General features: G+C 32.6%; 6 protein-coding genes and 1 long non-coding RNA gene across 12 annotated transcripts; 3 read left to right on the top strand and 4 right to left on the bottom strand.

Annotated features, from left to right (window-relative positions):
* Nucleotides 1–3394: 3394 nt before the first annotated feature.
* LOC139516044 (DNA replication licensing factor mcm5-like) lies at nt 3395–19651 on the bottom strand. The gene is made up of 14 exons (XM_071305851.1): nt 19424–19651; nt 14867–14993; nt 14296–14424; nt 13533–13705; nt 12656–12811; nt 12170–12254; nt 11397–11653; nt 10679–11000; nt 10262–10438; nt 9905–10020; nt 9025–9153; nt 7222–7364; nt 4332–4459; nt 3395–3823 (listed from the first exon to the last, which is right to left on the bottom strand). The coding sequence occupies exons 1-14, from the start codon at nt 19576–19578 to the stop codon at nt 3722–3724; spliced, it is 2199 nt and encodes a 732-aa protein (XP_071161952.1). The 5' UTR covers nt 19579–19651; the 3' UTR covers nt 3395–3721.
* A 26-nt stretch (nt 19652–19677) lies between these two features.
* Nucleotides 19678–32464, top strand: LOC139516045 (uncharacterized). Of its 2 annotated transcripts, none has more exons than XM_071305853.1 (5): nt 19678–19781; nt 26995–27444; nt 27782–27969; nt 28822–29444; nt 29507–32464. In XM_071305853.1, the coding sequence occupies exons 2-4, from the start codon at nt 27000–27002 to the stop codon at nt 29377–29379; spliced, it is 1191 nt and encodes a 396-aa protein (XP_071161954.1). In that variant the 5' UTR covers nt 19678–19781; nt 26995–26999; the 3' UTR covers nt 29380–29444; nt 29507–32464. The 2 variants fall into 2 exon arrangements, with proteins under 2 accessions (XP_071161954.1, XP_071161953.1); XM_071305852.1 differs by having other exon boundaries at nt 27779–27969.
* On the bottom strand, nt 24048–25113 carry LOC139514810 (uncharacterized). The gene is made up of 2 exons (XM_071304427.1): nt 24698–25113; nt 24048–24239 (listed from the first exon to the last, which is right to left on the bottom strand). Exons 1-2 carry the CDS (start codon nt 24974–24976, stop codon nt 24054–24056), a joined length of 465 nt encoding a protein of 154 aa, XP_071160528.1. The 5' UTR covers nt 24977–25113; the 3' UTR covers nt 24048–24053.
* A 1545-nt stretch (nt 32465–34009) lies between the features above and the next one.
* Nucleotides 34010–45985, bottom strand: LOC139516046 (actin maturation protease-like). Of its 2 annotated transcripts, none has more exons than XM_071305855.1 (7): nt 45963–45985; nt 38309–38541; nt 37970–38044; nt 37262–37380; nt 36465–36588; nt 35900–35970; nt 34010–34638 (listed from the first exon to the last, which is right to left on the bottom strand). In XM_071305855.1, exons 2-7 carry the CDS (start codon nt 38464–38466, stop codon nt 34307–34309), a joined length of 879 nt encoding a protein of 292 aa, XP_071161956.1. In that variant the 5' UTR covers nt 38467–38541; nt 45963–45985; the 3' UTR covers nt 34010–34306. The 2 variants fall into 2 exon arrangements, with proteins under 2 accessions (XP_071161956.1, XP_071161955.1); XM_071305854.1 differs by lacking the exon at nt 45963–45985 and adding an exon at nt 41281–41423.
* A 13733-nt stretch (nt 45986–59718) lies between these two features.
* Nucleotides 59719–75666, bottom strand: LOC139514254 (pinin-like). The gene is made up of 9 exons (XM_071303198.1): nt 75454–75666; nt 74197–74271; nt 73362–73421; nt 70681–70795; nt 69695–69792; nt 67679–67754; nt 66670–66825; nt 64539–64677; nt 59719–61966 (listed from the first exon to the last, which is right to left on the bottom strand). Exons 1-9 carry the CDS (start codon nt 75573–75575, stop codon nt 61023–61025), a joined length of 1785 nt encoding a protein of 594 aa, XP_071159299.1. The 5' UTR covers nt 75576–75666; the 3' UTR covers nt 59719–61022.
* Nucleotides 75667–75706: 40 nt separating this feature from the next.
* Nucleotides 75707–91682, top strand: LOC139514257 (trafficking protein particle complex subunit 6b-like). Its single transcript, XM_071303201.1, has 6 exons — nt 75707–75983; nt 81618–81679; nt 82587–82704; nt 83387–83470; nt 90635–90728; nt 91444–91682. The coding sequence occupies exons 1-6, from the start codon at nt 75903–75905 to the stop codon at nt 91473–91475; spliced, it is 471 nt and encodes a 156-aa protein (XP_071159302.1). The 5' UTR covers nt 75707–75902; the 3' UTR covers nt 91476–91682.
* A 9355-nt stretch (nt 91683–101037) lies between these two features.
* LOC139516043 (uncharacterized) lies at nt 101038–116677 on the top strand. Of its 4 annotated transcripts, none has more exons than XR_011662908.1 (9): nt 101038–101133; nt 105707–105785; nt 106458–106590; nt 107490–107583; nt 108599–108756; nt 109551–109753; nt 110861–110955; nt 112349–112471; nt 114959–116677. It is a non-coding gene; the product is annotated as an uncharacterized lncRNA (long non-coding RNA). The 4 variants fall into 4 exon arrangements; XR_011662907.1 differs by having other exon boundaries at nt 101047–101133; nt 107490–107587; nt 109618–109753; XR_011662905.1 differs by having other exon boundaries at nt 101048–101133; nt 109618–109753.
* The last annotated feature ends 640 nt before the right edge of the window (nt 116678–117317 follow it).

Genomic DNA, 117317 nt, shown 5'->3' with positions numbered 1-117317 from the left:
TTTAAATGTCAATACTGAGTGGTCGCTCTTCCCCAGGGGGCTTAGATCTAATATATGAGGATCTTGATTTATTCTTCCTTGTGTTGGTTTCAATACATGTTGGTATAAAAAGCAATCTCTGAGGCATTCTATGAATTTATATTCTCTTGATTGGTCATTTGTTGGTGTGCTCCATGTCTCCCAATGTATCTTATCATAATTAAAGTCTCCCATCAATAAAATATGGCTATAGTCTCTGGATACCACATCTTTAAATAACTTTCTCAGTGACTCATCGTTGTTATCTTGTCCATTAGGGCTTCTATAAATACAACCTATGAGTAATTTGTCTCCACTTACTAATCTGATATGAACCCATACTGATTCCTCATAATCTGTTTCAAACGTCTACTTGAGTCGCCTCAATAGATTCATGTATATAAAGGTTTACTCCTCTTTCAATGTCATTATTAACATTTGCACTGTACATTTCATAGTGTTCAATTGCTAATTCGCAGTTCTGAATGTTGTATCTGAAGTTTTTGGGTTTTACCTCTGTTATACCTATTATTTTAGGGATGTTGTTTTTAGCATGAAGTCTTAGCTCCTCCATTTTGTTGGTTATACAATCCGCATTTGTGTAAAAACAAATCAACAGTGTCAAGAAAACGAACTGGTGCTCTTGAACTAACATGGTGCTTTGAACGGTTAAAACTATTTACATTTTGTTTGTTATTTACTATGGACTCCGTTTCTTTATGTACATTGCCCACGGTGGGCCTCGTACTCTGAACCTGAATTTTTCTTCCTTTTCTTTTGCCTTCTCTTAAGTTGAGTTAGCTCTTCCTTTTCCTTTGGTGTCATGTCATGGCTGATGCCAATATTATTGTTATCATCACTTCCAAAATCTGATTCATCTCTAAGTTTACTAAAGTTTTTAAAAACATTAATTGTGTCACTGTCAAATGTAACTAATAATGGTCTATGTTTATTCTCTTCTTCATGTTTCTTTCCCAATCTGAGTGTGTTAATAATGTTACCTTTTTCCATTTCAACATCAATCCTTTTCCCCGATATCTGTTATACTTTCTGTATCTTGTGCTGACTTTTCTGACTTAACATTACGTTTAGGCTCATGTACATTGAAGAAGATTGCATTATTTTTCCTTCTTTCCCTATCTTTCATTTCTTTCACTGTTTCTGTGATTACATCATCTGGTGTGGTGGCTGAAGCATGCCCAGAATGAGGTGTTATCTCACTCTTGAATTCTTCATTTATAATTGTTTTAACAGTTTCAACTGTTACCATTTGTTTTACTTTTGTTTCTAGTGTAACTACTCGTTGCTCAAATTTCTCCGTAAAAAGTCTGCATTTTTCTTCTATTTCTCGATCATGGCGGAGATTTTTCTCTACTGTTTCATTACAGAGGGAACAGAACCATTTTATGTCAGCTCTGTTGGATAAGTGATTGTACAATGTAGCAGGCATACTAAGACAGGATATGCAGTTATGTTTTCTACAATAATCACATTCTAGGACTTTATCTGTTTTCTTTTTGTATAGAACATTGCATAGTTGGCAATTCCAGCCTTCATTTTCTGTACGAGATACTGATTTGGGTCTACCTTTGTTTACCCCGGGCTGAGATGCCTGGAGGTCATTTTCAATTTGATCTTTGTTTTGTGTATTACTCATGCCTCTGCTGGTGGACTATCAGTCCCCGAGGGTATCACCAGCCCAGTAGCCAGTACTTCGGTACTGGCATGAAAATACGGATTATTTTGTGTTATTAAAATTTGCAGTTACAAAATATTAGAAATTAATATAAATTAAGGAATGTATCTCCCTCATGCAAAGCTCTGATTCCTTTCACGGATTTGGCTCTACTTTTTGGACCTTTTGGATTATAGCTCTTCATCTTTTATATAAGTTTTGGATTTCAAATATTTTGGCCACGAGCATCACTGAAGAGACATGTATTGTCGAAATGCGCATCTGGTGCAAGAAAATTGGTACCGTTAATTGTATTACACTGATTTCAGATATTTCTAAATCTGTCTATTGATGATTGTAACTATAATTTTCGTGGGAGCAAAATTCCCACCATTTTATAACAGGAACCGGAAGTCACAATTTATAAAAGTAAACCATTATACGTCTAGGTACAGCCTTAAACAGCAAGCTATAAAGGGCCCCCAAAAATCACTAGTGTAAAACCATTCAAACGGGAAAACCAATGATCTAATCTATATAAAAAGGACACATTCAACACATCAATCTTTCAATTTCTGTACTGTTTATGATATTGCTACTTAAAATTCTATTAGAGTACTTAGTCAGTAGTCAATTGTTTTTGTTTTGTTATTAGTTGTAGATTTAGCAACCTTTCCAATACCGATTTTTATGTGCATCTATTCTGTACATTTTGTTTGGTCCATATAGAGGGACTGAAAAGAAGGGGGTGTTCAGATCTTGAAAAGGTGGTTCTTAATAAATTTTTATTTATTTTTATATGTTTAATTTATTCACATTTTTTTTTTACTCATTGTGATTTAGATCATGATATGTTGAAGGGTTGACCACACAATTTCTCAAGAATGAGTTGTCCGTTTGCACTCTCATCGATGTACATTACATTTATTTGTTCTTTCTACACAACTTTTTTTTACTTAAAATTAACTGATCTCCTCATGGAAACATTGCATTGATCAATGATGACGAGAAAGAAGCCAAGTTAACCAGACATACTCCTTATAAATATTTTGTAGAAACAATAGTGAACTGAAGCAGATGCAATAATCAATCATAGACTGAACATGAGGTTAAAGTATTTCCTGTCTAATAACATTAAACATCAAAACTCACAGAAGCAAAAATATGATCTTTATCCTTAAACTTTTTGGTCATTTAACTATGAAGAGGTGAAGGACAATGCACAAATGCTAGATAGACTGCTGATGATAAAACAGTTCCATTTACAGTGTACTTTGAATGGCTTTTTTATTCAAGAGTTGGATAATTCACATCAATTTTTCTCTCTCAGAGTTTGTCCTACAGGCTGATACACATAGTCACATTGGAAAGCTTAACTGGTAACATAAACCCTTTTGCTAATATATGCAATTTATAACCTACATACTGTGGATTTATTTATTTTCGTGGATTGCTGAAAACTTGCATATTCGTGGATATTTGATTTAATGGTTTTGCCAATCTCTGTATACAAAGTCTATTGAAAATATGATATTAGTTGAGCATTTGAATTCATCGTTCACCTGTACTTACGAAACCTACTAAGAAAATTAGTATCCAACAAATAATAATGAATCCTCAGTATACCAAAACTTGGTGCCATATATGCAGATATACAGGTTCAAAAACATATCAAAAGTGGCTAAAGAAATAACAAAATTCTTGAGGCTTGGTATCTTTTTATTTTAATGAATTGAATTCTGAAAATTTTTGTACATGATAATTGCAATATAAATATCTCTTCAATTCGTCTTAAAAATTTGAACATCATTCTCCAATAGCACTGGTAAATCATTTACTGAAGTAACTGAAATAGATTAAGGTTCACTGCAGCATGTCAATTTCATAAATTCCATACACAAACAGTCAAATTCCAGAGCAGCTTATTCAACAATATTGTGTTTTTATTTACATTTAGATAAATTTAATTCCCTGTACAAAAAAGTGCACATTGCATATTTTTTGTCAAATTTGGTTCAAGATGTTCCTTTATTTGAGACGATATAACATTTTCCTCTGCATCCTATGTTGAATTTCACCTCGTCTCAACATGAAATGTAGCACTTTTTGAATCGATCTTTCAGGGTATTTCTGGAAAAAAAAACCCAAGAAATAACAACATACATCAAACTGGTTATAAAAAAAATATAAAATAATATTATGTTTGACTTTGACAATATGACTACTATCTACCAGGAAACTAGTATTTTATGTCACAAAGGTATAAAATTTTAATAAAATAATAAATACATATAAATGGTTGGTCACTCTGTGAATTAATTGTACATCAGGTATTTGTATCATGCATTACATCTTTTTTTTTAAATTCTGTCAAGTTTTATCATATATTATCAAATGATATTCATGAAAATGTTTCAGATTCATTTCCTCTTATGGTAAATGTGTTTACAGAATGTGTTTTCATATAAATGTCCTACACATACTTTTTTTTTATAATCTTTTGACATTTACATAAAAAATTCCCAACAATTCTGGATTACATGTATTATAATTGTGAACATGAAAAGGAGGCTTCATCATAAAAATTCAGAAGGATATCATGAACACCAAAACATCTTTGTTAACTGGCTGTACTAACCTGTCTGGCAAAGTCTTGAATAATTGCATGTTCTGAAACTTGGGAACCAATCACAAATCTTCTTTTTATTTGTTTTTCAATACGGCTCAATAATTCTTGATCTTCTTCAGTTGTAAATCCTTCAACACCTATTCAATGAATATATGATACTTAACAATATTACATATGCATATGTATGAGTCATTCAGACTATTCTTAAAACTTCAGAGAATCATGTAATAATTTTATTTTGGATGCAACAAGTCTTCTGATTGGCAGAGTCTTTTGTCTATCAGCTAATAGATCATACGTGTGAACCTCCCAACGGGGGTACAATAATCCCGTTTTCAGGGGTCTCCTCCCGTCCTCCCGTTTAGGAGAAAAAACTCCTGTGTATGAAATATTTCAGCCGCCATATTTGTTAAATTCTTATATGGGTGTAAATTTTACCTGTAAATCAAAGAAGATGTATAATTATATGGCTTCACTTGACAGCTTGGGTGTCAAACATACTGGTAATCAACGATGTTTACCTCTGGCTAACTGTTTATTGGAAATACATTTTTGTTACTTCCGTTTGAATTATCCTGTTTTAAGTTATTTTGCTTTTAAAAACATAAATTGTAAAAAGACTATAAATGAATAATATTTTAATCAAATAATCATAAAAGGATAGTAATTAAATGAATTTAAATGTTTTGGGACAAATAAAAAAATATAAATTTATAAATTATTTTAGCAAGCTAGACTTCTTTTAAAGGATTAAATTGAAGTTTATATACTAAGTCTGTCTATTCTTTTGATGTCTGCTGCCATTGGATATAGAAAAAAGACTGAATACTAGATAGCATATTTCTTTCTTATTTGCCTATAACAGTTACCAATGATAAGGAGATGGAGACATGAATAAAAATCTGTTCAGATAAGATTAATAAATGTAATGATTTATTTGCAAGCAGTGAACAATCAATTATCAAAAACAAAACATTTTATTTTCATTCAAAGAGTACTATAAAAATATTACAATTTGATGGAAATTTGAAGAAAAAAACACAATTTCGACATCTACGACAAAATTTAAACAAGAGTGCACACGCTGAAATGTCTCGCCTTCTATACTAATCATTGATATTATGTTGATAGTCCTAAGTATAAAGCTAAGCTTTATAACAACTGTCACATAAACTTAACATTAACCAAGATAACTAAACATAGACCAATGAACCTTGAAAATGAGGTCAAGGTCAGATGAACCATGCCAGGCAGACATGTACAGCTAACAATGCTTCTATACAACATATATAGTTGACCTAATTCTTATAGTTTAAGATAAAGAGACCAAAACACAAAAACTTAACACTGTGCAATGAACCGTGAAAATGAGGTCACAGTCAAATAAAACCTGTGCGACTGACATAAAGATCATAAAATATTTCCATACACCAAATATAGTTGACCTATGGCATATAGTATTAGATAAAAAGACCAAAACTCAAAAACTTAACTTTGACCACTGAACCATGAAAATGAGGTCAAGGTCACATGACATCTGCCCGTTAGACATGTACACCTTACAATCGTTCCATACAACAAATATAGTAGACCTATTGCATATAGTATGAGAAAAACAGACCAAAACACAAAAATTTAACTTTGACCACTGAACCATGAAAATGAGGTCAAGGTCACATGACATCTGCCCGCTAGACATGTAACGTTACAATCGTTCCATACAACAAATATAGTAGACCTATTGCATATAGTATGAGAAAAACAGACCAAAACACAAAAATTTAACTATAACCACCGAACCATGAAAATGAGGTCAAGGTCAGATGACACCTGCCAGTTGGACATGTACACCTTACAGTCCTTCCATACACTGAATATACTAGCCCTATTGCTTATAGTATCTGAGATATGGACTTGACCACCAAAACTTAACCTTGTTCACTGATCCATGAAATGAGGTCGAGGTCAAGTGAAAACTATCTGACAGACATGAGGACCTTGCAAGGTACGCACATATCAAATATAGTTATCCTATTACTTATAATAAGAGAGAATTCAACATTACAAAAAATTTTAACTTTTTTTTCAAGTGGTCACTGAACCATGAAAATGAGGTCAAGGACATTGGACATGTGACTGACGGAAACTTCGTAACATGAGGCATCTATATACAAAGTATGAAGCATCCAGGTCTTCCACCTTCTAAAATATAAAGCTTTTAAGAAGTTAGCTAACACCGCCGCCGCCGGATCACTATCCCTATGTCGAGCTTTCTGCAACAAAAGTTGCAGGCTCGACAAAAACCTCCTGATCTGAGTCCTAATCTCCAGACCAAAATTTCCAAATATCCTGATCTGAGTTTCACAGTCCTTCACATGTATGATAGATATATATTTTTTTGTCATGTGACTGTGACACCATCGAAGATTTTTTCATAATTTACTCCTTAGAAATGGAATGACTTAAATCTTTAACTGTAGAATTTACTTTAAGAAATGTTAATTGTGAAATATGTAACAACCTAGGCTACTTTAACAAGGTTAGTAATAACATGAGCAACACCACAGGTGCCTACCCTTACAGAGTACTTAAGATCAACCTGTTTTTGGTGGGGTTCATGTTGCTTAGTCTTTAGTTTTCTATGTTGTGTTTTGTGTACTATTATATGTCTGTTTGTCTTTTTATTTTTTAGTCATGGCTTTGTCAGTTTCTTTTCAATATTTTAGTTTGACTGTCCCTCTGGTATCTTTCCCCCCTCTTTTTGAACGCTTGATGTACAAATTATTTTCAAATACAATTATGTAACAATAGGCTACATTTAAATGATACAACTATCCATTCTCCACCTTAATAAATTGACAAATTAATTCACAAAATGCAGAGTATAAATTTTTCTAACCTGAGAGATTTCCTGACATGGCAGCATCTAATGTTGAGACCTGGAACAATCTTAATGCTTCATCAACATCAGCATTGGTAGCAAAAGGTGAAAGTCTCATCTTAGCAAGGGATTCCGAGATTCTAATGATGGCCTCCAACTGTCTGAAAGTATACATATTTTTATTGAAACAATGAGTCAAACTTTTTAAGCTAGAAAGCAGATGTAAATATAATTGGTCAATTATATATAAAGGACCCATAATAAAAGAAATTTTTTTCAAACTTAAATAGTTCTAAAGATAAGTGTATTTTATGTTGCTATTTATATAAAAACTAATTAAATGCAATTGCATATGTATGTTAATATAGACCATGTAGTTTTGGAAAAAATGGCCAAGAAGATCTTCAATTAATCTTCATAAAATCAGTGTTCCCCCAGGGCTTTAAAACGCCATGGTACCCTATTGCTATCTTGGGTGATTTTATCAGTCTTCCTATTAAACTTTTAAAGGGATAATTCGCAATTTTTCTCTTTTCATCTTATTATGTTCATAATACCATAAAAAACATATTCACCAAGTTTTATTTTGATATGAAAACTAATAAAGAAGAAAATTGGGAATTATTAATTTTATTTCTTCAAATTTCCTGACTTATGTAACGTAGTTTAAGTCTTTTTGCATGCCGGGAGTGAAATTAATCTCATTTAAGTCTTGTTCATTAACCATTTAATAACGCGATTTAAAGCGCATCGACGACTTTTGGTGTAGCTATTTACCAACAAAAAATAAGTGATAGCCATGCAACTTTTAAAATTAGATTGTAGGATTTTATGTGTGGATTTTTTTATACGAATTTTAGTAATAAAAGTAAATCATACAAAAGAACATTTTATGATTTGTTTTCTACAAATACTTTAAACAAACATATGAAACTGACATGATCGATAGTGTATTAAAAATACATGTTTGTATTCTGACATTTTTGCTTCATTCCAGCAAACATTTTCACTTGCTTGTACTGTTGAAATAAAATGAGAATTGTTTTGTGACACTTAGTGAATGTTGAATGCGTAGTAAACTCAAGGTAATTAAAAGATTAGCATTATGTAATTCTAATCTTTTGATCTTCATTCAGTGAAATCTAGGCGTCAGGGTCCACCATTTCAGGTGTGAACAACATTTTGTATGAATGATAAACGTGAGTCAGTGATAGTTTTAGACACATAAATGTCAAAAAAAGAATTAAAAATAATTTACGGGAGTAATAAGGTGGCACAATAACTGGATAGCTGTTGTATATATATGATAGGTGAGAAAACGCAGAGAATTGATACTCTAAATTTAAAATCGATGGTGATTTAATATTTATGAATTTGAGCATTTTTATACAGAATGGACATAATATTAATTTTTGATTTTTTTGCTTAGTTTCCCTTTAAGTCTACAGGCCAGTAGCTCTATTTTTGGAAAATTTTAGTTCAGATTCTGATCCCCTGTAGGGATGATTTTTACAGGCCCAAAATGAAGTATACAAGCCTGGACTGTTTGGCCTGTGGTTCAGCATAAAGACTGCCATCATAGTGCCATGGTGCTATATTTATTGGAAAACCAATGCTATGTTAATTTCCATGGTGCTATTTGAAAATTCTGTGGAGAACACTTAAATTCTATCTAATAGTCCTGGTAATAAGCTTCTGAAAATTAAATCATGCCTATTTTGAGGAAAGTGCACTGATCAGCATTTAATCTTTTTTATAATACTGGAACTGACATGATTTTCATCTTAGTTGGCATATATTATTTATTCATATTATCACTACCTGACAGTTATAGGAATGCTGATTCTTTTTCCTGTTTCCCTTTCATATTCACTGGCACCATTCCTCATCAAAATATAACGATTCTTTAATTTTTCAGCTGCATCTGCATTCATACGTGGTCCACATTTCCTGAAAATGTAAAAATCCCCAGTTTGTTACATTTTTACCTAATTTCCTCACCTGGTAATGGTCATTTTTCAAAAATGTCTAAAACTTTTATATTTTTATTTTAAAAGTTCACTGCATGGGTTTTAAATGGATCAAGTGTTAAATTTGCGATTTGTACTTTTTGTACCATAATCATGGCATCTAAGAGTGAGAGCAGACCAGTAGACACAGAATTACTATAAATGTGTATTAGTAGGACACCATGTCCTCCAGTAAACATTGTGAGTTATAATGAAGCAAGAAATATGATTTATTTGAGTGTATCAATATGGTACACAGCCAGCCTTTTACTGTGGATTCATTTATTTTCATGGGTACCAAGTTTCGTGGATATGTTATTACGAGGTACTGCTAAAGTCTGGATACAACTTTATAGAAATTTTAAACTTGTGCTACACCTGTACCCACGAATATTGGTATTCAATGAATAATAATGAATCCACAGTATTCATTATCAATGTGGATTCATTATCCAAGTGATGTTAGGTGCTTACAATCAGAGGGGTTGGAACTATCAATTTCAGTTTTGACAGAGTGCTCATCACTGAAGATTAACTACGTTGTACCTCCTAGACTATAAGTATTTACACTACATCAGTAAGTTGTGTACCAATTGGTAATTTAGTCCACAGAAACCAGATTAATTTGTAAGATGCAATTAACTTTTAACTAGCTTAAAGAATGACTTCAAAATGTTTCTTTCCACCCTTACCTTCTACAGTAGCCAATATACTTCTTCAGTGTCTCCAGACTTATCTCCCCTTCAGCCTGCTCTTCTGTCATTTGTAAGGCATTTAAATGAACATTCATCACATGCTTAGCTAATGTCTGAAGAGAAATAAAAATATTTACCCAGTATTAACCCAGATTTATACCCATTTAGTTTTTATCCTTAATTAGCTGCTGTTATTTGATACACAAATTCTGCTTTTTTTACACAAATTCTTCTTCTTTTTTTTTTTTTAAACAAAAGTTTTCCATAACAAATTGGTTCAAATAAAAAAAAAATCAATAGTTTTTTAACATTTTTCTTGACCCTTAGATCAAACAATTCTACTCCTATGCTTACTATGTCCCGAGCTTCATTATGTGTATCTTTGACAATGAAAATCATATCAAATCTGGACAAGATGGTTGGCATGAAGTCAATGTTCTCTTCTCCCTTTGTATCATCCCATCGTCCATACACACTGTTAGCTGCAGCTAACACAGAACACCTTGAATTCAGTGTGGTAGTAATACCAGCCTACAATAGTAATACACATGTCAATATCTTAGTTAAACTGCCCATTAGAAAGTATGGAAACATCAAAACTTCATTTAAAATGATTCATATCCAGAACTTTTCGCAGCATGCAAAATTTTAAATACTTTCATGCCAAAAATAATTAATTGAGACAGAAGCAACCAACTTCTCAACTATTTGGTATAAATACGAGTACATCTAACCATTCATTTGAAATTATATATAAAGTTTTCACAATACCTTTGCAATAGATATGGTTTGTTGTTCCATAGCTTCATGTATGGCTACTCTGTCATCTTCTCTCATCTTGTCAAACTCGTCAATACATACAACCCCTCCGTCTGCTAGAACCATAGCTCCTCCTTCCATTACAAAGTTTCTTGTAGCAGGATCTTTAGTAACTGAGGCTGTGAGACCAGCAGCACTACTGCCTTTACCAGAGGTATATACAGCTATAGGAGAGCATCGCTCTACAAACTTTAACAGTTGGGACTTGGCTGTACCAGGATCACCTAACATTAGCAAATTAACATCTCCTCTTCTAGTTAATCCATCAGGCATTCTATGAAAAGAAAGAGAAGATTTAGTTTTCATAAATATTAAAATTATAACCTACATCATAAGCTGTAAATTGATTTTAAAGTACAGAAATATTGTTTTAACTTTTTTAAAGTATGTATAATTGCAAATACCTGTGTAGTTCTATCTTATTACAGCATGCGTCCATGAGACACTGATGCTCCTGTCTATATAATGTGGCAGGAGTAGCATCAGTTCTTTTTCTAAATGAATGAGCTTGGACACTTAAGCCTTGTTTCAGGCAGTTAATGGATAATTTGTGCATGAATTGTACATTGTAAATGTTTTGATGATATTGCAACTCAATGTTTGTAACCCTCAACAGTTTTTGATTAATAAGGGGAGATAATTTATAAGCTAAGATTTTGAGGAAAACTACCTTTTTCTAGAGCCTCCAAATAACAAACATGATATAGCTTTCTTCATATCAATGCTGCCATAAATGGATGGTGCTATGCTTTTGGCAATTGTTTCATAGATGTTTGGTTGTGCGGCAAGACGTCTAAATGCTTCTTCTTCCTCAGGTCTAATTGGAGCACCTGTACTGCGACCAGTTCCTTGTGTATCTACCTGAATACCTACCACTCGGAAATATGGTGTTCTTATTCCCACATTCGTCTTCTCACGAGAATTTTTCTGAAATATAATTTTCATTGTGATAAGATTAGGTATAACACTATGTATATATAGGAATATAATCAAAATGTTTGTGAGTTCTGAAGTTTACGGATTGTTTTCTTTTTGCAATGAATACTTAACATCAAACACAACTGTAATTAGTAATTGAACATATTTTTAATTGAACTTTAATAATCTTTGCTCATAATTGTAAACTTTAACCTTTTTTTTTCAGAAAAGAAGATTCATACACAAAGCAAATCTTGTGTTATCATCTTGACAAGCAAGATTTTACACATTTAGATAAACTTTTTTGTATATATTAGTTATAAATAGCTTGGCATTAGATAGTCCTCATTTCACTGTTTCTTGAAATCAGAAAGGTAGAATTAAGTCCCAAAAAGTGTATCTATCGAGCCAATGACAAAGGTTTTGAATCTCTTGAATTCTGTTTAAATTGATTGTCCATTCAGAAAATTATTTCTACTGTCTAAGTGGAGATCAAGAGCATTCCAAAAGTATTGTTATACTAACCTTGTTAGGTACTGAGGTCTTTTTGATGGAATATATACCAACAACGGTTACACGGTTACCAGGTACAATTTTATCACATAAATATCTAGAAAAAAAAAATCAATTGTTCAAGAACAAACTGAATTCAGATTGGTTGACTTATTCATGTTATTGATGAGCCATTACAAACAGAGAATGAAAGTTGTAATTTCTTTTCTGTACATGTTTATGTATAATCAATTAATTCAGCTTTGCATTAAACTGACTTGGTCAGTGCCATTCACAAAATATTTTAAAATCCACAAAAAGACATGTCACACTAAAAAGACAATATTCACTCCAAGTGGACTTTAGTTACTTCTAAATTTTGTATGCTTAGTAGAGAAGTGGTATATGTCAAACAATTAATCCCAAACTTCCTAGTTTTAATTTCTTGCTTTTCTGGTAGGAAAGGGTTAAAAGTTTAATTTTTTTGTTCTGCATACATAATATCTTCACTCGTCTTACCTGTCAGAAAATAACTGAAGGTGACGTGGCATCTCACCATTGGGAACACTCTCTGGAGCTTCCTGTAATTTCAACACCTGGAAGTCCACACATTTACATTTGTCTGGAACTATGAAGAAAGGATCAACGGGACACTTTGGTCTCCCTGCTTGATCTCTGTAAAATACATGTAGTCGGTTTTTAATATGTTCATTTCAATATAATTCTACTATTTCATAAACTCTAACAGTTTTGGTATGATCTTAAATCCTGAGGGTGTTCTTTTAAATGTGAATATAAAACATATTACTTTTTTTACCAGGTCTTTTACCTAAATCTTAATTATGAAATTTTCTTAAACTCAAATAGGCATGCAACTAAAATGGTATGTCCATTCATTAAAATAACCAATGAAATAAGATTAACAGTCGATATTGATCAATTACATTTAGTTCAATCACTTTGGAGATAAATACTGAAAGCTGCAACACATAAACCTCATGAACAATATATGAGAAAACAATGATTGCTTCCAAACTGCTTTTAAAATATATATGTATATAATTTTTAGACTATTCTAAAAATGCCAATAACTGCAACTGTTCTCTAATCTTTCATTACTGTTAATACTGTAATTTGCATTTCGAAAGTGCATAATCATAAATCAGAAATGTAATAATTTCTTTTAGCTTTAAGGAGACTCTAGCATGAGTTTGTTTGTTGAATGGAACTTTTTGAGTTAACATCTTGTATTTGTGATCATTAATGCCGAACTGAGTTTCTGTTACCATATTCTGAGGAAAAAAAAGGAGAGTAAATTTTCCCAATAAAGAGCAATAACTCCTGAACGGGTTAATGGTACACAAATCTAGAAACTTGTTAACATTAACATGCTTACGTGTTACATTTTCTTGGCAAGGCATATCCTTCAAGACCAGGGTTTACAGCTATGTTGTTGACTGTATTCCTACAACTTCTACACTGTATTGTCAGTCGAGTAGCTTTGGCTTTAATTGAAGATGCAGCTATCACAATTCCTGGTATTCTAACTAGCTTTGACATCTGTTCAGACTGCAATGTAAACATTTACTCAGCAAAGGTATCATTAAATTGGTTAAATACTTTTTTTTCTTTCCTCTGTCAATGTCCCAGTGTGTAACAATCAAGTGGGCTTTATGTATGTATTTTTCCTTTGGTTTCAGGGGCAAGCATGAAAAAATATATCTGGATTTTTCATGGAGACCATCGAAAGATTGTCAAGTACTTGAAGTGACTTGCTAAATTCATTTCTATAACATAATTATTAAAACCAATTCCATTCCAATCTTTCCCCCATTTTGTCTCATTTTGAAAGCACAAGGTGCCTTACACAAACTATGAAGAAAGCAGACACAAAATTCAATCTTAGTAGGTCCGAGTAGGCAATCCTATTGAAATTTTGGTTGGGCCCCTTAAACTTTTATGAAAATGCCCATAGTGGTTATTTTAATTTTCATATTGTGGCAGGATATGCCTCCAAGCCGGAAAATGTTAGTCTTAATCCCTGATTTATTAAACTTTATAGAAGTGTTGTTTTAGTACTTTCAGCAAGAATACTCAAATAATACTGCATCAGTGGTCCATAAGTAGGATTTTCATCTAAATCCAAAAAGATAACATACCTTCAAAGCTCTAATATTACAAGGATTTGAAGCAGAGTTCAGCATAACTTGTATATCTTGTACTTCCTCTTCCCCTTCTGGTCGGGGATTGGTCACTTCATCTGCAACTTCTTTAGCAGCATCTTCAAACTAAAATATCAATAAATCATTTGCACTTTACTCTGAATTTTCTTAAAAAGAAATAGATCGATTTTTTTTTTTTTACACCACTTTCAACATAATCTTCATATCTGAATTGACCTATATGTATAATCTAAGTGTTGGATTAAAGTGTTCAGCTTGAGGAAGCAAGTTTGTTTTCACAACAGATTACACCTCGAAGACCTACTGTCTTCATAAAAAATTGGTGTTGACTGCATCACTTAGATAAGTGGCTGTGCTGTACATAACTTTTTAGTTTCATTTTCATCTTCATAAATTCTTGCTATCAATAAAACAGATAATCCATTATATGCGTTTAATAAATCATCAAATATATGATATACTTAATAGTCTAAATGTTTTCTTTTAATTATAAGTGTTAAATCCTAGTATAGATTATAGATATGCAATAAGTAGAGAATTTTCATACCAAAGGTAAATGTTCAGATGGTTGATTGTATAATCTGTCAGCAAGAGATTCGTCAAAGCTGGACACATCTTCAATGTCTACTTCCAACCAGTACTGTCCCAGATTGTAATTGCGCTTCAGCTGATCTCTGAAGAAAAAGTTTAAAAATTTAATAATAGAAAATTTAATTGCAGCCTTGGACTCATTTTCAGATCTTTGATAATAACCTCTAATATATATGTATAGACTTATATAGCATTTTCTTTTTAAAATGACAATTTTCTACTGAAAAATTAACTTCAGGACTAAGACTTCTATGTTTTGTAAGCAGATTCAATATATATATATAGAAGACATATTTAATGAAATGAATTATTAAAGTTGAATTTTAAACTATGGTCAACTTGTCTGAGATACATGTATTGCCGATGAGTTTCATAAAAATCTGGCAAGTATTGTACACACTCTAAAAATAATTAATCCACACTAAGACTATGCAATTCTTCTTAAAATCTGGCAAAAATTTAACATGCCAGACCTATATAAACAAGATCAAACAGACAGACGCCCAGTAATTCTGTGTCCCATTCAACATGGAGGACATTAATCAAACTACATGACTAAGAATAGAACATTTTATTTTGATTTGTTTCACAAATAACAATGGGGCCATTTAAAAAAAAATGAGGATTTTTACTTTTTGTGGTATTTTTTTTATTAGTTAAGTTTAGAATCAAGTTTCATGCAGATATCTCAAACCACTGCAAAGAAATGCTAAAAAAAACAGGCCATTTTTGTCAGGAGTGTGACGATTTAGCGTGACATATTAGGTGGTACCCAACACTTTAGGCCTTTTTAATTAATAAGTTGGTTTACGGACATCAGCCCAAAAAACTTCGGGTAGGAGGAGGGGAAAAAAATAAATTTAAACTAGATCTTTCCAGTTTTTGTTTTTTTACTTGGTTTACGGATATCAGCCACAAAAAAATAGGGTAGGAGGAAAAAAAAAAATAATTTAAACTTGATTGAAAAGACTTATTTATAGTTCTGTAAAACTTGAAAAGCCTTTTGATAATACCTTTTATTCAGCATCTTTTGTAGGTTTTATGGAATTAATAAATGCGACAACAAAAACACATCACATAGAACAAGTCAATATTAAAAGACAAAGGCAAATCTAAGAGCATATTGCATGTCAACACCTATAAGGACAGAGCATATCAGACAGTATTTAAAAGTATAAACAGAAATTTACTGTCAGGAGCCTGTAATTCAGTGGTTTAATATTGTTTGTTGGTGTGTTACATATTTGTTAATTTTTTAGGATTAAGGACTTTTTCTTTATCCGGTGTTTCTTGAATTTCCCGGCATTTTATCATAAGGTACTTGGTATTAAAGTTGATAAGAACGTCCACCGGTGTAGTTTTAGGTGTTACGGTTCCATTGTCATTTATTTTGCCATGGTCACTACTGCCGGCCCTTATTTCTTCAATCACAACATTAAAGTTTTCTAATTGTTCATTAATGACTTGACCTATGGTTTCATGACGAAGGCATTTCACAAATTTTTTTGTCTGATAATATTGAATTGTTTAGGACGTCCACATCCAGATGGATGTACACTGGTTCATTCATAGTAAACAAACCATGCCCTGATATCGTCTGGTTCCTAAACGGAAGTCAGGGTTTAAGGATGCGCAAACACGTGAACAGCTAACCAGTCACGTTTCCGGTGCACTGGTTCACGATTTTTTAATGCAGTAATAGGAACCAGAATTACGAAACGTAAACACAAAAATACCGTTTAAAATTTTCTTAGTAAATCGATAAATATGAGGTCGCCGGAAATAATTTTTAAGGGTAAATGTGCGTTTATTTTTATTTGAATTAGCGAAAATTCGGGTCGGCGGATCCGTAAACCAACTCATTTAATAAAAACGGCCTTAACTAAAATTAATTTGGCTCGTTTAATTTTCTTAAATTTTGACAAAGTATTTACTTTGACCCTTTGACAAAAATATAAAAATTTGAACCAACCGTTTTATCAGAAAAATTACACAGGTTATATAGCAGTTTGACAAACACTTATTTTGATCATTGAGAAGGTTAATATTCCCTTAACAACACAACGTAATTAAAACGTTTAGCTGATTTTACAGGGTTATCTGTAAAAAAAGTTTATATACACTAGATTCATAGAGGTGCTTATAACCTGTAACACATTTTAGTTTTCTTACGAGTCAATAACATTTGAGAATTTTTGTTTTAAGCCATTCATTTGATTATTAGTAATCATTGCCTGTGTTTGGAATACAAAGCAATTGAATTCTATTTATATAGGGCATGTTATGCCTTAAAACTTTTCCAGATGCACAGGTTTGTCTGTAATCTATCTAAATTTTGAGGTGAAAATGTAGCAATTTTAGCCAAAGGGTACACATCATGAACCAGCAGCACCTGATAGAGGGTTGCTGCTCACAAGGAAGCTATTAAACCAAGAGTTCCAAATGGTGAAGTTGAAATCATCCCTTCGTAAATTTTACGGACGCCATCACGAGTTGGTTGACCGTTTCACAAATGATATCTGATATGTTCCTTACGTCGTAACTACAATCCCCTTCCCTTTCATGAATGTGACCTACCGAATTAGACTATTTACCGGATTTGTAATCACATAAGCAACACGACGGGTGCCACATGTGGAGCAGGATCTGCTTACCCTTCCGGAGCACCCGAGATCACCCCCAGAGATGCAAACAGTTTTTTTTTCCTGTCAGACAATGGGGCCTACAGGGTACCAAGTTTTGCCAGACCCATCAAATTTCTGCCAGACCCATATTTTCACATCACATTTGTTGTTATAAAGTAACCATGATCTCCCCTCTTGCCATTTTGGGTTGAATGACCTTTCAGGTCGTTTCTCCTTTTCGTACAAAGACCGCTTTACAGCTTTATCAACTTGAATAGGTGACTGGTTTGGTCTTTTACCGGGTTTCGACCCACTTACAAATTTTATCGGCCATGACATATTTCCTGAACTTATCAACTATGCTTAATAGACCTCCTTCCTAGAGAGCGAATTTCTAAAACAAAAAACATGACGGAAATACGGAGAATTGTTCTGGGCGAGATGGACAAGGTACGAAAGACTATTACTGGGCGGAAATACTGGTTCCCGGAGTTAGAAAATGCGGGGGAACAGGACATTTACTTTTATTAAAGATGATCGCAATTTTATAAACAAAATACTCTGCCGGGGCAGACGGGGATTTCAGTTTTGGCGGACCCAAGCGGACTTTAATATTGTCGGCCATCAGGTCCTGCACAGCTACGAGTTTTGCCGGACCTGCATAAATTCTGCCCCTTAGGTCCGACGATTAGTTGCATCTCTGCACCCCTAGTTTTTGGTGGGGTTCGTGTTGTTTATTCTTTAGTTTTCTATGTTGTGTCATGTGTACTATTGTTTTTCTGTTTGTCTTTTTCATTTTTAGCCATGGCGTTGTCAGTTTGTTTTAGATTTATGAGTTTGACTGTCCCTTTGGTATCTTTCGTCCCTTTCTTAATCATTTCTACAGCACTTGTCTTGATACCCTGAGCTATAATAATCTAAGAAGTAGATGCTGACTCGGTTGCTTTTAATTTGAATGCTATATGATACGAATTTGCGATAATAAACCCAGAGGTGGTATGATGTAAATTATTGGAAGAAGACTGTAGAAGAGTAAATGTTTTTCTGCTGTCAGTTTGATTTAGTTGAGCATGCTGAACGAGCGAAGGTCCTTATATCCACATTGGAATGTGAAACAATTAGTATTTAAATAACGGAATTAAAAGTTTTCAAATGATTTTGGCATTCTGATCGATGTTAAGACAAAAACAATGCATCAAAGCCGGTATTTACCTTTACTCGTCCTTGGCGTGAGACATAAGATATAATTATCGAGTATTTTATATTCTATCACCTGTGTTTTGTTTTAATCAAACCATTATCACTTGTCAATTTTCCGACAGCTTGGTCAAAATGTCAACTTGTTCTCGCATTTTAATCAGTCATTCCAGATTCTTTCAATACACTCTGGCTTTTACCATGTTTATGTACGTATATATACTATAGTAAAAGTAGAGCGGGAAAATGTTCATTCATGAAATATTCATGAATGAAAACGCAGTATCACAAACACTTCTTCGCGGATCTGCCATGCGCATGCGGGTATGCGCAGACACTGCCTTTTGAAAATCTATGGATGGTACCAGCAGGATTCGAACCCTCAATCTCAGGATCTAAAGGCAGGGCTCTAACCAATTCAGCCAAAGAAGATCTATCCTAACTCAACTATTTAGACTAACTTTATAACTACCGGTCTAAAACAGATATATACTAATAAGCAGCAATAATAATGTGAAATACAAAGAAACAACAGACATATTGAATTCACGTGCAAAGCATTATTTAGCTACACACTAAAACTGAAGCATAGCCTTAAATGTAAGCACACTTATAAATTACAGCACAAATTAAAATATAGCAAGAAGTTCTACCCCAACCTGTTTCAAAACAGAACCTCTCATACTTTTTACCTGTATGTGTAGGTAAAGTTTCCTTCGTGAAACTGTCTGATGAAGTCCTTTAATCTTTTTTTCACTTGTTGACGATTGATCTGATTGTCATCGTTTTGATCTTCCGAACCAAAATTGTCGCTGAAGAATACGCCGGCATCATCGAACCCTGCCATTGTTGATGTTTTGTCTCACGTGTTGCATTTGGCGGGAACCTGTTAACTCCGCCTTTCTAGTTCCGTTTTGTTCGGAATTCATTAGACTTTCCTATCAAAATTCGGTAAAAAGAAAATTTCCGAATAGATAGCGACGGAATTTGTTTATGGAGAATGTTGCAGTATCATCAACATTATTGAGACAGCTTTCGACTGATCAAAATGTAATTGTTTTTAAGATTTAACTTTAAATCATAAATACCTCCAAATTTCATCATATTTACAGATCAGACATATGCCGGTAGTAAGCTTATCAGCTCTTCCACAGCACAGATAACCATTCAGTGCTCCTAGAAATTGTCTATTTTAAAAGGGGCAGGTTGCCAGTTGAGAGCAGGACACTTTTTAAGGTCAGGAAAAGGCAATGCTCAAATATTTTTTTGATTCATGATGTCTCACAGGCACTTGTTTCTTAACTTTCTAGCCATGGGAAGGTCAACTATTCATATAAATAGTAGAAGGTGGCTAACGATTTTTTTGGGTCCTACTAAAATGCGCGTGAAGAAAAAGCGCCCGGGGAAGAAAAAATAGCACCCGGGGAAAATAAATAGTTATTGTATTGGCATGAAACAACTTTGTGACGATAAAAATAAGTTATGCAAATTGATTTTTTTTTTATTTTAGACAAGTATTTTGCAAATAAAGATAATAGACATTTGTAATAAAGCACAAACACAACTAAGAATGTTTCAATTTAAACAATAATATATGATTACTATTTCGAAAGACAGATAATAATGGATCACAGTTAATGCTGAAGATTTATAAATTGCAAGACATCAAAAGACATGTTTTTCAAAAACGATATCAAAATGAAAACTTAAAAAAAAACCTTAAAATTCACAGTTAGATATTGCTTTATACAAAATTAAAATAGTTACACAAAAAAAAATCAGCAAATAAAGCAGTACTATACATGTACCGTATAGCAAAAACAATGGTATAAAAAGCAGGAGTTGGGTTAAATTTTAAAACTAAGCACTGATAAGCATAGCCATTAAAAGAGATTCAGTTTTAAAACAAAGAAATAATTAATCTATATCAACATCTGCATATAAAACATTTACTATTGTTTAAAAGCATTAAAAGTAAAAAGGAAATATTAAAACACTGATAAGCATAGCCATTAAAACAGTTTCAGTTTAAAAAAAATATATAATAATTCGTTATCCATGTTATCAGCATATGCATATAAAACATTTACTTAATTGTTAAAAAGCACTAAAGTAAAAAGTAAATATTAAAACACTGATAAGCAAAGCCATTAAAACAGTTTCAGGTTAAAAAAAGATATAATAAATCTATATCAGCATCTGCATATAAAACATTTACTATTGTTAAAAAGCACTAAAAGTAAAGCACTATGCGTCTTACCACCTATTCATACTAACTGTCAACTACATTACTGTTCATAACAAATATAATACAATGTACATTAAAAGTTATGTTGAAAATTTCAAGGTAGTGGTCTTGTTGCTACGAATACGCTTCTTTTGGTTTGGCTTCCTTGCGGTGGTTGGAGTTTTAGGAATCTTTAATTTTCCGTCAGATGATTCCACAAAATTGTCTCTAGGTTTGCTTAGATTCATTAACTTTCTGAGAATGGCGTCCTTTTCTTTTGCACATTTCGACGACCATACCACTTCTGTTACTTGAAGTTTTCTAGCCCAAGGAGCCAACGCATAGTTCCCCTGGCCATGTAATGCTCGGCGTATATCTCGATATTGTAATTGAACAATTTTGTGTAGTTTGCCTATAAGGTCCGGGAGCTTAACGGCTTTCCAATTTGTTGATAGTTTTAAAATATTGTTCATGGATTCGCATGAATTGTTCTTCCAGTTAATTGGGGCAATGTCTTTTTGTGCCGGTTCCCAGACATAGTTCTTCAGAGATGATGTACTACTGCTAAAGTAACGTTGAAACGCGGGAACACTGTACTCGTACTTCGCTTCCAACTCCATTACCTTTAGGTCAGACTCTACATCATCAGGAGACGAGAGGAGACCATCTACGCCAAAAACATCGTTGAGCACAGTGTTGTAATTTGGGTCTTTTTCGCCAATGACTTCCCGCAAATGTCTCTTAAAATTTTCCTCAATGTGACGTGTGCAAAGAATTTGCTGGGAATCTGGAAAGCACTTCTGTATTGCTTTCGTCAAAGCTTTTTCTTCATCCGAGCCAAAAACAAGGCTTTTGCCACTAATCTGTGCTCCAGGAATATCGTCCAAAAAGCACTGGAGGTGACTAAAAAATCGGTGGTAAGTGTGGAAGCAACCGTCCCAGTGGAGGTAGCATGGCCCAAGCATGATTGGCGCTGGAGTGTTAGAAACCTTTCTTATTAAGTTCTGGTTGTGAAAAACTGTAACAGTAACATATGCAGCCCCCAAATTAAAAGTGCGGTCAACCCCAATGATATGCTTAGATTCGGATGAGCAGAATTTCTTGAGATCGAGAAGTTGTTCATCAGTATACACTACTACTGAAGGGGGTTTGCCGGAGAGTTGAACAATTTCTTTAATGAATGGATGACCATGTTGCATACTCATTAATGTTTGTATGTTGTCGGCATTATTAGATGCCTTCTGTTGATGCGGTCGTTCCCTTTTCTTCTCGTTGTACTTAAAATTTTGTATCTGTTTTAAGTCTCTTGGGGCTTCCATTGAATCATCTAACGCTAGATCGGTATAAATTTCCCTGCAATTCTGTGTTTTTACCATTCCCTTGATGTCATCAACAATTTGTGCATTTGTTCGGATGTAATCGCCATGTCCATTTTTATTATTTCCATGCAAACTTGTTGTTGTTGGGAAAATACCAATATATTCCACGAACGCTACCCCATTACCGCTTGCTGGGCTTTCGGGACTGGTAACAACCCATGATATTCTCCTTTGATATTCAGGCAAGCGCTGTAGTTTTGTGTATGCTCGCTTCAACACTAACACTTCTGTTGGATTTGGTTGTGGTTCTAGCGGAACTCTTGCACCCTTTACTGTTTTTACGAAAACGCCTTTTTGGAGATCAATATACTGCAAACGCCCGTTTTGGTACACAAATCTGTGGGTCTTCAAAGAGACACGACCCCATGCGCCACAATCATCTACATATTGTCTACTTTTCCCTTGCTTTTCCTTCTGTTCGTTAATTGTATTGTCAACCATATATCCAATGTTGTTTTTAATTCCACTGGGAATATGCAGCTCCTTGTTTTTAGCATCATTTGATAAGACAAGCATGAGTTCGTCAGTGCTTAAAAATTTGCCATTATTTTCCCTTCCATTCGGAACTGTAATGCTTGATTGTTCAGTATTGTCTAAATCGGATATTTCAGAAAACTCATCGCTCGTGTTTTCTGCCATATAATCATCATGCATATATGTACGTGCTCTTATTGGCGACGATGTCTTCATAGTGACTGATTGTTCCATGATCTCAGTGTTATCAAGATCTATAGTAGTTTGGTAAGTTTGGTACATAGAAGGTTTTCTTATCAAAGGCACAAAGTGATTTGCCGACCATGTGATAGTGTGATCAGGGGGTGAACAACTTGTCCACATAACAGTAAATGTTTTATCTGTTTCATTTGATGGTAAGCATGTGGTATTCAGAGTAATGAACGCAAGATCACCAGTGCCGTTAACTGGAGGATATACAACCCTAATATTGTTTCCAGTGACATTGCTCAATGCGTGAAGTGTCCATTGTGAAGAATAACCGCCGGGTTTTGAACAGTCAATACATGACTTATTATAACTTGGGGAGACTAGGAGAATGTTTCTATAATTATCAATCTTAGAATACTTGTCGCTGTTTAATGACATTTCAATGCAAGTACGGACACGGAGTTCGGTCACAAGACTGTTGTCACCCACGAGGGCCATGGAAGCAGAACTGAACAGACAACTCCCATCTGTTAAAGACGTCAATGGGACACCTGAAACCAAAATAATAGAGTTTAATAGATCGTTCAATGTTGTACTGTCCCAGGTCAGGGGAGGGTTGGGATCATTAATTTTTACATCAATTAGCCCGTATTTTTCTTGTTTGAATTGTTTTACATTTTTATTTCTGGGCCTTTTATACGGCTGACTATGCAGTATGGGCTTTGTTCATTATTGAAGGCCGTACGGTGACCTATAGTTGTGACATTTGGTGAAAAGGGGGTTCATTGGCATTCACACAACATCTTCTTTATATTTTAGACATATAGTGTAAAGAAATTTCACTTATTTACGTATACCCAGTATAATTCGAAGCCTCGAGATAGTTTAGAAAGCATGTGACTTCATTATTGTCCAGTTATTTTGCTGTCTTTTATTATATGACAAACGAGACAGTGAATTCAAATGCTTCATATGAACCAGATATAATTTTTTTTTTATATTATATATTTTAAAGCTTAATGTTATTATAAATTTATATTTCCGGTATTTTCTTTAAAGCACCAAGAATCTCTCACCATTCTCATTCATCTTGTATTGTTTCAACAGCAGTTTGGATGTAGAATGTTCCGAGTATACCGCCAACTTCTCTTCGCTGTACTCAGCTTCAGTCATTGTGGGTAGCATTCCCTTTTCTCGTTTACAGCAAAATCGTAGGTAATTAAATTCCTGTTCACCAGCCTAAAAGTAAACAATTTCTTTATAAATACCTAGTCCTATAATATAAGACTCTGCAGGTTCATAGAGTCTTATATTATAGGACTATATAAATACCCTATATGAAATACACACAAATGGTTTTGAATATTGACGATTGTGGTTAATTGGATTACCGTAATCAGTGTGTCGTGTGTACAGTTAACGATTGTTAATTAGTCTTATCTTATTTTATTACAATTGGATTACCGTAATCAGCGTGTCGTGTGTACAGTTAACGATTGTTAATTAGTCTTAGCTTATTATATTTATAAATATACATATCATTTCAATACTTTATTACTTTAAGAATACATATAATTGTTAAAAATTAAAACGGGGGAGAATAATTGAAATTAAAATTCCATAAGCATACATTTTGGCTGAACAAGAAGTTTTATTATTTTCTCTCTATAATTTATAAAATATATTACAAATCTCACCTCTGTCAATCGTAATAATGCTGATGTGTATGTGTATTCATCTGACTGATCATGGGAAAAACACCCCTTGCACGAATAATTCAATTTTTTTTCTGTCAGGAACATCTCATAGTCTGCTAGTTCCAGCTCTTCACATCGTAGATGGTACCACGTATCACAATTGTCACAGCAGATGCTTGCAATTTTACAGTTTTTACGGCATATCCCACAGTTCCGGAATATCATATTAGCTTTAGCTTTTGCAGTAGGTTTAACTTTTCTTTTCTTAGTGGCAGGCATATTGAAACCCTTCAACAATCTTCAACCGTCAATTCAAGTGTGTTTTATAAAATACAAAACTTTGAAAAGTGTTCACCATGCAGTTGCGAATATTAGACCTCAGGCAATGCTTATTTTTAAATAACGAAATATACGTTTTGATCGAAGACAATATCGTTCATGATTTTTCTATAAACTCTTGTTTATATTTACTTACTTACTATAAAAAAAATTGAAATCTAAAATGTAAAAATGCAAAAACACCATCTACATGTACACTTTAGATGTAGCATCGTGTATATCCCCATTTATATTTAGGACAAAACAAGCAAAATTTTTATTTTTTATTCAAGAAAACATTAATGTTGTAAAATTTTATTTATTTTATTCTCCCGGGCGCTATTTTATCTTCCCCGGGCGCTTTTTCTTTTCTCCGGGCGCTTTTTCTTTTCCCGGGCGCTCCCGGGCGCTTTTTAGTAGGACCGATTTTTTTAGGTCACGACTGTCTCTGCTTTTTGTACCCTTTAAGTTTATGCAAATAATCTCTACCTTATATGAACTACTTCATAGCGTATTTTTCTTAAACACTAAACAAATTGTATATACCCCACACAGTCCAAATAAATATGCATCTTGTAAGGCTATTTTATTTTTTCTTTGACTCCTTTATGAAGACGTCATAATTATTTGGTCTTATCCCCCACAGTGTTCCTCTTCACAGTAATGTAAATATTATTCACAAAATCAAGAGTTCATCAATCTGATCAAGGATTTGTATATATTTAGACTAACTATACAAATCCTTGATCTGAGTCATAGTTTATTCATATTCCCTGATGGTACTGTAGGTTGTTGCTGACCATGTTGTTAAGATATATAGGAAGATGTGGTATGAGTGCCAATGAGACAACTCTCCATCCGAGTAACAATTTATAAAAGTAAACCATTATATGTCAAGGTACAGCCTTAAGCACAGATTTAGCACAGATTCCTGTTTGCACCTCTGAATCAGTGTTTGCCTAGCTGATTTATGCAATTGTATAGGGGTATAATAAGCCTTCAAAAATTAATAAAACCCATACTATATAGTCAGCTATAGACAGCCTAGGGATGACAAAATGAGAAACAATTTAAAAAAAGATAAACAATATGACAGAGTGAGAGAGAAACCTTTGACAACTACTAAATAACATGAATAACAGGCAGTCAGGCACTAAGAAAGTGCAGAGACTGAACATGCTTGTTATGTCAGTTTATCTGGTTCTTGTCTAGGCATGTACATTATACATGTCTTTTGGAAACACAGGAACTGACTGAATGATGGAAAACAACTATTATATTGTCCTTACTTGTACAGAATACTTGTTTGTGTTACTACATTTGTAAATTTATGCTACAAATGTATATGTATGTGATAAAATTGGAAAAATCGTAATTTATTTCCCTTTCAAGTGTTGTACCAACAATTAAGTTGTTGAATGAATGAATGATGGCAATCAAAAGAAAATCGAAGATTGCAAACATGTGCATTTAAATTGATGTTATGTTAAGCACTGGTTTGGTTGATTGATGATGCTTTAACCCTTTCGTACCGAAATTATCCTTTTGGCACTGTATTATTTAAATTTGGAGTAATTATTTAATATGGAATTTAACTAAATCATGGACTTCATGGATATTTACATGTCAGAGCTTGTTGAAAGTATGTGTCATGGTTTAGGTAAATTTCACAAATCTTTAGACACAATGGTTTTGTCTTTTGTTTAAGATATGTACACAAATAAAGTGACTGGGAAAAATAAAGATAATTAACTTACTTTTTCTCACCTGAAAGACACACAGGATTTATATATCTTCACTTGGTCTGTGCGACACACATGATTTATAGTTTTCACCTGGTCTGTGCACCACACAGGATTTACAGTTTTCACCTGGTCTGTGTGCCGCACAGGATTTATAGTCTTCAATTGGTCTGTGCCATGTGAGCAGAAAATGTTCTTGTTACAGTGTAAACAACTGGTTTTTTTTTATCATTTTAGTGGTTATGGAGGCACCTATAGAAACATTCATCAAAGATTTTGTATGGACTAGGACTGGTGAAACAGTGTATACAGATTTGTCTACACCATCTGTAGTGTTACTTAGAGATGTTAAAACCTGTGGATCAACAGCTTTGGCTGCTTTGTGGCTTAACATCCTGCAACATCCCAACAACTACCCTGTACAACGATACCCCTATAGAAAACTTTACCAGACAAATGGAACTTATAAAGTTGTACTAACAGTGGATGATGTGACCTTGACTGTTTCAATGTCCTTAGGGTCTCTAAAAATGAAAGGAGAATTTATACTCCATTGGTTTCAAAGTAATTTCTTGAAAGTTTTGGATGCATATGGAAGACCATGGGCAAACCCTCAACCATTAGATGACAAATATTCCAAGTTGAGAAAAACTTGGGAGAATTTACCTTCAGTGAAACACTCTGCTGGTAAGATTACAGCTGAATAATATTTTGTGATGTTGAAAGTATGTGTCATGGTTTAGGTAAATTTCACAAATCTTTAGACACAATGGTTTTGTCTTTTGTTTAAGATATGTACACAAATAAAGTGACTGGGAAAAATAAAGATAATTAACTTTCTTTTTCTCACCTGAAAGACAAGTTGTCCTTTCTTAGTGGCCATGCTGATAATATTTTATTTAGCCTAATTTTGTTCTTCAAATACTTATAGATAGAGTTAATTGTGTGAACCAAAACTGATTAATTTCTTCCCTTTCAAAAAAATTACCTTAATGGATGCAGAATATGTTTTTTTCTTCAGTAGTTGTAATTGAGAATAAAACAGAGGTGAGAGAAAGCAGAGAAGAAGCTGTTACTGAATACAAAGAAGAAACTAATTCAGAAAACAAAGAAGCAGATACAACAGAAGAGAAAGTGGTAGAGAATCCACCAGAGGAAAATGATGATCTGATAGATTTGAAAGAGGCTCTGCAGAATGTAAATAAAGAAAGGGTAAGATAATATTTTTTCTTAAATTGATATATAAATGTAAATAATTTGCTTGAAATTATTCAGTTTTTTATTGTGAGCTGATGTCAATTATGTGTAAACCGTTTTTAATTTTTAACAGTAATTATGATGTTACTAAGTGGGTCTCATTGGGGTCTAAGCGTGACGCGGGATTGCCGATATTTTGTAAGCGTGACACGTGAAAGTCAAATTATTGTGGCGTGAAAACGGGAAATGAGGTCTTGCGGGACCCGGGAAATGACAAAAAAATGAGAATTGCTTACGTACATAGTGTAAGTGGGATACGGGAATCTGACAAAACAGTAAGCGGGATCCGGGATCGGAACCCCCCAATGAGACCCCCTACTAAGAGCAACCAGCAATAAATTGATAAACAATGAAGTTGCAATTAAAAATGAAATACAGTGCTTTTATTAACCAAATACAATCTGGGGAATGCTTGTTGTATGAATGGCTTACAGTTTTTCTAGTTATTCTATGAAGCATGTTTTTTTCTTTGTGTCAAATATCATCATTACAAAGTACATTTATTACATTATAGAAAATGAATATGGATTGATAAAAACTTTTCTAAGATATAAGTTACTTAAATTTTACTTGAAAAAAGGGGGAAGTGAGGGGAACCAAGGAAGATATAAATAAACACATGACTAAAGAGAAGCTTAAGGAACATGAACACAAATCAAAAACTTGTTATCAGATGATTTAGAAGTGTACTTTAATTTGAGACATTCTCTTTAGAAATATGTTTGACCCATGGGTATTCTTAAAATCATCAAAATAAAAAACAATATAATGCGAAAGAAGGAAATAATTTCAAATCTGTTATTTCAGGGTTCAGATGAAGACATAATGAAACAGATAGCAAGTTTGTCTGCTGGCTGTGTCCAGCATGGTCCAGAATATATTTACATCTTGTGGAAATCTCTGCTAGAACAGTGGTTCAAAGATGCTGACAACAGGGTTTATATTGTTACTCCTCAACTAGATGTGGATCGTTTGAAGGACGTTGTCCAGCTCGTACTGGATCAAAGATTAACAGCCAATTTAGAAGCTTTATACGTTCACCAAAAATGTGATCTCATTCAGAACATCGGCGATGTGAAAGCCACTGTCCAGAAACAATATCCCAGCAAAGACCAAGTTTTCATTGAGTACAAAATCTATAGCAACATCATTTATCCATTAGCTGAGTTTCAGTGTAAATTCATAGCATGCATCAAAAAGGGTAAAGTTACCGTATTACAAACCAGTGCCAATTTCCATGCAGATCATTTTGTTAAGGAGAGTGTTGATACAGTCAGTTTTCATAGGATGTCAAAAGATGAATTTCATCAGAGATTCCTCAAACCTATTCTAGCTTCACAATTTTTGCAAGTCAGTGAAAAATAGTCAACTTTTTTGTTATTATGCATTGTCATTTGTGTACCGGTATTAGTTTTGCTTTTAGGACACTCATATTGATAATAATTATGCATTGTGTACCGGTATTAATTTTGCTTTTAGGACACTCAATGACATATTGATAATAAGCTATCACCAAATATTTAAATAATAATTGTACATGTATAAACAAGTAATTTCACCCCAAGTACTGTAAAACAACATTTTATGCATGTGTTTATGTCTATTTGTTACGAGGGGTCAATTTAATAAGAAATTTAAAAAAAAAAAACAATAGCTTTAAAACTCATTTGTGCAAGGTGTTGTATATGTGATAGTCTTATGATAAAAGAAAAGAAATGGCAAATAACCTGCTTTGGTTGGGCACAGTGGTCAATCTAAATGTTTTTTCTGGCCTGGACTATGTGCCTCTCCCACTATCGATGATTGGGAATTACAAAATTCACTTGAGTAGTAATTAAAATACAACTCAGTGTAATGATGATTGATATAAGATTTAGGTATTGGTTTGCTTCTGTAGAAATAGTTTTAGATTTTTTTATTCCCCACCTACAGTAGTAGGAGGCATTATGTTTTTCAAGTTGTTTGTCCATCATGTCTAAGGTTTAAAGTTTTGCTTCAAGGGAGTTTGCCATGAATAAGTTGTGATTACATCAACTTGAAACTCAGTACATGTTCAAATAGGATGTGAACTTTAAAAAAAATCTGCTAAATTACTGTTTTTACAGTTTCCTAGTTCTCTAAACAAGAAAATAAATATGGTTTAAGTTATGGTAGTCTTCTATGAAGTTTCGGTCACTCCAGTTTTAGACTTAGTACACCAATTCATTATGATTTGAAAAATTCATCCCAAATTAGAGTTATCAACTTAATATCCTGTTTTTATGGTGATCTGTTTAAGTTTTCCTTCAAGGTAGTTTACATTTAACTATTAGAGTTGTAATCACATCAACTTGAAACTTATAATATAGGTTTATTTTGATGTGAACTTTTTAAAAAGATGTCTGTTCGAACCAGATTTCATCGTTCATAAAATATTGATATGTGATAGTATGAAAGGGCCATTGTTGCCTATTTACACATATTTTTTTTTATTATTGGATTTTGTCTTTTACTTTTATAAATTTGTTATTTGAATGATTTCATTTTGTATGTTATTTTCATAGATTATTTTACACATTTTTATATTGATATAAGATGTCCTATAGAGATTACTATTATATGTACAAATCAAAAATTTATTTATTTAAAAAAAAAATCAACTAAAATTGAAACTGATCAATAAAATTGTTGGCCAGCTGAATATTTTAAAATTCCTTTCTTGAATTTTACTTTAGCAATTTTGATTTCATTCAACAGCTGTCATTTAAAAAGTTACAGAATTTATATAAATTTTGAATAACATAACATATATTGTATGCTATTATCTGTGATATACATTGTGATCTTTGCCATTTTCTTGCCACAAAATGTTCAATCAATGTATGTTTAAAGATCATGTCAATCTGATACTATTTGGACTGAATTTGAAAAAAGTGCTGGTATTTAGGTCACAGTGATTTATGTATACTACATGTATCTAGTACTTATGATCTACAATTTTTGTTTGTTTGATAATACATTTATATGCATTTTGGACAGTTTTACCAAATCAAAGTTCAGTATCGCTTTTATTTTTGTTCCTCCACCACTTATTGGCAGGGGCATATATATATATAGTGCTATTCTCATTGGTCGTTTATATTTCCAAGTCCAAATGTTGTCTTGACCTGATGCCTGTAGTTATTGAAAACATTTGTATGCCCCATTTTTATGCATTATGTTTTCTGGTCTGTGCGTCTGTTTGTTTGTCCGTCCCGGTCGATCTGTCCAGCTTCAGGTTTAAGTTTTTGGTTGAGGTAGTTTTTGGTGAAGTCGAAGTCCAATCAACTTGAAACTTAGTACACATGTTCCCTATGGTACGATCTTTCTACTTTTAATACCAAATAAGAATTTTTACCCCATTTTTACCATCCACTGAACATAGAAAATGATAGTGTGGATGGGGCATCTGTGTACTTACTGTACTAGGGACACATTCTTGTTTATTCATAATACATGTGTAACCCGTTGTAAATATTAATTTACAGATCAAGGTTCACATTTTGTTTTGGACTACCTTATTTTCATGGAGTTTTGGAATTTAGTAACAAGTAAGGCATATCTAGTTTATGATTTGTTCATTTATAATTTTGAAATAATAACATATTAAAATATGTTACGAATGAAGTTACATGGATTTGCATATACTTAATGGTTTCACTATAAATTATATATAAAGTTATTTATTCAGATTTATGGAAAAATTTATTCAGAATTAGCTTTTTATGTCAACAGTAGAATTCTTTTTGAGATATATTATAATGTAGAAACCAGAAAAGCTGGAGAAAAATTATTTAAAGTCATATTATACTATATATAGACAACCAGGTCGCTAGAAGGACCTAGATATAGTAAAAAGTTTACTTTTGAAATTCCTGGGTAGATAACAGAACCAGTATTTATTTTGTGTATTTTGATCAAATGTCCTTTGTGTATTTTTATCAAATGTCCATGTGCATTGGATTTCTCATATTATATTGATGTCCAACTTTCTAGTTATTTTGTTATTTCCATAATTTTCAATATACCAAAGATACCTTTATTTTGGAGTCGAAAAATAACAAGACAAGATACTAATGGGTAAGGTGGTAATTAAAAGACTCAAGTAATGAAACTTGTTCACATTGCTACTTTTGAACGACAAAGACAGACAGTTTTTACCATTGTACAATATTTGAAACCCATTTAGGCACAAATAAGAAAAGTTACTGGTATATTTGAATATACTTCCTGTGATATTTTTATATAAATGTATACACTCATAGATATTTTTATCACTTACTATCAAATTACTTACATATACAAATGACATATTTTAGAATTCAGTATTAGAATGTTTTAGATGATCTTTATTGTTACAGTATATTTTACATTCAATTTTTTTATTAACATGTATCTTCACAATGTTTATAAATAAATTATACACCCTTTTCCTTCGTCTTTTAATTATATTGAACACTAGATTTTTAGAAAGAGTGTTTAAACATCAAACAAACCAATGTACAATAAGTATTTCAGGCAAAACCCCCTAAAACATTACTGATTTGGAATAGTGGTCATCATAAGTGTTGTTTATTGTTTGGACTCAGGCCATACTTGGTGGTACTGGTACAGTTATTTTTTTTGCATCAATGCATCTCAAGTTCTCAACTTTATGAAGTACATGAGGCATCTCCTCTCATTATTGACTGGAACTTAGAATTTTTCAAATGGTATATTTTCTCATTGTAAAATGTATGATGCTAAACTACGACTGATTTGTACCTTAATTCACACATACTATGAGGTTCCACTCCTTCAATTTTGGCTCAGTAATTTTTGAGTTTTTATGAGTTCTAAAGTTAATTTTCTGATCAGAACAGACCATTGTCAGAACTTGGATGAATCATGGTATTTTAAAAGAAGTCTGTATATTAATTGTGTTGGTGTATTTTTTAATTATCTATTATGATAGATCATTGGGATTTGAATGCTGTTAAATTTTCTATAGCTTTTCCAAGACTTCAATGTCAATTTATTCAGATTTCTTTTTTAAAAGAGAATATAAAAATAAGAAGATGTGGTATGATTGCCAATGAAATAACTCTCTGCAAGTGACCGCAAGACACAGAAATTAACAACTATAAGTCACTGCACATCTTTCAACAATTGGTAAAACCCATACTAAATAGTCCGCTGTAAAGGGTCCTAATATAACAAATGATAAAGTTCCTAAACATTCATTCTAATACCAAATTTTACTTGAACTTAAGATTATAGAACCTGTATATGGAGTATACTGTATATTCCCTAACATGATTTCCTTGATAACGAGGGAAGCTATTGACCAAAGAGTTTCAAATGGTGAAGTTGAAATCATCCTTTAGAAAATTTTATGGACACCTTCAGAGGTTTGTTGATCATTATGGAATAACAGTTTCACAGATGACAACAGCTTTGTTCCAATTTATTTAACTACAATCCTGTGACCAAACAAATAAGACTTACCACCAGATTTGTACTTACATGAGCAACAAGACAAGTGGCACATCTGGAGCAGGAGCTGCTTACTCTTATGGCACCTAATATCATCCCTAGTGTAATAGAATGTGTTGCTCTTGGTTTAGTTATAAGGGTGTTTTTTTTTCCTTTTAATTTTTTATGTCTGTTTATTCATACTGGCAATTGTCTTGTCTATCCTTTGTCATGAAAAATGTTTCAATTTCAAAATATCACTGTCAAGTTTCGGATAAAAAATTTACATGACATATGGTTTATCAATTTGATGATGTCTTAGGGTTATTTAAGAGTCTATTACCAATCTGCTATTTTGTGATCCTGAACTTGGAAAAAGGGGGAGGGCCTTAATGGCAGCTGCATGCCTGTACCCTAAATACTCTGTTGAGGACCACTAGATTGTCTTATACCATAAAGAAAACAATAAATGAACATGTATTTCAAAACTGAATTTCTATAGTATGGCCTTTTTAAAGAAAAGTTTATGTAACAAGAAAACTTTATTAAAGTTGTAACATTCCATAACAATTCAATCCACAATTAAAATATGTTAATAACATTAGCTATCAATGGCAGGCAATTTGCATAAAACAATTGGTTATAACACATAAAATAGAAGTTTTCAATAATTGGGCACTTGACCCATTATAAATAAATTGATTGCCATGTTTCAAAATTTATCAAAAATAATAAACTACTGAACACTTTCTTCTGCATCTGGCAGTGTCACAATTCAATACCTTGGAACTTCTAATGAATTATTTAAAGCATATGTCGATTATTGTGGGTTCAAATTCCCTCTGGATAGAACTAGAGCTTTACTACATAATGCCTTATCTATACCCTCTTCAGGTAAAATATATCCTATATCGTCATCCTGTTTGTTTGGATCTACTTCTACAAGGTTCCTATTACTGGCTATAATACTTGATAAAGACCATACTCCAGGGTATTGACTTTTCCCTTGTAGTCCATATACCAAAATGTCTTCAGCATCATCCAGAAGATTATTAGATAGAATAGTATCTGATGCAACATTAAAAACACAGCCATCATCCATTGTTAGACCTTTCTTGTCACTTACACTACTATCAAGGACTAAACCAAAACCTGTAACATACAATAAATAAGCGGTAATAATGGGAGATAATTCTGCTATAAAGTCTTTGTGATGATGTTTGTCTACAATGAATTTGAAAGATACTTTTGCTAAATCTAATGAAATGAAGTAATAGAGGGAGATGATGAAAACCAACCTTATATGAACCAAACCTTATTATAAAAATATTTTTAATTAAACTAGAGGCTCTCAAGAGCCTGTATCGCTCACCTGACTCTACAAGGGTTGTGAAATCATATAAAAACAGGTAAAATTTGACTACAAAGTAACAACACTTGGCCAGCACCTCATAAGGAAAACACTTTTCATGCTATGCTTGATTTCATTCAATTCCTTGGTTCTCTAAAAGAAGACTTTTGTATGCCTTTCCCATAGGGTCCTATGTTAAACTAAGCCCCCGGTGGCAGCCATCTTGGATTATTGATCGGAGACAAAGTAACAACACTTGGTCAGCATCTCATAAGGAACATTCATGCTATGTTTGGTTTCATTCCATTCAGTGGTTCTCTAAAAGAAGTCATTTGTATGAATTTCCCATAGGGTCCTATGTTAAACTAAGTCCCCAGCTGGCGGCCATCTTGGATGATGGATCGGCTTCAAAGTAACAACACTTGGTCAGCATCTCATAAGGAACATTCATGCCATGTTTGGTTTCATTCCATTCAGTGGTTCTCTAGAAGAAGTCATTTGTATGCATTTCCCATAGGGTCCTATGTTAAACTACGTCCCCCGCTGGCGGCCATCTTGGATGATGGATCGGCTACAAAGTAACAACACTTGGTCAGCACCTCATAAGGAACATTCATGTCATGTTTGGTTTCATTCCATTCAGTGGTTCTCTAGAAGAAGTCATTTGTATGCATTTCCCATAGGGTCCTATGTTAAACTAAGTCCCCCGCTGGCGGCCATCTTGGATGATGGATCGGCTACAAAGTAACAACACTTGGTCAGCACCTCATAAGGAACATTCATGCCATATTTGGTTTCATTCAATTCAGTGGTTCTCTAGAAGAAGTTCAAAATGTAAAAAGTTAACGACGACGACGGACAACAGACGACGGACGCCAAGTGATGAGAAAAGTTCACTTGGCCCTTCAGTTCATCTAGTTTTGAATTGAACCACAGTATAGAAGATTTGTTACACTTCACCACTAAGTAAGAGAGAGAACACTTTCCATTTAATATTAAAAAAAATCCGTAGTTTTAAAGTTAAGATGGTTTTATGCTATCAGATACATGCTATTTACATACCAGTGAGTAAAGCCCAGTGTGCTTTATGTCCCTTTTTATTACAGGGTTCAAAATTGAAGTCTGAATCATATCTGAATAAGATTAAGGACAACAATATTTTTTATAGACCAATTTTATAACAACATATCTGTGTTGGGTTTTGCAATTGCAGCTCTTTATATTTATATAATCACCTTACATGTATGTTTCATTAGAATCTGTAATTTTGATTGGATGAAGACAAGTGCAAAGCACTCCAATACCATATTTCTGTTGTTGAGAAATATGACGGCTATGTTTACATGTGGTGTTCATGAAAATGCTAAAAAAAATGCAATAAAAAACTATACAAAAACTTGATATCTTAATTTCATGGTTGTAGTATAAAAATGTAATTATAAGTATTGAATGTTTCTTTTAATAATTTTAAAGATTGGAAAAGCCTTGATAGTGCACATATTTTTAGTATGAAGTGCTTCTATTCCTATATTTCTATGAAGCAAAGAGCAATTTGTATGACAATATTTTTTAAAATATGCATTCCCCATTTCCATTCTCAATTTTATGTTTACAACTTGAAGGATACGGTATAAGACATACGTCTCCTTTTACCAAATGATTGATCAGTAACTCTGGACCAGTATCCATATCAAGGGAAGTAACTCTAGTGTCAGAAATCATGTCCTCCACCAACTGTTTCATGTTACTAGCTAAAAAGACAATCATGATTTATTGCATGATTAATTGTACTTTGATCTTTTCATTTAATGGTCATCTTTTATTTTGTCAGTCAATCGAATGTATACTGTTATCATTAAGACTACTGATACCAGGTATCGTTGATTTCATGGAAACTGTAGAACAAGGAATCTAAATGTTTAACAAATTTTAAATTTTCTAAAGGAATGTATGCAGACTGCTAAAAATACTAAATTAAATATCCATAAATATGAGTTTTCTTCAAACCACAGAAATTACTACCAATGAAAATAAAATGATTCCACAGTAAGTAAAATCTTACATTAACAAAACTGTTTACAGGTAGTATCAATCTATTCAAACGATGTTTTCTGACCTTATTGAATACTTAAATATATAACAACTTAAGGGGGTAGACTTTGGTTCAGGTAGATAACTCTTTAAATCAGTTATGCGTTTGCAAAAGTCAAGTTTCTTCAATGAATTTTAAGCATTTACCTGAAACAGATTGGAAATAATCTATGTATCCAAGAAGCTTAGAACATATTTATGAAAATGGCTGACACAAACGTACTGATGATTTTAAGAGTTGTTTCCCTTAACCTAGGTCTACCTCCTTAAATTATAATCACATGCAATACACAGCGTCATGCAAGGATTGTGTTTTTTATTCTATAATTTTACCTGAGAACATCTCTCCCTGTCGTGTGAATCCCTTTTGCTTAGCTGCATTAAATATACAATCAAATGTCAAATTTGTATCAAATAATTGTGCTGCCATCACCACAGCTACTAAACCACAACTGAAATTATAGAAATGTAAGACATATAATTAATAAAACACAGAAATAAATGAATATTTTAATCAGATTTCACTCATGCATAAGACGTAGGTCACACAAATTAAGAAAACCATCATCCTTTTATAGAAAATATCTTAATATCATCATTGTGCAATGATCAATACAATCAATTTGTAATAATATTAAACAAAAAAAATCATAAAAGATTTCTTAAACTATGGAATAGAGGATTACGATTCAAAAAAAAAATGCTCGATTCAATCACTTCTTATGTATGGGGTACCACAATTTTTCTTGGTTCACTAGAAAAATTTAAAAAAATAAAAATAAAAATTTAAAATTTAAAAAATTATTTGAATTACAATTATTAATGAAAATTATTACAAAAGCCTAATATATATGTAAGAATTTATGAATACTATCCTTTTTTCATGAAAGTTTTAAAATGTTCTTGCTTGCTGTATTAATAAATTGCCAGTCTTCAATCATTTATTTGCAAAATTAGTAGAACATGTATTTCAAACAAGATCAGTTGGGATTGAAATAACTTTAAAGTAACTTGATTATTGTTTCTCCATTTATGACTAACCTTGGACCATCTTGTAGGACTGGGGTCACTTCTTTGTTCATGGAGACAACAATTTTCTTTCCATTTCTTTTTAACCTACAAAAAGCAAAGAGATGGTTTTTTTCTTAAATTATATTAATAAACACAGGAAATAAGTCCATGTACACAATTGTAATAAGTCCATTATCAGTTAAATAAAGAAAATAATTTAAAAGAAACCAGTTTAGATCCAGATGCAATCTCTGAGTCATAATTAAATAAGATTCTGTCCAAATAGTAAATAAATATTGAACTATATACTGTTAAGGCATAAATGAAGATCAAGAAACAGTACTCATGACCCGATAATAAACAATGTACACATTTTTTTCCAGTCTTTCATGAAATGATTTTCTAACATCTTCTTGATCACAAATCTGTGTGACATATGTTGATTGTCTTGTTAATTTTGGTGGAGTCGAAGATGACGATGGAAGTACAGGGGGTGGGGGAGGTGGTACAGGTGAATTCCATGACATCTCAATATTAACAACTCCTGGACTTCCTCACTCATGATCTTTCCATCATGGACAAACTTTCTTTATTGATGAAGTCTGAAAAAAGAGAGAAAAAGGATTACTGATATTCAAATGATTGTCATTTTAAAAAAAACAGGTGCTCCGCAAGGCACAGCTTTATACAACTGCAGAGGTTGAACCCTGAACAAGTTGGGGCAAGTAAGGACACAACATTCAAGCTTGATACAGCTCTGAATTTGGATTGTGATCAAATTCTTGACATCATATGAGTTTCTTACACAAAACTAATACAAATCTATTATGCAATATTCACTGTGCAATTAAAGATTTCTTCTTCAAACTTTTAAAAAATTTGGAATTTGAGAAATTTGGAAAAATAAATTGAAAACTACTACCACCCCATTTTTTGCAATAAGTCCAAAACCTGACATTTCTTTATACATAATTTACAAGTAGTGTAAGAGAGGTAAATCTGAACATACCAAACATTGTATGTTAACTGTTTTTGATTTACCTCCCTTACACTGCTATTAAATTGTCTTAATTGTCCATTGACCAGAAAAACCTAGTCTTCCCCCCTTTTTTTGCCCCTAATTCCAAAACATTTTAAGAATCTCCCAAAGTCATAACTAACCATCCCTAAATGGTATGGAATCGTGTGGTATGATTTCAGAGAGATTCATACACTTAAACAGAAAACTACAAAAATGCTTATTTTGGGCCCCCTTTTTTTGCCCCTAATTCCTAAACTATTGGGACCATAACCCCCAAAATCAACCTCAACTTTCCTTTAGTGGTATTGAACTTACTGGTAAAAATTTATAGAGATCCATTCACCAAATCTAAAGTAATTGTATGGAAAACCTAGTTTTTCCCCTTTTTTTTGCCCCTAATTTTGCCTTTTTTAAACCCTAATTCCAAAACATTTCGAGCCATAACCCCCCAAAGTCATAACTTGCCATCCCTTCATGGTATGGAAACGTGTGGTATAATTTCAGAGAGATTCATACACTTAAACACAAGTTATTGTTTGAAAACTACAAACATGATTATTTTGGGCCCCCTTTTTGGCCCCTAATTCCTAAACTATTGGGACCATAACCCCCACAATCAATCCCAACCTTCCGTTAACGGTATTAAACTTTCTGGTAAAAATTTATAGAGATCCATTTACTAAATCTCAAGTTATTGTCCGGAAACTAAATGCGTCTTCGGAAGACACAGATGATGACGACGAAAAGTGCCATTATATGACGCAAAAATTTTTTTGCAGTCGTATAATAAGGAGATGTGGTATGATTGCCAATAGTGTAAGCAATTATAGGCAACCTTACATTGGTCTTTTGGATTGGATCCCAGATCAAGGGTCCAACAAGAAGTTACATACAATGCTTAGCATACACCTTTCTTATAATTCAAGGTATACAAGAGAATCTGGAATAATTTTGAATTCTGGAAAATTGATAACAAATGTATAATGAAAAGTAGCCCAACCAAATAAAGTTAAGGGAGATTCAAAAGCACTCTCATATTACAAGTCATCAATATCCATCTGTGGATCAGATATAAAAGTTATTCCATTCAGTAGTACTTTCAGAAATGTGTGACAAAAATGTTTCAGTCATTCAAAATATTTTAAACGTTTTTCAGTACCGGTATCAGAAAACAGGACAGAGGTGTCTGACAGAACCAAAAAAAGGGGTTTACACATAACATCTCTTCAGCGACAAATGCTGACCAAATGGTGGTTTCAGAGTCAGAAATTTTTTAACTGCAGTTTTTGGTTCTTCATTGTACCCGTTGTACCCCATGTTGTTCAACAAATAGCAGTAAATTGGGGAAATTGACAATACAAATAAAAAATTTGTGTTATTGAAATTTTGTTTTTTTTATGATAGATTTGTTGAAGATTACTAAAATTACATTCAAAAACCAACTACTATAAGTCAGCAAGTAAAATCATGAGGCTCCTTTATTAAACATCTATGGAACTGAGGAAAGGGGGCACTTGGGGTCATTTGTTGTGTTTAATATTTTGTTTTATTTTTATGTAAATGTCATTATAAAATTAGCGGTTTATACATGTAATTGTAATACCTTTAGCACTAAATTTGGTTGATTATATAGGAAATCACTGAAGTATAACTGGAACAGCCCCCCTTTAGGTCAGGCAGCCGGCCCCCTTATGAAAAGTTCTGGATCCGCCACTGCTCTGTAAATAAAGGCAATTTTAACAGTAGTGCACAGCTGTTTAGTCCCAGATTACATGTTTTTCTGGAAATTTTGTTGTTGGGAATCTGAATAAGTTTGGACTGTAACAAATCTGGGTTACAAACTTAAACTGAGGGGAACACTTTTAATTTAAACTATTGAATGGTGCTGAAAGAACAATCTCTGCGAAGTTCAATAGTTGCAATGAGAGACATTTAAAAAGAAATTATAGCTAAATCAGTAATTGTGTTACACTTATAGAATATTAAAACGCCAGCAAGCTAGCTCCTTTCAAAATTACTAAAGAAATATGTTCAGGACCATGTAATTCTAATATTGATCAATACTGGGATTCTTCTTCGTTATATTTATAACTGTTAAAGGCTTTATTTTTTTATTTTTTTGTTAGAAGACTGTTTATACATTGATAAAACAAGTGCCTGTGATCAAAACAGAAACAAATAAGTCTCTGATCAACATCTACAGGGGGATATAAGTAAACTGGTAAATATCTATAATCAAAACAAGGAAACAAACGCAAATGATTTGACCAGTCCACCACAGTTGCTTATTTACATAGATTTTATAGGCTGCGACAAATACCTGCAATTAAGCCTGCATAATATATACATATGCACTGGACATATATGAGACATGAATCTTTTTACAGTAACGTTTTTTTCACTGACTGGATTTTCTACTTTCACTTTTCTACCTACAACCTCGAGACTTTCCGAAAAAGACCCAAAAAGTTATTTCCCGCCAAATGAATGGTTTACGATCTATATTGCATTGAGTCACACCAGGAACATATATAATAGATAATGTTATATACTGTTCCCAGGTCACACAGACAATAAAAATTACAATAAAAAAAAAAAAAAAAAAAAAAATGTCCCTCTTCTCTTAAATCTACAGAAAAATGATAAAAAAAAATCCTTGAGGTGGAGATTCTACAAGCGCCAGCTGAGACATATATTATATGTCTCTGCAAGCGCCAAGTGTATTTAAAAGCCTCTGAAAAATAAAGTCTTGTAGTAAAATAATATTATATAATATATAATATATAGATATAATTATATAACGAAAGTCCATAAAATCCGTCAAAATTATACAAACGCTCGACTTTTTCAACCAACTGAACGAATGGAAAACACTTTTACTGATGATACACAGTCGTCATATTCGTGAGGGCCCTCATGGGGTTTTTTGCTTATGTGATTACTTGGCCGTTTTTTTAATGATTATTTGATTATTAAGCCAAATATTTCATGATTATTTGATTACTAAAGATAAGCAAATATTTAATGATTATGTGATTATATTGGCAAAAAAAAAAATGGTGATTATGTGATTACTAGGACCCCCCCGTGAGGGGCCTCATTCGTGACAAGGTTCGGGTATATTAATAAAAAGACAGATTACAGTGGCGGATCATTCATTCATTCAATCCATTCACCACAGTCACGTCTCAGTCATTACAGCTGAACGGACGTGCTGGGCCAGCTCTCCTTTACCCGCTATCTTCGATGAGGGTTTACAGTTAGATATCAACGACTTACTACTTAAGATGACAGAAACCGATCCATGCCGTACAGATAGACGTAGTAGTTGGCGTACCCGCGTTAACATGCACTCCAAAACCATTGTATTATGGGGAGTGTTATGCCGATTAACGTCCGAGGGCTGTATCCTAGGCTGTTGGGTGATACGACCTTCAATTCACTGCCTCACGGCTTTGGTCCTGATAATGCTTCCTGTCATCTTTCGAACTACGTCCGAGATCATCTACCAGTACTCCATCATCGAGGCTAGCGGGCTGCCAAGCTGACCAAACTGGCCCTGAAAGCAGCCGTTAGTGAAGAATAAACAACAAAATAGTCAAAAACCAAAAACAACTCACCAAAACCAAGATGGCGGCCTCCATATTGCGACCTCCACTACTTGTTCCTGACCCATGGCTCCAGAATATTTAAAGCTCACCAAACGCCTTCGGGCACCGAGCCGACCGTGCGAGGGCTGAAAGGCCAGTCAAGGTCGTTAAACACCACACCATATACAGTGGCGGATCCAGAAATTTTCATAAGTGGGGGCCCACTGACTGACCTAAGAAGGGGCCCGCTCGAGTCACGCTTCATTGATTCCCTATATAAGCAACCATTTTTTTCGAAAAAGGGGGGCCCGGGCCCCCTCCTTAATCCGCCTCTGGATTAACAATCGTTGAGCTTGCTTCCGTGAACTATAACATTCTTTGTTATTCTTTCGTTGATTTAGTATTGATTTACTTCTAGCTACTATATGTGTAGGGGCCAGCTGAAGGACACCTACGGGTGCGGGAATTCTCGCTACATTGAAGACCCATTGGTTGCCTTCGGCTGTTGTTTGCTCTATGGTCGGGTGGTTGTCGCTTTGACATATTCACCATTTCCTTTCTCAATTTTATATAAAATGGTCGGCATAAATGAATGTCTGCTTACTAAGTAGCAGTAAGACTACATGTATCCATAATTCTCTCTGCGAGTACACTGAATAACACAGTATCAGCTTCTATAAAAATCGTTGCTTATACCAGATATTTATAATGAATGGTTTTAGAAGGTGACTTTATATATGGTACATATACGTGGGAGTTGTAGTGAGGGATGCTAATGTTAAAATGTTTCATTTGATCTCATTTGTGTGGGGTTTTTTTTTAAACAATAATAGGTATCTTTTAAATTCCACTTATCCATATTAAAAGGGGAAATAGGAATATTGTGTGTGTTGTCTGTCTCAAACATCGACAGAAAAAATCTAGTTTTCCTGGTGTTTAGCATAATAGAAGGCCCCAAATTTTTTTTCGTTTTTATATAGATTACACCGTTGGTTTTCGTTTGAATGGCTTTTCAATAGTAATTTTTGGGGCCCTTTTATAGCTTGCTTATCGAACGGTGAGCCAAAGCTCTGTGTAGAAGGATGTACCTTGACCTATAATGGTTTACTTTAGAAATTGTTACTTGGATGAAGAGTTGTCTCATTGGCACTCATACCACATCTTCCTATATCTATATAGTAAGTTTGTAGACTTTCGTCCAGTTGATTAAGGGTCTCACATCAGATGGAAACGTTTGAATATTTAGAAGACCGTGTCGTGTGTTAATGTATTTTGAGTGGTCTCGTTATGAATATATATATATCATGTACTGCAGTACGCCGCTAGATTAAAACTGACGTGGAAAGGTAACACATGGCCAGCGAAAGCTCTTATTTTGAGAGCTCAGGTGGTCGTGTGGTCTAGCGGGACGGCTGCAGTGCAGGCGATTTGGTGTCACGATATCACATTAGCATGGGTTCGAATCCCGGCGAGGGAAGAACCAAAAATTTGCGAAAGCAAATTTACAGATCTAACATTGTTGGGTTGATGTTTAGACGAGTTGTATATACATTATGTACACAGCCATGTATCACCATCATTGATGGCGATCCGGTGGATACATCTGTTGTAGGGTTGTCACTGACTCAGACGTACTTATAAATATAATTATTTTCTGTGACTGTATCTTACATTCATTTGTAGGATCCTTTACTATAGATAATTTAGCTGATCTGTAACAATAACATCTTCATGCCTTATATATCATGTACTGCAGTACGCCGCTAGATTAAAACTGACGTGGAAAGGTAACACATGGCCAGCGAAAGCTCTTATTTTGAGAGCTCAGGTGGTCGTGTGGTCTAGCGGGACGGCTGCAGTGCAGGCGATTTGGTGTCACGATATCACAGTAGCATGGGTTCGAATCCCGGCGAGGGAAGAACCAAAAATTTGCGAAAGCAAATTTACAGATCTAACATTGTTGGGTTGATGTTTAGACGAGTTATATATATATATATATATATATATAACTCGTCTAAACATGCTGATGTCTGTAAATTAAATTCAATAGTTTTTAATCAAAAGAAAAAGACAAATATCAACAACTATATCACTGAATGAATTAATACAAAGTAAATTAAATTCAATAGTTTTTAATCAGCACTAATATTCAATAATTACAAGTGTAAAATATGCTTAGAATATAACTAACAAAGGTATAACATTGAACAATTATATATATATTCCATATTGCCTCCAAAAGGAGGGTGTTTAAATTCGACAAACTGACAACCACGTAAACTCAGAGTCATCGTCAGTTTCGCTGTGTGATAGGTTTATTGTACAGCGTTTCTTTAATTGGCATAGGTTCGTCGTTGTCACCACTACAACTAAATAGCCTTTTCTTGACCCTTTGACCTCTTCTGGTACTATTATAGAATGATAGTTCTGCAGAAATAATGTCCAGTTCTTGTAAAACGAATTCATCAAGACGACAAAGCTCTAATTTTGGAGTCGAGGGTTGTTGTTTCTTTGGATTCGGGGAATAAAACAAATCGTCGTACAATGAGTTTGTTCCAGTATTACAATTTTCAAGACTAAGCTGACATGGTGTAAAAACTTCTTGTAGATCTTGTAGTATTTGGTCCAAGTTGTCTGAAATAAATGAAAAAATATATAGTCAAATATGCAATTGAAACTGTTAGAGCGTACCTAGTTTGTCTAACATTCATATTATTGGTAAGTGTAAAAAAAAATCATTTATGAATGTACACAAAATGTACACAAGTTTATATTGTGAAAACATAAATTATAGGCGTTTATAATTTGATCACTGTTTGAAATTAGCATTCTGGTTTATAATAGTTATATTTCTGTATAAAAATTAAAAGATGCCGTCTCCTTTGGTTTCAATTATCATGATATAAATCAGGCTTCTTAAAAATATGTGTGCATGGAAAACATAATCGATTTCCTATTGTCTATTTAAGTTTTGTCTGGACTTTACCTTATCATTTTGTCCAACTTTTAAATGTTTCTCTAAATTCAAGACTTTGATTGTATAAAACAAAAATTGTGTACTACTTTATTAAATAGATTTAGAAACTTAAAACATAACACTAACATAAATGTTATACATACCATATTCAAAGAAGTTGACCTGACTGTATTTGTTACAAGGGGTTTGGAAGATTTGCATCTCAAGCGTAAAACAGTCCATTTTAACAATAATTAGGCAGTGTATTTTTTCAAGGTACGAAGAAGAGTGAATAAATTCCTGAAAGGGTGAATGAAATATATACCTTAACATTCCCCGCCCCCTTACACGCTGTCAGGACGCTGTCAAACTCTGTATATTAAAGTATCCAGATCTTAATTATACCTTGTTTATTGTCAAGATGCTACTCTCCTCAGACATCAAAGAATAAATTACCTGTAGATTAATCTATGGCTTCCTTCGCACTAATTATCACACCTAATCATATACCTATAAACCTGCAATTAAACCATAAATGGGTCATTGTGATTTCATGTGTATATAAGATTATAGACTGTATAAACATATATTAATTAATTAATCAATTATCGAAAATACTTTTGAATAATATTATTTAAACAAACTAATATGATTTAATGTTTTTTTTTTTTTTTTTTATTTTTTTTTTTAATTTGTATGATTTATTGTATTTTATGTAAACAACATTTATATGACTAGTCATTGGAATGATCAACCAAAAAAAAATCTATCTCGGATAAATATTGAAGATAACGTTCTTTAATGATTTCCATTTTTTTTTTTTTATTTTATATATATATATTCATTTTTTTCGAGAAAGAAAAAAGACAATTTCTGTTAACTTTTGCATTAGATTTGGGAACAATAAAAAAAAATCATGTACAAGTCATATGTCTCTGGTCAAGTCAAGATTGGGCGTACTATTTTGTTCACTATTTTAAGAAGCTTCATCCATGTTCTCTAGAAATCAGATGAAATGCATGTTGATTCTCTTCAAGAAATGTTTGGGTGACACATGTTTCTAACTTTACCTAAAATGTGAAAAAGATCTTTGACTTAAATGCAAAACTGTGATGATGTAACTAAGCATGAAATGTAGGTAATATTTGTTAAAATTTTCATGAACGATGTTTCTGATGTAGCTATGTATTGCTGGTAAACCACACATATGGCTTTAATGCAGAGCGAAAAATATTTTTTCAACGATTTTACACAAACAATTATATATATCTTGAAAAAAATGTGATTTTATTTTTGTTTTGGCGATCAACCACTCTGCCTCCCTAAATTGAATTCGTAACTGGATTTGTTGGGGATTTGTAGAGAAAGTCATAAGCATAGAATGGATAAGTTACAATTATGTTGCTCAAAATGGTGTTTAAATGTAAACCTTAATAAAACTAAAGTTTTAATTTTTAACAAACCCTGAAAACATGTTGACTGTCCAGTGTATTTGAATGGGCAACAGCTTGAAAGTGTAAAATGTATATAGGAATTACTTAATTTGTATCCAGTGGTAAATTTACACAGTGTAAAGATGAGCTATAAAAAAAACTCTACGAAAGCTTGTTTTGGATTACAACAATGCCTAGCATCACAGTGGCGGATCCAGCCATTTTAAAAAGAGGGGTTCCCAACCCAGAGTAAAAGGGGGGGGTTCCAACTATATGCTTCCATTCAAATGCATTGATCGGCCAAAAAAGGCACCCCCCCCCCCTTGGATCCGCCACTGCATCATCAAATCCTAGTGTCACAACTTTAATGCACCTTTATGACCATACAATTATAAACCTTTATTAATGTATGGCAGTGAACTATGGGGAATGTTTTCAACCACTTCAGTGGGGGTCTCTAAAAACACCGCAAAGGACCTCCTTTGTGCACAAAGGAGCACAAAGGAGCACTAAGGACCCTAAAAAAGTTTGATAAAAGCACAAAGGACCTGAAATTCCCTTTAAAGCATAAAAATATTCTGATTCCTGAAGAAAAATGTAAAAAAAATAAAATAATTTCAATAAAAATTGCGATTTTTATAATGTACGATTGGATGTTATCAGCGATATCGGATTGGAACCGACTTTATATCCGGGAAAGTGAAAGCTCATGTATGTAAAATTTTATATAGTTGTAATATGGTATAAATGATAAAAACGTCATTTATTATTCTTAATATTTTGTTGTTGTAATATATTTTAAGATAACAGACTTTACCAAAACTACGAAAATTATGTAAGGATACCGATGTTTTGCTTTCATATTTCATCATCAGCTAGCTTTCTTATGTATGGTAATATGTCAGTATTGCTATGACGAAAACGTTTCTAAAGGCACAAAGGGAATACTATGGCAATAATTATAAAGGTAGGTAATTAGTTTAAATTTGTCAATCCGTATTTCATAAACTTCAAAATACACTATGTTTTTATAGTGTTTTTAATTGGCTGTTTATGTATTGGCACTGGTATAGATTCAAGGTTTGCTGTATTGGCCTCGAGACCCGTAGGTATATTATTTGTATTATTATTGTGCATATGTCTATTTATAATTTAAAAATACATATTTTATTATTTTCTGAATGTAATTGTTTTTAAAGACAGTCTTTTAACGCTAATAATTAACTGTAAAGAATTTATAACGTTTTTTCATCCCAAGTGCTATCAAGTCTTCATGAAACAATCCTTATTAATGCTCGAGTCGAAATCTTGACCAACAATGTTTGCTTTATTTTTGTTCGGTTTATTACCCAGTCTGTATTTATATCATATGTTTGTGTTTTCTCAATATTTTCTAATTCATGAATGTATTACTAAGTAAAATCTTATAGAAAAGGGTCGTAATATTATGCATATCCGTACCCATTACAGAACACATGACTTTCTTAAAAAATATTACAACAAAATATTAAAAATAATAAATGACGTTTTTATCATTAATATCATATTAAAACTATTTAAAAATTCACATACATGAGCTATCATATAGCCCGGATATAAAGTCGGTCCCAAACCGATACCGGTGATTATACCAAATCGTACATCATAAAAATCGCAATTTTTATTGAAAATATTTTATTTTTTTTACATTTTTCTTCAGAAATTATAATATTTTAATGCTTTAAAGGGAAATTAAGGTCCTTTGTGCTCTTAATAAACTTCTTTGGGGTCCTTAGTGCTCCTTTGTGCTCCTTTGTGCACAAAGGAGGTCCTTTGCGGTGTTTTTAGAGACCGCTTCAGTGGCCTGTAAGAAGAATAACGATTATATTTAGAAAAGGTTTATTCAAAAGACATATCTGAAAAGTCGCACACAAAATTCATGAAATATATTCTTGGGGTTAACAGAAAAGCAAGTAATTTTGCTGTTGTGTCTGAATTAGGAAGATTTCCTGTATATTTTTTCAATTTCATTGGCAATGTTAAATATGCTCATAGGTTAGGGACGACATCAAAAGTTCAATGTAGGATATAAAACTTAATTCACATAGTTTTTTCGCTGACCCCCCTACCCCCCCCCCCCCCCTCTTAACTTTATTTGAGAAAAATTGATTTACCTATATGGATATATGTAAAATCGATTTCAGATTAACAAAACTTGCAACAATGTTGACCCCCCATCCCCAAACTATTCGATTTAAGTTTTTTAATCCTACATCGATCTTTTGATGTCGTCCCTTAGGCAGCAACCATTTGATTTTCTGGGGGGGGGGGCTATTGTTTTTTTTCTGGACAATTTTTTTTTAATCCTACATCGATCTTTTGATGTCGTCCCTTAGGCAGCAACCATTTGATTTTCTAGGGGGGGGGGCTATGGTTTTTTTTTCTGGACAAATTTTTTGACCCCATCCCCAAACTATTCGATTTTAGTTTTTTAATCCTACATCGATCTTTTGATGTCGTCCCTTTAATAGAGAACACAGAGGATGGTTTATTATATGACGCATATATTTGTAATAAAAAATTACATGCAAACAATATCACTACATGGTTTTCTAGTATTGACTATTTAATGACAGAAAGAACTAGACTTACCAAACTTAAATGTAAGTGTTGGCCGTTTATGTACTATAGTTAAGAATAAATTATGTACAGGTTTTCATAATCATTGGAAAGAATGTAGAGAAAATACTGTTAAATCAGGTAGAGTTAAACTCTTGGTAAACGGACAGAAAGTCACAGGACAAAAAGTCACAGGACATAAAGTCACAAATTTGGTAGGACAAAAAGTCACAGGACAAAAAGTCACAAATAATATGTTGACAATTCTTTTGATATATAAGAGAAATATCTTGAAATAATTCCTTTTTAATACATATACAGCTGTATTCATATTAAAAAGTTTAGGCAATGTGTTATTATATTTGAAAAATGAAGATTTATTTAATTTTATTACATTGGTTGCAATGAATTACACTGATTTCCCAGTTAGATAAAAACCGATAATTTCACATGTGAAATAAACGTGGTTATTTCACTCTCTGACGTCATACAACAATAGGTGTTGTCAAGACGTCGATAACGTCGGATCAAAACAAATTGTCAATGCGTAGGAAAAAGATATAGTTCCTTATATTTTCTACATTAATTTCATAAAAAAAAAAGCCATTTGCCAATGTAATAAAAAGAATAACTAATCGCCGTATTTGAATATCAAAAATAAGACAACTTGTGACCGAACGCCGCTATGGATTAAACTCGTGCTGCGCACTCGTTTAATCCATGCGTCGTTCGGTCACGCGTTGTCTTATTTTTGATATTCAAATACGGCGATTAGTTATACTATAATTATTAATCATGCAAAAGGAAGATTTCTGGGCACCATGAAGCCATTTAAGTGCCAAGTCACTCTGACATTTTGTTTTTTAAACAATTATTTTTGTTCATCTTTGACATTTTTTTGATAAATTTTGTTAACCAAGTTGGTTTATATACAATAGTTCAAGAAAAATACAAAAATATTTTTGTAGAAATAAGCTTTTTTTTTATTCAAAGAAAATAATCAGAAAAAATGAATTGTGACTTTTTGTCCTGTGACTTTTTGTCCGTGACTTTTTGTCTGTGACTTTTTGTCCTGTGACTTTCTGTCCTACATTCAAACTCTTGACCTATTTTTCAATTAAACATTTTTTTGGTACAGAAAAATATCTGCAATTAAAAGAAATTTAAAGATAGACAAGCATTGAGCAAGATCAGAATAAGTGCACATCCCCTTAAAGTAGAGACAGATAGATATGCTAAAAACTATATAGATAAATCACAAAGAATATGGTAAAAAATGCACCTTAGATAAAGTTGAAGGACGAAGAACATTTTATGTCAGTGTCCCCTTTATAACGTTTTAAGAAAAGAATTTTATGATAATATTTTAATATGTTAAGTTTAGCACAATGGCCAAATTTAATTGGCTTTTTATTCAAGAAAACCTAGAGGTTTTGAAAAAATATTGCTATTTATATTAATGAATGTTTGGAACTGAGAAAACTATCACCTGTCCTAAGTCAGGATTTATGTAATTTATATGTGTTTCTCGTTTCTCGTTTCTTGTTTCTCGTTTTTTTTATTTTATATAGATTAGACCCCGTTGGTTTTCCCGTTTGAACGGTTTTACACTGGTAATTTGGGGACCTTTATAGCTTGTTGTTCGGTGTGAGCCAAGGCTCCGTGTTGAAGGCCGTACATTGACCTATAATGGTTTACTTTTTTTAAAATTGTTATTTGGATGGAGAGTTGTCTCATTGGCACACACACCACATCTTCTTATATCTATTATGATAAAGGTAAATATAAGAATCAAAATCACAAATGCATTCATCTTGTTGTCACCGGTCACATGATATATATCATGGTCCAGTGGCAGACATTATATGCATATTTGCAATATAACAATGTTTTCTTGGTCAAAAGAAGTGACATGTTCAGTAACGACCATTATTCTTTTGTTCTTAACTCATAGAAGGTACACATAGTTTGTGGTATGCATTTCTCCAACATTACATACACGTTTGTAAAGTGCAAAAATGCACACAGATTGACGATTTGTATCAAAAAAGTTTAGTCTTTTATGTCAGTGAATGTTGTGACGTGTGTAAATTCCAGTTTTCCTTCAATTTCTCTTTCATAGGATTATACACAGGTTGTCCTAATTCAAAATATAATATTTAAATTGTTTAACTTTTCTCAATTTCCCTATGTGGTGAACTAAGTCATGTGTCATTAAATGATTTTTAGGACATCTAGTTTGTGACATGTGCAACTCAATTTTTTTTCTTTAACATTATTTAGATTGCAAACAGATAGATGTAAAATTTTAGTGATTGCACAATGCAAGGACAATGGGATTCTTTTTTCTCACGTTTTAGGGGTGATTTCATAACCTTGATCCCTGTGAATTGCTGACAACCTGAATGTCTTTATTTCACTCCAAAACCTACACCTTACAACCTTTATAATCTGTATAATTAATATCATATGTGTCTGGCGTCAGTGCTATAAACATACAAAAATATTTTTTTCACGGTCTGAGAATTTTCTTGAAATTCATATTCATACTTTTAAAATGGTCACACTTAAGACAATTGATGAAAACCTTTTCCTTGGAAAACTTCACAAATATTTTAGGCACAGGATGTCCTTCAAAACAGAATTGTCAGTGCATAAACCAGAATTTGCACAAAACCAGGACATGGAAGGCATTTCTAACACAAAAGCTCGTAAGGTAGGTCTAACGTGTAACCATTCCCTGCTTGAATTGTTCTGACTCAAAGTTAATATGTTTTGTACTTTCTCCTAAATGCTGTGCGATTCATGGTGAAGGAGCAGATGCCAACTTTAATGATCTTGTTTTGAACAAGCCAGGGATAGAATCCACAATTTTCTATACTCAGAGCAAGAGCCTCAGTGGTCATTGGTCATTTTAATCAGGGAAACATTTAAGATTGAAGCTTATTCTGATCAAGACCAAAATGGCATATATCAGTCTTTTTAATGTTATTATAATCTTTTTAAATATTAGTTTATGTTTGTGTTGTAAAATGTTTACATTTTTCAGAATTCTGTGAATAGGCTTGAGTGTCCTTTAAGCACCTGCCCATGGTGAATCCTGCATATGAACAATATAATATTTGCTCATATGCATCAGCCATGAGGAAGGACTTAACTGGAAGTTTTTTTCTATAATGGATGTGATGCTGCTTCTGGTGTATGGTCAATAATCACTAAACATACAGGTTTTGATATGTGACTACATGACGATGTATTATTAACTCAATTTATATTTCATGTTTTTTGTCAAACGTATTTCTATTTTTATTTTTGTTTATTGTCCATTGCAATTGTGTGATAAAAAAAAACCAATGTACTAATTATGCCTGTAATGGGTCCACTATTGAAAATAAATATATCTTATCTTATCTATCTTAGCTTATAATTGTTATGGTTTACTGCAATGCTTGCATGTTTTGTTTCTCAGAAGTTTGTGTTAAAAAATTGTGAATTTTTGGCCATTTCTTGTTTTTCATTTTGTTTTGTTTTACTGCAATCAGTGTTTTCGGGTACTGCTACAAAGGCTATGTTCAAATAAAGCATATTTTCTGTCAGTAGGTTTAAAACATGAATTCATAAAAAACTAACAGCCTTTGTCAAATTTTACAGGATGCTACAACATGTCAACTTCCAAAGTGTTCAGAAATGCCTTTGGAAAAATGTTGAGAATCCTAAGTGGTTGAAAAAAGTATCAATCCTGGATAATCCTTCATTTAAAGGGGACTTTATGATGCTTTTTTGGTCCCTTTCAATTTGAAAATCACAAAGTGAACAACACATTGCAGACACCTCCAGGAATAGCATGCCCAAGTCTCACCCTTTTTACTCTCACAAGAGCGGCAAAAAATTTACATACTTTCAAATTAATTGAGCAGCTTTTCTTGCTTTTTCATTTTGGATCAATATCATTCCTATAAAATCATTACTTCCATTGTACATGGATTGGATATTTTTCTTTAGACAGTAAGAAGAAATCAAAGTGCTGGATAGCACCTCTGGAAAGTTTGCAACTGTATATGTGTATTATTTCAAATAGGTTATTGACGTGTATTATTTTAAATATGTATTTAAATCACTGTTTTGATTTTTTAAACTAAACCATTGCCAGCAATTTCCAAAAATCACTTTTTATGCCTTATTAATGGGCATTATGTTTTTTGGTATGTGCGTCCCTTCGTCCGTTCGTCTGTCCCATTCAGGTTAAAGTTTTTGGTCAAGGTAGCTTTTGATGAAGTTGAAGTCCAATCAATTTGAAACTTAGTACACACTAGAACACACCCGTGATATCGCGGGCCTGTGACTGAATTAAAGTATATAACTATGCCTACTCCTTATTTTAGTATTGGGATTGCCATCTGATAAAGTCATGCCGATTATAAGATGCACTGTAAATAAGTGTTCTCTGCTTTCAAAATCTGTCTGTTTGAACCCATCGACCAGGAACTTATCAATTATTGGTAATATTAATTGAAAACAAAAGGTCCTGGAATGGAGTATTTTTTAATCAACAGCATTGTCCTATATTTATTAATTTAGTTATAAATAAAGTTGAATTCTTTGATTCGCTGTTTTATGTCATGCCCGCTAACAAATTGAAAACTGTACCTATACGCCTTATTTTAAGTCCAGATTTTTAGTACTTGTATTGTCATCTTAGAAAGTCTTACTGCTTAAAATACTAGAATAGGGAACAATTTGACAATGATTGAATTTAGTAGTGTCAACCCTGTGACTATGACCCGTGTACATGGCAAAATCCGAAATACACTGTTTGGTGGTGCGCCTGTGAGATGAGAAACGTACCGATAAGCTAATAGGTAACAGGTGAATATTAATTATGTGGAAGAGTGCTGTAATTTTTAATCAACACCATTGTCCTATATTGGATATATATTAAATTGAATTCTTTGATTTGTCGTTTTTACCCCATGACGGCTGATAAATTGGACCTCGTCATTTTAGTATTATAGTTGTTCCCTATGATATAATCTTTCTAATTTTAATGCCAAATTAGAGTTTTTACTCCATTTTCACGGTCCACTGAACATAGAAAACGATAGTGCAGATGGGGCATGCGTGTACTGGGGACACATTCTTATATTTCTATACTTCTAAATCTTAAGACCGTTTTAATGTTTATGTTTTATATATAACAAGTAATAACCTGTTAGTTTAAACAATATTTATTCAGATAAATCAACATTAAACATATTATACAATGATAATAACCTGTTAGATAGCTTCATACAAGTAATTACTTATATCAAATGTTTGTACAGGTATTAACCTGCACAAAATAATAACATGTTCACACGACATAAACATGTAATTCGTCTAAACATCAGCGCAACAATGTTAGATATGTAAATTTGCTTTCGTAAACTTTTTGCTCTTCCCTCGCCGGGATTCGAACTCATGCTACTGAGATATCGTGGCACCAAACCGCCTCCACTGTGCCCGACGTGCTAGACCACTCGACCACCTAGGCTCTATAAAAGAGCTTTTAGTGGTCGGGTGTTACCTTTCCTCATCAGTTTTAATCTAGCGTCGTAATTTCAGTGTTTCTGTTGTTCCGTTGTTTTCCTCATATTTTTTATGTGTTTCCCTCGGTTTTAGTTTGTAACAATTATCGATACATGACTATTAATAGTGTTCACTACAAGTTGTTTCTGGATTAAAAAGAAACACATTTCCAATAGCGAAAAAATATTAAGTATCTACTTTTGAATAAAAAAAATCTTTTAAATTCTTTTTTCCTTAAAGAATTTTGATCCCAGACATATGTCTTTATTCCTTGCATTGATCTTTAAAATAGAGGGGGATTCTAACTCCCGGACCTTTCCCCCCTCAGGATCGACCAAAAGAGGGGAGTTCTTAAACATTCAATCTGTATTTTTGTATGTTTAGCTTGTCCGGTCGTCGGGTTTTCTAATCAAGACGCACCTTTCCCTCAGTATTTCCAAAAAATAATGTCGGTTTATTCTTGAGAAGAGTTTTTTTTAATTTTTTTTATGAAACCGTAACATATATAAAATACATTTATGATTCACTTAATTAAACAGGTATACGTACTTCTGATTGTAATATAACCTTCATCTTTTGTCTCTTCTACTAATTCTAACGCTTGATTCAAAATGTCGTAGTTCTTATACCCGACGATATTGACAACTGCATGCAAGGAGCATGGTGATTTTTTTTTTATTAGAATGAGAATTATAATACTATTTTTACAAATATACGAAACAATACAGTATACATTGTTACAAACACAAATAGGAAACAACAGTTTTCATATATTCGTATATATATATAGAGTACTAGAACACACCCGTGATATCGCGGGTCCGTGACTGAATTAAAGTATATAACTTTGCGCAAGCCTTATTTTAGTATTAGAATGGTCATCTGATAAAGTCATGCCGATTATAAGATACAAAGTTTTCTCTGCTATCAAAGTCTTTCTGTTTGAACCCGTCGAACTGGAACTTATCAATTATTGGTAATATTAATTATTTAGAAAGCAAAAGTTCCTGGAATGGAATATTTTTTAATTAACAGCATTGTCCTTTTAATATTAGTTATAAATAAAGTTGAATTCTTTGATTCGCTATTTTACGCCATGCCCGCTAACAAATTGAAAACTGTACCTATACGCCTTATTTTTAGTCACAGAATTTTAGTAATCGTATTGTTATCTTAGAAAGTCTTACTGATTAAAATACTACAATAGGTAACAATTTGACAATTTAGTAGTGTCAACCCTGTGATTATGATCCGTGTATATAGCATATTAATCCTGAATACACCGTTTGGTGGTGCGCCTGATATGCGGAACGTACAGATAAGGTAATAGGTAACAGGTGAATATACTATTGGTATCGGTATCGGACTCGACCCGGAACTTCTTAATTATTGGCAATATTAATTACGTGGAAAACAAAAGGGCCTGGAGTGGTATAATTTTTAATCTACACCTTTGTACTATATTAGTTATATATAAATTTGAATTCTTTGATTCGTCGTTTTTACGTGATGACGGCTGACAAATTGGACCTCGTAATTTTAGTATTATAGAAGGTATATATACTTGATAGGGTATACTGAAAATTTCACCCCTTTACATCTAGAATGGTAAAAGTGACGCCAACAAAATTCAAACTTGACTTGTGTTTTGTGGTTGCGTATAAGTTTCATAAAAAGAGGTAGGGCCAATTTGCCGAGGATTTTTTTCACAGAAGGGCCAATTTCAAAAAGTGCCGACAGAATAAAATTTACTATAAAAACAAAAAATATAAATGCTTTTTGATCAATATATCGATTTACATATATTATGATATGTGTGATCAATAGTTAATTTAACCCTCAAAAGGGATGAAAGTCCAATATGCGGATTTTCGGGTGTTTTTAGGTGGAAAAAACAGGGAATCCCCCTAGAAGGACATTCCAAACCAACAAAAAGTTATGCTTTTTATGACTGTTGTTATTCATACTACTTTTTGTCTCAAAAATGAAATTGGTTTAGTGTGTCCTTATTACATAAAAAACAACTTTTTGAAGAAAAAATGGTTACACCGATAAATTGTACCTATATACCTTCTTAATAAGAGTTATATTGATAAGTATCACCGTAGCTCCATCAGTAGAGCATAGAACTTCTAATAAATGATGATTTTGAAGAAAGAGTTCGAATCTCGCTTAGAATATTTTCAATTTTTTTTGTGTTGTTATATTAAATTTTAATGTTTCTATATTTTTTCGGATGTTTGCTTAATTCATAGAGTCATTCTGGTTCATATTGACTATATAGTTTACTAGTATATCATTTTACATGTATCAAAGAAAAAAATGTATCGCTTATTGTGTGCAATCATTCCATACTATTGACTTACTTTCATTCATGTGTTTACATTTATCACATATATTCAAGGGACAACTGCCGTCAAACTGATGTAGGTGCCTGTACATAACCAATAACACGAGAATTAATTCTATAGAAATGAAGCCTACATGTTGGGGGTGTAATATACACATAACTTAAAATAAGGCCATTGTATACAAGTTTCAAAACAACAACAACAAAAAAATCGAAACATTTTTTGAACATGGTATTTTATGTAACAAATGCAGCCAACAACAATGTTGTCGCCATTTCACAAACTGTATAGATACTAATACTGAAATTTTTAACACCGTCCCTACACAGGTACCTAAGTCATCAGAAAATAAAACAACACAACAGAACAAATCAGTAACACTAGACATCGTGATTGTAAGTAACACATCAAGAAGCTGTTGCATCTGTATCAAAACGAAGGACCGATTTGTTAAAATGACAGAAAAGGCAATATAACATGACTGTGCTAGTAACACAGGGTGATCTATGACCAACTGATATAAGATGTTCTCCGGTTAAAATATATACACGTATTATCTTATTTTGTCTTATAGACGACAAATTCAGATATACATATATCCAGAATGAGAAAATCACGATTTGAATTTGTTCAATATTATTTGGCTCCTTGACAAGTTACGTGGTATGGCACCTTGCATAAAGGATGTTAATAATTAGATAAAATCAATATTAAAAAATCAATAGTCTTGGCCTTGTTTTTGTAGGAATACCTGTTTAAGGTATGAAAATAGATGATGTGACGTATTTTCATGTACTATAATTAGCATCTATCGGGCTATTTAAAACATGATTTTACCTATCTTATCGAATGAAACAAATTGCCGGCAAATTGGCTCTACCTCTTTGGTTCAGGAAAACTAAAGTAAGAGAACAGAAATCAATTTTGGGATGTATGGACGTACGTACAAGTAAGGGACGTACATACTTACAGAAAAAAACAAGGATAAAACTCAATATGGTGGGGGCATAACAATAGTAGTATGACCTCACTCTCAGGAATAAAAAAGTTTATATACACTAGATTCATTCAATGTTGATCTGAGGTGCTTATAACCCTTAAACACATTTTAGTTGCTGCTGCGTAATTGCCATTGAGGCAATGACATTTGAGATTTTTGTTTTAAGCCATTTATTTAATCATTGCCTCTGTGGGGACACATTATTAATTATAGGTCAATCTTAAAAAATCATACTGCCCCAGGAATAAAGTGAGGATAAAAAGTTCTGGATCCCCCACTGCATTGTTAAGCACTAAGAAAGTCATTTTGCTAGTACATAGACAAATGTTATTAAATCATTTTAATAATTTCTACAGCACTTGTCTTTAGCTTGATCTCGGTCTTGATACACTGAACTATAATATTCTTAGAAGTAGTTGATGACTCAGTTGCTTTTAAATTATACGGATGCTATGATACTAATTGTCATTAAGACAATGTTTTTTCTGTTGTCAGTTTGATCCACTTGAACATGCTGAACGAGTGAAGGTCCTTATATCCACATTGGAATGTGAAACAGTTAGTACTTTACGAATTAAAAGTTTTCAAATGATTTTTGGCATCAAAACTTTCAGATCGATGTCAGTTTGACAAAAACAATGCACTTTTCTATTTATTTCTATAAGCCGGTATTTACCTTTAATCGTCCTTGGCGTGAGACATAAGCCATATAATTATCGATTATTTTATATTCTATCACCTGTGTAATGTTAAAATAAAAATAAATCAAACCATTATCACTTGTCAATTATCCGACAATTTTGTTAAATATCAACTTGTTCTCGCATACCGGACTCTTTCGATGCACTCGGGCTTTTACTTATTCAATAATAAACAGTTGTAAATATCGTACATAGTAAAAAATAGTGCGGGAAAATGTTCATTCATGAAATATTCATGAATGAAACGCTGTCTCGCGTAGATTTCTTTGATTTTCTCTTCAGCCAATGGCCGATCCGCAAAGTAGTGTTTGTGATACTTATTTTCAATATGAAGCTAAATTCATCTGAATTGTCGTTGAACATTCATTCCATTTTTATTCAAGCTGTAATCTTTTCAAAAGAGTAGCAACTCAAAGTATCCAAGAATCAGAAGTCGAACACTAGTACTACATTATCTTGGAGCAGAACATTGGGATAGTCTGTCTCACCGGAAGTTGAGGCCGACGCCTAAGGAAAGTAGCAATAGCAAGCTATAGCAAACTTTCCAAAAAACAAGACACAAAGTAAGGTTTAAAAATGTCATTTATAAAATTATGAATATTAACATTTTATAAGACAAACAAACAACTTACAGTATTTGATATTTCAATTCATAATTAATTACAAATAATTTGAACATTTAAACATAGAAGTATACATTTAGATCTGTTTAATATGTAAAGTTGCTAAATATAATTATGAAGTTTTGTATATACTGTTAAGAAAACACAACGATTTGACATAGAAAATAAGTGAAGTACTGAAATAAAGTAAGGTGTTATTAAACTACTTGTCATCTTTAAATTGAATATATTAAATATGAAATATATACCAATTTCATTAAAAACAAATAAATCATGGATATATCTTGTCTTCTCATGCCAAACACATTATTCAATAAAATTACCAAATACTAAAATAGTAAATGCATGATTCAAAGACACTTTACATTTCAAAAATTGCATTTTTATGTATAAAAAAATTTTGTGAAAGAAAACAACTGATAAAAGTCTATTATGATACTTACCCTTTATAACCTGTTAAATGACCTTTATCACTTGTTTCCCAAACACACAACTTTTCAATATTAAATACAGAAATTAAATCCATTATTATCAAGTGTTGTGAATTTTTTTTAATTAATAAAATATATTTTTTTTTATTAAACTCTTAGACATTAACTGTCTTTTTATCTCTTTATATTCAAATTTTAAAATTGGTCAATATTTAAAAGTTAGATTATAATCAATGTTTTTAAAATAATAGGTCAAATCTTAAAGGGAAAATGATTCCACTAGATTCAATTGATCAATTCAACTGACACTATCAACAACTACAAGCTGAAGTATTTCCTGAAAATATGAAAATGCAGGTCACTGGAAAGTGTGAATCGAGAAAATGCTCTTATTCTTACAACCATTTAATGTTTAGAATTAAACATATTTTGGGAACATTTTAAGACAAAGAAAGAAAAATTAAACTTTAATACAACTATTAATTGCTATAAAATGCTAACAAGGGCTATATGTGGCCAAATTGCAAATGAGAACCCCGACTATCCTTTTTTGCACTCTGATTTATGATGACACTTTATGTCTTAGTTCAGTTTTGGGGAAATCCTGGAATTCTTAAATCAGATGATTAAGACCAGGTCAGGTCCAACTTCAAGTCATTGCAGATATTTTAGGAAAAGTTAAAAACTTGTTTTTGATTGGTTTTAAGTTTGAGAAAGACCCAGGTAAGCCCCAAAATGTGTAATTGTGCATCTCTAAAAAAAATATAAATTCACACTTTCCAAAGACTTAAGTTTTTTTAAACTGTTGAATTCATCATGTTGTTTTTGGTAGTTGCACATCATCTGGCATTGGAATGTCTGCCATATTACTGAAGTCCATAATTTCTGGTTTTATTTCTGGTACCTGCACGGGTAAATTTGATTCTTCATTCACTTCTCCCTCCCCCTCTTGCTCATCATAGTCTATCGACACTTTTACGCCATCCTCCTTCTTTTCTGTCCGTTTTGCTGGTTCTCGGGTTCTGTGATCTTTCTTCTTTCCTTCTTTATCATGTTCATGACCCCCTTCCCCGTGGCTTCTTCTATCTTCTCTGTGTCCATCATCACCATGACTTCTGCGTCTGTCACTATCACCATGGTGACTTTCTCTCCTATCTTTTTCACCATCTCTTTTATCTTTTTCACTGTCTCTTTTATCTTTTTCACCATCTCTCTTATCTCTTTCACCCTCTCTCTTCTCTCTTTCACTATGACTTTTTCTTCTCTCGCCTTCCCCACGGCTTCTTTCTCTATCTCCTTCGCGATTCCCCTTCCTATCCCCCTCCCCATGACTCAATCTCTGATGCCTACCTTCTGCTCGATCCCCACTGTGCTCAGATTTTCTACGTTTATTGTCACTTGTTTTATCTGATTCACTTTTATGAACATCTTTATGATGTTCATCGGATTTCCTATGTTTGCGGTCCTTGTCTTCGCCTGATTTATGCCTTTCCCCCCTATCACCACTAGATTTTCTACGTTTTCTACTTGGAATTTCTTCCTGTTCTGCAATTTCATCTGCTTTAGACCTATAATGTCTGGAAACACGGTTTTCCTTATCTGGTTGTCCCTCTTTGATTTTATCCCCATCACCTTCCCCTTCCCCTGCTCCCTCCCCAGTTGGTCCCTCTTCTTCTTCTGGATGATCATGGTCATGACCTCCTGCCATTAAGTCTTCTATCTCTTCGTCAAGCTGCTTCTGTTTCTGGGTTATCATTTCTGAAATTAAAGAAAGTGCAATTAATAAAAAAAAACTGTAGGTCAATATCATGGCATATACTGTAAATTCAAAAATTATTGTGATTGTTTTTTTAATACACAAAATTGGACCATTTAAGGTGGTACCTTACACTACAGGGAGGTAACTCTGTAAAATCAGCTAAACGTTTTAATAACGTTGTGTTGTAAAAGAAATAATCAGCCTCTCAATGATCAAAATTGGTGTTTGTCAAATTGCTATATAACCAGTGTATTTTTTTCTGACAAAATGGTTGGTTCAAATTTTTTTAAATTTTTATATTTTTATTAAAGTCTCAAAGTAAATACTTTGACAAAATTTTATGAAAATTAAACGAGCCAAATTAATTTTAGTGAAAGTGTTGGGTACCACCTTAAGGTTCCCAATAATAAAAAAAAATTGCATTCATATCATCAGTAGTAGTTTTAATACAAAACTGGTGCAATTGAATTAATTAGATCTCAAATTTTTACCGGCAAACATTGTCAGCTATAATAAATGCATGTACTAATGTTTAATTAAACAGTACTGTAAATTCTGAAATTATTACAATGTTTTTATTATTGCTAAATGTGACAGGGTTATAATCGCAGTAATTTAAACTCGAATTTTAAATGTTTTATATGAATTAAACAGGAATTTTCTCTCAATATCGCAAAAATTAAAATTGCATTTTAGTCAGAAAAAACAAAATCGCAATATTTCTGAATTTACAGTACTTATTTTGACAATTTCGTGGTTATTTATTTTCCCCCAATTTTCAAACTCTGTTGGTGTTTTATTATTGAAATAGATCTGAGTTTTCAATATTGTTTGGTTTACAGTATTACTTTACTAACATAATTCTATTGTAATAAAAAAATATATAAACATGCTAACATATGAAAGAATAATCTTTGTCAATATGTCTTTTTATGTCACCATTGTTCTACTCTATAAAACCAGGTTTAATCCACCATTTTCTACATTTGAAAATGCCTGTACCAAGTCAGGAATATGAGTTCTTGTCCATTCGATTTTGATGCGTTTTTTTATTTGATTTTGCCATGTGATTATGGACTTTCCGAATTGATTTTCCTCTAAGTTCAGTATTTTTGTGATTTTACTTTTTGCACTATATATCAATGTTATTAAAGGGAAATGTGAAATCAGAGGCTAAACACTACTTTTTTGCATAAACATAATTACTAAGTTTCAAGTTGATGTGCCAATAACATGATTACCTACAGTAACTGAACCAAACACTTTTAAATATAAGCGGTTGGCCAAAAAAATATATTTAGACACAATTTGTTTTTTTATCAATATTCAAAAATGACTTAGAAAACTTTAAGAGATACTAGTTGATTTCAAATATTTATCATTTGAGTCTGTTTCACCTTACTTCACTTGAATCATGTTTATCTTAAAATATAACAGCAATACTGGTAGATCATGAATTTGATGGAATATAAAGTACAGGACTCATTCCAAAGAATCATTATGACCTCTGTAAATAAAATATGCTGAAGAAAAAAAGATTTGGAATATGCATCTATAATACTAAAATTACGAGGTCCAATTTGTCAGCCGTCATCACATAAAAACGATGAATCAAAGAATTCAACTTTATATATAACTAATATAGTACTATGCTGTTGATTAAAAATTACACCACTCCAGGCCCATTTGTTTTCCACGTAATTAATATTGCCAATAATTAAGAAGTTCCGGGTCGAGTCAGACACCGATACCAATAGTATATGTAACATATAGCTTCCGGTCATATCGCAAGTGTAAGTTGAACATTCTGAAAACTGTTTGTAGTTGTGCACCACGGTTTCATTTTTTTTCACTTGGGTGGCTACGGCAGTGGTGATTTATGACATCTGCAACTCTGCACTATCTTATACAACAGACTTTTTTTTTTTTACATCTAAACTGTTTGTGCACTATCACATTTGATCTGTAGGGTAGGTTGCAGGGTTATTAGATAACTTTTTTTTTGTCATACACAGTATGGAACAATTTGATCAAATAAAAATAGTAATAGTTCAGAGCAAGTTCCTGATTTAGAGATTTGATATTCCGGGATTGACAAGACATTTCAAATTGCACATTGTATAATCAATTATTAAAACACCCTGGAAAATACACACTTAATTCTTTCAGAACGATCCATTTCACTACATCCAAAATATTCATTCAAATTAACACAATCAATCGGCAATAACACTGCACAATCACGGGTTATTACTAGTTATTATAATGCATATTTCATATCTTTTTTTCAATTTATTTTATCACTTAACATCAGAAAGTTTGGTGATGGTTTTATACTGTAAAACCAAAGAAATAAGGGAAGCAAAAACAAAAACTTGAATTGTATATTATGAAAGCATAATTTCTAAGAGAATTTCCTGAAAACGGCTACTAAAATTCACGTTTGTGTTGATTGTGCAATAATCTCAATAATAATTGCACACCAAAATTTCTGAATTTACAGTATTAAACAACATTATAAAATTTTAAATATGTTTCTGAAACCACATTTTACATTCAACAAATACAAACCATTTATGGCTGTAGCTGTTTCTTTCTTTTTATTTTCTAGACTTTCATTCATCATTTTAGGCAGATAGAAAATGGGTGGTTTTGCTTTGGTTCGTATAAAATTAGCTAGCTTCAATCTCTCAGCTTGACATTCTTGACTCTGAAATAAAACAAGAATGTGTCCATAGTACACGGATGCCCCACTCGCACTATCATTTTCTATGTTTAGTGAACCATGAAATTGGGGTAAAAAGTCTAGTTTGGCATTACATTAGAAAGATCATATCATAGGGAACATGTATACTTAGTTTCAAGTTGATTGGACTTCAACTTCATCAAAAACTACCTTGACCAAAAACTTTAACTTGAAGCGGGACAGACAGACAAATGAACAGACGGACGCACAGACCAGAAAACATAATGCCCATCTACTATCGTAGGTGGGGCATAAAAATCAAATAATTGCAACAAAATTTCAAGGCAAATACAAATATTATACGAAATACTGTAAGTTTTTGAAAAAGGCCAAATTTATGATTATAATTTGCAGTGTAAATTATTGAAATGAAATGTTTTAAATTTCTGTGCTGAAAAGACATCAACTGTTTTTTTAAAATTAATTCCCTGAATGTTTTAAGTTAAAATACAGTATTAAACAAGAATGTGTCAATAGTACATGGATGCCCCACTCGCACTATCATTTTACATGTTCACTGGACCGTGAAATTGGGGTCAATACTTTAATTTGGCATTAAAATTAGAAAGATCATATCATAGTTAACATGTGTACTAAGTTTCAAGTTGATTGGACTTCAACTTCATCAAAAACTACCTTGACCAAAAACTTTAACCTGAGCTTCACACTATCTTCTTCTTTGTTCAGTGGACCATGAAATTGGGGTCAATACTTTAATTTGGCATTAAAATTAGAAAGATCATATCATAGTTAACATGTGTACTAAGTTTCAAGTTGATTGGACTTCAACTTCATCAAAAACTACCTTGACCAAAAACTTTAACCTGAGCTTCACACTATCTTCTTCTTTGTTCAGTGGACCATGAAATTGGGGTCAATACTTTAATTTGACATTAAAATTAGAAAGATCATATCATAGGGAACATGTGTACTAAGTTTCAAATTGATTGGACTTCAACTTCATCAAAAACTACCTCGACCAAAAACTTTAACCTGAAGCGGGACGAACGAACGGAGGCACAGACCAGAAAACATAATGCCCCTCTACTATCGTAGGTGGGGCATGAAAAGTTTAAACATGGAACTTTAACTTTTATACTGTATCACTGTCTTGAATGACCTAGTGAAAATTGTAAAATGCGTGGGTTCTATTAGATATTAAGGCAGATGTATTTATCATGTCAAATTTCTGCTTTTCAGTTAAACAGTTGAAAACAAGAATGTGTCCAGGGGTGTCACACTCGTACTTTCATTTTCTTTGTTCCTTGTACCCTGAAAATGGGATCAAAACTTTTATGTTGCATTAAAAGTAGAAAGATCATATCATAGGGAACATGTGTATTAAGTTTCAAGTTGATTAAACTTCAACTTCATCAAAAACTACTGTGACCAAACACTTTTACCTGAAGCAGGACAGACGGACTGACAGACAGATGGACGAAAAAACACACAGTTCACAAAACATAATGCCCCTAGGTGGGCATAAAAAGAAGAAATAGATTAGGCTATGTGCACTGAAACCTCTACAGAGGATCTGCATGTACAAACCTCTGAACCTGAAAGCCAGCTCTGCTACGAAGAGTCTGTACACAAAATTCAGCCACTCTCACAATAAATATATATTGGTTTTTTTCGAAATTCAGTCAGAATTTCTGGTCCTCAATTCGAGAATAACTCACTTTGCAAGAGATACTTATTTGATCAAATCTTCAATTAATTTTTGTAAATATGAAATTCATTACAATAAATTGATAAAATCCAATAACACAATTTTGCTTATTTTTTTCTCATGTAATATTTGAGCCTCCTCTGGAATTGAAACATTGATTTTCCGTTTTATAAATATGTTTCAAGAATTTTGTACTAGTATTTTACATTAAAGATATAATTTCAAATTATTAGGTATTTCTATAGCAATGGAATTATTATTGTTAATGTCAAACTCATTATACTCACTGTTTCTACAATTTCAATTTTCTGCTCAATTTTACGTAATTTGACTTGGGTTTGTCTCCTCTCTTCGAAAAGCTGGCGTTTTTCTTTAACAATTTCTTCCTTTTCTTCATTAGCTTTTTCTTCTAATTTGTTTTCTATCTGCTTTCTCTGATCTTCCTGTTAATTACAAGTGATATATAATTAATTTCTTTTAAACAATATAATGCATTTTAATAACAAAACTCACAGCAAAGAAATAGAGATTCTCAACAAAACACCAAAATATAATTATAAAGTTTCTGGCAAAATTCATTACTATCAAGTACACCTCACCACTTCAGCAAAAGTCAGAATTTATACCCATACATTAAGTGCTGTGGTGATTAGCAGAATTTATCTGCCTACATTGTGACGGCAATGGTCACCCATTAGTTAACCTGGTCCTCAAGTCTTTTGCATTAAGTAATTTCTATTTTTACAACTTCCATTTAAAGAATTAGATCATGTGCAATAAAGATATAACAAACTGGCCAAAACAGTTGGAATTGTGAGCGATACTCCAGCTTTAATTATTGGTTAAGCAGGAAGTCAATAAGGAATCGATTTGATAAATTATCACACAGTATTGAATGCTCACACAATGTTTTATACTAAATTTCAGTTATCGAAACGTGAGAATAAGTGTGACAAAATTTCATACATGACCTTGTGTAAAAATACATGTATATACATTTGTATAAAGTATCAGGTGAATTGGATGTTGATGCGCGAACAACATGAATAAACATCATACAATAATTAATATTTAACCCATATTCACACCAAGCTTGCTCCCAAATTTTAGGAAGCTTTGATTTGTAGTTCCTTAGAAAAATGGTACAAAATTTTTTCAAGTGACAGACAGACAGGGATAAACCAGTCTACTCCAAAGCAGGCGTATCATAAAAGTTCCATACAAACTGCCTTGGTTTTAGCTCTGTCTCCAAAACACAGAGATGACAATTAATTAAAAAGGGTCATCACACAGTACCTTATCCTTTGATTCTTTTGCCTCATCTTTAAACTTCTGCAGAGTTCCTAGCAGTAATCCAAACATTCTTCTATTTCTGAAATCATTAAAACTAAATGTTAGATACATATGATCATAAATCCTATTCAGGCTCTTCAAACAACAGTAATCTGATCAGTGTTTAAGACAGTGGGGAATCAGATCAAAGAAGTCAGCTTTTCACCTTTCACTTTTTTTTATAGTCAAGAGAGATGCATATAAAATAATAGCCTTTTAAATTTTGATACTCACATAATCAACAAGAATACCTGCTAGGGCAAGCTAATAAAGTCAGTATCAAAAATCTGAAAAGGCTATTATTCTTTCAATCGGCAATTTGTCTTTACTGTATGTTTTATTTCCCATTGGAAATATAAAATCAAATGAAATAGTTAGTAAAACTATTGTTACGCCTACAAAACTTTTTGATAGTTGTTGGGTTGTATGACAGATAAATTGACGAGGGTGGACATTTACATGTGACATTGCTACACTGATGCATAACCTCATTGCCTTATATTTCTGAGTATCAAGTCCTTTCCATGATCTTGAAAAAATAAGGCAGTAAGATCAAAGGGAAAATGTACAATTTGCCAATAACATTTCTTCCTAGATTTCCAACAGTTGCTCTATTTCACTGTGGTTTTCATTTTGGTACGTTTTGATATACAGTAAAACCTGTATAAACCGGTCGGCTACGGGACTATGAAAAAGGGCCGGTTTGGACAGTGAGCCGGTTTATTCAGGTTTCCGTTTTGACCGGAAGTTAATGACATGTGACGTCCGTCATTAGTTCTCTCTGATTGTAAATTGTATCTGATAATATTAAAATAATTTCACTTCGTTTTTTATTGTTTGCATTTGCATAATAATGCTCGAGTTGTTGTGATTGTAAGACGAGAGTTTCGATTTACTTCCATGATCAATAATTTGAAATGTTGGAATGGCCGATTTAAAAGCTAGAATATTATCAAACGTAATTTCATCACTTTCGACACGTTGTCGTACAGTGTACAATATCCATTGATTGTTGTCATCCGGGTGTTTTTCATTATCAAGGTCATTTGTTAAGGGGTTCACAACAGAAAACCCAGGATTTCGAAATCACGATGTGAATTTCTTACTCCGCGATTTTTATTTGTTTATCCAAGTTAAAACGTAAGTTCAATCCGAGATATATTCGGTGTGTCTTTTCGTTTAATTGACACGTTTATAATGTTTTAATAAATAATACAGCTCACTACTGTACGATTGTAGGTTCACAGTTTGACATCTGAATAATTGATTATCACGAAAAGCCATATTGTATAAACAAATATGTTTTGATTGCATATCGATCATTGAAATTAATTAGACAAACCGGTTTTGACAGGTAATAATTAATGTAATTAAGAGTATTGGGACTCCATAATTAGACCGGAATTCGGAATACACAGGGTCCGGTTTACAAAGGGTATTTTAACAAAGACTTTGAATGGAAAAATATGGGACTTTCATTTTCGGCCGGATTGGACAGGAAACCGGTTTATTCAGGGTCCGGTTTAATCAGGTTTGACTGTACCTAGAAAAGAAATTACAAGACCGACACGTTACCAGTAAACTTGTCAAGAGGTGATGTAAATCATTACTTCACAGAGGTGATGTAAATCATTACTTCACTGCAATCTACAAATCAGACATCGCTAAGACCACACTTAATGGAGTTAGCCAAGAAATTTAAAAAATGTACCTGTACAATGATTGTTTTAAATTTTCAAACTATTTGCAAACAAGAAATGCTAAATGACAGATGTAAACATTGCTTACTCACTACAATTCAACATTAAAAAGCTTCACACCATTTATTGAATCATTTCCTTTCATAAAAGACAAGTAAATTTTGAAGAAAATTTGTTTTCGGATGGACACAAATGAAGGGAGATGACCATTTACTGCTTCCATTTTTGTTGTGGCAGGTAAAAAATAAATATCTTCCTTTTTCAAAATAAACCTTCTTACCTTGCTGTGCTTTTTTTGTCTGGTTTCTGCTCATCTAAACTAGCCTGTCTTGATTTGGGTTCTTTAGGGGTCAGTACAACAGAAGACTGGATAGTGGGCTATAAATAAAACCATTTAAATAACAATCTGATTTAAATACAGTTCTTGTATTCAAACTTTGCTTTCAAGGATCTGACACTCTCTAGTCTACTTTCTGTTTTAAAGTTATGTACATGTACAAGATCCTCTGTATTTGTTGGGTGAATTGACACCTTCAAAAATATGAAAGCTACAATTTCATTGGCTGATGAAATAATTTCCAGAACAGGAAGTAAAACAGAGTGTTGTCAAATCCTTGAAAGCTTACAGTTTGTTTATTAAATTGTAATTCAAAATAGAAAACAAGAATGTATCCAAAGTACACAGGTGCCCCACTCACACTATTATTTTTCATGTTCAATGGACCATGAAATTGGATAAAAAAAAATAATTACGCATTAAAATTAGAAAGATCATATCATAAGGAACATATGTACTAAGTTTCAAGTTGATTGGACTTCAACTTCATCAAGAACTACCTTGACCAAAAACTTTAACATGAAGCTGGACAGACGGACGAACAGACAGACAGACGGACGAACGGACGCACAGATCAGAAAACATAATGCCCCTCTACTATCATAGGTGGGGCATTAAAAGTGTAGCAAACACTTTATAAAAGGACCAATTTTATTTCCAATCAAAATAAATACAAATTTATGTATTGCCTTTCTGGTAATCTTTAGTAATCCCTAAGCATTATTCGAATTTCAGTTGAAATTTCACTTATTTCATTATTTCACATTTTCTGGCAGTGAATCACCTATCCTATTAAAAACTATTTGCATTAGTTTCTCAATATTATACAGCTTAGCCTTACTATAATGCATTTGAAGGGAATATTAATTAATAATTCAGTAATCGAGAACTGTATATTTGTTTTCCATTTGGTGTATGTAATATCTTACTCTATTGGGAAGTTCCTCTTCTTCATCACTATCAGCAGTCCTCCTTCCTCTTCCAATTCCTCTTCCGATTCCTCTTCCTCGTCCTCTTCCAGCAGCCCTGGGACTGATACCAAGCCTAGAAAATACACATGTTGTAAAAGATTTTTTTTCTGTTGCACTTGCAGGATTTTCTTAGGTTCATGTTGCTCAATCTTTATTATAATTTCTGTGTAATGTTATATAAACGTTTCTTTGTCTCTTGTTTAACCATAAATGTCAGATGCTATCTGCCATTCTTTGACTTAATCTTTTTTTTTATCAACTCTCCCATAAGCTCCATCTTTCTTCTAGTCATTTCTTTTCTTTGAATATATATATCAGTGCTCTAGCTAGAAATCAAAAGGGGCAGGGTGCCAGTGGAGGGCAGGGCACTTTTTATGATAAGAAAAGGCACTACTCATTTTTTTGTCTACGTTTCTGTGTGTATCACGAGTTAACGAATCTCTTTTTTTTTTTACTGTATATGTTGTTTTTCTTAAATAAAGATGCTTTTCAACTATAGTCTTTATTTCATTGTTTGTGTAGTTATGATTGATATAGTACATCTTCATCAACATATTATGTTTTTACAGCTCAACTTCACTACCAATTATCAAAGAATATGTGTTTTTTTTTGTTTTTTATCTATATAGGAATTATAGATTTGAATACATCATATGATCTGAAACAGAGAGCATTACTAATTTAACAATGTTTAGAACATGGATTGCTAAAAGTATAATTATCAAGTAGAAATTGCAATATATATTTTTTAATATGTTCAAAGACAGTTAATATCTTTAAGGTAACATTATTATGTTATTATATATTCAATTGGTAATTTATTCCTTTTTTTGGTACTAGATAATATTTTTAGAGCACAAATTTGTAATAAGCTAAAACAGGGGAAATAACTCCAAAATCAATTTCCACCACGTTTGGGTTAATTAAAATCTGTGCTTGTCGCTAACAAGTTGAGATGGAAGGCATTTCTGTAAAGGCATAGTTTTATTTTGATGACTTAAATTCAATTCTAAAGTCATGAAAGTCTTCATTTATATACGCTCTTCCATTGTGACTTGGAGATCGAAAATGCCGACCCAAGCTAAACACACTCGCTGACACATTCATCAAAAGTATGACAAAAAGATACATTGTCCTAATTAAATTACCTAGTTATTAACACCTTTGAAGTCATTATCATTGTAATTGATTGTGCTGACATGATTAACCTGGGGGCAATCACACAGGTGTCATATATGTAATTAACTTGGAGATCAGAAATCGATGAAACAAAATTTTACCAAAACGGCACAAGATAATTTTGGAAAAAGACGTCAGGGCAGAAGGGCGCGGATGAAGGCACCCAGGGCGCAGCTGAGGGCACCCAGGGCGCGGCGCCCTTCTATTTTGGGCTAGCGAGACCACTGCATATATATATATATATATGCCATTGATGTAGTCTCAGTTTAAAATATAAGTTTCTTATATATATATATAATTACCAAGGTACAAACAAATTAGTTTAACCCTTTCACCGATTGCTGCCCAGAGAGAAGCTACTCTGAGACGATGGCTTCCCTGGCTACTATTACTCAAGTGGGAGATCTTCACAATAAATGTCAATAAAAACTTGTTTGTAGTTATTTGTGTATTTATTTCATTCACTAACACCATGTTCACAGTTTTTTTCATGTTTTGATAATTTTTTATTCATAAAATATTCAAATTTTCAAATTTTCGGCATTATCTAGGTGAAATTCTCAAAATTCTGCTCTTTGACCCCAAATCGTAATTTTTAAACCCAAAACGGCAAAATTTTGAAAATTTTTATGAGGTTGTACAAATTCCTCACACTGAAGGATGTCCATTCCAAGTGTTTTGTACATAAAACGACATTTTACGTAAAAAAAGTATACTAGTTTGGCTTCAATTCTTCCATATTCTTTCAAAAAAAATGTTCCCTCATTTCAAATTCTCGTAAATTCCGTAAATTTCGTCTGATTTTGACACGGTTTTCAACAAACGGAAGCGTCATGTTTACACTTTCATCCGGGTATTCATCAAAGAAAGATAACTCATGTTTGCACTGTTTTGAGCGGGAAACATAAAAGATGTATTCCGATCCCGGTAAAACGGGACTCATTGTCAGCTGTCTGAAGCGTGAATCCCGGTAAACCGGGACTCATCGGCGAAAGGGTTAATCAAACCTCTAATCTGTATAATATAAAGAAATGTTTCCACAACACAATAATATGGGGAAAAAAGGAAGCTTTTAAAAAATGGTTGGAGGTGATTAACAACTTTAAGAAAGGAAATGGTCAGATGAAATTTATACATACGTTTTTTATTGGGGATCCTTGACCACTAGCAAAAATGTGAGGAGAAAATAATGATTTTGCAAAAATTTTATGGAAGAAAATCACGATTGAAAATATGAATGCAAGTCTTCATTATTGTGACTTCGACTATGTGCAGTGGAATGATCTTTACGGATTTCAATATTAGTTAACTGATGAAAAAAACAAAACATGATAAACTGTTTATCGTATGCTAGACATGCCGTAAATCAGGCTTTCCAAGTGTAAAGATATTCTGGCGTTAATTTACCAAAATCAATAATATATTTGCAGATATGTTGATAATCTAATACTAATTCATACCTTGAGAAGGCTCCTCCAACAAGTCTACGAGCTGCCTGTCCTTCATTGTCTGGAAATCTCCTATTAACATTAAAAAAAATATATAATAGTTTAAATATGACCAGCATGTAATTATGGGCATGTATTTACAATTATGTTGAACTTTAAAAGTAAGACACATGAGGTATATTTTGGTATTGATAGTTGTCAAGTAAGACACATGAGGTATATTTTGGTATTGATAGTCGTCATACTCTTGTACTGTCATACATTTTTGGTCTTTTCTGTTATATTTAATATGTATTACTACAATATTTAATGTTGGTATGTAGCTTCCTGCACTTTAAAATTTACATGAACTTGATGTTAAAACATAGCTATTAAATTGGAATTGATTATCATTTGCCTTCTGTTCTCAAAATTTGATAAATAAATTGCTGAATAATTTGATGTTTAACATTGGGGTGAAATGTATATAGCCTGTATGCTTTTGCATCATTAGTATCATTGTATCTGATGCTCTGAGTTATTTATGTAATCTGTTTTGCCAAACATTTTGTGTTTCATAGTTCATTGAAGTTGTCTTTGGTGTTTAATTGTAAACATTTTGGCAAAATAAATTGTCCACATTTTAAACTGCACTTTGAGCTATGAATTTTTAATATATTAAAGTGAAAGGAAATGCATTCTATCATTGAGACAGCAACCCAAAACCACAATAACAAAATAAAGACATCTGATGTTCATTTTGCATCATCACTCTTCCAATTGACTGATATTATTCATTAAAGTCTATAAATTAATCATGCTGAGAAAACAACCCAACATTCAACCTTTTCTACATAACAATACTAACCTGCCACCAGGTGTGAATGGACGTCCTCGACCCCTCAAATCCCCTGACTGAGACAATCGTCTATTTCCTCCTTGTCTGCAATATCAAAACAATACAAGATTAGAACATTAATAATGACTAAAAGAGTCACCTTATGACAATTTGTGCATATAAAAGAATTGAAGAGGGGTAATTTTTAAAAGAGAATCAATATTTCCAAGGAGCATAAATTAACATTGTTTAAAATATTGGCACTTTTTTTCTAACTTGTCAAAGGCATTGCTAATATAATATAAAAAAGATGTGGTATGATTGCCAATGAGACAACTATCCACAAAAGACCAAAATGACACAGACATTAACAACTATAGGTCACCGTACAGCCTTCAACAATGAGCAAAGCCCATACCGCATAGTCAGCTATAAAAGGCCCCGATAAGACAATATAAAACAATTCAAACGAGAAAACTAACGGCCTTATTTATGTAAACAAAAATGAACGAAAATCAAATATGTAACACATAAACAAACGACAACCACTGAATTACTGGCTCCTGAAACCTATGATACATTACAAGTTTCAAAAAAATCTGGTAAGAATTGTACACATGAAAGCGCTAACAATGCAATTTTGCTTATAACTATTGTTTCCCAAGACATTGCTGAAATAAATATATGATTTAAGTGTCATAAAGTTCTGTCAAGAACAATACACCTGGTCAGGTGCTCCTTAAGAGGGTGGGAATGTCCTTTACTTCAGGCGTCAAATGGTAATTTTTTCGGCTACCATTATCCTAAAAATGGTTAAAATTTTACCATGTTTTGTCAAAATATCCTTATTGTGATAAATCAATAGACTCAAATAATTTAGCGTGAATCGTCAAAATCAGCTGATTTTTTTATTGTCTAAAAGAACGTGTACATTCTACCATCTTGCACCAAAGGTCGCTATCAAATTTTTTGACATGAATTTTTACTGTTATTTGTCTTGAAGGTACCCCACCCCCTGTTACTACCCTCCTTTATGGGTATGCAGATCCTGTGTCACATGTGGCACCTATCGTGTTGCTCTGCTATGAATGACACTGACACGGCAGTCCATTCATATTATATTATTGGGTTTGAGCTGTATTTTCTTAACACTAGTCCCACCAATAAATAAACTATGTCTGTATAAGTACAGGGGCAGGGAACACAAGGATTTACTAGTCTATACAATTTACAAATCAATGGTAGTTATGATGAGGCAATAAAGAGTTATATATTTCATATTTAAACCTTTGTTCATATGGATCACGTCCTGTTAATTTTTTTATATTTTCGTCCACATCTTTAAGGTTTTCCTTTGCCTTTTCAAGTTCATTTTGCAAAGCTAGCACGCCACTTTCCATTGACGCCATCGCTTTTTTGGTCTGGTACCTGTCAAATTTCTTGTTTCCTGATCAAAGAAAACAAAACTAATCACAACAAGAAACCAGTTCTAAAAAATAAAAGATAAATGACAGGTACTTTTCGGCTAGGATACGTATGAATATACGGATAATTTAAAGGCTAGTCACAATAAATTACAGTTATATTAACGTAAAATTCAAGCAATATCTTATTTTGTATTTGTTCAATAAATCAAACAAGTTCTAAACGATAAAACAACTATATGAATTTTGATTGTAGTAACCTCAACATTATAATTTTGTTTCCAGATGAACACTTTACTGTAAAAAACAGAGATGGCAGACGAAGTGATATTAGAATATCTTCATATGGAAATAGTTAATTATATTTACCGATCAAGCGAGAAACCAGATCAAGTAAATATGTTTTGTTGTTGTTATTATTATTATACTAAAGGGAATCCTTAAATTTTATTTATGTATTTTATAATGCCTGTTGTTTTCATAGTTGTAGAACACTGGACATGTTCCAGACCGTATGAGTATTTAGACCGTATGCGTACTTTTTCAATATACGCATACGGTCGGACCGTACGCGTACGGTCTGACTAATATTAGGAATTTGGTCAAGTTTATTAGATACAAATGTATATAACAGATCAACATAACTTATATCTCAAATTAACATAAAAAGTTGAATAGTTATTGAAATAAAAACTTAATATTTTAACTACATGTATTTGTAAAAAATCAGGTTTATTTGATCTGTTAATCTCCTGTACTTAGCATGTTAGTAATTCATTATGCTCATTGAAATTGAAGTTATCGGAAGTAAACATAATGTGAGAGGACAATTGTTTAAGAATATAAAACCTTTTTCTGTTTCTAATTTGTTCTTTTAATAAATAAAAGAAGATATGCAGTTTAAACACACAAAAACAAACATTGCGTACGTCGATAAAAAGGTTGATAAAAAATCTCCAGTTATGAGACCCAAACTCCAGCTGAAAATTTCCAAATCTCCACTCTCACTGTGCTTAAACGGCTGTGGGTAACTTAAGTTACCCACAGCCCAAGATGGAGCCGCCTTGCGTCGGTTAGATACTTTTCTTCTATAGAATAACAATACCACGAATGCATCAATTAAACAACTGAATTTAAAAGTTGTATTAATCGTTTAGGGAAACCCCTAAACTGGAAAGGTGATTAAATTCTACAAAATAAACGATCACAGCACGATTTTAAAAAACACTTAGGCTGTCCGTAACTTCAAAACAACTTGTCCGTAACTTTTTTCATCATACCAATAGAGATGTCCGTAACTTTCAAAGAATCGACATACGCGGATGTAATGTTTAAACTGATGATAGAGATTGCATCGAATACATATTCACAAAACGAAGTAGATGTCTAGTATGATATAATTCATTGTATCGATGGAAGACAAAATTGGGAAAAATATGAAAAAAATCACGATAAATCCGCAAAACTCGGGTCTCATTTTGTATAACGTCAGGGTACCCGAATCGCCTAGTTCGGAGGGTTGTTTCCGATCATAGCAGATAAACTGTTGAAACATCATTGTTCGTTTTTATTTTTGAACAAGTAGACTACACAAGTATTTTTTACACATACATGTAGCATGTATACACTTACTGATTTTCTGCCAGCAACGACAAGGGTAGCGTGAATCCGGGATTTTGGAGGGGAACCCAAATTGCCCAGGCATGCAGTGGATAGACTATACGAGACTTAAGTGCACAAACTTTTTCCGTCTTTTTGAAAAAGCCAAAAACACTTTTCTCTCATCCCCACAAAAACAAATCCCATCAGCATTGACAGTAAAATAAAAGGGGTGTCAATCTGGACACACTGGGACGTTGCGCACGGTGATATTGCGGCACCCTGGCCAAGATTTACAGTAAATGGGAAAACTTTAAAAAAGGACATTTTGTATAAATGAATAAACCTAGTTTTACAGCTAGCTGCATATTTCATTTGTATGCAAGTTGCATTAAATCTCATTAAACTGAATAAAACTAAAAGACACTATAGGTAAAAGTCAGTGACAATAAAAGGAAAAGAGCAGTCAACATAGTGTAACAATTCGACATAGTATATAAAAATATAAATAACTACGTAGGACAAAAGGGTAATTTAATAGTCTAACAACCCCTGATAACATACAAAGAGAGAAAAAAAACATACTAGGAAACATGTTAAAACCAGGTGCTCCGCAGGGCGCAGCTTTATACGACCGCAGAGGTCGAACCCTGAACATTTGGGGCAAGTATGGACAAAAGATTCAAGCATGATACAGCTCTGAATTTGGATTGTGATCAAATTTTTGACATAACATGGTTTTTTTTACACAAAACAAATGCCAAGATTTTACAAATCAATTAAAGATTTCTTCTTCAAACTTTTTAAATCTAAAATTAAATAGTTGACACAGCATAGGTTTCTGACACAGAATGAATGTGGTCTAATGAACTTAAAAGGGTTTTTTTGCCTTTGAGCAAATCACTATGCTGTTGAATATTAATCCTCTCAAAAAAATGTTTGAAGAAATTTTCTTTTTATTTATGAAATCTGAAATGAGATAAATTTAACCCGCCCCCCCTTTTTTTTCACATCCCCGTTTCCCTTTTTCAAAACTGATATCAATTCAAATTTCTAATGGAGTTTGCAACAATAACTACTCATTTAAATACATCATAAAATATTAAGATGTAAAAAAACTGCTTGTTATCACTGAATGGTAAAGATTATTTAAATTTATCAGTTGGTAGTAAAAAGTGTATATACATTGTATATTGTATATAACAAAGATTTAAGTTGATTCTGGACAAAGAAAGATAACTCCAATTAAAAAAAATTCTTGCTATTGCACAATATTGTGCAATAGGATATTTCTTGCTTACTATTCTGGACAAAGAAAGATAACTCTAATTAAAAAAAAATTTGCTATTTCACAATATTGTGCAATTAGATATTTCTTGCCATTGCACAATACTGTGCAATTGAAAAGACTTGCTATTGCACAATACTTAATATAATAATTTTAGATCCTGATTTGGACCAACTTGAAAACTGGGCCCATAATCAAAAATCTAAGTACATGTTTAGATTCAGCATATCAAAGAGGCCCAAGAATTCAATTTTTGTTAAAATCAAACTTAGTTTAATTTTGGACCCTTTGGACTTTAATGTAGAATTTGAAATTTGAAAACAGGACCAAAAATGAAGAATCTACATACACAGTTAGATTTGGCATATCAAAGAACCCCAAGGATTCAATTTTTGATGAAATCAAACAAAGTTTAATTTTGGACCCTTTGGACCTTAATGTAGACCAATTTGAAAACTGGACCAAAAAACTTCAATAATCAAGAATCTAAGTACATTTTTAGATTCAACATATCAAAGAACCCAACCGATTCATTTTTTGTCAAAATCAAACTAAGTTTAATTTTGGACCCTTTGGACCTTAATGTAGACCAATTTGAAAACGGGACCAAAAGTTGAGAATCTACATATACAGTTAGATTCGGCATATCAAAGAACCCCAATTATTCAATTTTGATGAAATCAAACAAAGTTTAATTTTGGACCCTTTGGGCCCCTTTTTCCTAAACTGTTGGGACCAAAACTCCCAAAATCAATACCAACCTTCCTTTTATGGTCATAAGCCTTGTGTTTAAATTTCATAGATTTGTATTTACTTATACTAACATTATAGTGCGAAAACCAAGAAAAATGCTTATTTTGGTCCCTTTTTGGCCCCTAATTCCTAAACTGTTGGGTCCTAAACTCCCAAAATCAATACCAACCTTCCTTTTGTGGTCATAAACATTGTGTTTAAATTTCATAGATTTCTATTTACTTAACCTAAGGTTATTGTGCAAAAACCAAGAAAAATGCTTATTTGGGCCCTTTATTGGCCCCTTATTCCTAAACTATTGAAACCAAAACTCCCAAAATCAATCCCAATCTTTCTTTTGTGGTCATAAACCTTGTGTCAAAATTTCATAGATTTCTATTAACTTAAACTAAAGTTATGGTGCGAAAACCAAGAAAATGCTTATTTGGGCCCTTTTTGGCCCCTTATTCCTAAAATGTTGGGACCAAAACTCCCAAAATCAATACCAACCTTCCTTTTATGGTCATAAACCTTGTGTTAAAATTTCATAGATTTCTATTCACTTTTACTAAAGTTAGAGTGCGAAAACTAAAAGTATTCGGACGCCGGACGACGACGACGACGCCGACGCCAACGTGATAGCAATATACGACGAAAATTTTTTCAAAATTTGCGGTCGTATAAAAATCATAACACTATAACTAACTGGTGGGATGTATAAATACCGAGCCGCGTCAAAGAGTATTCATCAAAATACACATAGAAAGAAACAGAGGTGAAGGTAAACCGCACACATATAATTAAACTCAAAACATTAAAGAGTATGGAAAAGCCTTGGTCTGACAAGCGAAAAACGTCGATAAGACGTACATCAGTAAATAAAAGTTCAAACCATAACCAGGATGGAGTACCACAAACCCCACATAAAACATCTGTGGTGTAAGTATGATGCGTTAATAAAATCACATTTGGTGGTGAATGAGTAGTATAAACGGCCGCGAAGGTTACAAATATGATGTTAATTGTCTTCTAATTGTTGAAATTATAATTCTTACAATTTTAAATCAAAAGTTACCCACATCTAAAAATAAAGTTACGGACAGTCTGCTTAGTTTCGATCAAAAAGTTACGGACATCTTATGCATTTTTTAAAGTTGACCTTGCGCTTTAATGAACTCTATATTAACAAATTTATGGTAATTGTTAGTCATTTCTGTATTCAATAATCCTATAAATATTTACATTCTGCATGAAAAACGTCGCAAAAGGTACATTTTGTATGAATTAAATATCAACGAGTTTAGAGTCCGCCATCTTGGGCTGTGGGTAACTTAAGTTACCCACAGCCGTTTAAGCACAGTGACTCTAGCTGTCACATGTCTGACTGACAAATATAAAATCATTTTCTGTTTCTAATTTTTCAACCAAAATCGAAGACTATTTTTTATGTGGACACTAGTACATGTTTAACTTCCACCAATGCCAGTAAGATTATTTAATAAAATATTCTGTTTGGTCTTTTTCTAATAAACCTGTGTTTTTGCATATTATATTTTGTACAAGAAGCACAAATTTACAGAATCTGCAATAAGCAAATGAAAATTTTGTCTGAAAGTAACTTGCATAAGTTATGATTAGATTATCAATGGATGACATTTAAGTGTAATACCACCAAATCATCATAATCACAGTATGTCAAGTGATATTGTTGGCTTTTTTCAAAATTACCTCTACCCTTTTTTATTGGGAAAATAAGTGTTATTTTTATCAAATTGGGAAATTTATAATAAACCAGGAATTTGACTTAAACTTCAATTTGCAGACCCCCTTTCAAGAGGTAAACAGGTAAACCGTCATTTGAAATAAGACCCCTTATTATCAGTGATGACACATAAATAGACCCTCAAATCTGCACATATAGTCATATAGTCATTTTAGGCATGCAAAATGTTTAAATTAGTGTTTTTCAGTTTGTATACATGCACTTTTACTACTGTGACTGCACTGTTTGCGAAAAAAGTTGTCTTTTTGGGAATAATTTTAAGCCATTTTTTTTCAAATTGGGATTTTTCTCCAGGGCAAACAATATCACTGATGTCACATCCAGTTGCATATGATAAGTTAAAAAAAAATCTTTGAATTTGACAGTTGTAGGAAATGTAGGAAATCCTACATTTCATTACAATAAATAATGTCTAGGTCATAGACATATATCTTTGGTGTTTCAAAGCACAATTCTTTTTTTTATTTGGTGTTTTTATGAAATATTTTGGAAACTTGAGGTTATATGGTTACTAGAGTTTATACACAGGTTAAAAAAAGAGGTGAACATTTGATTATTTTAATGTTGGTATACTATACACCTTTAAGTCTAATAACATACATGTAGTTTTATATTTTATTTTCAGGATAACTGTTTATCAAAGTTGGAATCTATTGGATACAGAATAGGACAAAGCCTTGTTGAAAGGTATTTAATGGTACCACAATATATTTGACCATTTAAGTTTAGGAAGAATTAGTTCCCTTTATGCAGAAATTTTAGTTTGTAATTTTTTTTATTAATACATGTACATGTAGATTTCCAAACTTTACCCTATTGCCTCTTACTGTTTGTTTATTAAACCTGTCTTATTTCATCTTTGATGTGAAATTATTACTTGATTGACTTGTAAAATACAAATGTAGATAATCAAACTCCCCATCATGTGTCAAAGAGACAACGCCACAACAACTTGACCAAAGAGTAGAAAACAGCAGAAGTCCACCAATGGGACGTCAACACAGCAAGAAAATCCAGCACCTAGAGGTGGGTTTCAGCTCTGCTGGTCCTACTAGTTCATGTAGTTCAATGAAATTAACGTCACACTAAACTCCAAAACATATAGATGAACTTCATTCAAAAACATATAAAATAACAAAAGCCAGCGCTTCTGACTTGGGACAGACACAAAAATGTGGCGGGGTTAAACATGTTTTTTAAAAATTACATACATTGCCATGATTTCACACACTCTGCAAGTGTAAGGTTGTGGATCTAGTGGAATACTGCTAAATGTGTAAGTACATGAGATATTACAATCACCTGAAACAATTAATGAAAAGAATATTTCAGCATACATCTCCTTAATTTTATAGCATATGTTGCACTTCTTGGTTTATTGTTCCAAATTGATATGTTTCTCTAAAGTGGAAAGTTACTTGATTTAATTTTTTTTTCAAAATATATGTTTTATATTGGCTATATTCATATGTGTTTTGGTCCTTTTGGAAAAGTCAGTACAATGTATTAATTTGTTGATGTATACATATATACAGGGTAACTAAAAACATATGAAAAAGTGCCAATAACTTTAATTTTTGAATCTCTTTTTTAGATTTACAAAAGATGGTACCAGATTTAAAGATGAATTAGATACAATGAAGTTTATATGTAAAGATCTATGGAACTTTGTGTATAAAAAACAAATCGATAACCTTAGAACAAATCATCAGGTAAGAAGGAACTAAACCATGTAAACTTTGTTTAAGAAAGTTCTAGTCAAGACTAATTGTACTTTCAAGCCACTTTTCAGTGTAAGTTCTTTGTTGGAAAGGACTTTTTATGATAGCAACTCACCAATAACTCATATGTTGTAAAAACTATTTTATTTCTATTCTATTGAATTCAAACTTTTTGCATTGTTATGTTTTGCTTGTAACAAAATTCATCGTTATAAAAAATGTTTTTTTCTTATTCTGGTTTACACTTTCTTACTATTGGATAAGAAAAATTTGGTTCAATGGATCTCAGTTCTTCATTTGTCACAATACGAGGATGATGTCAATAAAATCATCTATGTATTTGAGTTTGCTATATTCTTATCACCAAGTAAAGTAACCACATGATGTCTCAAAAATGGAACACAATGTTTTTGTAGATTGTTGAAGAGAATTCTAAAGTTTGCTCTATATTTTAGAGTATATAGAGTAGCAGATTTCCCATGATGTACCTTGTAAGATATGACAGATCCTCACTTTTGATAATTGAATTTTAATAAACAGTCTATTTCATTAATTTGATAGAAGATTACCAGGTCTCATGCTTTTTAAAGATTTATTAATTAAACTGTAACATGTATCACACCCAGTTTAATAATATAATAAAGATCAATAATGTAACTTTTTTTCTTTGCAGGGTGTTTATGTTTTACAAGATAATAAATTTCGATTTTTAACACAACTATCCAATGGTAAACAATATATGGATTATGCACCCAAAGTAAGTACAAAGACAACATACCTGTTTACCGCCCTTGATTGATATTGAAAATACCATTTAAGACCTTTTTTCTTCAATCATGTCAAACTCAGGATATGCAGGAATTCACAATATTTTTGTAAAATTGAAAATTTTCCCTGAAGGTTCAGAAACAGTAGATAAGTTCTCTTCATGATTTTTTGAGCAGCAACAAGGTCACTTCCTTTGCTTTGTGTTTTGTCAAGAGCAAATAATGATTTTGTGCCATGATTTTTTTACTCAATATTTTTTCTTTTCCTTTCTGCACAAAATTTATGTTCAGTCTTGCTTATTTTCATGATTTGAATAATATGTCTTTATACAATGCAAAATAAGCCATTTGATAAGGGGAGATAATGCTTTAGTCTTCATCATAATTTTTAAAGATGTTGTAATTTTTTCCTTGCCAGGCAGCTAAAAATACATATCAGTTATGATCTAGGACCAATACAACATCAAGGTTCAATTCTCAGTTATCAAACTGTCTCTATAGCTTATCTGGGCCCAAGGACAAGCTATTATCCTCACTGAAAGCCCAGTGACTGTGCTGGTTAAAGTCATAATTATGTACCTAGATTTGACACCAAAGATGAATATGATTTATTTTCACAATTGGTTAAGTTTTATTATAAAAACATATAAACATTGAGTGTTTTTTTAAAGGGAAATTGGTTATTTATCAAAATCTTCAGAAATGTATTGCTATTGAATAATTGTCTTTCTTTGCTCTTCATCTTAAGACTTTTTAGAATGCAATGACCTTACAGCGACCCTTCTTGTTAGAAATTAAAAAAACACACAGTGCAAATTATTTAACAACTGTTATGACAAAGTTGATAAACACAGGGATCTCTAGGAAGTTGGGAAATATCAAAATACAACAAATTATCATCACTCTTTCATCTTACTCATAATTCTGTGTTGATTGTTTTTCAAGGTCAGGATCTGTAAGCTTCGATACCAAAACCTTAAAATAGAATCTTTTCTCTTTCAATTCAAAATCACTGAATAAGATGTTTTTGTCCATTAACTGTTATGAATTTGTAATTAATGTAAAAAATCTGCACAAAGAATTTATTTCGTACATACATGTATGCATACCATGGTTCAATAAACTCCTTAATATTATATAAATTACCAGAAACTCTTTGCATTTGAATAAAACTTAGTGTCTTCTTAAGTGTTGTGTCAAATTGAACAGAAGTTCATTCCTTGAAGATCATTTGTTTGAAATTCTCAGTTTTTTTGTAGCTTGAATGTGTAACTGTAACAGGCAATGTTGATTCTGATTTCAAACTGTCGTTAAATGATTAAGGAACGGCTAATGAAGAATACTATTATGATATTGTGATATCTTTCTTTAAGTAGAATTTAAAAAAAAATATCTTCCTCTAAGTAAAATTAAAAAAGATATCTTCCTTTAAAGTAAAATTAAAAAAGATATCTTCCTTTTAAGTAAAATTAAAAAAGATATCTTCCTTTTAAGTAAAATTAAAAAAGATATATATCTTCCTTTAAGTAAAATTTAAAAAGATATTGAATGAATTTAAGCAAAAGATGTAGTATTGCTATGATTGCTCATGAACATAATTATACATTTTCATATATTTAAAAAATTATTGATTTTAGTTATTTCCCTTGGACTGTGCTTTATTGCTTAATATATTTAAAATTTTATAGGTTTTAGATATTTCCCTTGGACTGTGCTTTATTGCTTAATATATTTAAAATTCTATAGGTTTTAGATATTTCCCTTGGACTGTGCTTTATTGCTTAATACAGTTAAAATTTTATAGGTTTTAGATATTCCCCTTGGACTGTGCTTTATTGCTTAATACAGTTAAAATTTTATAGCTTTTAGTTATTTCCCTTGGACTGTGCTTTATTGCTTAATACAGTTAAAATTTTATAGGTTTTAGATATTTCCCTTGGACTGTGCTTTATTGCTTAATATATTTAAAATTCTATAGGTTTTAGATATTTCCCTTGGACTGTGCTTTATTGCTTAATACAGTTAAAATTTTATAGCTTTTAGTTATTTCCCTTGGACTGTGCTTTATTGCTTAATATACTTAACATTTTATAGGTTTTAGATATTCCCCTTGGACTGTGCTTTATTGCTTAATACAGTTAAAATTTTATAGGTTTTAGATATTTCCCTTGGACTGTGCTTTATTGCTTAATACAGTTAAAATTTTATAGGTTTTAGATATTTCCCTTGGACTGTGCTTTATTGCTTAATATACTTAACATTTTATAGGTTTTAGATATTTCCCTTGGACTGTGCTTTATTGCTTTATATATTTAAAATTCTATAGGTTTTAGATATTCCCCTTGGACTGTGCTTTATTGCTTAATACAGTTAAAATTTTATAGGTTTTAGATATTTCCCTTTAATCTGTACTGTATTGCTCCATATATTTGAAAATTAATAGGTTTTAGTTTTTAACCCTTGAACTGTACTTTTACCTAGTCAGGAATATGACAGTTGTTATTCATTCGTTTGATGTGTTTCAGAGTATTCATTGACCAACTGTAGATTTTTGTGTTGTATATTTGCTTCTTTTTCATTTTGAGGTATTTGACATGGACATTTAGATTTCAGAATCCATCAATATCTTTAACTCCCTACCAATGTGGTTTTTTTATTATTTGAGGAGGAGGAAATATATAGCAATCACCTTTTCAATCTGTCTCTCAGTCTGTCCATATTCCTTGTAAGCATAACTCCATTTAAATGGCTGGATATTTATTGATAGAATAAAGACAGTTATTGGATCCTCAATGCTCTTCAACTTTTTTCTTGTTTGGCTTAATAAATATTTTGATGAGTGTCACTGATGAGGCTTATGTAGACGAAACGCTCGTCTGGCATACTAAATTATAATCCTGGTTCCTTTGATAACTATAGAAATATAAATTGAGGATGTACATAAAGCAAAATAATCTCAGAAGGCGATGTGAATGTCAAGATCTAATACAATTAATGGACAGGGATATCCTTGGGCGAGTTCACTCACAGTTAAACTTTTCCATGTTTATGACATACAGCTGCTTTACAATGCAAACGTATTATTAGATTTTTTTTAAATTCTGGTATACACTTACTTTTAAATCACATCTTGTAATTAAGGTATATGAATAAAGATTTGTTTATAATTTCATTCCATTTTTGACAAGTGTATCATCCTAATGCATGTTACCTTTGTACCAGCATGTGTTTTTATGAGAATAAACAATCTATCTATCATAACCTTGAAGCCATTAATTAAAAACTAATATAGTTAATTGTTTCCTTGTACAAATGCATATATATATATATGTATCTATAATGATGCATTGTAAATGAAAAAAAATTGCCTCAGCAGAATGTCAAAACAACTTGTCACTTTTACAGGAACACTTCATTTAAAATTGTTTCCATTTGTGCACATTACTGTCATCTTTGAAATATGTTCTATTTACTTAAACTAAAGTTATGTGCGAAAACCAAGAATAATGCTTACTTGGGCCCCTTTTTGGCCCCTAATTCCTAAACTGTTCAGACCTCAACTCCCAAAATCAATACCAACCTTCCTTTTGTGGTCATAAACCTTGTGTTTAAAGGAGTAGGTTCAGTAAGACCCCTTTTTGGCCTCAAAATATAGCAGTTTTACAAAATTGTGATAATGTAATCATGAAGCTATTTATTGGAAAGTAAAATGATTCTGCTACATAAATATGGGCTGTTTTTGACAATACAATGCACATATATCGGGTACTAGCATCATAAAGTCATGCTAAATTACTGAAATCTTCTCAAAATTAGCATTTTAGTTAATTTTTAGACGGTTTCTGTCTAAAATGAAAGTGGCCGCATTCATGTTCATTCATAATATTGAAATGCAAGTTGTATTTGACGATAATACATAATATATATAAAGGTTGAGGATGAACACGGATGCGGCCACTTTCATTTTTGACAAAAACCATCTGAAAAGTGACGATTTTTGGCAAATTTGATAGATTTTTCATATTTTAGCTTGAATCGGAGCGTTTTTAATGACTTAATCAGTTAAAATTTTTCACAAAAACTAATTAAATCAATTGAAATAGACACTTAAGTGTTTAAAAAGTGTTTAAAATATTTCGTCAGATGAACTTGAAAATTGAGGCCAAAATCGGCCCTTACCGGACCTACTCCTTTCATTGATTTCTATTTACTTAAACTAAAGTTATTGTGCGAAAACCAAGAATAATGCTTATTTGGGCCCTTTTTTGGCCCTTAATTTCTAAACTGTTAGAACCAAAACTCCCAAAATCAATCCCAACCTTCCTTTTGTGGTCATAAACCTTGTGTCAAAATTTCATAGATTTCTATTTACTTAAACTTAAGTTATTGTGCGAAAACCAAGAAAATGCTTATTTTGGCCCTTTTTGGCCCCTAATTCCTAAAATGGTGGGATCAAAACTCCCAAAATCAATTCCAACCTTCCTTTTGTGGTCATAAACCTTGTGTTAAAATTTCATAGATTTCTATTCACTTTTACTAAAGTTAGAGTGCGAAAACTAAAAGTATTCGGACAACGACGCCAACGTGATAGCAATAAAATTTTTGGGGTCGTATAAAAAGGGACCAAAAATTAAGAATCTACATACACAGTTAGATTCAGCATATCAATGCCCCAATTATTCAATTTTTGATGAAATCAAACAAAGTTCAATTTTGGACCCTTTGGGCCCCTTATTCCTAAACTGTTGAGACCAAAACTCCCAAAATCAAACCCAACCTTCCTTTTATGGTCATAAACCTTGTGTTTAAATTTCATAGATTTCTATTTGCTTATACTAAAGTTGTGGTGCGAAAACCAAGAATAATGCTTATTTGGGCCCTTTTTGGCCCCTAATTCCTAAACTGTTGGGACCTCAACTCACAAAATCAATCCCAACCTTCCTTTTGTTGTCATAAAAAACCTTGTGTTTAAATTTTATTGATTTCTATATACTTAAACTAAAATTATAGTGCGAAAACCAAGAAAATGCTTATTTGGGCCCTTTTTGGCCCCTAATTCCTAAAATGTTGGAACCAAAACTACCAAAATCAATCCCAACCTTCCTTTTGTGGTCATAAACCTTGTGTTAAAATTTCATTAATTTCTATTCACTTTTACTAAAGTTAGAGTGCGAAAACTAAAAGTATTCGGATGACGACGACGACACCAACGTGATACCAATATACGACCAAAAAATTTTCAATTTTTGCGGTCGTATAAAAAATACTTTATACTGAGATCACCCCAAGTTTTTGGTGGGTTCGTTGGTGAGGTTTGTGTTGCTTAATCTTTAGTTTTCTGTGTGTACTATTGTTTGTCTGTTTGTCTTTTAATTTTTAGCCAGACCGTTTTTTTTTATTTTCGATCTATAAGTTTGACTGTCCCTCTGGTATCTTTCATCCCTCTTTTATACGAGTCCTAATTCTTGTTCATAATTTGTAATCAATCAGTTATATATCCAACCCTTATCAAAGCCCTTTAAGTATTAAAGATGGAATCTTGGACATAAGTTATAAATAGAAATCTATGAAATTTAAACACAAGGTTTATGACCACTAAAGGAAGGTTGGGTTTGATTTTGAGAGTTCTGGTCCCAACAGTTTAGGAATAAGGGGCCCAAAGGGTCCAAAATTGAACTTAGTTTGATTTCATCAAAAATTGAATAATTGGGGTTCTTTGATATGCCGAATCTAACTGTGTATGTAGATTCTTAAGTTTTGGTCCCGTTTTCAAATTGGTCTACATTAAGGTCCAAAGGGTCCAAAATTAAACTTAGTTTGATTTTGACAAAAATTGAATCCTTGGGGTTCTTTGATATGCTGAATCTAAAAATGTACTTAGATTTTTGATTATTGGCTCAGTTTTCAAGTTGGTCCAAATCGGGTCCAAATTAAACTTTGTTCGATTTCATCAAAAATTGAATAATTGGGGTTCTTTGATATGCCAAATCTTACTGTGTATGTAGATTCTTAATTTTTAGTCACGTTTTCAAATTGGTCTACATTAAAGTCCAAAGGGTCCAAAATTAAACTAAGTTTGATTTTAACAAAAATTGAATTCTTGAGCTTTTTTGATATGCTGAATCTAAACATGTACTTAGATTTTTGATTATGGGCCCAGTTTTCAAGTTGGTTCAAATCAGGATCCAAAATTATTATATTAAGTATTGTGCAATAGGAAGAAATTTTCAATTGCACAGTATTCAGCAATAGCAAGAAATCTTCAATTGCACAGTATTGTGCAATAGCAAGAAACTTTCAATTGCACAGTATTGCGCAATAGCAAGAAATCTTCAATTGCACAGTATTGCATGTGCCCCCCCAGTTCAGGTCACCAAAAAAAAAATGTTTAACATAATTTTATTGCTACTCAATCTTCTTAATATCTAGAGCGGAAATGAATCACAGCTTGATTTGACTTCTTATACTGGCTGTTAATTAATGAGGCTAAAAAAGGTCACCATTTGTAAGGATATGAAGGTGTTTTACAGATATTAGAATAATGTACAAAAAAGTAAGTCTGGAAGCAAGGCCAAAAAAATATAGAGGTGATGAAGAAAATATTGATTGATTGTATGTTGTTAATAACGTCCATTGGCAAATATTTGATGCATATGAGGACAAATATAATAACAGATCAATTGGCAGGAAAAGAAAGTATAAAGTGAAATAGTAAAAACAATAAAAAAAAATATAGAAATATAGAGATATAGAATTGATGATCTTACCTCCCCCCCCCCCCCCCCCCCCCCCTTTTAAAAAAAACAACAACAAAAAAAAAACCAAAAAACTCACACTCGCATATACCGTATATACATCTCTAAAAAATCTAAAATTTTGGTTTCATGGTGCCCCCCAGACATCAAGGTTCTGGATCCGCCCCTGCATATATTTGTATATTGGGAGATTTTCTAAATAGAAAATCAATGTATTTCATTTAAATTCTTTGCTATATCAGTGAAATTTCAACTAATTCAAAATGCATTGTTGAAAATTATTAGATGCAGGAATCAGCATAGCTTGTTGCACAGTGGAGATTATTTAGCTTTGATGCTTTTTCTACCTCCTCTGAAATTTGTGTACATTGGACACATTCTTCTTATTTTATATTTCAGCTTCTTGCATTGCCATGTGGATTAATGAGAGGAGCTTTAGCTAACCTTGGTATCAACAGTATTGTGACAGCAGAGGTCACAGCTATGCCTGCATGTATGTATAGAACATTGAATGTGAATATAAACTTATCACATGAAAATTATTATTGACTATGTACTGCAAATACCTTTTGTCATAGACTTTAAGTGTAAAGAAAACTAAACTATAAAAATGATAGGTACAGGGAAAAGGTATTTAAGGTTTATATGAATATCTAGAAAACTTAAGACATTACTGTACATGTACATATTGAATGTAAACAGATGTACCAGTATTTATCACTCTTTGGGTAGTTTCTGTTTAAAAAAAAATATATGATTTAGGGGGAACTTGGCACCTATTTCATATTAATGTCAGACTTTAATTAGATTCAGATGTAAAATATATGAACTTTAATAAATGTTTACAGTTTTAGTTAAAATATATTCTTTAGATTGATAATACACCAATAAAATATTAGTAATTTCAGTAGAATTGCAAAGTTATGAATAATTTTGACTATTAGATTAGGGCATACGTGAATAATTTTGACTATTAGATTAGGGCATACATGAATAATTTTGACTATTAGATAAGGGCATACATCAATAATTTTGACTATTAGATTAGGGCATACATGAATAATTTTGACTATTAGATTAGGGCATACATCAATAATTTTGACTATTAGATTAGGGCATACATCAATAATTTTGACTATTAGATTAGGGCATACTTTGAAAAAATCACCTATATAATCTTTATATTATAAATTTTACTTCAATTTCAGGTAAATTTCAGATACAGATACAAAGGACTTGATGAAACCTGTAACACAACTTGTGCAATATAATTGATGTGATAAACATAATGTGACAGAACTGAACTGGTTGCTGATCGTACTAACCAGCTCTAATTTTCTTAATATCCATTGTATATAAAAGTTTTAAATGATGAAAGATTATGACAGAAGTTCTGAGTGAGACTGAGAAAGAGTGATTTATAATACATAAATGCTGAAAATCTTAATTGGTTTTAATTTGTCTTTATGAAAATATGCAAATTTTATATGATTGCAAATGAGACAACTATCTACTAGAGTCACAATGACCTGGATGTATGTTACAGGTATTTTGCAGACTTCAACCAGGGGCGTAGCTAGAAAGAAACAATGTGCAAGCAACTAAAAATTTTTGGGAACCCTTTATGCAGAAAAATGTTTTCTTTTCCGGTTTTCGGTCATAGGACGGTTAAAAGAGGAGCTATATGTAGATAGGACTTATCATATAAAAAATTTATGAATGTAAATTAATAAATCTTCTGAATAGAGTAATACATAAACAACACATATTTGTGATACAGAATTTACTCAAAATTGTCCAAAATCTGCTCTTCCGGTCTAGGCAGAAACAAACTTCTCTATTACTTTAATTGTCAATATTCACACTGAAATGCCAATGAATATGCAGTAATGCTAGTAACTGTTGATCGTACTTTTGTTTTCAACATACGCAAAAAATAATGAGACTTTCCAATACTGTTTTGGCGTGTTTGCAGGGTGATTGGCTCTGGTAGTCTGTCGACCACATCGCCTCGGCATATTTTCAACGATATTGAAGGGTTCTGATAATTCTAATGCCGATTGGTACATCTCATTCCAAACTGATGAACCGTACACTGTAAAATGTGCTCCAAAAACTACATGTCTTAGACTGAGTATTACAAATTCAAATCTTGTAGAAGATACAAGTTACTGTCCGATTTTGTCATAATCTCCAATAACACTTTTATTTTGAAACCAAATGCTGTTATTTAATGATATTTCATCAATTAAAAAAGTGACAACATAGGTGTTTCCTTTAACATTCAATCTATAAATTTTTATTTTGCCAATTTTTTTTTGCATGCCGAATCGATGTGCACGCAACTGCCTGTTAGCGTATAGGGAGCTACGCGCCTGTCAGCAATGAGCAAAAAACATAGGGTAGTCTAGATCAGCTTAGAAAAGGCTTGGACATGACAAAATGTGAAACAATTCAAACAAAAAAATACCAACAGCCTGTTTTATGACAACAATAAATTAAAAAAAAACAAATATTACAGTCCTAAACCAACAACAACTACTGAATTCTGTCATATGCCATCAGTGGTGATAACATTGATATCACTTTAATGAGTTTTATCTACATTTGAGTTTGAATAGTTTTTGTCCAGCCTGCGACTTAGGTCGCAGAAAGCTAGACATAGGGATGGTGATCCGGTGGGGGAGTCTACGGCGGCCGCAGTGTTAACTTTGTATATTTTAGAAGGTTGAAGACCTGGAAGCTACATACTTTGTATATATAGATGCCTTATGTTATGAAGTTTCCATCTGTAACATGTACATTGTCCTTGACCTCATTTTCATAGTTCAGTGACTGCTTGAAAAAAAAAGTTGAGATATTTTGAAATGATAATTTTTCTCTTATTATGAGTACAAAAAATGTAATAGGATAACTATAATTGGTATGTGTGTACCTTGTAAGGTCCTCATACCCGTCAGATAGTTTTCATCTGACTCAACCTCATTTCAAGGATCAGTGAACAAGGTTAAGATTTGGTGGTCAAGTCCATGTCTCATATAGGTCTAGTATAGTCAGTGTATGGAAGAACTGTAAAACATCTCCAGTGCAGGTGTCATCTGATCTTGACCTCATTTTCATGGTTCAGTGGTTATAGATAAATTTTTGTGTTTTGGTCTGTTTTTCTTATACTGTATGCCATAGGTCTACTATATTAGGTGTATGGAATGATTGTAAGGTATACATGTCTAGCTGGCGCTTGTCATCTGACCCCTTATTTCATGGTTCAGTGGTCAACGTTAAGTTTTTGAGTTTTGGTCGTTTGGTGTATGGAAATATTTAAAGATGTACATAAAATTGAGAACGGAAATGGGGAATGAGTCAAAGAGACAACAATCCGACCATAGAACAGACAACAGCAGAAGGTCACAAACAGGTCTTCAATGCAGCGAAAAATTCCCACACCCAGAGGCGTCCTTCAGCTGGCCCCTAAACAAATAGTGATAATGAATGCTATACTAAACTCCAAATTGTACACAAGAAACTAAGGATCCAGCCATTTTAAAAAGGGGGTTCCCAACCCAGAGTAAAGGGGGGGTTCCAACTATATGCTCCCATTCAAATGCATTGATCGGCCAAAAAAAATGGGGGGTTTCAACCCCCGGAACCCCCCCCCCCCCCTTTTGGATACGCCACTGCACAAGACTAACAAAGGCCAGAGGCTCCTGACATGGGACAGGCGCAAAAATGTGGTGGGGTTAAATATGTTTATGAGATCTCAACCCTCCCCTATACCTCTAGCCAATGTAGAAAAGTAAACGTCCGTCTCACAGGTTTTATTTGACCTTGACCTCATTTTCACGGTTCATAGCTCAGTGTTAAGATTTTGTGTTTTGATCTGTTTTTCTTAACTATTTGCAATAGGTCAATGTATGGAATGATAGTAAGCTGTACATGTCTGCCTGGCATGGTTTATCTTACCTTAACGTCATTTACATGGTTCATTGGTCAATGTTTAGTATTCTTTGATTAGTCTGTTTCTTAGAAATTATATGCAATTAGTCAACTATATTTAGTGTATTGAATGATTGTAAGATGTACATGTATTTCTTGTTTATCTATATGACCTTGACCTCATTTTCTTGGATCATGTTAAGTTTATGTGATACTTGTAGTAAAGGCTTTATATTTTGGACTATCAACATATCAATGATTAGTAAAGAAGGCGAGTCATTCCAGCATGTGCACTTTTTTTTCCTTCAGGTAACATTTACAGCATGCTCTGAACCACACAATTTTGTTCCTCGCCTTCATGAAGCTTATATAAATTTATTTAAAGTTTGTGGTAATTATAAATTTTAAAATGAGGTCGATTAAAGTAGAACCTCTTATGATAAGTCGGTGGTATTTTGCATGCAAATGTACTATCATTATCATAATTATCATATCTCAATTCCATACAGATTATTTTTGCCAAATTGATTGGCTAACTTATATAGACGACGTTCTTTCACTAAATAATTCAAAATTTGGTGACTGTTGAACGCATCTATCCCATCGAACTAGAGATAAAAGATACAACAGATACAATTAAGTCGGCCTCATATCTTTACTTATATCTAGAAATTGACAATGAGGGTCGATTGAAAACAAAACTTTACGACAAAAGAGATGATTTCAGCTTTCCTATTGTAAACTTTCCATTTCTAAGTAGCAACATTCTAGCAGCACATGCATACGGAGTATATATCTCCCAATTGATACGATATTCCCATGCTTGCATTTCCTATCATGATTTTATTGATAGAGGGTTGCTGCTCACAAGGAAGCTTTTAAACCAAGAGTGTCAATATTCACACTGAAATGCCAATGAATATGCAGTAATGCTAGTAACTGTTGATCGTACTTTTGTTTTCAACATACGCAAAAAATAATGAGACTTTCCAATACTGTTTTGGCGTGTTTGCAGGGTGATTGGCTCTGGTAGTCTGTCGACCACATCGCCTCGGCATATTTTCAACGATATTGAAGGGTTCTGATAATTCTAATGCCGATTGGTACATCTCATTCCAAACTGATGAACCGTACACTGTAAAATGTGCTCCAAAAACTACATGTCTTAGACTGAGTATTACAAATTCAAATCTTGTAGAAGATACAAGTTACTGTCCGATTTTGTCATAATCTCCAATAACACTTTTATTTTGAAACCAAATGCTGTTATTTAATGATATTTCATCAATTAAAAAAGTGACAACATAGGTGTTTCCTTTAACATTCAATCTATAAATTTTTATTTTGCCAATTTTTTTTTGCATGCCGAATCGATGTGCACGCAACTGCCTGTTAGCGTATAGGGAGCTACGCGCCTGTCAGCAATGAGCAAAAAACATAGGGTAGTCTAGATCAGCTTAGAAAAGGCTTGGACATGACAAAATGTGAAACAATTCAAACAAAAAAATACCAACAGCCTGTTTTATGACAACAATAAATTAAAAAAAAACAAATATTACAGTCCTAAACCAACAACAACTACTGAATTCTGTCATATGCCATCAGTGGTGATAACATTGATATCACTTTAATGAGTTTTATCTACATTTGAGTTTGAATAGTTTTTGTCCAGCCTGCGACTTAGGTCGCAGAAAGCTAGACATAGGGATGGTGATCCGGTGGGGGAGTCTACGGCGGCCGCAGTGTTAACTTTGTATATTTTAGAAGGTTGAAGACCTGGAAGCTACATACTTTGTATATATAGATGCCTTATGTTATGAAGTTTCCATCTGTAACATGTACATTGTCCTTGACCTCATTTTCATAGTTCAGTGACTGCTTGAAAAAAAAAGTTGAGATATTTTGAAATGATAATTTTTCTCTTATTATGAGTACAAAAAATGTAATAGGATAACTATAATTGGTATGTGTGTACCTTGTAAGGTCCTCATACCCGTCAGATAGTTTTCATCTGACTCAACCTCATTTCAAGGATCAGTGAACAAGGTTAAGATTTGGTGGTCAAGTCCATGTCTCATATAGGTCTAGTATAGTCAGTGTATGGAAGAACTGTAAAACATCTCCAGTGCAGGTGTCATCTGATCTTGACCTCATTTTCATGGTTCAGTGGTTATAGATAAATTTTTGTGTTTTGGTCTGTTTTTCTTATACTGTATGCCATAGGTCTACTATATTAGGTGTATGGAATGATTGTAAGGTATACATGTCTAGCTGGCGCTTGTCATCTGACCCCTTATTTCATGGTTCAGTGGTCAACGTTAAGTTTTTGAGTTTTGGTCGTTTGGTGTATGGAAATATTTAAAGATGTACATAAAATTGAGAACGGAAATGGGGAATGAGTCAAAGAGACAACAATCCGACCATAGAACAGACAACAGCAGAAGGTCACAAACAGGTCTTCAATGCAGCGAAAAATTCCCACACCCAGAGGCGTCCTTCAGCTGGCCCCTAAACAAATAGTGATAATGAATGCTATACTAAACTCCAAATTGTACACAAGAAACTAAGGATCCAGCCATTTTAAAAAGGGGGTTCCCAACCCAGAGTAAAGGGGGCGGTTCCAACTATATGCTCCCATTCAAATGCATTGATCGGCCAAAAAAAATGGGGGGTTTCAACCCCCGGAACCCCCCCCCCCCCTTTGGATACGCCACTGCACAAGACTAACAAAGGCCAGAGGCTCCTGACATGGGACAGGCGCAAAAATGTGGTGGGGTTAAATATGTTTATGAGATCTCAACCCTCCCCTATACCTCTAGCCAATGTAGAAAAGTAAACGTCCGTCTCACAGGTTTTATTTGACCTTGACCTCATTTTCACGGTTCATAGCTCAGTGTTAAGATTTTGTGTTTTGATCTGTTTTTCTTAACTATTTGCAATAGGTCAATGTATGGAATGATAGTAAGCTGTACATGTCTGCCTGGCATGGTTTATCTTACCTTAACGTCATTTACATGGTTCATTGGTCAATGTTTAGTATTCTTTGATTAGTCTGTTTCTTAGAAATTATATGCAATTAGTCAACTATATTTAGTGTATTGAATGATTGTAAGATGTACATGTATTTCTTGTTTATCTATATGACCTTGACCTCATTTTCTTGGATCATGTTAAGTTTATGTGATACTTGTAGTAAAGGCTTTATATTTTGGACTATCAACATATCAATGATTAGTAAAGAAGGCGAGTCATTCCAGCATGTGCACTTTTTTTTCCTTCGGGTAACATTTACAGCATGCTCTGAACCACACAATTTTGTTCCTCGCCTTCATGAAGCTTATATAAATTTATTTAAAGTTTGTGGTAATTATAAATTTTAAAATGAGGTCGATTAAAGTAGAACCTCTTATGATAAGTCGGTGGTATTTTGCATGCAAATGTACTATCATTATCATAATTATCATATCTCAATTCCATACAGATTATTTTTGCCAAATTGATTGGCTAACTTATATAGACGACGTTCTTTCACTAAATAATTCAAAATTTGGTGACTGTTGAACGCATCTATCCCATCGAACTAGAGATAAAAGATACAACAGATACAATTAAGTCGGCCTCATATCTTTACTTATATCTAGAAATTGACAATGAGGGTCGATTGAAAACAAAACTTTACGACAAAAGAGATGATTTCAGCTTTCCTATTGTAAACTTTCCATTTCTAAGTAGCAACATTCTAGCAGCACATGCATACGGAGTATATATCTCCCAATTGATACGATATTCCCATGCTTGCATTTCCTATCATGATTTTATTGATAGAGGGTTGCTGCTCACAAGGAAGCTTTTAAACCAAGAGTTCCAAATGGTGAAGTTGAAATCATCCCTTCGTAGATTTTACGGACGCCATCACGAGTTGTTGACCGTTATGGAATAACTGTTTCACAAATGATATCGGATATGTTCCTTACGTCGTAACTACAATCCCCTTCCCTTTCATGAATGTGATCTACCGAATTAGACTATTTAACGGATTTGTTATAACATAAGCAACACAACGAGTGCTACATGTGGAGCAGGATCTGCTTACCCTTCTGGAGCACCTGAGATCACCCTAGTTTAGTTTTTGGTGGGGTTTGTGTTGCTTATTCTTCAGTTTTCTATGTTGTGTTATGTGTTCTATTGTTTGTCTGTTTGTCTTCTTTCATTTTTATCCATGCGTTGTCAGTTTATTTTTGATTCATGAGTTCGACTGTCCCTTTGGTATCTTTCGTCCCTCTTCCAGTACTAGTGATGGTTATTGTCATATATAATCATGAAATGTGATGTGAAATTTGAACTGTAGTACTGAACAGGATGAAATGTAAATTATGCAAAGTATTTCATCTTAGGGAGCTACCATTTGATTTTTATGGGGGGGGGGGGGGGGGGGGGGGGGCTAGGATGAAATTTGAAAAAATAGGCAGGACAGGAGTTTTGAGTAAAAAAAAATGCAGGATGAGACACTTCCAAAAAAAAGTCAGGACGACAATTTAGGTTAAAAAAAGTCAGGATAAACTAAAAAAAAAAGCAGGACCGAACAGAGTGAAAAATAAAAAGGCAGGACACAGATTACAGCTAAAAAAAAATGCAGGACAAAATTTTTCATCCTAGCCCCCCCCCATAAAAATCAAATGGTAGCTCCCTTAAAAAAAAGATAATTTTTGCATATTTTTTTTGGAAAATGCCAATTTAATAAAGTAATGGAAAATACAATGGTGGTATAACTCCTATAAGAAAATAAAAGAAGGTGTTGTTGTTTTTTTTTTTATTAAATTGTGTTATTGGGTTGTCTCACCAATGTATTCCCAAGTTAAGTTTCATTTATATTGCAATAGAAAATAGAATTTAAGATTACGTCATCTAATATTGGTTCTGTCTGTGTCATATATCATGTATTTCTTAAAAGTACATGCTACTTCTGATTTAAATCCATTGTCAACATGTAAAGATAGAGCATAAATTATGAATTTTTGCTTAATATCAACATGTTTGAAACAGGATGTGTGTTTCCAAAGCTTTTTTTTACACAAAAAAATGTTGTTTTAAAATTTTATAAAATGATGAGTTTTGTGAGTGTTAGAAACAGGATGTTTGTGGCGAAAGCTTGTATTTAAATTAAAGCATTGTTATTGAACATTTTAAATACAAATTTATCATTATTTTTTGTTGGTTTTGATCATTAATACTGTTATACATATATAAAGCATATAAATATTTTTCAAATGTTTTACCAACTTCATCATGTTAAACTGAATATAAAATATAAGAGATACTAGACATATATGGTTCACTATCTGGCTGTAGGTCTATTTGCATGAAGCTTGATATTTCAGAAGGTAAAGGAACTTGATGTTTCATACTTGAATGCAGGTGGCTTATATTACTAAGACTCTGTCTGTCATAATAGTATGTTCATTGTCCTTTGCCTGGTTTTTATGGTTCAGTGACATCTTGATAATTTTTGTCTCGCTAGTTATGCTGTTTCCAGCGTCGGTGGCGACGTCAACAATGTTTTAGTTAGTGATTACGTCTAGTTTAATAGGGGGAACCACTAGTAATACGTTAATGATAATTGATATGCAGTTTAATGAACAATGCCATACCTCATTTACATGGAGATTTGTTGGCTCTCCCCCTCAGTCACGGTCTATTGACTTTGAAACTTTTGCTTAGTTTTCATGTAGTTTGTGATAAGGTTGGTTTATGGACAACAACTAGTGGTAGGTAAATGATATTTGGTATGCAGTTGAATAAGCATTGGCATATATCATAACCATGGAGATTATTGGACCACATCCCCACAGTTATGGTTTATGGACTTCGAAATTTTGCTTAGTTTACATGTATTAGTTTGTGTTTAGGTCTGTTTAAAGGGAACTACTTATATAATAGTTCTTGAATAACTGGTCATTTTCGTTATATATGGACTGCCCACAGGACAGTGGTATTGACTAAGATAGTGATAATGACTGAGCCGAAGGCGAGGTCATTATCGCTGTCACAGTCAATACCACTATCCTACGGGCAGTCCATATATCACGATAATGACCAGTTATTCAAAAACTATTATGTTTATTTCATTGAGGAATCATGTTTCAGAAAATTCTCATAGATTCAAAATTTCCAAAGCAAACTCGAGTAGTTGTACGATTTCTATGGCAAAGAGTTAAAACCAGTCGTAGCAACCCTGCCATTCATTTTATTGCAATTTTTCAGTATATGAATACTTAATCAAGTTCTCTATAATTTTATAATTTACCAAAACATATGGTAAACAATTCAACAACTTAAATATAATATTGAAAACAGGAAAATGTTTTATTGAAGGGACATCTCTCTAAACAGAGAATCAACGCCCCACCGGTCATTAACAGAGAAACAACGCCCCAGCGGTCATTAACAGATGGAAACCACGCCCCAACGGTCATTAACAGACGGAAACCACGCCCCATCGGTCATTATCATATGAAAATCCGTTAACGACCGGTTTTCTGGTCCGTTTCGTTCTGTTAATGACCGATGGAATTTATTACTCAAGAATAATGAATGTCATGTGGTCCCTTTTCATCCAATAAGAGAAGCTTATTCTCAACCGATATGAAATAATTATGATAAGTCAATGGTATTTGGTATACAGTTGTATTAGCATTGGCCTGAGATTCTATGTGTTATCACTAGGTAGTTGGGAAATATTCTGCAAATGCCAAATAAGGATATCTAATACGTCACTTTTAGGGAGCCAATCAGATATGCAGATACTTATGCATAATGATGAAGCTGTAAGCAAGATGGCGACTGTCCTGCATCAGATACTAGGAATTTTGTGGCAAAGGCAAAGCGTACATGCAGTCGTTAGATCCTTACTTTAGAGAATATTTAGTCCACAAGACTAACGAGAGAAAAAAATGGGGGTATTCCTGGTAGGCCATCTCTACCAGTATCGGCCCGATTGGGGGGGGGGGGGGGGGGGTTTGGGGCATGCTCCCCCAAGATTTTTTTTTCAAAATAAGATGAATCTCTTGCTATTTGATCACCTCTACAGCACACAAATGTTCATTTGAGTTTTGAAAAAATATATTAGTTTTTTCCCCGATTGATTGATTGATTGTTATTTGCTTTACGCCGCATTAGCACAAAAAGGCTATATCGCGGCGATTTTTCCCCCCCCCGATAAAGGTTAATTTTCAAAAAATTAAGGTTCATGTACTGTGGACCCTTTGGCTGAAATTGCCGTATTTTTCACCTCAAAATTTACTTGAGTCTCGAGTTCAGACAGATCTGATAGAACCTTTATTTCAGTTCCTCAATCGTAACATGCGTAAGGCCTGTTAGCATGAAATGTCTCAATGTGCAGTTTTTCTCAACATTTTTTTCTCTCCATGTTCTCTGTGGTTTAAATTAGTATGCGCTGGTTAAGATTGTCCTGATTGAGGAACAGCAGTATAACAGCAGTATTAAATCTGCCTGTTCTGTGAATGTAATGTGCCACTGTTTTTAGTTTGGCTTTTGTCCTTTCTGTGTTCTCGCTGTTCAGTCTGGTTAGAAATAGAAGATTGAGGTTTCTGACCCTGACCTCTTTGAATATTTGGTGTAACATATATTCATGTTTGTTCTCATAGCAGGAACACACCAGAGGAAATGATGAGGCGTTTTAGAAGCTTCACAGTTGCATGACTCTATGGCGTTGGTTTGGCCTACTCGGTTCTTGTAGTAGTTGAGTTCTGTATAGCCAGTTCTTAGTTGGGTGAATATTCTGAAATGTCTTTTAGTTGGGAAATCATACATAATTGAGTGTTTGGAAGTTAACATAAGCAACACCATGGGTGCCATGGACCTATTGAACTGTCATTAACATGCCATGGTCTTTTTTATGCAAATTACACACATGAGACCATGGATCTTTATCTCTGTTAGAAACACATAGAGGACTATTTTTACCACAAATTGGACTCTTATATAGACAAGATGTGGTATGAATGCCATGGTATGAATGCCAATGAGACAGCTACATTGTAGTAGCATGTCATGGTCTCTTTTATGCATATTAATTAAACATCAGACCATAGGTATATATTATATATCTTTTTTTATAACACATTATGGACTTTTAAATCACCCAGAAACATGGATCATAAAAAAATGAAGATGTGCAATGATTGCCAATGAGACAACTATCCACAAAAGACCAAAATGACAGATATTAACAACTATAGGTCACCGTACAGCCTTCAACAATGAGCAAAGCCCAAACCGCATAGTGAGCTATAAAAGTCCCCGATTAGACACTGTAAAACAATTTAAACGAGAAAACTAACGGCCTTATTTATGTAATAAAAATGAATGAATAACAAATATATGTAACACATAAACAAACAATAACCACTGAATTACAGGCTCCTGACTTGGGACAGGCAAATACATAAATAATGTGCTGGGGTTAAACATGTTAGCGGGATCCCAACCCTCTCCCTTACCTGGGCCAGCGGTATAACAGTACAACATAAGAATGAATTATAAAAATCAGTTGAAAAAGGCTTAACTCATCAGATGGACAAAAATACAAATGGATGTGGCCTGGTACTTATACAATGAACATCCTGACACAAAAAAAACTCAATGAATAGATCTGAGAGTACTCGCACTGTTAGGAACATGTCATGGTCTCATTTGCGCATATTTAGCATTAGACTATGGACCTATACATATGTTTTCAATACATCAACACATAAAACAATTGACCAGTTAAAAGTGTATCATGCCACGGTCTCTTCTATACTTATTACACATGAGACCATGGACCTATATATATACATATATGTTGTCAATACACCATGGACTCCTATACCATAATAACACATAAAACCAGGGACCAATTAAAAGTCCTGTATTGTGCCAAGGTGTTTTTTTTACACATTACAAATGAGACTATCGACCCTCAACACACAGAGAAACAAAAAACCATGGACCGATTAGACCCTAACATGCCATGGTCTCTTTTATACACTTGACACATACCACCATGGACCTATGCATATGTTATCAACACATCATGAACTCTTATACCACAATAAAATAGAAGACCATGGAACAATTAGACTGTCAGTAACATACCATGGTCTCTTTTATGAATTATACACATTGAACCATAGACCTATACATATGTAATTCACAAATCATGGACTCTTATACCACAATGATACATATAAAAACCATGCACCAATGGGACGGTAACATGATGTGTCCTTCTAATGCATTTTTCACATGAGACCATGGACCTACATTGGATATCTGTTAAAATAAAATTGAGAATGGAAATGGGGAATGTGTCAAAGAGACAACAACCCGACAAATAAAAAGACAAAAGCATGTCATGGTCTCATTTTTACATATCTCAAGTGATACCATGGACTTATAGATCTGTTAGTAACACATTATGGAATCTTATAACACAATGAAACAGAAGACAATGGACCAATAAGACTGCCATTGTTTATTTTATGAAATTACACATTGCACCATGGACCTACATGTATGTATCTCTGACATTACATCATGTACTTTTATACCTGTATTAAACCGAAGCGAGGGACCAATTAAGACTTACAGTAGCATACTATGATCTCTTTTATAAATATTACACATGAGACCATGGACCTATATACATATGCTCCATGTATTAACACAGCATGGACCCTTATACCACAATGAAATAGAAAACTATGGACATCAATTAGACTTATAGAAACATACCATGGTCTCTTTTATACATATTCCACAATGAAACAGAAGACCATGGACCAATAACAATAACCATAACAAGAAGTGGTATATTTTATACAGATTATACATGTGAATGTCATGACTATAGACCTACATGTATGTATCTGTTTGCAACGCACCGTGAACTCTTTCACTATAATGAAATCGAAGAGAGGACCATGGACTAATAAAAATAACCGTAACAAGAGTTACCAAGACGTGGTCTATTTTATACACATTATACATGTGACTATCATGACTGTAGACCTATGTATCTGTTTTTAAAGCATCGTGAACTCTTTTACCACAATGAAACTGAAGACAAAAGCCAATTCTAATGCAATTTGACTAACAATTTTTTTCATAGGATAAAAGTTGCCGTCAAATCCACAGTTGACCAGGCGTAACTAAGGAGGGACTCGCCATTTTGAATTAAGAATCAACAAATGTTCGATTACTACTATATAATCGATAATAAAACAACACCTACCTCGAATTCGCCGTTTTAATGAACTTTTAACCGAATTTGAAGCGTACAGGTAACGTAATAACATCGGATTTGTGAGTTTTCATTGTATGACGTCACGTTTAGCCATGACGTCTTTGTGCCAAAATCATTCATGAAGTTTCGCAGATTTTTTTTTATTTGACAAATTTATTTTTATTTTTGTAATGCATTAGAATCGGAATAACAGTACTGTAGTTAAAGAGTTGCCACCGTCAATTTTGATTTGACGGTCTCAAATCTCCGTTTTACTGTCTCCGCTACGCGTTGCCAGTAAAACTGCATTTGCAACCGTCAAATCTACAATTGACGGTGGCAACTCTTCAACTACAGTACTGTTATTCCTTAATTACCCTGTCAGAAACATGCCATGGTCTCTTTTATACCTGTTACACATGAGACCATAGACCTTAACATTTGTTATTAACATCGTGGAACTGTATACCACAATGAAAACATCAGACCATGGACCAATTAGACTCTTTTAAACATGCCATGGTCTCTTTTATACCTGTTACACATGATACCATGGACCTATATATCTGTCAGAAGCACATCATTGACTTTTAAACCACAAAGAAACATAAGATTATGGACTAAAAAGACTAAACGACATGCCATTGTCTCATTTATACTTATTACACATGAGACCATGGACCTAAGCATATCATGGATTTTTAAACCACAAAGAAACATTAAACCATTCATGAGCCAAATAGACTGAATAAAAAGCAATGGTCTCATTAATACATATTACACATGAGACCATGGATAATCTGTAAGTAACACTTCATAGGACTCTAACAATAACACAATGTTTTTACACATCATGGACTCTTATACCACAATGAAATAGAAAACTATGGACATCAATTAGACTGTCAGAAACATACCATGGTCTCTTTTATACATATTCCACAGTGAAATAGAAGACCATGGACCAATAACAATAACCGTAACAAGAAGTGGTATATGTTATACAGATTATACATGTGGATATCATGACTATAGACCTATGTATCTGTTTTCAACGCATCGTGAACTCTTTCACTATAATGAAAAGGTCGACTGCAGGATACAAGTTTTGCTTCCAGTTACTGATATAAAACACCTATACTTTAAGTATCTGACATATTTTTTTATAAATGTAAAAAGTGTTATGATATTTTTTTCGAATATTATATATATATTTTTCCTTGGTATCACACTTATAAGTATTATACTTTTAGGTGGAGAATTTCAATGATAAACATCCAGGATCTGCTACTATTTGTATGGCTGTTGTTCATAATGTCAATGTATCCGCTGGTATGTATCTGTAATCATATATTTGAGACTTTTTTAATTGAGAAATTTTTTGGTCATATATTGGTATGACGTTGGCGTTGTTGTCGTCGTCTGAAGACATTTGGTTTTCCCACTATAACTTTAGTATAAGTAAATAGAAATTTATGAAATTTTAACATAAGGTTTATGACCATGAAAGGAAGGTTGGGATAGGTTGGGATTGATTTTTGGAGTTTTGGTCCAAAAAAAGGTCACAAATAAGCATTTTTCTTTATTTTTTGCACAATAACTTTAGTATAACATGTATAAGTAAAAAGATTTCTAAGAAATTTTAACACAAGGTTTATGACCACAACAGGAAGTTTGGGATTGATTTTGAGAGTTTTGGTCCCGATAGTTTAGGGAATAGGGGCCAAAAGGGTCCAAAATTAAACTTTGTTTGATTTCATCAAATAATGATTTATTGGGGTTCTTTGATATATGCTGAATATAAGCATGTACTAAGTTATTTGATTATGGGCCCAGTTTTCAAGTTAGTAATATTTTCAGAAAGCCTGTTCTAATTATAAATTCAACTTTCTTTTTTAAATTTTAGATGTTTAATATTAAAAAGTTTATTTGCTTTTCAAGTAATAACTTAGATTTTAACAGCAAATGTAAATATATTTATATATGTTCTTGTATTTTATTCAGGTTCAGTACAGATGAAGTCCATATTCATCAAAATGATCATGAGACAACTACTTAGGTAACTAACAGACTTGCTGATGAAAATATGAGCTATGACAGGACAGAAGTTGGGGAGTGACTAAGATTAGCTAAAAATGTAAGTCATGGAAAAATGCTCTTGATCATATATCCTACATGTACCTCTGTTCAAAGAAAATTTAAATGACAGCTAAATGCAAACATTGAAATCATATTTTAATTTATTTAATTATTTTGATGAATATACAATTTTCCGGGATGTGATCTTTAAATAAAAATATGTTTGTTTAAACTGAAGAAAGTAACAACATTTAACAGGAAACCAATTAGTGGAGTATCATTTTGGTATTCAATACTCAGTACTACCGAGGGATACTTTAGTAATATATAATAGATAGTTTATTCTCATAAAATCATGCAAGTACAAAAGTTACAGAGAAGTTGAAAAATAATATACATAAAAAACAAAATATGCATTAAAAATGCATAAACTTCAAAAATTTCGGATGAGATAACATATTAAAGAATATAAATATAGACTTTTATAGTCAATTGAAATGTTAAAGTTGTATAAAGAAATACTTCCTATAAGTATGGTAAATAAATTATGGTTGTTAAGAAGGAGTGAGCTTACTTTTAATACATCTTATAAAATTGCTGAGGTTTCTAAGTCTCTTTGTTTTTTTTTTTAATTAAACAGTTTGTTGAAGGCAATAATGTTATGTCTTGGTACTAGTTCATTTGGGATAAATCTTCTTCTTTCATCTTGTAAAGCGGAGCAAACAAAAATATAGTGGTATTCGTCTCCGATATCACTTTTCGTATACATTGAACATTTTCTATCGCTTCTGTAATCAAGTACTCATTGAAATCCTATATATACGTATGTTATTCAAGATGAATAAAAATAAATAACAGATGAAATATCCAAATCAACAAATCAGAACTGAGTAAATGAAAAAAAATATTTTATTTTTGGCACTTGGCTACAGTTTATATACATTCTATGATTTTTAGGCAAAAAATGTATAAAGCAGATCAACACCAGAATGGAATCACACCAAGAAGAACAGAGAAGATTAATAAATCTATGTTTTTTAGCCGTTTTAGTGCAAGTATTTATAATACCGCTTACATTTTGTATAAAAAAGCATGAATCATAGTTTAGGTTCACAACATTTATATCATAACATTATTGATATATTTAGATAATGTGGAAGCATCCCCTCTCTTCAAAAAGGGGTTGTCAGAGTAACTGACACATAAACTAATGCCAATTATGATCACTTTCTAAACAAAGTACAAAACTTATTTAGCTCAAAATAAAAAAAATTATTCTCAATTTACAAAAAGTTATATCAAGAACATATATATTAAAATATAGATATACTGTTCCCAGGTAATATGAATAGAAAGAAAGCAATACTAATAATTTGAAAGTCATAAAGAGATATGACTCAACCTCTTTTCAAAAGAGAAAAAATGTTGGTTTCTTTGAATTTTCATTTTGCAAACATCTATTTAGATTTTTTTTATGATTTTCTTATTACATTTTCTCCTTGTCGATTGCAGACTCAGATTTAATCACTCTAAATTTCACCTATTGTCTGACTTGAAGGGATTTCAATTAAAGGTGAAACATTTTTTTTATGATTACTAGCGGCAATAACATGAAAGTTCAAAGTTTAGGACATGGCTTTGCCAAAAGAAACGAGAAAAATAACATCCTGGAAATAATTATAGCGTCACTGTACCGTGACGCTAAAACGGCATGGGGAGAACACTCATTTTTTTTGTTATTAATGTTCAGTGATTATTTGTGTATTTTGATGTTGAAAGCCTTTTGCTTAAAAAACCTCAGCATAATGACCCATTTCTTTTCCTATGTAATGCATTTGCTTATTTTTTTGTTATTTACATATTTCTTTTAACATACTTTAAAGAGTAACCTTAGTATGCATATAATTTGAGTTGATAACATACATGTAAATGCAGGTTTTAAAATAATTTTTAATGCCAAAATTAAATCATACATCAAGTTTAGAAGTACATCCTTGTTTATCTTGCTTTGTTCATAGTAAGTATCCTTTGGAAATCGGGTAATATTATATGTGTCCTTTTTTCAGGTATAAAGACTTTATACCACTTTCCATATGGGAATGAACAGCTTACCAGTAGAAATTGCATTTATCATGCAGTGTCCATTAACCTCTATATAAATGTAAATATGGCTGTGGTTTCAGTGTTGAAAATGGTGGATGATATAGTACCTTTGTCGAAATATGTAAGAATACAATATATTGAGAATATCATATGGCGTTTTCAATATCGCATCCGTATCAACCCGAGACACCAATATAATCCCAAGAGCTCTGAGGGTTGATACGGTGTGTGATAGTGAACAACCCATATCATATACACTTTATTATATACATATACCTCAAGCATGTGTCAAGTAGATGTTTTTTATGTAACATGACGTCATACAGATTAGGGTTTTGATAAAGCCTTTGCAACAGTGACTGCAATCGATGACGTGACATCATACAGATTAGAGGTGTGATAAAGCTTTTGCAACCGTGCTGATTTCGATATCATCACTGGTGGCTGATACAGCACGCTTGCCATTGATAGTATTACACATACAATTTATCTGTATTTACCACTAAGTATATAATAAATTCATTTATGTGTTTTATCATCATTTTATACCATTCTATTACGGAAAGAATATAGAATTGTTTTTTGCTCATAAATAAATCCAACCTAATGAGGTTCCCTAATGGAAATGCTTGTTTGCTAAACTGTTCTATATGATAAATCAAGTATAAATTTCAACTATAACACCTGTTTATTTGAAAAGATTTTTATTTGGAATTCTCAAACCATTTATATGATCACAATCTGGTGTTTCAATCAATATCACTATAATGCAGTTTGATAAAAGAGTAGCACATAAGTATACAAATGTAGAAGAAATGGACATAATTTAAGAAATTATGTAAATCACAGGTTACCATTATTAAAGGGGTTATCTATGCTTGGCAACGTTAATTCTTTTATTTTTTTTTATTTAAGCACTGACAGAATTGCCTGAAGGAAAATAATAGTTATTCTAATTATATTATTGTAAAAAATTTCTCAGATTGAAGAAGAATTGAAAGATAAAACTTACCTGTGGGTTAAATCTACCCTGCAGAAAGTGAATGCAGAACAGCAGAGGAAGAAGAGTGTATGGATGCCGTAAAGAGCTGGTCTCGACTAGTCATAGAGGGACGGAAGTAAGTATAATGTTTTTCAAAATAATTTTTATCATTTAGTGTGTATATATTAATATAAAAATGAGGAAATGATGTATGAATTCCAATGAGACAACTCTCCACAAGAGACCAAATTACACAGAAATTAACAATTACAGGTCAAATAATCGACTATAAAAAGCTCTTCAAAATGACGAATCTGAAACCATTCGAACAAAAAAACTAACAGCCTGATTCATGTTTCTTATTAATGACTGAAAAATGCACATATTTATTTAGCACAGATATTTAAAGTACTGTTCTGTATATCATTACTGGTCTATGATAAAATTGAGAAAGGAAATGGTGAATATGTCAAAGCGACAACCACCCAACCACAGAGCAGACAACAGCCGAGGCAACCAATGGGTCTTCAATGTAGCGAGGAATTCCCACACCCGTAGGTGTCCTTCAGCTGGCCCCTAAAAATATGCATAATAGTACAGTGATAATGAACGTCATACTAAACTCCGAATAATACACAAGAAACTAAAATTTAAAATCATACAAGACTAACAAAGGCCAGAGGCTCCTGACTTGGGACAAGCACCAAATCAATGTATGTAATAGTAGACCAAGTATTCTGTTTTTAATTTTGCTACCTATGTATATTATCTATATCTTTGTTATTTATCTGTTGTATAAATGTACATACATGGTATTTATCATGCTTATTTCAAAGATATTCACTCAAAATATATGATCTTAACAATTTTGTGTATTACATTTGTAAAGTTTTTTACAAGCATCATTCACATCGTTTACACATACATGTATAGTGTATGTAATGGCAATATATTGCTAAGGTTAAAACTAAGGCTTATAACTTCATTTAAGATGCTGTAAAGAGTGATTTTTGTGTTCCTTAAGAGTGCCTTAAAATATTTTATATTATAAGGAGTTCAGCAAATAATCTGAAGAAGTTTTAAAAATTTATCTGACTTCAACCTAATTACATTGAAGTATACTACATCACAAATCATTTTGAAAAAAAATGTAATATATTTATAGACACCTAGATGCATAATTGTTTTTTACTTTTGAACTTAGTTATACTTGTATAATTTTATTTCCAATTATTTTCTTCAGACAGTTCTGCAACTATCAATCATGTGGTTCCAGCTTCAAAAATATGATTTTTTAGTCGAACAGTATGCCATTCTTTTTGTGCTACGGTTCTACAGGTATACAGCTTTATATTCAAAAGCTTAATATTTCAATAAAGTGATATAAAACCTCAAATTTAAAAAAAATTATGCATATATATGTTTTTTATAAATTAATGGATAGTTTTCATTATAAATTTTTTTTGGGAAAAAATTCGCTGATTTGTCCATATTTAGAAGAGGTTTATTTTTTTGTAATTGCTTGCTTCCAAATTTGTATGCAAGTGATGTTAGGGTGACCCTTCTGGTGAGGCCAAAATAAATAAATAGTGTGTTTCCTATTTCACCCTGAAAATAAATAGTTAGGGTAGGAAGGTAAAACATTTTATTTTGTGAAAACTTTTTTCCTTTTTTTCTCTCCATGACAGCAGAGATCTTTTGTTTTTTAATATTAAGAATAGTACTTAAATCTACAGCTGTTTTAATTTTCTGCTTTAGTTCTGTGTAAAAAATATGAAAATAGACTTTAATGCAAATGTTATTCATTTTGTGGGTCGTAATAGGAATATGTTCTTGCCGATTAATTATCTTAAAGCAAAAATGGCAGTGAAAAATCTAGCATGGTATTATTATGATTGGCTTTGTTGGACCTAACAATGTAAATGACACATAATGTATACATGTGGGAACCAATTCCTACCCTTCTTTTTTTAATAGTAAAAACACTGCAAATTGATGCTTAGCAGCAATTTATTATGATTTTTCGAGGGGTATTACTCTTGCGTCAACTTCGTATTTTTTTTGTCTATAGGCCCATCATGGTGTCCCTCAAAAAGATTATCATATCCTAATTTTCCAGAATTAATGTCATTATATTTTACAACCATGTCATCACATTTCACATATTTGACAGCTTATACGCTGCACAGTTGTCGAAAAGCCAAGGTTGTTTATTTGAAATCTTGGTTCTTGAAATGCTTTACTAGTCCATATTGGTCATTGCTATCAATGATTTTGAGGAGGTCAGGAAATCGGAACCACACTATTTATTTATTTTGGCCTGATTGCTAAACCCATGGATCTGTAAATGAAATGTACTATTATCTGATTGTACATGTTATACACATTATCAATATTTTTGCTTTTTTCTTGATTGATTACTATAAGACGACAATTGGTAAACTACGGCTTCAAAAAATGAAAAATAATTAGAGAAAAAAAAGATGATTATCGATATGTTTGCTTAAAAAATGATAAAATCATGCACAGAAGACTGGTTGGTTCAAGAATTGGATAAACATTATTTTTCATCAGTCACTCGGTTTATATGACTAACAATAAAAAATTATTTAAACATTCATCCGATTTAACAGAGTTATCTCCCTATTGTGTGATGTACCACCTTAGAAGACCATTTGTAAGGTCTACAGAGTACTGATTTTGAATGAAGTTTTTAAATTGATTCTTTTAGATGATAGTCGACAAAGTGGAACAAAAGCATAGCCGGAGAAAAGAGGCGTTTTCATGGGAAGCTAATTGGAAATGCAAATGGGCTCTTAGAAGTGGTGGTTTTGGTTCCTTTACAAAAGAGTTTGTAAGTTTTGATAATTCTATGTTATTGCAATATGTATCAAATTGTATGAAAAAGTTGAAGTTCGTTTTATCTTCATAACCATGCCATTTTTAGCTCACCTGGCCCGAAGGGCAATGTGAGCTTTTCCCATCACTTTGCGTCCAGCATCGTTAACTTTTACAAAAATCTTTTCCTCTGAAACTACTGGGCCAAATCAAGAACTTATATAGAAGGATTCGAATCTCATAATTTTTAGAAAATATGTAGAGAATCGTTGGATTTGAACATATCTTCTATACATTTTTAAATTGCTTATATTTAATCTTATACCTTATTGATAACCATGAAAATTCTTCTGTACATGTAAAAAAACATTAAGACTTCAGACAAAATAAATTTCATCAAAATCAATCAAGAACTTTTTAAGTTTTTAGCTGAACAGTTGAACTACGTTTTATTGTGTTTTTCACCCAAAATGTAGAATAATGCCCCAAAAATAATTACCCTCCTTTCTTAAATAATTCAAATTACATGAAGGACATGAACATTATTAACCAAATTAACTCTATCAATGTAGAATCATTTAAATTTAAGAAAATCTTTATTTCATTAAAATCCACCAACAACTTTTAAAGTTTTAAGGTGTACAGTGTGGTTTCTCAAATGGTTCTCAAACCAAACTTGGCCACAATCATCATTGGGGTATCTAGTTTAAAAATTGTGTCTGTTGACCCAGCCAACCAACCAAGACGGCCACCATGGCTATGAATAGAACATAGGGGTAAAATGCAGTTTTTGGCTTATAACTCAAAAACCAAAGCATTTCAAGCAAATCTGACAGGAGGTGAAATTTTTTTTCAGGTCAAGATTTATCTGCCCTAGAATTTTCAGATGAATCGAATAACCGGTTGTTAGGTTGCTGCCCCTGAATTGGTAATTTTAAGGAAATTTTGCTGTTTATTTGTTATTATTTTGAATATTATTATAGATAGAGATATACTGTAAACAGTAATAATGTACAGCAAAGTAAGACCTAAAAATAAGTCAACATGACTAAAATGGTTAATTGACCCCCTTACATGCCTTAGGAGATATATAGTCAATTTTTAACAATTTTCATAAAATTTGTAAATTTTCACTAAGATTTCCCACTGAAACTACTGGGCCAAGTTCATTATTAAAAGAGATAATTGTAAGCAGCAAGAATGTTTAGTTTAATAAGATCTACAAACACATCACCATCACCAAAACACAATTTTGTCATGTGTCCTCTGTTTAATATTCACATAGACCAAGGTGAGCGACACAGGCTCTTTAGAGCTTTTAGTTTAATAATGCCTTTACCTCTGACAGCAATGAAAGATTTAATAAATCATTTTTATAATGATTGTATTTAAATGTTTTTGAAATATGAGAAGAAGAAAAAATTGGAAGGTAAATACAAAATGTGATCGTTGTATATAACATTTTCTTTATGATGACATTATGAATACTAGTTTAATCACATAAGTTGGAGTAGAAAAGCACCATCTTATACTGGATATATATATATGCCTGAGGTAATAAGCATTTGTTTTACATAAGAAAAGTATGCCTTAATTATATTCATCTCTTTTGCTTGTTTATATGTCAGTCAGGAGTACTACTTGTACAAGTATTTTTTATTTCCTTGAAGAAGTAAACAAAAGTATACACATATAAATTAATTATAATGTTTGAATAATCTCCCCTTAATTTCAAAAAATTTAACTTGTATAAGTAAATTTTCTTACAATCCCACAAAAATTCTCTGGTTTAGAGATGTAAAATGTAAAAACACTACCTTATATGGATATGCATGAGTAAGAATACTTATGTCCTTGCAGAGTCTGTTGGGGGCACTAAAACTTCACAGTTTAAAAATATTATTTTTATAATATTGTACCTTTTTCTATGATTAAAAAGTAATTTTGATCGAGGAAAAGTAGTATTTTTTTATAGTCTTTAAGAAACAACAAGGTATGATTATCAAATTTATAGCCGATTATAGGTATGGGTTCTGCTCATTGTCGAAGGCATTAAAGTTGCCTATCATTACTTTCATCAACTTCATTTGAACTTATTAATAAGTAGACACTGGCAATCATACCACATCGCCTTATTTTTGTATTCAAGCATCTTTTAGAAAGATCAGTTATCCATTATGAGATATTAACTGTAGAATTCCAAGTAATATTTTCATGATGACTTCTTATGATAGACACTATATTAGTTGACAGTTTTTCCGCTATTTCCATGTGTTATAACTTTTAGTAACCACACAATACATTGAAGTTCATTGAGTCGATTGGTCAGTTTTTTAAGTCATTGGCCTTGTGTTTGGGAAATTACTAAGCAAATATAGTTTGACATCATGCAATCTAGAGTTCTCTCCCTGTTACAATTGCAATTGATTGTGTTGATATTATTTTCTTTTGGCTTAATGTTATACATGTTTCATTTAGCATTTTATGCTTGTTGTTTTTTTAGGTTTTGATAAGTTCTTTGAGAATAAGAAGAAGTAAACAGGCTTGTGGCTGACTAAACTGGTTCTTCTGAGACATATATCATACTGACTACTGTATATCATTTCATGTTGGCCACTGTATATCATTTCATGCTGACTACTGTATATCATTTCATGTTGACCACTGTATATCATTTCATGCTGACTACTGTATATCATTTCATGTTGACCACTGTATATCATTTCATGCTGACTACTGTATATCATTTCATGTTGACCACTGTATATCATTTCATGCTGACTACTGTATATCATTTCATGTTGACCACTGTATATCATTTCATGCTGACTTCTGTATATCATTTCATGTTGACCACTGTATATCATTTCATGTTGACCACTGTATATCACTTATTTTATGTTGACCTTTGTATATCATTTTATGTTGACCTTTGTATATCATTTCATGTTGACCACTGTTTATCATTTCATGTTGACCATTGTATATCATTTCATGTTTACCACTGTATCATTTCATGTTTTCTCTGTAGATATTTGTAGCAAAACATATTGACAGAACCTATATTTAAAGTGACAATCCATATATTTGAATTTGTTTTATGATTTTTAATCCCTTATATGAATTTTTTTTATTCAAAAATATTATTCCTTAGCTGTAAATGTCACTTAAATTTATCACACAAAACTTTTTTGGAACCCAATAATTGATTACATATGTGTGACTAATTTTTATTATTCATTATAGATATATTTCATTACATTATAATTGAAAATATAATTGTTTAAAAAAAACTCTTGACTATGTTTTATTACTATTGGTAAACATCACAACCTTAGATATTCTTTATAGGAATCCATCTACTACAATAACAAAAGAAAATTTGTTGGAAATGTTTTAACCAATTATTTCCGTCAAACCTGATCAATTATATCTAATTAATTATATTTTTGAGTAATTTCTGTATTGAATTTCAAGTTCAGGACTGTTAGTTAATTGTAATCTTAACAGAAAAAACAGAGGATGAAATTGTTAAAGCAATTGAAAATTTCAAAAATTTTGTCTATAATATATAATAATTTGAAAACTTATAGTTCAATATATAAGATAATTATACCCCCGCTTTAAAAAAGGGGGGTATACTGTTTTACCTCTGTCTGTCCGTCAGTCCGTCCGTCAGTCAGCCCGTCCCATGAAACTTTCGTCACATTTTTCTCAGGAACTACAATACAAGGATTTCTGAAATTTGGTTTCAGGGTTTATCTAAGTCACCTATACCGTGTGATGCGTTTTCAGATTGATCACTTGACAACTACCTGTTTACCGAACACTTGTATGATTTTACACATGATAGCCAAGTTGAAAGTTTTCGTCACATTTTTCTCAGAAACTACAATACAAGGATTTCTGAAATTTGGTTTCAGGGTTTATATAAGTCAGCTATACCGTGTGATGCGTTCTCAGATTCATCACTCGACAACTTCCTGTTTACCGAACACTTGCATATTTTTACACTATTAATATTATCCACTTGCGGCAAGGGTATCATCAGTGAGCAGTAGCTCGCAGTTTCACTTGTTTTTACTTGTTTTGTCATCTATCATTATAATGTATAATTGATGCTTCTGTAGCACAGTAACTGTGTCAGAGTTTGTTTAATAAATTTCTACAGTTAGTATGTATAAAAAAATAAATAATTATGAATAAATATATTTTAGATTTATTTGTTTATTTTTTTGTGATGCAAATGTAAAGAAGGTAACTTTACAAAAAAAGTTATATAAAGGGCAACATCATTTTCAGATATCTTTTTCATCTGTTCATTCAAAACAAAGTTTATCAAGAATATGCTGTTTAAATTACAAACAGGCAGATTACTCCAACTTGATCAAAAATTACCTTGATCAAAAATTACCTTGACCAAAAACTTTAACTTGAAGCAGTACAAAAAAAAAAGAAAGGACGCACAGACTGAAAAAGGTAAGTGGGGCATTAAAAATATTATAAAAAATTATATCAAATGAAACTTCATTGTACCAGGTGCAAAATGTCAACTACACATTGGACTATGGCTAATATATGAACTTTCATGCATCTTCAGAAAGATGAATAGCTGTCTCATTATTATATGAAAGTTTTATAGGGTTTATACCCTTCGAATACCTGTGTTTCATTCTAATACAATTTGTATGTAGCAATTTTTTCATTGGCTAAAAGTTGCAGTTAAATCCCCAGTTGACCAGGCGTAACTAAGGAGGGACAACCATTTGGAAATGATAGAATCAACAACTGTTCGATTACTACTATATAATCCAAAATAAACAACACCTACCTCGAATTCGTCATATTAAAGTTATTTTATC

This window comes from Mytilus edulis, chromosome 3 (genome assembly GCF_963676685.1).
Source record: "Mytilus edulis chromosome 3, xbMytEdul2.2, whole genome shotgun sequence".
In the NCBI taxonomy this organism is placed as follows: Eukaryota; Metazoa; Mollusca; class Bivalvia; order Mytilida; family Mytilidae; genus Mytilus; species Mytilus edulis.
This window is presented reverse-complemented; position numbering and strand designations above follow the sequence as displayed.

What these genes read in the sequence shown, in the direction of transcription:
- LOC139516044 (XM_071305851.1), bottom strand. Translation starts at nt 19,578, where the DNA reads ATGGCAGGGTTCGATGATGCCGGCGTATTCTTCAGCGACAATTTTGGT. An exon ending in GTAATATTAGAGCTTTGAAG is followed by an intron (nt 13,706 to 14,295) that starts GTATGTTATCTT and finishes TTTACATTGCAG; the next exon opens with TCTGAACAGATGTCAAAGCT. An exon ending in CATGTCAGGAAATCTCTCAG is followed by an intron (nt 4,460 to 7,221) that starts GTTAGAAAAATT and finishes TTCATTGAATAG; the next exon opens with GTGTTGAAGGATTTACAACT.
- LOC139516045 (XM_071305852.1), top strand. Translation starts at nt 27,000, where the DNA reads ATGGAGGCACCTATAGAAACATTCATCAAAGATTTTGTATGGACTAGG. An exon ending in TTCAGTGAAACACTCTGCTG is followed by an intron (nt 27,445 to 27,778) that starts GTAAGATTACAG and finishes TTTTTTCTTCAG; the next exon opens with TAGTTGTAATTGAGAATAAA. An exon ending in AGAATGTAAATAAAGAAAGG is followed by an intron (nt 27,970 to 28,821) that starts GTAAGATAATAT and finishes CTGTTATTTCAG; the next exon opens with GGTTCAGATGAAGACATAAT.
- LOC139514810 (XM_071304427.1), bottom strand. Translation starts at nt 24,976, where the DNA reads ATGCCTGCCACTAAGAAAAGAAAAGTTAAACCTACTGCAAAAGCTAAA. An exon ending in CATTATTACGATTGACAGAG is followed by an intron (nt 24,240 to 24,697) that starts GTGAGATTTGTA and finishes GTTTACTTTTAG; the next exon opens with GCTGGTGAACAGGAATTTAA.
- LOC139514254 (XM_071303198.1), bottom strand. Translation starts at nt 75,575, where the DNA reads ATGGCGTCAATGGAAAGTGGCGTGCTAGCTTTGCAAAATGAACTTGAA. An exon ending in CGTGATCCATATGAACAAAG is followed by an intron (nt 74,272 to 75,453) that starts GTTTAAATATGA and finishes TTGATATTGCAG; the next exon opens with ACAAGGAGGAAATAGACGAT. An exon ending in AAATTGAAATTGTAGAAACA is followed by an intron (nt 64,678 to 66,669) that starts GTGAGTATAATG and finishes GTTTTATTTCAG; the next exon opens with AGTCAAGAATGTCAAGCTGA.
- LOC139514257 (XM_071303201.1), top strand. Translation starts at nt 75,903, where the DNA reads ATGGCAGACGAAGTGATATTAGAATATCTTCATATGGAAATAGTTAAT. An exon ending in GGACAAAGCCTTGTTGAAAG is followed by an intron (nt 81,680 to 82,586) that starts GTATTTAATGGT and finishes TCTCTTTTTTAG; the next exon opens with ATTTACAAAAGATGGTACCA. An exon ending in ATATGGATTATGCACCCAAA is followed by an intron (nt 83,471 to 90,634) that starts GTAAGTACAAAG and finishes TTTATATTTCAG; the next exon opens with CTTCTTGCATTGCCATGTGG.
- LOC139516046 (XM_071305855.1), bottom strand. Translation starts at nt 38,466, where the DNA reads ATGTCATGGAATTCACCTGTACCACCTCCCCCACCCCCTGTACTTCCA. An exon ending in GAAAGACTGGAAAAAAATGT is followed by an intron (nt 38,045 to 38,308) that starts GTACATTGTTTA and finishes TGCTTTTTGTAG; the next exon opens with GTTAAAAAGAAATGGAAAGA. An exon ending in ACAGGGAGAGATGTTCTCAG is followed by an intron (nt 36,589 to 37,261) that starts GTAAAATTATAG and finishes TTGTCTTTTTAG; the next exon opens with CTAGTAACATGAAACAGTTG.